At 43.3% G+C, this 103477-nt stretch overlaps 4 protein-coding genes and 1 long non-coding RNA gene across 15 annotated transcripts; 3 read left to right on the top strand and 2 right to left on the bottom strand.

The window, feature by feature from the left end:
- Positions 1-21553: 21553 nt before the first annotated feature.
- Positions 21554-34001, top strand: Dele1 (DAP3 binding cell death enhancer 1). 3 transcript variants are annotated; one of them, XM_027927698.2, is made up of 13 exons: positions 21554-21692; positions 22472-22586; positions 22682-22799; positions 24805-24952; positions 25894-26055; positions 26298-26386; positions 26488-26584; positions 28245-28387; positions 29404-29562; positions 29657-29749; positions 31804-31963; positions 32572-32687; positions 33357-34001. In XM_027927698.2, exons 1-12 carry the CDS (start codon positions 21662-21664, stop codon positions 32667-32669), a joined length of 1413 nt encoding a protein of 470 aa, XP_027783499.2. In that variant the 5' UTR covers positions 21554-21661; the 3' UTR covers positions 32670-32687; positions 33357-34001. The 3 variants fall into 3 exon arrangements, with proteins under 3 accessions (XP_027783499.2, XP_027783498.2, XP_027783497.2); XM_027927697.2 differs by having other exon boundaries at positions 32544-32687; XM_027927696.2 differs by having other exon boundaries at positions 32466-32687.
- A 2418-nt stretch (positions 34002-36419) lies between these two features.
- Pcdh12 (protocadherin 12) lies at positions 36420-52099 on the bottom strand. The gene is given in 5 exon segments (XM_027927500.2): positions 36420-39164; positions 39167-39520; positions 42800-42951; positions 45657-45754; positions 48889-52099. Coding segments are annotated over 5 exon segments (3567 nt in total). The 5' UTR covers positions 51769-52099; the 3' UTR covers positions 36420-39081.
- Positions 52100-66632: 14533 nt separating this feature from the next.
- On the top strand, positions 66633-83891 carry Rnf14 (ring finger protein 14). 8 transcript variants are annotated; one of them, XM_071612281.1, is made up of 11 exons: positions 66633-66754; positions 67259-67474; positions 68595-68701; positions 69155-69328; positions 70585-70746; positions 71772-71923; positions 76869-77396; positions 78271-78499; positions 78868-79040; positions 81753-81883; positions 82506-83891. In XM_071612281.1, the coding sequence occupies exons 5-11, from the start codon at positions 70593-70595 to the stop codon at positions 82561-82563; spliced, it is 1425 nt and encodes a 474-aa protein (XP_071468382.1). In that variant the 5' UTR covers positions 66633-66754; positions 67259-67474; positions 68595-68701; positions 69155-69328; positions 70585-70592; the 3' UTR covers positions 82564-83891. The 8 variants fall into 8 exon arrangements, with proteins under 8 accessions (XP_071468382.1, XP_027783480.1, XP_027783478.1 ...); XM_027927679.2 differs by lacking the exon at positions 67259-67474; XM_027927678.3 differs by lacking the exon at positions 66633-66754 and having other exon boundaries at positions 66761-67474.
- Positions 83892-84656: 765 nt separating this feature from the next.
- On the top strand, positions 84657-91381 carry LOC139705772 (uncharacterized). Its single transcript, XR_011707593.1, has 2 exons — positions 84657-85890; positions 89495-91381. It is a non-coding gene; the product is annotated as an uncharacterized lncRNA (long non-coding RNA).
- Positions 91382-91858: 477 nt separating this feature from the next.
- Gnpda1 (glucosamine-6-phosphate deaminase 1) lies at positions 91859-102945 on the bottom strand. 2 transcript variants are annotated; one of them, XM_027927753.2, is made up of 7 exons: positions 102890-102945; positions 101992-102121; positions 99723-99824; positions 97598-97780; positions 96440-96624; positions 94427-94601; positions 91859-93356 (listed from the first exon to the last, which is right to left on the bottom strand). In XM_027927753.2, exons 2-7 carry the CDS (start codon positions 102113-102115, stop codon positions 93256-93258), a joined length of 870 nt encoding a protein of 289 aa, XP_027783554.1. In that variant the 5' UTR covers positions 102116-102121; positions 102890-102945; the 3' UTR covers positions 91859-93255. The 2 variants fall into 2 exon arrangements, with proteins under 2 accessions (XP_027783554.1, XP_027783555.1); XM_027927754.2 differs by having other exon boundaries at positions 102894-102931.
- Positions 102946-103477: the final 532 nt, after the last annotated feature.

The following is a 103477-nucleotide window of genomic DNA, read 5'->3' as shown; positions in this document are numbered from 1 at the left end:
AATAAACCACGTGGCTAGGAGGCCTATCTCTGGATATGTGGAGTGTGTGTGTGTGTGTGTGTGTGTGTGTGTGTGTGTGTGAAGGAATGTGAATGCATATTCATAACTGAACATCAGTGCACGTGTGCTTAGATAAATGCAGAGCTCTAGTTAATAATTTTAGCAGTTGGGCCAAGCAGCAGAAGTATCTTGAAATTCTGTAACACAGTCAGGCATGGTGGCACATGCCTAGAATTCCAACAACTTGGGAGGCCGAGTCAGGAGGATTGCAAGTTCAAGGGCAATCTCAGCAACTTGAGACCTGTCTCAAAATAAAAAAAGAAAAAGAACTCAGGATGTAGATCAGTGGTAGAGTGGCCTGTTTAATTCCCAGTAACTCAAAAAATAAAATGAAAAAGAAATTCAGTAACATGCCAGCTCATGGGAAATTTGGAGGAGATCAAAGAAGAAAGACTAGTCCCTTATATGCACACAGAAGCCTCCAGAAGTTGGGTTCCTTATCCTTGCCCTGGGACATCCCAGGCCAATCTTTTTTTGTGGTGCTGGGGATCAAACCCACTCTACCAACCAAGCTATATCCCCAGTCCCAGGCCAGTCATTTCTGCTAAGTGTGGCTAGCAAACTAGCCAGGACTTCTAGAGAAGCATTGGTGTTGAAGGTAAGAGGAGGAGAAGGCTTTAAAATTTGCACAGTGTATTGGAAAATCGTTCTCTAGAAAGTTGGCTCCCACTGTATTTTTGTTGCAGGGCTTCTGTTGATTGTAACTTCATTAAGACTCTGAATGTATACAAGCGCATATGTGTGTGTGCGCGCTGATAGTGTGTGCTTGTGTGTGTATGAATAGGTGTTTGGGAGTACAGTGTGAATTATGATAACTAAAGAGCTCTGTGAGTTAGGGGCCTGCACCAGCTCTTCCCAGCTCTCTCATAGGTTGGGCCCCCCCACCATGCCTATCTGTGTTGCTCTCATGAGAAGCAGAGGCTGGGATGATCTGCCCATCAGAGTGAGTCCCTTCATATTAACAACAGACTGAAAATGTACCGACTATAACAAGACAAACAGAAATAATATGCTCACAGTCACCTCTGTTCCATAAAGCAAGTGGAACCTGGGCCTGTTGCAGTGAATGAGCTTCAATAATTCATCCCAACTGCCAATGTGGTATTGACATAAAGCTAATTTAACACTGGGGGAGCCAGGGGAAGTAAAGAGCAATTATGCCTTCACCTGCCGCATGGTCATTCTGCTAGCTCTTTGGTGCTGTGCCGGAAAGCTGAATCCCAGCGTAGGAAGAGGGCTGGAGAGGTCACTAGGCCCCTTCCCTCCTTGAAGGCAGTTGACTTTCTGAAGTTGTATTCTATCTTCTTGATAATTTTTTTTTTTGAGCCCCATCCCCAGCCCTTTTCTTATTCTTTATTTTGAGACAGGGTCTTACTAAGTTGCTTCGGGCCTCACTGTGTTGCTGAGGCTGGCTTTGAACTTGCAATCTTCCTGTCTCAGCCTCCTGAGCCAACCACAGTGCCCAGCCCTGATTATATTCTTAAATAGAGACTTCACCACCCCTGTCTCTGGGTCTGACCTTCTGAAGAGTCAAAGAGATGTTTCTTAGGTCAGTCAGACCAAGGTTGTTTTTTTTCCTCTCTCTTCATACAAAACTACTGGCACTTTCTATGGGGTATGATGGATGGGCAAGTGAAGTTGAAGTTTTTGCTGGAGAGACAGGGAGACTATAACTGATATCTTAAACAGAATCCAGCAACCCATTTTTTCTTCTTTCTCAAAAATAAAAATTACTCATCCAACATCTAAAATTTGTTGAGTTCCTACATTTATTCCATGTGAACTACATATTTAGCATGCATCTACCGGTATCAGGTGAATCAATCAGACGGGATCCTTGCCATTTCAGGGTTGGCAGTACAGTGAAAGAGACAGGAATTACACAGATACAAAAATGAGTCTATAATTGCAAAATGTTACTAATGCTCTTTGTTTTTCTCGTTCTTTCATTTACCTATCAATTCAATAAGACAGAATAACAGTGAAGAAACAACTTTAGAATGGTAAGGCCTTAGGGGGGCACAATGGCGCACGCCTATAATCCCAGCAGTTTGGGAGGCTGAGGCAGGAGTATTGCGAGTTCAAAACCAGTCTCAGCAAAAACGAGGCTGCTAAGCAGTTCAGTGAGATCCTATCTCTAAATAAAATGCAAAATAGCACTGGGGATGTGGCTCAGTTGTTGAGCGCTCCCGTTAACTAGAATGGTAAGGCCTCTCTGAGCCCTGAAGGGTACAAAGTTTGAGGGAGAGAGTAGGAGAGTAGACAAGAGGCAGGAAGAGCATGTATTTAATGCTTTGTTCCTTGCTGCAAGTAGATAATAAATTTTACTGGGGCCTAGTGGGAGAAAAGGAATTGGAAGGGGCTTGAGTTCAAGTTCTACTTTAGCCATTTTGGGTGACATTGGACAAGTTACTTCTTTCAACTCTCAGTTGCCTCATCTATAAAATAGAAAAGATAATATTTCCCAGTTTATAGAGTTGTTGTGAAAAATTAGGTATAATAATTTTCTAAAGTGTTTACTAGTGCTTGGCATATGGTAAGTGTCAATAAATTACTATTATTGCTATTATGATTATCCTCAAATGCTCCAAGTTCTTTATTACCCCCAGGCTTTGACACAGTTTGTTCCATCTGCCTGGATCATATCCCATTTCTTTTACTCACTTAGACTTGTCTTTCAAGTAACTGCTGAAATGTATTTCTCTGAAAAAAACTTTTCTGATCCCTAAATCAGTGGGTTTTTAGTACATGTAAGAATCACTGTGTGGGTTGGGGAGTAGTTTAGGGGTAGAGCACTTGCTTAGCATGTGTGAGGCTGTGGGCTTAATCCCCAGCAACACACACATACACACACACACACACACATACACACACACATCACTATGTGTTTGTGCTCATCACAAAGCAGATTACCAGGGAGTTTTGGTTTCTGAGACGCAATCTCTCTAAGTTGCTAAAGGCCTTTCTAAGTTGCTGAAGCTGGCCTTAAACTTGCAATCCTCCTGCCTCAGCCTCCTGAGTCATTGTAATTACAGACATGTGCCATCATGCCCAACTAGATTCCAATTTTGACAAAGTACCATGGAAAGTAAGATTACAACATTAGTGAGTTCTCTTTTATAAGCCAAATGAGAGATACACAGAAATTCTCTGTACTATCTTTACAACTTTCCTGTAAATCTAAAATTGCTTGAAGATAAAGTTAATTTAAAAAATCAGATTCCTATGCAAATCAAAACCACAATAAGATATTACCTCATACTGTCAAAAAAAAATCTGAGAGAATAACAAGTATTGGTGAGGATGTGAAGAAATTGGAAATTGTGTGCACTGTCAGTGGAAATGTAAAATGGAACAGTTTGATGGAAAATCATATGGTGGCCCCTCAAAATATTAAAAATAGAATTATCATGTGGTTCAGCAATTCCAATTCTGGGTATAAATCCAAAAGAATCAAAAACATGCTCTTATACCAATATTTGGACTCCCATGTTGATAACAGCTTTACTCATGATAGCCAAAGGTATAAGCAACTCAAACATTCATAGATTGCTGAATATATAAACAAACGAGAGAGAGAGAGAGAGAGAGAGAGAGAGAGAGAGAGACTGAAATATTATTCAGCCTTAAAAAGGACAGAAATTCTGACACATGTTACAACATGGATGAAACTTGAAGACATTATGCTAAGATTTATGAACCAGTGACAGTAAGACACTGCATGATCTCACTTATATGAGGTACTTAGAGGAGTGAAGCTCACAGAGACAGAAGGTCAAAGAATGGTTGCCAGGATCTGGTGTGGGGGAATGGCGAGTTGTTTAATGAGTACAGTTTCAGTTTTGCAAGATGAAAAAGTTCTGGGAATTCATTGCATGACGATGTGAATATACTTAACACCACTGACTGTATTTACTGACTTACATAGTTAAGATGGTAAATTTTATATTATGTTCATTTTACTCACAATTAATTTTTTTTCTTTTAAAGAAGATTCCTACTGGGCATGGTGGGACACACCTATAATCTGGGCAACAAGGTGAGATTGTCTCAGAATTTAAAAAATTATTTTTAAAAAGGAGGCTGGGTTATAGCTTAATGAGAAAGTGCTTGTCTAGCATGCAGAAAGCCCTGAGTTCAATCCCCAGTACCATTTAAAAAAGAGGGGAAATTCCTGAGTTTAGCTTGTGGTCCTACGGACTGAACCTAGAGGTACTCTGTCACTAAGCTATTTTGAGACAGTCTCGCTATGTTGATGAGGCTGGCCTAGAACTTGCAATCCTCCCTCCTCAACCTCCTACGTAGCTGGAATTACAGGGCTGTGCCACCATGCCCAGCTTTCCTTCAGAGTTTTTGATTCAGTGCAGAAATGGAAAAACTGATCCTAAAATTCATATGGAATGGCAGGGGATCCTAAAAACCAAAACAATTTTGAATAAGAACAAAGTTGGAGGATTCACACTTTCTGATTCCAAACTCATTACACAACTACAGTAATCAAAATTGTATAATACTGGCTTAAGGCTAGACATATATCAAGAGAATAGATTTTGAGTCCAGAACTAAATTCATATATCTATGGTCAATAGATTTTTTTTTTTTTTTGTACTGGGGATTGAACCCAGGGGCGCTTAGCAACTGAGCCACATCCTTAGCCTTTTTTTTTTTTTTTTTTTTGTATTTTATTTAGACACAGGGTCTGGATGAGTTGCTTAGGGCCTGACTGAGTTGCTGAGGCTGGCTTTGAACTTGTGATCCTCCTATCTCAGCTTCCCGAGCCACTGGGATTGATTATAGGCATGTGCCATCACACCTGACTTGGTCTATAGATTTTTGACAAGAGTGCCAAGACCATTCACAAGGAAAAGGATTGTTCTTATTTTCTTCTTTTTTTATGGTGCTAAGGATTGAACCCAGGGCCTTGTGAATGCAGGGTAAGCATTCTACCAACTGAGCTATATCCCCAGCCCTAGGCTAGTTCTTTAATAAATGGTTAAGGGACAACTGGAAATCCACACTCAAAACAGTAAAATGAAGCCAGGTGGGATAGCATATGCCTGTAATCCCAGTGGCTTTGGAGGCTGAGACAGAGGATTACAAATTCAAAGCTAGCCTCAGCAACAGTGAGGCCCTAAGCAATTCAGTGAGACCCTGTCTCTAAATAAGGTACTAAATAGGGCTGGGGATGTGGCTCAGTCGTCGGGTGCCCCTGAGTTCAATTCCCAGTAACTCCCCCCCAAAAAAAAACAATAAAATGAAAAGTTTGGACCCTACCTCACATCCTATAAAATGGGCTTCCAGATAGCTGAACATGTGAAGCTCCATGTCGCTTTCCATGTTCCTTACCCAATCTACCTCTTTTTTTCCCCCACTCTTAGTACCAGGAATTGAACTCAGGGGTACTTAATCACTGAGCCACATCCCCTGCCCTTTTTATTTATATTTTGAGACAGGGTTAACTTAGGACCTGACTAAGTTGCTGAGGCTGGCTTTGAACTTGCAGTCCTCCTGGCTCAGCCTCCCAAATCACTGGGATTATAGGCATGTACCATCATACCCAGCTTTATCCACTTCTTTTATCTAGCTGTTTCATGTGAATCCTTTGGATAGCCTCTGTAATAAATAGGTAAGTCCACTTGGCATTCCAGATCATACAATCAGTTTCTTTCCCAGGAACTGGATTTTTTTTTTTTGCATGAATATTTTATTTATGTTAAGAAGGCATAGCTACAATAAAAAAGAATATATTTTTTTTAGCAGTCTAGCCAGTCATGATGGCATATGGCTATAATCAAGTGACTCAAGAGGTCAAGGCAGGAGAATCACAAATTTGAGGCCAGCCTGGGCAACTTTGTGAGGCTCTGTCTCAAAAAAAAAAAAAAAAAAAGTTCTGGGGATATAATTTAATGATAAAGCATCCCTGAGTCCAATCCCCAGTACCAAAAAAAAAAAAAAAAAAGAAATCAGGAATCTACATCTGAATTCTTCTATTGGGGATTCCCAGAAGGTCCATCAGCATTCTTATCTGCAGTAGACATTTGGAGCACTGCTGAATCTGCTAGGTCATAAAGCCCAAGCAAGAAACCGCTTATACTAACTTCAGAACCTTCTCTTACTTTGGGCCTGTATTTGTTTCCTATTGCTATGCAATAGATGACCACAAACTTAATGGCTAAAACAAAAACAAACAGAAGCCAATGTGGTGACACACACTATAATCTCAAAGACTCGGGAGGCTGAGGCAGGAGGATCACAAATTGGGAAATTTAACAAGACCCTATCTCAAAACTTAAAAAGAAAAAAAAAAAGGAGCAGAATATATAGCTTAGTGGTAATAAACAAACAAACAAACAAACAAACCCTGGGTACAAACTGGGCATGGTGTGCACATTTGTAATCCCAGCAGTTCAGGAGGCTGAGGCAGGAGGATTGCAAGTCCAGAGCCAGCCTCAGCAAACGCGAGGCACTAAGCAACTAAAATACAAATAAAATACTAAGCGAATAAAACGCAAAATAGGGCTGGGAATGTGGCTCAGTGGCCTAGTGCCCCTGAGTTCAACCCCGGTATCCAAAAAAAAACCAAAAAAACCCACAACTCTGGGTGCAGTCTCTCTCTAGTACCACACACACACATAGGTAAAAAGACATTTTCCATTTTATTTATTAATCCGAAAATCATGTAGGATTCGGAATATATACATTTTATATATATATATACACTTCCAACTAGGGTTTGGGGTTGTGGCTCAGTGGCAGAGCACTTGCTTCACACAAGTGAGGCACTGGGTTTGATCCTCACTCAGCACCACAAAAAAATAAATAAATAAATAAACAAAATAATGATATTGTGTCTATGTATAACTAAAAAAAATATTTAAAAAAATAACTTCCAACTCAACAACAAAAAGACAGTCCAATTTTTTTTTTAAAGGGCAAAAGTTTTGGGGATGTGGCTTAGTAGTAGAGCGCTTACCCAGCATGTACAAGGCCCTGGGTTTTGATCCCCAGCACTGCCAAAATAACAATAACAATAATAATAAAATCAAATGGGCAAAGGATTTGAATAGATATTTCTCCAAAGAAGACATACAAATGTCCAATAAATACATGAAGATGCTCATCATCATTAGTCACTAAGGAAATTCAAATCAAACCCAAAATGTGTTACCACTTCATACCCACTATAGTAAGGAAAACAACAAGTGTTGGCAAGAACAAATAGGTAGTAGAACGCTTGCATGTTCCTAATGGAGTGTAAAATGATGCAGCTGCTATGAAAAACAGTTTGGTAGCTCCTTAAAAAATTAAACACAGCCAGGCACAGTGGTGCACACCTGTAATTCCAGTGGCTCAGGGGGTTGAGGCAGGAGGATCACGAGTTCAAAGCCAGACTCAGCAACTTAGTGAGGCCCTAAGCAACTTAGTGAGAACCTGTCTCAAAATAAAACATAACAAGGGTTGGGGATATGGTTCAGTGGTTAACGTCCCTGGGTTCAAGTACTGGTATCAAAAAAAAAAAAAGAAAGAAAGAAAAAGAAAAAAGAAAAGAAAGTTAAACATAGAATTATAATGTAACTCAGCAATTCCATTCCTAGGTATTTACCTGAGAGAACTGAAAACAAAACTCAAACAAATACTTGTATTTGAATGCTCGTACTAGTAATAGTCATAATAGGCAAAAGCAAGAAGCTACCCAAATATCCATCAATGGATGATTGACTGAATAGCATTAAAAAGAAAGGCTACAACAAGGAAGAACCTTGAAAACATTGCGTTAAGTGAAAGAAGCGAGACACAAACGATCACATAGTGTATGACCTCATTTACACGAAATGTCCAGAATGGGGACATCCAGAGACAGAAGGCAGGTTGGTGGTAGGCAGGGGCTAGGGAGAAGGGCAAAGGGGGGTGACTTCAGGAGCTTGGCTGAGGGATAGTAAAGATGTCTTAGAACTGACTGGAGGGCTGGGGATATAGCTCAGACAGTAGAGTGCTTGCCTTGCATACAGAAGGCCCTGGGTTCAATTCCCAGCACCAAAAAAAAAAAAGCCTTTTGGGGCTAGGGATGTGGCTCGCGCCATAGCGCATGGCATGCGTGCGGCCCGGGTTCGATCCTCAGCACCACATACCAACAAAGATGTTGTGTCTCCCGAAAACTAAAAACTAAAAAATAAATAAATAAATAAATATTTTAAAAAAAAAAAAGAACTGACTGGAGGTAAGGATTGTGCAACATGGTGAATGTATAAATGTCACTGGAATGTATACCTTCAAACGACTGGTGTTTTGTTATGTAAATTTTATCTTAGTTTTTTTGTTTTTTTAAAGCAGATTCTTTGGACCCCATTTTCAAAGATTTTGACTCAGCACATCCAGCAGGAGGCCCAGAATCTGAGTTTTCAACATGTACTTGAAATGCCTCTGATGTAGGTAGTTCAGGGACTATGTTTGAGAAACATCACTAAACCATGTAAGTCCTCTTATTAATCTCTTTCCATAATCTCTTTCCTCTTTTTTTCCTAATATACATCATAATTGTAATTTCTTATCCAGAAACTCTTTCTCCCCTAGACTGTAAACTCCATGAGGGCAGGGTTTATGTCTTCCTTATTCATCATATCCCTAGCATTTAAAAGAAGTACCTGAACAGTACACATGTTCAGTAGATACTGGGTGAATTGAATGACTGAATTGGATTATCTAGAAGGAAGCAAAGTACAAGTTGAAAGGCACAAGGGGTCCTTGAGCCCAAGAACCTACAGTCTAAATGGTCCAAGATTTAAAAGTCCTTGTTTCCATGACTCTCACTGCATGGGGGAGTGTATCAGCCCACCATGTAGAAATCAGTTGAAACTATGGTTTGAATGTTTCCTCCAAAACTCAAGTTAGAATTTATTTTCTGGTGCTGGAGATCAAACCCAGGACCTCCTGCATGCTAGACAATTGCTGTACCACTGAGCTGAACTCCCATCTGTACTTAAGATTGAACCCAGGGGCTCTTTGCCACTGAGCTACATTCCCAGACCTTATTATTTTATTTTACTTTTTAATTTTGAGTAAGGATCTTGCTAAATTGCTAAGGATCTCACTAAGTCACTGAGGCTAGCCTGAAACTTGGTGATCCTCCTGCCTCAGCCTCCAGAGTTGTTGAGATTACAGGCATGCACCACCACCGTCAGGCCCCATATTGAAATGTAATTGCCACTGTAACAATGTTGAGAGGTAGGCCCTTTAAGAGATGATTAGGTCAAAAGTGAGTTTGTTATAACTTCTGACCCTCTTGTCCTCTCTTTCTCTCTCTCATGCATGCGCTCTTGCCCTTCCACCAAGTTGTGGTACAGCAAGAAGACCCTTGCTAGATGTAGCCCCTTGATCTTGGACTTCCCAGCTTCAGAACCATGAGCCAAAGAAACTTTTATTTTTTTGTTTGTAGTTTTCTCAGCCTGTGGTATTATGTTATAGTAGCAGAAAGCAGATGAAGATAGTTGGAAAGACAGGCCTTGTGCAGTACCCCAAACTGGGCTCCCCTTGGGGAGGCACGTCTAGGAGCTCATGGCCAGACATGGGCAGAGCAGTCTTGGTTCTGAGACTCCTGAGGCTGGCTTCCGGGGGGCATAGCTCTGTTGGCATCTCCTAGCCACAAAACTCTAGCCAGGTTTTCCTGGCCTGCCTGGCTGATTCTAGTGCCTTTTGGCTGGGTGACCACTCTTACTCTTGGCTGCTTCCACAGTGCCTTAGAGCACACGGTCAGCAAAATGATTTCCCTCACCATTACTGAACTGGCTCTGGGTCAACCCACTGTCATCTGTGCTGGCTTCTGAGGGCTTGCCAACATTGCAGGAAGCCGATGCAGCCAGGAGGGTGTAGGTGAGATATCCAGGGGACTGCCGAAGCCTCAGACCTTGTCCCCTCACAAAGTCAGCATTCTGCAATTTTCTCCTCATTGCTCTTAGCCGGTCATCCAGGCCCCCTAGATCTTATCTTATGACCAACCTCTTTGATTTCTCTCCCTTCCCGCTGTGTGTTCTCTGAGGGGCAGAATGAAGTTTTCTAACTCTGCACTGAGTTTATGAATATCAATTAATCCTAAATCAATCAATACTTCCCACCTATGTAAATACACACATGTATACACAGAAGCTACAAAAACAGGCAGTCAATATGCTTCAAAGAAAAAATAGAATCTTTTCTTAATGGTATCATTGGCTAATTGTATGAAATTCTCTCAAAGCCCTCAAATTCTTCCCTTGACATGAAAAAAAAAAAAAAAAATCAGCTCCTTTGAGCATCTACTACAACCACCTGGAAGTGATGCTCAGTGTTTTACATGTTGCCTCATTCAGTTCTCAGGCAGCCACACACACTGTCTAAAACATGTACATGCACAGTTTAATAAATAATTATGTCCCACAATAAGTTAAAAAGCACCTGTTCATATATCTGTGATGAACATTCCTTTGGGTTTTTTTTTTTTTTTTTTTTTTGTGTGTGTGTGTGTGTGTGTGTGTGTGTGTGTGTAGTGCTAAGGAGGAGCCTGTGCATGCTACTCAAGTGTTCCACCACAGAGCCCCAGGCCCCTTGCTTTCTTTATACTTTTACTACTTATGTATGCATTCCTAAATGATATAGTTTTGTCTATTTTTGAAATATAAGTGAATGGAATCACACTGTATACGTTATTTGAGTTTTTAAACTTACTCTTATTTTTGTGAAGTTAATGAATTTAGGTTGTTTTATGTATCTGAAGTTAATTGAGGTTTATTGCTGCACATTCCATGTGTAAAATACCACAAGTGATCTTTCCATTCACAATGGAAGGGATTTGACTTCTATTCCTTTTTTGGACTTTATGAACATTCTTATGCATGAGTTTTGGTGTATTGGGGTTCAAAACCCTAAGGCATATGATTAATACTGGAATCACTATATCAAAGACTATTAGTATCTTAACAGCTTTAATGGACAAGTCCAAAGGTTGTTTTCCAAAGGGATTGTGATGTTGTGCTTATTCCTCTCATCCTACTGATGAGGAAACCGAGGCTCAGTTCCTTAGTAACTTAGGGTCACCAGTTCAAAGAGGGTAGAGCTGAAAGTATATTAAATCAATCTGATTTCAAAACCTATGCTCTTGACCAACTCACTGTCTACCCTCTTTTAAAAATTAAGTTACATCCAACTGGTATAACTAGGAAGCCAGAAATAACTCAGTAACTTAAATAACAGAAATGCATTTTTCCCCTCACATAATGACCCGAAGAGTGTTTCAGGTCAGCAGGCAGCCCTGTTCCATATGGTCATTAGAAATCAAGGATCCTCTACTGCCTTGTTATAGGGGGCATGGTTGAGGTCAGATTGTTGCCATGTCTGAGATCCAGCTGGGAGAGTGTGGGAGTATGAGCAAGGTTTAATGTATGTGTAAGGTTTTACAGACATGGCACTCGTAAATGAAGGCTAAGGGCATGTGGTCAGACACGGTGAGCTTAGAATCAAATCAGTCTCAGATATCCAGCCATATTCTCCTCAGCAAGGAGATATTCACTTAGCATGCGCAGAGAACCAATAGTTCTATACAGTGGTCTGTAGGTCTCCTAATGCCAGAGGCATCTTCCACTAGAAGAAGCTGTGCCTGTCTGGGAGGTCTGCATAGGTAAAAGACTGGACAAGATGACGTCTAGGTCCTTTCCCAATTTGGGCCTACATTCCAAAGTCAAATGGAAATTGTTCTAAAGTGTCTGGCATTCTGAATCAACTTTTCGACTTTTTTCCTGCCTCATGGTAAAGAAAGTACCTCTCTCTGTCAGGATTATGATCTATCCTGGAACCCTAGGGGAGAAGCTGGAGGGGGCACTGGTGGGAGGGCAAGGTGGTGGGATTGGGTAAGGATCACTTGGATAGATCTCTTAACTACTCTCAGCCTCAGTTTTCTCATCTGTAAAGTGTGCCTATGTCTGAGAAAGAAGTAGTAATTATCCCTATTTTACAGATGCAGAGGCTTGGAGAAGTGAACTTGCCCAGAAATTTGCTATGGAAAGCAGAATCAGGATTCAGGATTCAAGCCCAGACAGTCTGACTCCAGAGTCAGAATTGATAATTACCAAAGTATCATTGTTGGGGTGCCGGAAAGCGGGTGTGTGTGTGTGGGGGGGGTAGGGTAAACTACTACATTTAATAGAACAACCATTGTTAGATGTTCTCTGGCTTCCCAGTCGATTAGAACGAGTGTTTTCGCATGAGGGAAACATGATATTTGGGTACAGTGAGAATGAGGAACACTCCACCCCATCTGTCTCGCTCATGGTTGCTTTCTTGGGAGTAAGGCTGCCTTGAAGCTCAATGGTATAGCCTTGCCTAACCCGGGCAAGGCCCTGGGTTCAATCCCCAGCACCAGGGAGGGCGGCTTGTTCTTTCTAGCGTTGGCAGCCTCTGGCAGGCCCCAAATAGTGGAACGGCCACATTAACACGGCCTGGGGCGCCTGCCCCCCAGCGAGGAAGCCTTGGAGCGGCCTCTCTGCAGGCACTGAAGCTCCGGCCCCCAGCAGCCAAGGTTTGGAGGAGGGAGGAGGGGTGCAGCGGTTGCTACGGTTTATGCTCCTCCAGAGCTTCAGAGCAAGATTTCCCCAAAAAGCCATATTAAATAAATAAAAGGAAATTCAGCAGATGGGAACATGAATCAATGAAAACTCCCATATGAGTGCAAAGATTTATGTCAAAAAACAAAACATCAACATCTGGGAGCTGCCGCGTCTTCTCTTGGCTGCTCGTTTGGAATGGATTCTCGGTGTCGCTTTCCGCCTCTTTCTGGCCCTGGGAGAGGACGAAAAGAAATAAAGAATGAAGCCCATTTAAAAAGAGTCGTTTTTAATCAGAAATGAACGCTGCTTTCCCCCTCAACGCTGGAGGAGACGTGAAGCAGGCGCAGGGCTACGGGCTCAGTCCTGGGAGCGCGGGGAGGGAGCCCTCTGCCGGAGGCTGCCGGGCGCCCCTCCCTGCCCAACCCGGGGCGGCTCCCGGGTGGGATGCCTCCAGATTTCACAGCTGTGGTGGCAGCAGCAGCACCCGTCGCACTGCAACGCGCTGGGCGGCAAGGCGGCGCCTGGTTGGTCGCGTGGACGGGAGCCCAAACCAGGAGACTCTGGCCACCTCTACAGGCGATCGCCACTGGAGAGCACGTCTGACCAGGGCAAAGGTATACCTGGGTTCCTCCAGTCTGGAGGATAAGCATCAGCGACAAGTAGCAAAGCTGGAATGTGCACCAAAGATGGAAGTCCGCACTTAATTCTTAGACCCGGTGCAGGAATTAAGAAGGTAGATGTTGGGCCCTAACGTGTGGGTTCAAATCCCAACTACGTTAGCACCATCTGTGTGATCCAGAGCAAGTTTACCTTCCCGAGTCAGGATTTTCCTCACCTGTAAAATGGGAATAATAGCACCAAAAAGTGAAAAGTAACTGAGAAAACATGCATGCAAAGTACTTAGCACAGTGCACATATACATAAAATTGAGTAAATTTTAACTAGTATCATTCAAAAAAAAAAAAAAAAAGAATGCTCTGCATAACCTGTGCTCCCAGCTCTGCAACCTTCTAGAGGCCACTGAATTCCTCCATTATCGGGTTCTAGTCACATAAGCCTTGTTTTCCATCCAGCAAAAGTACCTTCAGCCTCAGGACTTTTGCACATTCCCTCTGCCTGAAAGATTTTTTTCACCTTCTGCTTCAACCAAGCCTCTGCGTGTTTGTGTTTTGCTGGGGATTGAACCCAGGGCCTCTTACATGCTAGGCAAGTACTCTAACACTGAGCTACATCCCTAACCTACAGCCTGTCCTTTCTTTGGGCCTACATTACTTGTTACATGGTGTGGCAAATTCCTTCCAATTCTTTCCTCCCCCAAAAGTGATCTTCCTGTTCTATGCTGTCACAGCAGCAGGTTTCTCCTTACTTGCAAATTTCCCAGTTGAAATGTAGAATTGGTTTTGTTATGCGATTAATGTCTTTCACCCTTTGGACAGTTCACCAGGCTAGGAGCTCAGTCTGTTGCATTTGCTGTGGTATCTCCAGCCTCTAGGACAGTGAGGGACCTAGGCCCTCCATTTATGGGGAATAACCAGAATGGATGATGGGACTCTGAGGCCAAATGAATCCTGGGTCTTCTATATTGTTTCACCACTTCCTTCCAATAAACAAGTATTAAGATCATCCATATACCAAGTCCTATGCTGGACACAAGGGACATAGACCCATACAGTTCTTTGACTTAACGGAGCTTATCATCCAAAGGCAACGACAGATATGTAAACAGAGGACTAAATAGATGGGGTAGAGATGGCAGTCAGGGTGTGTGTGTGTGGAATGGGGGTTGTTATTCCTGCAAGGCCAGGGCCCTAGGGCTCAGATCATGTAAGTGAATAAAACTGAGTGCTTTCCCTGCATTATCTTACTAAAATTCAACAATTAGACTCGTTGTTGAATTACCACCCCTTCAGTATCTCCATTTTTTGTTTGTTTATTTTTGTGTTGCTGGGGATTGAACCCATGGCCTTGGTCATATAAGGCAAGCACTCTACCAACTGAACTATATCCCCAGCCCTTCATCATCTCTGCAGTACAGAGGAGACAAAGAAGTTAACTGACTGACCTAGGACCACAAAGACAGTAATGGCAAAGGCAGGATGCACAGGCACATTCTGACTCAGAGTCAGAGCGCTGAACTATTTGGCAGGGCAGCCTCCCTGCCCCACTCCCCATCTCTGTGCTGGTGGGAGGAGAGCACTGCCCTCCAAGATTCCTGCTGCAGAAATGTCTCCACCTGGGAGCAGAGAGCAGGCCAGTAGAGCAGGGCTGCTGGGTCCTAGAAAGCTGTACACTCTACACGTGGGACTTGGTGATGAATGTTCACAAGGGTGCAAAGGGGATCTGTAATAGCTCAGCTAAAAACAGGAGCGCTTCTGGCCTCCAGAAGTGCACTAAAGCCCCAGCACTTGAGGGAGGCCCCAGCCTGAGCCTGGCACAATGCCCTGAGGATGTGGCTCACACTTTTCACACACTCTTGAAGCACTGAAGATCCTGCGACATCTCTCACCACCCCGGGCTGTTTTAGATTGGATTCCCATCCTCCATGTTCCTCTAATGGCAGCCCTGCCTGCCCTCCTGAGTCCCAAGAGTCAGCCAGCACAGGACTTGGGGGCTTACAGGAGCACTGCTCTTTGGAGTCTTCTCTCCTGAGGCCTGACTGAGGTCAGGTTCCTTCAAGAATTTGATGAGACCATCCATCTTTTTCAGGCCCCCCCACCCTCAGTTCTCTTGGGGAAAGGTGCATCTTCCCCCAGTATCTGGAGAATTCTGACAGGTGGATATGAGATCCCAGCAGAACATCTAAGGGAAAAGGCTAGCAGGGGATCTAGGACTGAAACTCAGGAAAGAGGACAAGGTAAGGCTAATCATTGTTACCACCAATTGAGTCCTTTCTGTGCGCTGGATATTGTGCCAACTAAGCACTTTATATGCACCTCAATTCACAGATGAGGAATTAAGGCTCACAAATTCAAGTAACTTTCCCAAGTTTACACAATCAGAAAGTAGTGGAAGATTCAAACACAGGCCATTAGGATTCTAGAACCTAAGTTCTTAACCACTATATTCTCATTTAGGAGTCAAAAAAACAAAAAACAAAAAAAACAAAAGGGAGCTTCAGAAAAGAGCAAAGAACTGAAATGTGATGCTTGCGCTAGGGGTCAGAAGAAGGAAGAAGCAATAACAGAGACAGAAAAATGATCAGATGGTAAACAAACAAGCAAGATGCAGTACAAGGGAAACTGCAGAGGAGACAGACGCAAGAGGGTGATTTTTAATAGGACCTGGTGACTAGCTGGGTGTGGGAGTATCTGACACCTTTGGGGTGTCTGTGCAGATCACAAGAAATCCACAAGGAAGGAAGGAAGGAAAGAAGGAAGGAGAGGGAGAGGGAGAGAGAGAGATTGCTCAATTTGTTGACTCCTGAGTCTCTAGTTCTAGTTTTTCCTGGCTGCCAGCTCTATCCTGATCATGGGGTTCCATTAGATATCCCCCCTGCCACCCTGTATCCTGGTAAAGCTTTTCAAAAGCTATCCTCAATGAGTTTCTAGCATTTGCAGTGAGAGTCAAAACTAATGTGGGCGTGGGAGGGACAGAGGGGAATTGAGTCACCCCTCTTTCTTGCCTGGATGGCTTAGAGAAAAGATAAAATAGAAAACGAAGGAGCAGGATGATGAGGTTCTGTATGTAAAATTTAAGGAGTTGAGTCAAGTGCTCTGGATCCAAAGGCCCACTGGGGATTAATGAGGTGAGCTTTGATGATCCTTGTGACCCTGCATCAGAAGAACAAGGATAAAAGCTGGGATACATGGATGAAGAGCAAGGAAGCTGTATAGAACTGGGAAGCAGAATGTGTGTTGACTAAGAAATCTGGTGGTAGAGAGAAATGAACAGAATAGGAGCAGAAAAGGGCAGGAGGATCAAGTAAAGAGCTTTTCACCCAAGATAAGTAAGCCCTGGTCTATTTCATAGGCAGAAAGAAAAAAAATCTAGTAAAGAGATGTATGCTTTAGCATGAGGACAAGGATAATAATAGCAACAAGGTTCTACAAGAGACAGGAAGGGAATGGGCCTGAGAATAAACAGTGTTTGGCCTTAGAAGAAAGGGAAGACTCAGACCTCTCCAACTGAGTCCACGTCCTTGTCATTTCCTCGAAGCCATAATCAGGCCTTACATTTATTTGTATAGTATATGACTAACATCAGAGTACGCTCACAGCACCTCTCAAGTTAGTCCTCATCCATCATCATCATCATCATCATCATCACATGCAGCTACTATTCATTGACTGCACTGCTCCATCTTACAGATGAGAAAACTGAGGGAACTATTACAATTAACTTGACCAAGATAACCTGGCTGGTTGGTAGGAGAGCTACGTTGGATGTGAGACACGCCAGTTTCAGAGCCTCTGCTCTTCTGCCTCCTGACACTTCAAAGGGTTGACAATGGTTGCCTCTGGGGAGCAGAACTAGAGACTGGAGAGCAGGGAGCCAAAGTCTGCTGGGTTTGATATAAACCTTTAGTACTATTTGACTTCTTACTGGAGTAGTAGCTCTTTCAATGACCTTCTATGCCCTCCCCTACATTATCTTTTCATTGGTAATGAAAAGATAATTTAAATTTTATATATCTTTTCATCTGAGGGGTCAAATCTACTGAACTTGGCATGCTCCCTGATCCCTACCAGCAGGCTCTTCCTTAACACATTTCACACTTAAATATAAATTGTTTGACCGTCTGACCAAGCCCATGTCCAGATCCCTGCCAGGTAGCAGGTTTTCTACATGTCCTTTTAAAAATAAATGAAACAAAACAAAACATTTATATAAAGGAATTTGCATTCCTATATAAAAAAAAAAATCCCCTCTAATAAAAAACATTTAAAGAACCCAAGTCAGTGCTGAGGTGATGACCCAGCCTTCTCAATGATGAAGGTGAGGCTGCTGGCCTAGAAGAGACAGTGAAAATGAAGACTTTCTCTCTCCAATCTGTCCCCCACACAGTAGCCAAAGGCCTTTCTTTGTTCCTCTGGCCTGGTTACTCCTCTGCTAAAACCCTTCCTAGGTGTTCCTTGCCCTCTGACCAAGACCAGACAACTCTAGGGCTTTATGACCTGGCCCCATACCTCTTCAGATGAAAGGAGTGTCACTATTCTATGCCCCCAACCCACCCGTGCCAACCCTGACCCCCTATAACCACAGTAATTGTTTTTGTTTTTTTTTTTTAATAAGAGATTGAACTCAGGGGCACTTGACCACTGAGCCGCATCCCCAGCCCTATTTTGTACTTTATTTTAGAGACAGGATCTCACTGTCTTAGCTCAGCACCTTGCTTTTGCTGAGGCTGGCTTTAAACTTGAGATCCTCCTGTCTCAGCCGCCCTAGCCGCTGGGATTACAGGTGTGTAATCTGGCTGGCTCACAGTGATCTTAAGTTGTGCTTTCTTTGCGAAGCTGTGTTTTCTGTGTCTCCCTGGGACTTTGCATCAGCTATTTCCTTTTCCTGTACTGTACCTTCCCTTCATCATCACCTGGCTAGTTCCTAATCCTCACCATTCAGGTTGGTCATTGTAGATGCAGCTGCTTCGGAGTCTTCCCAACTTCCATGCCTAGGTCTGGGTCTCTCCTTGTTCCAATAGTGCTGTGTGTGTGTGTGTGTGTGTGTGTGTGTGTGTGTGTGTGAGAGAGAGAGAGAGAGAGAGAGAGAGAGAGAGAGAGAGAGAAAGATTATTTTTTGGTACTGGGGATTGAACCCAGGGGCACTCTACCACTGAGCCACATCCCAGTCTTTTTTGTATTTTATTTTGAGGCAGGGCCTAGCTAAGTTGCTGAGGTTGGCTTTAAATTCAAGATCTGTCTGCCTCAGCCTCCTGAGTTGCTGGGATTACAGGTGTGTGCCACCGTGCCCAACTCCAATAGCACCTGTACATTCCCCACACTGTAGAATTTGGTAGTATCCAAAGAACCAACTTCCCACCTTATGTCTTTCATTCTCACTTTGATTCTGAACTGGCCTTGTAAACTGCTATAACAACAGAGTACAGAAGTGATGCCATATTGGTTCTAGGCTTAAGCTTTAAGGAGCCTGGCAGCTTCCACTTTGGTAATTTCGGAAGCTCTGAGCCATCCTGTAAGTTCTGCTACCCAGCTGGAGAGGCCATGTAGAGCAGAGAGGCCCTGAGACTACATGGAGAGAAAATGAGGCCCTGTCTTTCCAGTGTACCACTTATCTACATACAACTCCTGCTTCTGCTGCCATCTGACTGCAACCTCTTAAGACCCCAAGAGAGACTAGCAGAATTGCCCAGCTGAGCCCAGTCAACTTGCAGAACTGTGAGAGATTAATAAAATGATCGTTGCACTATTTGTTGTGTTGCAATAAATAAATAAAACACCATTCTGTATTTTAATTGCCTACTGACTTTGCCCCACTACACTATTTTCTCTGTGAGGGCAGGGATCACAGCCATTTTTAAAGTTGTTATACATTCAGAACATTCTCTAACACTGAATTAAGCTCTCATATACTTGATTAATGCAAATTAAGAATGTCTACAAAAACGAAAGCAATAACAAAAGTCTAGAACATTCACTGAATACACAGTAGCACGAGTATTTATCACAAGAGGTGATTAACTGGGTACCTGGACAATAGGTTCCCAGTGTAAGATAGCTTACCTTTGAAGAGGGATTGAATCAACCTGACTCTGTGCCACAATCCAACCACAGTTTGGGGAACAGAAGAGAATGGCTGATGGTTTGGAGCCTGGGCAGTTCAGGCAAATCCAAAGCTCAAGGAAACAAAGTTGCCATTCCTGACAGTGCTCCTGGTATCCCAGTGAGGAGGCCAGCTGCCCCTGACATCTATCCCTTGTTCTCTGGCATCAAGATGCCATAATGCCATTTTATACATGGCAACAAGCACCTTACACATGTGTCTTCTCAGATCCTCTCTTTCAAAACCTTTTAACTAGCTTCAAACAGAGAGAACACTGAATGAATGTGTGCATGTGGAGTGAAGACATTTCCATTCAAATCAGTAAATCCCATAATTGGGCTCTGGTACACGTGGCTATATCACCATCAGCACAAGGTATCCGGTCGTCAACAGGCATTGCTTGAACATATTCTGTGGACTTAGTTTATGTCAGCCCCATATAGGACACAAAATAGGAAAATGCTATCTCTGCCCTGGAGAACTGGGGAGACTAGACTTACACAAATGAGGTCATTAAATAACTGGACAACATGTAATTACTGCTAAACCATGTAGTAAGAAATTAAGTGCTACAAGAATGGGAAAAGCAGAAAGCAGGGAGGTCTCAAACAGTTGAGGATTGGGCTGACCCTTGGAAAAGAAAGCCAAGTACAGACAGGTTGAAAGGAAGGGCACCAAAGTCCCAGGAAGAACACAGCTGAACCAGAGAACTTGTTGAGGCAGCCAACACAAGGAATATGAAAGGTAACTGCCCCAAATTTCAAATCAAGTTATTTCTGAATAGTTCCCCAATATTCAAACTCCTGGACCTTTATTCACAGTTTTTCTGCTTACAATTATTTTTTCTCATCTCTACCTCATAAATTCTTACTTATATTTAAAGGCCCAGCTCAAATGCAACCACTTTTCTGAATCTTTCCATGGTACATCCCACAATCCATTGCTCATGCTTCTATTACAATGTTATCTAATACATTTGCCTACTCACCTCCTCCACAACCATAATAGCAATTTACATTGATTCGGCTCTTACTACATGCCAGGAACTTTTATTTTATTTAAGCCTCACAACAATTGCATGAGGTATTACTTTCTCTATTTTATAGATGAAGAAGAAGAGGCTTGGTGTGATTAAGGAACCTGCACAATATAATAAAGCTAGAAAATGAGAAAGCTGGGAATCAAACTCAGATTTGTGGGACTCCATCATCCACTCTAATCCACTGGATCATGTATTCCTGAAGGTCACAGAAGTTCCTTATTCAACTGATTTCTCAGATCCTAGAATGGCAGCTGACTTTGGGCTCAAAAACTGTTTAACAAATGAACATAAATTTTGTACCACATGCCTGGGTTTAAAAGTAGTTACCTTCAGTACTCTCTCACCCTAGAGACTTACACTCACCGAAAAGGGGGAAAGAGGACAAGAAGTCTAAGTCTGAACATCTTACATTTTAATTTGAGCTCTTTTATTTAATGGATTCAAATATAGTGAAAGGAGAGCTATTTCTCTCAAAAGAACACACTTAACATTGGCTGGGTCTGCAGACATGGGCTCTGATTAACAGGGCATGTGGCTGGCTGCTCTTGGGATTTTGAAAGGAGCAAATCAGAGTCTCAGCCTGTTACACCATGAAGAACCAGGGGAGACTATTCCACCTGACCCCATCGTGGTACACAGACTGAGGCCCTGATAAGGGAAGGAGTAGGCCTTAGGTTACACAGTGCGACAAAGCTGAGCCACAGCTAGAATCTAAGAATTGAAACCCTGCATTTCTCATGGCTACGGTGGGGTCGGGGCCTGGCATCGCTAAACGATGGCCTCGAGCGGGAAGCTGGGACTGCTAGCTTCTTCCGTGGGGCCCTAAGGCTCTTCTCCGGCCTAGATCCACTTGGCCTCCTTAAGCCTTGGGCCTGGGGAGTCTTTTCCTCTTCGGCGGCTCCGCGGTGTCTACAAGGTCCTCTTGCTCCACCGCAGTCGTTCCAGCCCTGCCTCAATGGCCACCTGCGATCCCCGGGTCGGCGCGCTGTCCTCTCTCCAGTGGGGGTGGCAAATGACAGCTCTTTCCCGGGCCCACACCCCCACGCCCTTGTCGCGGTTCACCCCCCCCCCCCCGAATGGCCCCAGATACGCCCACATCCTCCACTTCCTCTCGCTGAGGGCCGTCCTTCCGGTGGAGCTCTTTTCTAATTGGCGGCTCAAGAGTCGCGTGGGGATTTCCCCACTCGGGACACCACAGCGGCCGCTCTAGCGGCTGTCCCATGGTTTGGCCTGGCTTTTTCGGCTGCGCGGTCTCTATGGTGCTGGCGACATGTGGCGACTGACGGGTCTCCTGGGCCGAGGTAAGGGGCACCCCATCTGCTAGCGCCCAAAGGCCGCAGAGACTCTGAACTGGAGGAAAGGGGCGCAAGGAAACTGCCAAAGCGACAGTGGGCGGGGCTAGACTGGAGGAAGGCGGGGCCTTAAGGAGGCGGGGCTACGTCTAAGAAGTCAGGTGATGTTGGAATTTGAGTTGTGCAGTAAAGTGAGAAGAAGAAGGAGCTTAGAAGAGCTTAGAGAAGAAGGCGGAGCTTAGACCCAAGGAAATGGGTGGAGCTCTAGGAAGGGGAGGAGTCAATGAAAGAACTAGAGGCTGTGAAGTAATGAAACCAATGAACAAAGGAGAGATTTAGAGACTGGGCAAGAGTGTGTGGATGTGTGGTCATAGAGCAAAGGTTGTCACCCATAGAGGGCATTAGAATCGCCTGGGTGAACTTTTTCAGAGTGTATTCCTTATTATATTTATGATATTTATTATTATCTCATCCTGAGAGCCTTCTTTTTTTTTTTCTGGGGTGGCACCTTAGAATCCCCACTAGGCTAAAGATTTCCATGAGAACCAGTGCAAGGGCTGGGGATGTGGCTAGTGGTAGACTGCTTGTTTAATATGGATGAGGTCCTGAATTCAATCACCAGCACTGAAAAAAAAAAAAAAAAAGAAAAAAAAAAAAAAAAGAAATAAGAAAACACTGTAGAGGCAGATGCCAGTGATTCCTGTGTTTCCGGAGATAATACTTTGTTGGGGCCACTTGGCTTCCGTCTTGTTCCTGTTTTAGTAACTGATCCTTGTTTCTCTGCACAGCACTTCCCCGTCTGTTGGGACCTCACCTCCGGGGTGTGACCCCCAAGACCAACAGCTCAGATGTGCCTCAAGCGACCTCCTCCACCTTGTTGGTCCCTTTGCCCAACCTTGACAGGTGAGACACTGCCATTCTGTCACCCATCTTCTCCTCTGGCATTCCTTTGCCCCCGTTTTGGACAGAACTTGATAGTTTCTAATTATATCATCTAGGTCAGGCCACCATGGCCCTAGTACAAGCAGGGGCCCAAAGTCCCATGGATGGAAGAATGTCTTCCAGTGGATGTCTGCTCGTGTCTCCCCAAATACCCTGTGGGATGCCATCTCATGGGTAAGGCATCCCCCAATCCTGTCCTTTACCTTCAGCATGGATGAGAATGATCCTGCATGGAAGAGTAGCCAAGTCTAGAAAGGAGAGCAAGGCCATCATTGTGTCTACACAATGAGGAACCCATGACACTGGAGTATATTCATGAAGGTAGTATCACACCCTGTACCCTTGGTGTGTATTTAGCCCTCATTTTATTCATTAAACATTTATCTAAAACCTCTGAGCCAGGCATTTTTTCTTGGCACTAGGGGACATAGCAGAGAACAAGGTAGATATAATTCTTGCTTTCATGGATCTTACAGTAAATAATAATAAATATCATTACATACTAATGTAAACTATTATACATGTGTTATTTTGTTTAACATCATTGCAAAAGTCTTACACAAAGAAAAATGTAATTTTTTTTTTTTTTTTTTGTATTGGGGATTGAACCCAGGGGTCCTTTACCATCAACCTCCCTTCCCAGCCCTTTTAATTTTTTGTTTTGAGACACTATCTCACTAAGTTGCTGAAACTGCCTTGCATTTACAATTCTCCTGTCTCAGCCTTCCAAGTCACTGTATTTACTCCAGATTTAACTCTGGAGTTCAGGCTGTATCACTTCAGCTACAATGACTTGTAAAAGTACCTACTACAGAATCTAGAAAGTTAGGTGCTCTGTAGTAAACACTAAGTATAATAGGGCAGAACCTTTGTCTTTTGGGCAAATTTTCAGGTAGAGGTTCAGCTTATAAGGTATTGTGAATGAAGTTGACACATGTATCACTTGTGTCTATCACATCCCATCCCCACTACTTTCATGCTGTGCATTTAGGCAATTGACTTGACCTCTTTGAGCCTCATTTTTTTTTAAATATTTTTTTTAGATGTTGATATACCTTTATTTTGTTCTTTATTTATATGTGGTGCTGGTAATTGAACCCAGTGCCTAGGCAAGCGCTCTACCACTGAGCCATAACCCCAGCCCCTCATTTTTTTTTTTTTTTTTTTTAAACCTGTAAATTGGTGTCATCAGCTGAGTCTGGGATATTTCTATGATGGTATACCATTCTCTGGGTTTTTGAAGACTAGGGGCATATACCCTAGAGAGGGGAACGTTTTTCCATTTTGCCAAAGATCTGAGCCCTAGTATAGTTCCACACCAAGTCCTTTTGTGAACTAGGCCTGGATTCCAGAGGGCCTTATATCATCACTGGGCTCTGTACTACTGTCCATATGAAAGGGCCTACATACAAGCTGTCCCCAGTGCGATGGATACTTGTCCCTTTCTTCACAGTACTGCTGCCTTCTCTTTCTTCTGAACTTAGTTCATACATCACCCCTATAGGAAGGCTTTTCATGACTCCTTATCAGGCTTTCCTCTTACATTCTTTGTAACCTCACAATTTGTTTTGTTTTTGGCATCTAGCATAATTGCAAATTATTGTATTTCTTTTTCTTATACAAGATATAAGCTTCCCCAGGGTAGAAACAGTACCTATTGCAACAGACAAGTGTTTGGGCATCCCTCCCTGAGCATGACAGGAGTGGAGACAGGGAAAACCAAGCAGGCACTGGGTTAAGAGGTAGCTCAGGTCTTTTGCCGACCTGTCAGAGAAAGAGACACCTTCCACAAGCCTGCAGCTGGAAATGTGCATCATTTCCAACTTACTGCATCATCTTTTTGCTTGCCTAGATTTTTCTTTGTTCAGTTACTAGTTGTGCATTTATTTAGTGTGCATTTATTAGGCCCATACTATAGCTTAGCACTGTGCTGGGAACCAGGGATACATTGGTGAGCAAAGCATGTACAGTCCCTGCCTTTGTTATGCTAACAGGAGCAACAGATGAGTAATTGTAGTGATGCTTATTAAGTACAAGAGGAAAAGTTTGCATGTTGTGAGCAGGGGAGCTGCCCAGCGGGAGTCAGGAAAGGCTTCCCGAGGAAATGATGGGGGAGCTGAAGGCCAGCTCTGAAGGAGTTGACTGGTGGGGGACCATGTCCTGATGTGCTCTTTCCCAGGGCACTCTGGCCGTGCTGGCCCTGCAGCTGGCGAGGCAGATTCACTTCCAGGCATCCCTGCCAGCAGGACCTCGACGAGCAGAACGCTGCTCTTGGCACAGTCCCCTGGATCGTTTCCTCTCTTCTCCCTGGTGGCACCCGCACTCCTGTGAGTTCTCAGTCCTGGAGCAGGAGGGGGGCTATGCTGGGAGTTTCTCTAGGCCAGGAAGCTCTCTGGACACACCTCAGGAAAAGAGCCATCGGCAGCTCCTTGCCTTTCCTATCTGAAGTCAGAGGAAGGGGAATGTGGGGAAGTTCTGTCCACCCAGGGTGTGGGCCACACCTGCCCTTCTGTGTCCCTCCCTGTCCTCCCATCACCTCCCATGGAGCTCCCAAGTCCAGAGTCCTTTAGAATCCTGGGTGTGGCTTCCTGCCTGACCCTCAGCAAGTTAGGTGATTCTCTGGTCAGTCATTCTGTCACTCATCCATGAAGTGAATCTTTATTGAGTATGTATTATGTGCCATGGTACAGAAGCCATATAGCCTAGTGGTTGAGGCTCTGAAGTCAGATTATAAGGGTTCACGCCCCAGTTCTATGCATATAGCCCTGTGTCTCTGAACAAGCCACTTTTTACTTTCCCATGTTTCAGTTTCTTTCTTTAGAAAATGGTGTAATAATAATAAATTCCATTGTAGAGGTTACTTAGGAACACTAAATGAGCTAATATATGTCAAGGACTTAGACCAATGCCTAGCATATAATAAGTGCTTGGTAATTATCAGTTTAAATTCTTGCTCTTATTATGCTTATAATCATTACCAACATTGCCATTAAACAAAGGTGCTAGGTGCTGGGGCTACACTGTGAATAGGTCAATACTTCCCTGATACTGAAATAATTCAAGCAGAGGAGTGATTTATGCTCCGGATGGAAGATCAGCATAAATATGGGTCCTGGAGGGAGTCCAGAAAGGAAATGCAGAAGGAAAAATGGGAAGGAGATGTCCCAGGAGTTTCAGAATTCTTCCTCTGACTCCTAAAACCTCAGGGAGGACTCTGTCAATCTGAACTTTCCCCTCTGACCTGACTGTTCTTGCTGACTCTTTCCAGCACTAAGGAGACATGTTCTCCCTGGTCCTGATGGCCCAGTTCCCAGATGTATTGGCCTCAGGGAACCCAGGCTGGGCCAGGAAGAACTCTCGGCTCAGTTCAGAAACTTTTCCTTGCCTAGCTCCTTGAGAACAACTGGTCTTCAGGAGCCTCCTGAGGAAGGTATATTCTCACCTCCTTAAATGGGTAGAGGGTGGCTTAGGGGGAGCTGGGCAGATGGGTGCTTGTTGCTGTATATTGCCAGATAAGGGAATTGTCATTCCTGTGAAGTTTCTTGCTTTCTGGGATGATTCAGTTATTTTTGAACCCTGGATGGGTGCTGGACGGAGAGGCTGGGCAGACTGGGAGGGTAAAGGAAGTAGCAGTCTTCTCCCTCACACTGGCTGGGTATCTTTCCCTTGCAGGTCCCAGTAAGTTTGATTTCCTGTATGACAGCAGTAGCTTTGAGCCCAAGACAAAGCCAGCCCAGCCTCAGCCCACTTGTGAAAAGAAGGTATTATCTAATTTTGGCCACCTGGATCCTCACAGCATTCTCTGGGGGAAGGGCCATCCCAATGAGCCATCTTCTGATGCATCTGGATATTTCTTCCCCAGGAACAAGATAAGTCAAAACCTCTCCCCCTTGAGGAGGCCGTGATGTCCATTCAGCAGCTCTTCCAGCTCAGTGTTTCCATCGCTTTCAACTTCCTGGGTAACTGGAGAGACCCTGCAGGAGGGTGGGACAATGGAAGGGGTATTTGGTAGGTGGAATACAGTCAGGGTCGGAAGTGGTTTAGACAAGAGATGTAATTTTCTCCCAGGTAGGTAGACCAATCTAGGACCTGCTCAGTGATGTCAGGGACCCATTCATGTTCACATGTGCTCTGACATTCTTAAAACTACCTCTCATCCTGAGGTTCAGTTTGGCTATTCTGGCTGCTACCTTCTGATCCATGGATTAAGTCACTGGAAGGGGGAAGGTAGGAAAAGCTGAAGGACCACTCCTTCCCTTTAAGGACATGACCTTGTAGGGAGTTGTATGATCCAGAGTGTAGGCCACACCTGTCAGGCAGCTGAATGACCATGTGCTTCCCTGAAAATTCTTTAAGTATGAGAAAATAGTTAAAACACAAGGTTAAAGGAAGAGGAAATGAGAAGAGTAGAAGGATCAGGGTTACTGATGGAGCCAGTGTGGGGACTGGTGACAGGGTGGGCTCCTTTGTCCCCTCAAGTCCTCTCCCTAAGGACAGAGGGCTCTGTGAACCTTGGACAGTGAGTTGTCAGGCAGCGGGGAGGCAACCTTAATTCACTGCTGGCTGAATGAAACCTGGTTTCTCCCTCATTAGTTTTTTGTGATCTTGATGGGCAGTCTCAGAATTTTCTTGTCCATTCCTTCATTCATATATTCATTTATTCAGCAAGTGCTAAGCACTGTGGCAGAACACAAAAGCAGCATAAGCTATAATCATATTTTGCATTTGTATAGAGCTTTCACCCTATGCAAAGTTATTTCTCCTACATTCTTTTTTTTTCCTGCTCTGCCTCTAGGATTTTGCAATCTAATTGAGGAGACAGGACTTGTATTCTTAAAGCAGTTTATTTTATAGGGAAAAATTTGGTATATTAGTAAAGTGCCAAAAAATTGTGTAAAGCCTGAGTGTGGTCAGAAGATTCTAGAACAGCAATGAGACGGGAGGCCTGATGGTGGAGGTGGACCGAGGGGTCCCAGGCAGGAAACAGTTTGAGCAAAGTTGAGAATTGGCTATTCCCTACTCCTTTCCTATTTCCTTTTTGTTTGGGTGATGTGTGAGTTTGAGTTTGGATGCACCTGCGTGCAGGTATTGGCTGGCTTCATTACTATAAGATAAGAAGTGTCACTTGTGTCAGGTGTGGCTCATTGGTTATAAGCTATTTAAATCCACTCTGGCTCACATAAGGCCAAAAGGAAAATTTTGACCTGCCAAGCCTCAGGACAGGAATCAGGGAAACTCCAAAGACCCAAGGGGCCGCAACCATTAGACAGTATCTCCACAGCTGCTATCAGAATAAACTTACAAGAGCTCTCTCCCCTCCTTATCCCAACCTGATCAAGATTCAGATTCCTGAGAGGGTCTCATGCACGGGTACATAGACAGCATTGTTCCTAAAGGGAAATCAGAATGTTATTACCAAAGGGAGGGATGGTTTATGGGAGGGCCGAACCCACTGTTGTCTATGGTAAACCAATGAGAAATTGGAAGATGGAAACATATGCTGATGTGTAGCACAAAGAAGAGCGAGCCTGGGATGCGGTAGGGAGCCGAGTGTGTCTGGTTGAGAATGTAGGACATTTCACAGAGGAAGTTGTGTTTATGCCCTGTGCTTTTTTATAGGGATAGAGAATATGAGGAACGGGGACTACATAGCAGCCTTTTCTTACTTCCAGAAAGCTGCAGACCATGGCTACAGCAAAGCACAGTACAACGTGGGCTTGTGTCACGAGCATGGCAGAGGCACCCCCAGGGACCTCAACAAGGTACTGTCCCTTCTGCCTCCAGACCTGTCCTGTCTCCTGTGCTGAGCTGCCCAGCATGATCTCCAGAAATGAGTAGTTGGCAGGGATGAGGGAAAGTCCAGCTTCTTTTCCTGACTTGGTTGCAGCTCGCTGTAAAGAAAAAAATTTAAAAAAGAAGCTCCTAACTTCCAGGAATTTAGACTCAAAGCTCTGGCAGGACAGGGATCTTGCTTTTCTTCCTTGTACCTATACCCTCAAGAGCCCAAAACAGCCCTTAAAAAATGGGATCATTCTAAAAAAGATAAGTACACAAAAATAAACATGAATGTGTTTCTTTTAATTGTATATGTAGGCAAGAAAGGGGAAACCATCTTAAAATTCTTTCATTGAGAACTGGCAAATTAAATCTATGGGCCTTACCAATGATGTGATAGATCGATATTTATTGACAGGGAAATATATTCATAGTGTCTTGTTAAGTAAAAGGTTATAAAATAAGTAGTATGATACTATTTTCTCTCTCTCACTCTCTCTTTCTCATATCTCTTGTCTCTCTCTCTCCCCCTCTCCTTCTGTTTGTGTGTGCATATGTAATACACATCTATGGGAAGAAATCTTCAAACCTATATACTAAAATTTTAACAGAGAGCCGGGTATCGTGGTGCACACCTGTAATCCCAGCGGCTCTGGGATTGAGGCAGGATCACAAGTTCAAAGCCAGGCTCAGCAAAAGGTAGCAGTTCAGACCCTGTCTCTAAATAAAATACAAAATAGGGCTGGGGATGAGGCTCAGTGGTTGAGTGCCCCTGAATTCAATCCGTGGTCTGCAAAAAAAAAACCAAAACAATAATTTAACAGAGAATGATCTTTTGGAGGCAGGATTTCTCAGGATTTTAGTTTCTATTTTTAAGTTTTGGCTTATCTGACTAATCTATAATGACTATGTATTATTTAAATGATTTTTTTGAAAATTTCACTCAAAGAATAAGGTGCTTATAGAGTTACCAGCAGACTGGATATTTCTCCCTTTGCCCCAGGCAATTCTTTATTACCAACTGGCTGCCAGCCAGGGCCATAGCCTGGCTCAATACCGCTATGCCAGGTGCCTACTGCAAGACCCAGCCTCCTCACAAGACCCTGAGCGGCAGAGGGCAGTGTCCATGCTGAAGCAAGCTGCAGACTCGGGATTGAGAGAGGTGAGTGCCATTAGCAGGGTCTATCCTAACTGTCTGGAGCATGTGGATCCTCTAAAGTGACCAAGATGTCATCTTCCTTTCTCCTTGTCTGTAGGCCCAGGCTTTCCTCGGGGTGCTTTTCACCAAGGAGCCACACCTGGATGAGCAGAGAGCTGTGAAATATCTTTGGCTTGCAGCCAACAATGGGGTATGAGATCTCTGGAAGCCAGACATGTTGGGATATTGAGCCTGATCAGAGAAGGGGTTTGGGAACTGGTACTGAGTTCTGTGCTTACAAAATTGTTTGCAAGGAGCTTTGGCTTGGCTCTAAGCCTTAGCTCTGGTGTACTTGTTCTGTGACCACCGGGCAGGTCCAGTGCTATGCTGCAGGTGAAAATCAGCCCTGGGGGCAGTATTTACTGACACACCTTGCTGAATGCTGCAAAGTAGGATTCCTTCCTGCCCATCCAGTTGTTGAACATTTATTAGCACATTACTGAGCCACTCACTTCTCGACTCAAACCTGTTTACCCATCTTTAAAACTAATATAATGGTGCCTTCCTCACCTGTCTACAACTTCACAGGGTTGTTGAAAGAATCAAAATCTAACCGCAGTAACAGATATGAGGATGCTTTGTAAGCTATTCCCATGATGAGTGCATCTGTGCAAGTTGTGGTAGTCGCCAGGAGTCAGATACACCTGGTGGACACACTGAGCACTTTGTGGGAAAAGGAATTTCTGGTTTTCTATGAACTGGGGGCCTTGGCATTCAGTTGTGCTAGTCCAGAGTTTGTTCAATAGAGCAGTAAGTAGTTCCATGGGATGTTTCCAAATATTACAAGGGAATAAATAGTTAGTTGGGTTTGGGATGTACTGAGCTATAACAGCTACTTTTAATGCAGGAAATCTTAAAGCTTTATGTCATTATGAAACACCAAATTCTTTTCAATACCCTGATAGCTTTACTGAACTCTTAGACATTAGAATACTTTTTCTTGTCCACTCTGTGTTGTTCAAAGTATATATAGTAAGTATCAAAAGGGGACCAGTGTCCCCAGCCATTACCTGGCACTATGTCTGCTTTTCCTTGCAAGAGCCACCCCCCCCCCCCAACCTTCTTCAGGCTAAGTGGGCCTGCAGTCCATGTGCTGGGCACACCTGGGGGCACCCTGGCTGGCTAGAGTCAGACAGCAGACCAAGAAGAAAAGTGTACAAAGGATGTCTGTCATCCATATGGTCAGTTGGGATACTGACCTCACCCTTTTCCCACCTACAGGGAATGGTGTCTCCTTGGGTTTTCAGTGTTGCTGGGGTGGGTGCTTAGCTTACTTAAGCCCACGCTGTGTTCTAACCTGGCTTGTAGCCCCAAAGCTACTCTGTTGCCGAGACTTTGGCCTGTGTATAACAGAAGTGGGGGCATAATGTGTAGCAACAAAATGACTGCAGAGGATAAAAGAGAAATGGGACCATAGTTGGGAGTCTACAAGGTGTCTTATTTTAACTTGGGATATGATGAAAATATTCTAATAGGGAGGGATGAATGATGTGGGCAATTAAAGGGGATGATAATAATAACAGCACTCATCTAAGCACTTTTCACAGAGTAACATAGCAAACTAATAAGGTAGTACAGTTACTAAACTCCACTTTATAGGTGAGGAACCCGAGGCACTGAGATGTAGAGTAACATGTCTTAGGTTACTCAGATGATAAGTGGTAGAGTCAAGATTAGAACCCGGCTGCACAGGCCAGGTTTGTAACCACTAATTGTTCTGCCTTTGAGGAGCATTGTCCTCAGGAGAGAGGACTCAGAGCTAAACTCCATGTCTTTCAGCCTGTTTCTAAACTCTGTCGTTTCTGCTCCGCAGACCTCTTGGGCAGAGACTCAGGAGGGCACACAGGGCCTTTGGGAAGCTGATCTTCCATCACTGCCTTCTGCTCTTTCAGGAGAATGCAGGAGCCTGACTCCCAGGTTTCCCATAAGGGCTGCAGTCTTCTTTCAGGCAGCCTCAGCAAAAGAAGCCTCCTCACCACTCTGTCTGGAATCTCCTGGGTGGAGGGATCCAGTCTTCTCTAGGCTGGGCAGGCTCTGGGCCTCTGGCATTTCATGGTTGAGATCCCTTGGAATGGGGTGGGCCCGGGCTGGCCCTTGACCCTGCGTGGGTGAAGCCCCAGCATGCCTGACTCCACCTCCTGGCTGAGCCTTACAGTTTTTCAGTCCTGCACGTGTGTCTGTATGTCTATCCATTTTCTCCTTTAGGACTCACAGAGCAGGTACCACTTGGGAATTTGCTATGAGAAGGGCCTTGGTGTGCAGAGGAATCTGGGAGAGGCCGTGAGATGTTACCAGCAGTCAGCGGCTCTGGGAAACAAGCCTGCCCAGGAGAGGCTGCGCACCCTCTTTTCCACAGAGACAGCAGGTACAAAGTCAAAGCCAGATGGTTCCTCCACTGAGCTCAGCACCCACCCTGTGGCAGACAAGAGTCTTCTTGTCATGTCCGGCCTCAATGGTGGTTAAGAGCACAGCTCTTGGAGTGTTAACCTCTCCTTGTACTGAACTGGGTCTCCATGTCTTTCAGCCTGTTTCTTCACCTCTGAAAATCAGGGTGATAGTACCTCACTCATTAGCTTGTAAGGATTAAATGAGATGATGATAAAGGGCTTAGCACAGCCTGATACACAGTAGCTATTGAACAAATGGTGGCTGCTCTGAAGGCTTCTCTGGAGAGCCAGTGCCCTGAGGCTATTGAATTACCCTTCTTGGGCTCTGGGAGTCCTGCTCACTCGTGAGTCACTAGAGCGGGGCTGGGTTAACAGTGCCAGGGGAACCAAGTCCTTTAAAAAGTTCTTGCTCCAAAATAGGAGTCGGAGAATACTGGAGAATACCGGGTGAGTAAGCCTTGCTCTTACCCCTTCTTGTAGCCCCAGGGCCCAGCCACCCAGCAGCACCGAAATCTTTCTCCAGCCCCTCCCTCTGCAGCCTGAACACTCTGCTGGCAGGTGCCTCAGGCCTCCCTCATGCCTCCAGCACAGGGAACCTTGGCCTCCTCTGCAGAAGTGGGCATTTTGGATCCAGCCATGGAGCCTCCAGCAGGGTTCTTCCCACATTGGAAAGGAGTCTTGTAAGACTGGGTTTTGGCTAAGGTGAGATCAAACACAGTTACTTAAGGGCCTGGGGGTGAGGAACAGGAGGCTGGATGATAAAAATAGGGTGTCAAAGTCCCTTTCCCCAGAGGGAGCCAGGTCCCCAACTTTATCAAATGCATGGTTAATCAATGACTTTGACCTTTCCCCTCACTTGGTAGCCTCATGAATGAGCATTCTGTTCTCAGTCATTTCTGATCCGTTCACCAAAAGGATGCATTCAGTGACTTGTGAAAATCCACTGGAGATTCCAGGGACCCTGCTCCTCACCTTAGCCTGTCTCTGAGCCAGTCCCTCACCTTCTCCATCCCATGCCGAATTTTCCTCACACTTATACTGCACCATCTCTGGCCATCATCTGAATTGTGTGACTCTAGTGATGCACAGGAGGATTTTAGTAGTTATATAGTTAATGTATAATATAAAAGATGATGTCATATTGATCCATAGTTTTTACAGATATTTATAAAGCTAACTTCAAAAGGGGGAGAGGTCAATTTAAACGAATAGAGATCCAAAGAGCTGGCAAAAATTATGGGGGTGGTGCTATGAGTGGCTAATACTTGGGAAACGACACATCAGGACATCCCTGGGACTAGCTCCAACACTGGTCTTTGTTCATCCCCAATGGATTTGTCATGGTTCTCCTTTCACATTTGGTTTGGGCAGAAGGAGTTTCTTGCCTGCCTAAATGCCGACGTGGATCTGCTTGGCTTCTTCAGTCCTCACCTCAGCCCTGAAGAGGGAACCTGTCAATGCTCAGAGATATCAAAGCTAGAGTCCCAAAGAAGAGGCCAGTTATTCACTCACCTTCCCCCCAACCCTGAGCAGCTCCCAGCACCGTAAGAAGAAGAAAGTGTGCGAAGAACCCAGGTTTTGGCTCAGACTGCTTGCCTGGCCATGTCATCTTGAAGCAGTGGACTGACTTGCTGACATTGTCTCCTGAATTGTAGAGCAAGAGCAGCAGTGTGTGCCCTGCCTCCTACCTTACAGGCTGAAGCACAGGTGTTTTACTGTGGAAAGGACCTGGGTTCTTGCTGAGACCCCAGAGGCAAGGTGATGCCCGTGGTTGAGTGGCTTTATGCGTCACCAGGCCAGTATGAGAACTTAGCCTTCTGACTCCCCGCCCAGCCTTACGTTCTACTAGTCTACACTGTCACTTTACGTGAAAGCATTATTATGGCCCTACCGCTGTGAGAGAATAAATGGAGATTGGGCACTTGGAGCCAGAGAGTGTAGATTGTGAGTCCTCGATTGGGAAAGGTGAGCCAGAAATGTATGGGTGCTTAATAAAGCAGATGGTGGATTATCTCATCAGTCTTTCTCTTGAATGTGTTGGGGAGGGCCAGGGAGACGGTCAGGGGGAGCTGAAAGCCAAGGCTCCATCCTCATCTCTAAACTCTCCATTAACCAATTTAAAGGGTCTTAAAAGCTTCTCCAAGAGAGAGACTTAAGGAAAAAAAATGATTTCTGAGTCAACGCTAATGACTCCAATTACTGAATTTGTGAATAGCTGTTCCCTGGCTTCTGGATGTTAGCCCAAGTTCAATAGCATAGATGTGGTTGAGGGTAAGGGGTGGAGGGAATTAGGACCAGCCTCTGATGACGGCTTGAATGGGAAAGAGCAGCCAGCCTGGCCAGTTTAACTTGGAGGGGGAGTTGTCTACTTTTCCCTCTGCTGCCTACCCCCCACTTCCCCAACCTCTGAGTGGTCTCTGTCACACTTTTCCAATACCACGTTGACTATTGGAGCCCCAGTGCCTCCCTACCCCTTGATCCCTGCTCGAAGCTGCCTGCATATTATCCTCATCCCTTCTCACATGGCCACCTCCCCTACACAGTGCTCCTTGGTATTCCAGAACTTAGGGCAGTGCTCTGCACAAGGTACAGGCTCCACGTGCAGAGTTCTAAGCCAAGCAGTGCGCTAATCTCTCTGCCAAAAAGAAAGAAAAAAAAGGTTTCTGTGGTCAAATAAGTTTGGGAAACGCTGCATTAGACGTCCCCTTTTTATAGATTCACAGTACACATCAGCATATTCCAGGTTCCAAGAAGTCCTGCTGTAAGAATGTGGTTAACCCAGTGTGTTCCTCGCTGATGTGAGCACAGAGCCTGCCTCCCTTAGGTTGTCCTTCCTGAGCACCCTCGAAAATGTCACCATCTACCCTCCCTGCAGCCCTGCTTGCTAGCTTCTTCCCCTCTGGGGATTTTTGGGCTCTCTGACTTCTGCTTCCCCTGACCGTGCCTGAGGGCTGTATGTGGTTCAGACAGTGGACCCCCAGTGTCCTGTAATGATGGCTAATGCTGCTCTCCTCCCGCCCAGTCACTGCTGAGTTAAACAGACTCGGTTTGCAATGCCTGAGGTGGGGTGGGATGTTTCTGAGCTCACCAATCTAAGAAGGAAGAGCCTCTCCCTGTGGAGAGGGAAGGGTGGAAGTCATAAGAGATGTCAGGGGACCAAAAACTGTGGCTGTGCAGTGACTGCGGTCTTGATACAGCCCCAGGGGATAGGCTTCATGGGCAGACCCTGGAACGGCTGTGCTTCTGCCATTAAAATTCTGTTATTAATGACTCAGTGCCCTGAGAGGAAATGCAAGAGGAGAACAGGGAGGTGGCCCCATAGCAGGGCCAGCCTGGCTGAGGATGCTAAAGCACCTGATTGGGGTCTGCTGACTTCAGTCATGAGACCTTTGAGCAAAGCTCTACTGCCTCAGTTTCTCTCTCTAGAGATGCTCTTTCCAGGAAGCCCCAACACTGGTGGGAACAAGGCCATTTGCTTCATTAGATCTTCAGTGCTAATACAGTGTAGGCACTTAGTTCAGTAAATGTTTATTCATAAAATGAGAATGATTATATACATCCCCTCTCTACCCAAAGCCCAGCACCAAGCCTACCTAGCACATAGTAAGTGCTTTAAACAGTTGTTGAATATGATGGATGAATGATTTCACATGCCCTTTCACTGTTGATTCTTTGCTACTTATAGCACTTAGAAATTGCCCAGTAAATACAAAATGTTTGATGGGTAAATATTTCTAATTGTGCCCTTTCATTACATTAGACTCTATTTAGTAGGGACTAGAAAACACTGTCCTATTTTCTAGGTACATACTATATGCTGAGCTGATCCTGTGCTAAGTCTCCTTCCACCCTGTTCCTATCTTCTTTGGGGGATTTGGTTTTCTCTAGAGTTCCAAGGGAAGTGTTTTTCATCTCTGTTGTTTCAGCCGGAGCAGAGGTAGGGTCAGTGAGCTGCCTAGCTGAAGTTGGGTGACAAACAAGGAGGCTGCCTGTCAATCTGTGAGCTGCCCGCAGGCTCCAAGCAAGCACTGCATTGCATTCCTGATGCTGGAGAAAGGCTGACTATTGATAAAAAGTGTCCCTCTGTGCTTTCCAAATTAAGAAGACATTTAACTGAGTACTAGCTGGCTCGCCTGCTCCCTCTTCCTCCCAGGGGACAGAGCCCATCTTGGTTAAAATTGTTTTGAGCATGTCCAAAATCTCATCTTTGACATCTTGGCTGATGTCAAGAAGTTTCGGTAACCTTCCTGTTCAGCACACCCAATTCTGTCATCATATACACTGTCTCACTCTCTGGGTTCTGCTAAGGATCAACCTGGAGGATTGCAGTGGTTTTTATTGTTTTTTATTTTTTAAATTCTCTTTTCTTTTTTTTTAAAAAAATTTGTTCTATTTAATTATACATGACAGTAGAATGCATTTTGACACATTGTACACAAATGGAGCACAACTTCTCATTCCTCTGGCTATACAGTCTTTTTTGTTTATTTACTTATTTTTTTTTGTGGTCCTTGCAATGTGCTGTACCTCTTAGCTACATCCTCAGCCCTTTTTATTTTTAATTTGGGATGGAGTCTTGCTAAGTTGTCCAGGTTGGCCTCGAACTTAGGATCCTCCTGCCTCAGCCTTCCAAACATCTAGGATAACTGACTTGGGCCACCATGCCCAGCCCTTAATCTTTTTTCAGTCATAGACCCCTTTGGAAATCTAATGAAAGCATCTACTATTTCCAAAGAAAAATGGATATGCTCCCAATTTTGAGTGCAGTTTTTCAGGTTCATGTGTCCTGAAGCCAGCCAAGGACCCCAGGTTAAGAACCCTTGATATATTAGAAAGAACACTATACAAAGTCCCAGATCCTGATCCCAGCTCTGCCATGTGGCCTTGGGCAAGTTTTCTTCCATTTCTGTCTTTTTATAACCTTGGATGTAAAATGAAGAGTTGAAATAGCTAAAGTTCAGACTCCTTATGACGACAATGGCCCTTGTCTGGAGGTTTAGACATAACCTTTTATAGATCACAAGCTCCCTTGGGAATCTGATAAGAACTTTATGCCTTTTGCCTAGAAAAATGCCTATATAAAAATTTTTCTGGTATTCAGGGGTCCAAGGACTACAGTTTGAGAGCTTTTGAACTAGAGTGATGGATGCAGTCATCCTGAGTATGCAGTGAGCCAGTTGCAGCTGTGGTCTAGCCTCCTCCCCCAATCTCCTCTTTTCTCCACCCTCCCAGCTGCAGATCTACCAGGAGCGAGTGGATCAATGTGGGCTTCTCTAGTTCTGTCATTTTTGGACTTTGCTTTTACATAATTAAACATTTTTGGATTTTTTTTCCAGTGCAGTTCTACCTAGAGTTCCAGTCTAGATAAGAGAGGACTCTGAAGCATTTGTTTTACCAATTTATTCATTCATTCATGCATCCATTCAACAGGTATTTGTGAAGTATCTCTTTGTGTCAGGCACCTGGCTGGTCAGCAGGAGACCTCCTGGCCTCTTTCAGTGACCTGCAGAACCCATCTACTCCATGAAGCAGCTTGAATATCACAGCTCCCGTAAGGAGATCACTCTGGCCCAGAGAGAGGTGATCAGAGACCCCAGCTTCTCTGTCCCTGAGACACTTAACTTTTGGGGGCCTCATTTTCCTCATCTATAAAATGGAATAATGACGCCACATGGCATCCCAGATATATATGGCTTCATTATCCCTAGTTGGGAGTATGATTGGCCCATTTCTGTATACAATGGACATGAGCACCGAGTTCCAAAAGAGGACAAAAGGAAGAATAGATAGAGAATCTTCTGCCTTCGGGGTCCGAGAGGGCCCCCATGCTATTCATAAACTAGCTGTGACTGTTTAGAAATTTCCTAGAAAATTATAAGGCTGAGCCTTGGGAAAATATTTGTTCTTTCTTCACTCCCTCCTTCCCCAGAAGGTTGGCTGCTGTCAGTGTCGATTTCATAGACCAAGTTCACATACAGTCCTCTGGGGCCTGAATTCACAGGCCCGAACCTGCTATGACAGAGGAAGATTTACCCTCAAACAGGGGTCAGGTAAGAAGACTTCAGCACCTGAAAGGCTACTCACTGGGAAAGGCAGGACCTGCGTCAGGTCAGATCCGATTTCCTTTCCCCCTGTGCTTACTAGTGCAGAGTAGTGTGAGCCTGAGTGACTTTGGAAATGTCCATTTCAAGAGCATTTTTGCAGGGGGAACCGGGCGAGTCCACTGTCCACCTCTAGGGCTTTTCTTTTTCTTTCCTTTGACTGGCAGTCTAGTGCCAAATTTAAGGGCATGATTTTGGTGTTGGACCAACCTGGGTCCAAATCCTGGCTCTGCCTCTACTCCTGGCTTGATGTTGGGAAAGACACTCAACCTCTCCAAGTTTTGTATCCTTGTCTATGAAATGGGGATATCATACTTCCCTCCCAGGGTTGTAGGAAAATCCAATTAAATCCTATTGTTAAGCCGGTGCTTGGCTCATATAAGTGCTCTATTTATAGCTGTGCTTTTCTTAGTCTTAGTTTTCCAGCTGAGAAGCAGATTATTTGATAAAAGTGAAGCGTGGTCAAGAACACGCACATCCATCATCTGCATACCTGTCACTGTGAACCAAAGTGGCTCACTCCTGTCTAGACCCAATGACTTTTTTTTGCCAGTGATTGGATGACAAAGAACACTTGCTCTGTCACCCTTCCCTCCTCCCTCTCAATAGGTGCACACAGGAGAATGTGCAGCTACCTTTCCTTTGTTGGTAGGTCAGAGAGCATTGCCTGTTGCTCTAGGATCCAGCCCTTCTTCCAGTAGCCAACAAGGCCATCTTCCTGCTTGTGATACTCCATAGCTTCCGTTCTGCCTGAAGAACCAATCCTTTATATGTGTTTTGCCAGCAAACACCTCAGCCACAAACTGTCCCTGTTCTCCAAAAACTCACAGAGCGCCTTACAAGGGGTTGCTTTGATCATACCCCTCTATGGGGGCCACATCAGTCACCCTAAAGTTCTGGGGCTACCTTTGGTTGGTGAGTTCCAAGATTTTAGAACCAGATCACGTGGCCCGATCTGTAAGGCTTCTGCTCACATCTCCTAGGGGACCTGGTTCTTAGATATGGAGGCCTCCAAGGTGTGTTCCCGGGCACTTGCCGCCACTGGTCCTGCCCTCAGCCCTTTTCTTTCCACCTGGGCCCCCTGTGTTTCTGTGCCCAAGGCCGCGCTGGTGGCCAGGTCTAGACTGAGGGTCCTTCCACAGACGGAGAGCCGCCGCAGGGCCTCAGAGGCAGCCTCCACTGGCACACTGGAGCGTTGCTCCAGCAGCATCTCCAGCAGCGAGCTCATCTCTGAGAGGAAGGTGCTGGCCAGCCGTGTGCCCGTGGGGCTCAGCTCAGGCCCTGCCTCCTTGCCGAACGTCTGGAAGGTCCTTGGCTCCTCCAGGGCTGCAGCATCAGGGGAGAACACGTTGTCTCTGTAATTGGTGGTGAGGGGCAAAGACAGCCTCGCCATCCAGGCTGGGTCAGGTGCGCTCAGCCGGTCCAGGGCCAGGCCTGTAGGGGGAGGAAGGGAGTCAATGAGAGCCCTGCCCAGGGAAGGGCCAGCAGCTGAGGGGGAGCTGTGGGCAGGGCAAGGGCAGTGGACAAAGGAGGGAAGGGAAATGTCAGGGGACAGATGGGGTGGCGAGAGGGGGACAGGAAGGAAGAGGCCCTGACAGAGAAGCTTGCTGGGCAGGAAGGCTGCTGACTGAAGCACCCGGATGAGCTGTGTGAAAAGGTAGCAGGAGGAAGAGGAGGGCCTGGAGTTAGAAACCAGCCTGTTCCTGAACAACTTCTACTCACTCCTGTGCAACCAGGATTTCCACCTCCTTGGGGAAACTTTTTTCCCCCAGGGCAGGGCCAGCTGAAGATGGGGGAAATCCCTTTTTTTTTTTTTTTTTTTTTTTGAGAGACAGAGAGAGAGAATTTCTTAATATTTATTTTTTAGTTTTTGGCAGACACAACATCTTTGTTTGTATGTGGTGCTGAGGATCGAACCCGGGCTGCACGCATGCCAGGCGAGCGCGCTACCGCTTGAGCCACATCCCCAGCCCCTGGAAATCCCTTTTCTTAGCCAAGCCTGGGGTTCCTGGCTTGGTGCTGTCCTTTGTTCATATTCATAATAACAGTGGCTACTTGTTAGGTACTTATGTGCCAAACAATTTACATAATTATCTCATTTAATATCCTTATAGGACTTTAAGGTCAAGAGTATTATCTTCCTTTTATGGATGAGGAAACTAAGCCTCAAAGAAGTTAAGTCACACATCTGCTAAGCCACCAAACCCAGATTTGACTTCAGGTCCAATGACTCTGAAGCCCCTGGGATTGCAACACCCTGTGTGCTCCCTCTGAAGAGCAGGCCCTTCCTCTCCCTAGATGCTCCAGGTGCCCTCCTCTAAAATTCCCAGGCCTGCCCAGGGCTGCACTGTCACCACCTGGCCCTGTACCTTGACCTTCTCCTCACACCTTCACCTCTCAAGCTGCAGGAACCCCTGGCCCAGAGTCAGGCTGGAAAGAGGCTGCCTAGCTGAGGACCATCCCAGGAAAGGGACCATGTCAGGGGCAGTGATAAGGCAGTCTGGGAATTCAAAGTTTATCCCTGAGACTCCTGATAACACCATCATTCTTCTTTCCCCATTTCTTCAACAGAAAATCTTGTCTCAAAAAACTAGTTACAGACCTGATGGCATATGCCAAACCAGAGGAAAGAAAGCATAAGTCTTATGGTTAAGAAACAGTGTCTGGAAGGACACACATCTACTTTAACATTTATTTAATGTTTGCATCAGGTGAGCTGCTTTAAAATTTGTGCAAAAATAAAAAAATTGGAAAAGGAGATAGGTCAAATTGTTAGCCAAAATTAACCTTGGGTAGAAGTATTTATTCTCTTTTTGTGTATCTGTATTTTCTACATTAACCAAATACTACTTTTGTAATTTGAAAATGTTATTCCAAAGTACAGCTAATCATTTTTCATATTGATAAATGACTCTGTCTTGCATTTGGTTTTGGTCTGTGCAGACTGTGAGATAGGATTGGGTCCCTGCCCTACTGGATCCTGGGGTCTGGCCCCATGCCTGGGACAGTGACAGTCTGTTGAAGTATTAGTGAACATAAACACTGACTCAGGACATTTGACCCTTGTTGCCTGAGACTCTGAGGCTGTCAGGTTGGATGGAGCTCTTAGTGGTAAAAAAATCAGGCCTTTCTTTTTACAAGGTTCAGCATCATAAGAAAATGAGAAATCATTGGGCATTTGAGAACAACTGAAAAGTGGAGTATTCACTCAGTATCATCCTCCAGTTCCAGCTGCAGGTAGGCACTGGTCTCACCTGGTTTAATGTTCGCTTTGCCACTTCAGGGCAGTGTGACCTTGGGAAAATGGCTCAACCTCTATGATCCTCCTTTCCCTCTTTACAAATGGCGAGAAAGTAACTTTCATTATTGTGAGAATCCAGTTAGCTCATGCAACCTGTAAAATTTTGTCATTGTCACATCCTCAAGTGGAGCTTTTATCTAAATATCACCAAGACTCCAGTCTCAGGCACCTTCATCAGGAGCCTCAGGGCAGTCCAGCCCTATGAACAGTGAAGGCTTTCCTGTCCCCCCCCACCCTTACTTCCTATCCCCCACTTCCTGTCCTGGCACCCAGTGCCTTCTCTGCTGTGGTGAGAGTCCCAGAGCTGGCCAATGGAGATAGAATTCAAAGCTTAACTGCTAATCCTCTGTGGGTATGGAGCACTTAAAATGTGGCTGGGATGACTGAGGAACTGAATATTTCATTTTATTTAATTTTAATTCATTTAGATTTAAATAGCCACATGTGGCCAGTGGCTGTCACACTGAACAGCACAGCTCAAAAATTTAGAGGCATGCTACACAGCCTGTGTTAATAACCATTAGCTGCACGCCCTTGACCCTCCATTTTTTTTCTTTATGAAATGGGGATAATGAATAGCCCCTCTCTCTTAAGAGTCCCTCATGAGGAGCTTAGGGACTAGCTGTAAAACTTACTCAGTAAATGTTGGCTTTATTTTCTTAACCAAGGAAAGGGCCATCCCCTGTCATGCCTTCTGCATGTTTGTACCAGATGGCGCATGTGAGAAATTGTTAACTACAGTGTGGGGATGGGCAGGCCCACACTGAGTTACCTAAAGAAGCCTGATCAGTTTACACAGCAGGGGTTGGGGCACCTAGCAGATCCTTGAATTAAATTTCACACTATGCATTTTTTGTTAAAACTACTTGTTTGACTACCCCCCAGAATTCTTTTTGTTTCAATTAGTAGTGTAAGCACTTAGAGAGTTGGCTCAGTTCCCAGGGTGAAAGGGTATTTAAACACAACAAAGAAATGCAAATGTGTGCTTTAGGAATTAAGAATGGCCCAGGTTTTGGCTCCCCTTCAATTGCTATCAGGAGCTTGGTGACCCTGGGTAGGCTATTATCTCTTTCTGAGCCTCAGCTGCTCCTCTGAAAAATGGAGCTAATAAAATCTATTTTGAGAGATTATTTGAAGGTTTAAATGAGATATGTGTAGATGGTACCACCTCAGTGCTGGCACACACCAAGAGCTCAGTAATCGCCACTATTTTCAATGATTTTTACAATTAATAGGCAGTTGTTAAACGCAGGAATACTTTCTGAGGCTCCAGGGGAAGTACAAGGTTGGTGATGTTCTTCCCCAGAAATAGAATGGATGTTTCCAGAACTTAGTAGATTGGAGGAGAACTCCGAAGCTTGAAGGGACCAGAGGGCAGAGGCAGCATTGGTGTGACCCTGGGCAGTCCCTACCTGTGTGGGGATCCAGCAGGCTTGACAGCTCTTCTTCAAGCAGCCGCTTCACAGAGAGGTCCTCTTCAGGATCTAAGGGCCCTTCCTCCTGGTCTGGTTCTGCCTGGCCACCAGCCCTGGCACCTGAGCCATCTGTGTCTGGGATTGCACTCCTGCAAAGGAAACCAACCAGTCTGCAAGTGAGGAAATTCCCACACAGCTTTGCTCATTCATGCCAGTATTTATTCATCTTCACGGGGAACCGGATCCACAGCCTGGCCTTCAGAGGCGGACCAGCCTGGATTCTGGGATCCCTGCCCTTACTTCCTCTGTTTCCTCATCTGTTAAATAACCGTAGTAAGCAACACCCGCCTCATGGGGTGTTGTCAAATGAGGTGTTGGAGGTAAAGGGCTTAGCGTAGTGCCTGGCAACAGCAAGCACCCAGCAAACAGAAGTGAACATGAATTTATTCGTGTCATCACTCACCCTTGTCCCTCCCATGCCTTTATCCTGTGTGGCACAGATCAGGAGCTTAGTAAACTTCTTGAGCTGAGGTAATCAACCCACCCATCATTAGCCAGGTAGTGATATTTTTCTGTCTCATTCCCTGTTCTCTCACCAGTGCCCAGAACAGGGCCTGGCACACAGTAGGTGCTTAATAAAGCGTTTTTTTGAATGGTCCTTCCTCCCTATTTAAGCCAAATCTTAGAGCAGAGGAGCAGGTCTATGGAGGATAGAGCTGAGATTGGGTGTCTTCAAGCTGCTGAAATCTACCATCTGCACCCCAGTCTCCTGCTGGCTTACCCTGGTCCCGGTACCTCATGAACCCACCCTCCCTCTAATAGGACCCTCATCCCAACAGGTGAGAGGGCTCCCTGAGGCTGTAAAGCCTAAGAATCCTTACTGGTAGTTGTTCATCACCCCTCTAATGGCCATTTTAGCTGCTATTAAGAGATCAGTGGGGAGGTGGCCAGTTTGTGGGTAATAATGATCACTGGTATTGATTGAGCAATGACTGAGTTAGGCCTCATCCTGTGCAAGGTACATGCACCTTCTCATTCGAGCCTTTCACACCCTTAAGGGTTCTCTTTTATTCATTCCCATTTTACATATGAGAAAAACCAAGACTTGTGAAGATTTTTCAGCTTGCTCGACATCCCCATGGATTAAGCAATGAAGCAAGAATTCAAATGCAGACTGATGTGATTCTGGAATGCGTGTACAGTTAGAGCCTGTTAGGGAAGGCCTCAGAAGCAGTATCTCTCTGACCCTCCCTGTCTCTCACCTCTCATTTTCACCTGAGGCAAGCCAGAGAAACTAGAATTCCTCTTTCCCAAGGTGGGTCATAGAAACCAGAGCCTCTTTTCCCTCAAGCTAGCCATAAAACCCCCAAATATTACTCTTATTTCCCTCCACCTTTCTGTGTAAGAGTTAGCCATGAAGACATTCTCTGATCTACCTTGTTTAATTATAGGTTATGAGACCCCCATTCCAGAAAGGGTCCTGCCCCCATACCTGGAAGGAAAGAATGATGCATAGAGAGGCCGAGAAGAATCTGAACAGACAGGCCTCTCTGGGTTTTCCCCTCAGTGATTCCCATCAGCTCAGATCCTTTTGGCCACTCATATTTCTCACAGCTGTCTCTGCTTTATCAAACTTGAGCAGGTAGTTCACCCTGGGTCTTTGGGTCTTCCATCCCAGTCTCCTGTGTCATGGTAAACTATGATCAAAAAATTTGTTATGGCTTTCCTCCTGTTAATCTTGTCTATTGCCAGTTTATTGCAGCAGACTTGAATATTGAAACTTCAGAGAGAAAATCTGAACTTTCCTCTTGTTCTACTCTCTTACCATCCTTGCAAAAAGAATTTACAAGTTATCAGGGCAAGAGCATGGATCCAATCAGGATCCCTGAGAGCTGGGCCCAACTTTGCCATTCACTTGCTACATGACCTTGAGCAAAGCCATTTTAAGGGGAAGGGACTTTGCACTGCTTGTGCAATGCCAGGCATTGGGCTATGGACTTAGAATACATTTGATCCTTAAGTGTTTACTCCATCACTACAAGGGAAGTAGTATGGCCCCCATTTTCCAGATAGGGAAACCGAGGTCCTGAGGGATTATCTTATTTGCTCAAGTTTTCATATAGCTAAATTGGATCAAACTACTGAGAGCCTCAGTTTCCCCAGGAATTGGGTTAGATGTCTTCTTTTTCCTTTTTTTTAAAAAAAATAATATTTATTTTTTAGTTTTAGGTGAACACAGTATCTATACTTTATTTCTATGTGATGCTGAGGATGGAACCCAGTGCCTCATGCATGGTAGGTGAGCACTCTACCACTGAGCCACAACCCCAGCCCCTTTTTTGCCTTTTTTTTTTTTTTTCATTTTTATTTTGAGACAGGATTGCCCATGCTGGCCTTGAACTTGCCATTTTCCTGCCTCAGCCTCCCAAATACCTGGGATGACTGTATACCATCACACTCAGCTGCTCAATGTCCTCCTGAGTTCTCTTCAACTCTAGGATTGCCCAAAGGGGCACACCCATACATCTATGGCCTTCCATATCATGTTTATGGGCCAAGAGAGAGAAAAAAAGGTGAAAGTTATAGATTTAAAGCCGATTTACAGCACCTCTATCATCAGGGACAGATAATCAGAGGTCAGAATGAAGTCATTTCCTTAGTGACTCTGGGTCCTGTAAATACTATAAATACAACAGTCCCAGGACATGGTCCCCCGGAGTGGGGGTGGATGCTGTCTGCATCACTCACCCAGAGTGTCAAGGATGTGCTCATCCTCTCACCTCACTGAGGCTGCAGGGGTGAGGGGCAGTCAGGGGGGACCTTGGGAAGTCCGTGGGGTCTACGTGCTGCTTACCTGCCGCTGCCGGGCTTGGCCAAGTACTTATTTCCCCGGTGGTTTGGTTTGGGCTGGAATTGGCCCTGATGCAGTAAGGACAGCAGCTGGGAGATTTGCTACAAGACAGGAAAAATCTGTTGACTCCACACAATTCCAACCCAGCACACTTCCTTGCCGGATGTTTCCCTCAATGCCGGTGCTTTCTTTTTATAGTTTTTCCTCTGGCTTCAGATGTTTGTGTGATCAAATGGGGGATGGTCCCTTGTGACGGAGACAGGGACCTGTTGGGAGGGGGGCAGCTCTCTGCTTTGAGTATATAAGGGAGAGCGTGGGGACCCTCCAGGCTCATCCTCTCCCCATCATTCTTCCAAATGCCCCTCTCCTCGTGGACTCCGTGGGATGGGGTGAAATAGTCATTTCCTGATCATAAAGTCATTATTTGATATGGATTGTCTTCAAGTGTTATTTTCCCTTTTTAGCAGTATTCTAACACTCTGGCCAATTTGTGTGGGCCAGATGTAAGACTGCATTGTAGAGAAGACAAAAATGATAGCATTTAATCATTCATTTCTTCACTCTTTCATTCTCTGAACCAGTCTTTAATAATCACTTGCTCATGCCAGGCACAGGGCCTGCTATGGAATAAGAACAAGGAGACTCTGCTGCCCTTGGAACTCACAGTCTGTCAGGAAGGTAGGAAGAGGGCTCTGAGAGGGGGCTGCATGGCTGGGAAAGGATGGGAGACTGCAGGAGCAGGGGGAGGCCCCCACCCAACTTGGAACAGGGAAGACATAGGGAGGTGGTACTGGGGGAAGTTTATTATTTTTCAACAAACGTTGAGTTCCTATCGCATTCCAGACAGCTCTGCTGAGACCCAGAGTCTCTGCAGGAGTTCACCATGTGGAAAGAGTGTGAGGGTCTGGGCAAGGCAGGTTTCAAGCGGGAGCACTGTAAGCCAAAAGGCCAAAAAGATGGTAGAGTTTCAGAAAGGCTGGAAAAGGGGGCAGCAGGTGGGTGAAATGTCAGGGCCATGGGAGGGAGAGTCTTGGGAGACTGAGTTCTAGTTCAAGATCATTGCTAGCTTGTTGCACTGTATCAGGCAGATTTTTTGACCTACTCAGACCTCAGTTTCTCATCTCTGATCTCTAAAGCGGGGCCAACCTTCTTCAAAGAGCTGTCAGAATTAATTAGAAGGTTTGGAAAACTTAAAAGTCCTATGCAAATGCAAGAAGTTTGCGTTGTTACTCCTAGAAATGCTGCTTCTGTCTCTGGGTTCACCCCCACTCCTCCCTGGAAAGGCCCAGAAGTGCCAACCTCAGAGGAATGTTGGAAGAAGGGGTGGCCAGGACTGGGATTTCACTGTGACTTTGGAGGATCAGGGTGCCAATGCTTCCTCAGGCAGATCCCACCTCCTTGCTCAGGCCCAAAAGCCCTGGTAAGGCACCTGTACCCTTTGCCCAAATGGCATTTGGCAAACACTCCCTGTATGCCAAGCCCTGTGCTAAGTTCTGTCATTCAGGGCCACTTCACAGTTACAGCCCAGACTCACACTCTAAAGCTGTTCCTGCCCTAATTCTCATCTTTATGGCCTTGAGGAATTACTTAACCATCCTGAGCCTCAGTTTCCTCAATAGTGAAAGGGTAAATAAAAATAAGATGGAGGTCATGTGGTGATTATGAAGTTTAAATGAGCCAAGGTATTTAAATCACATATTAATAGACCCCCACAATAGCATATAATCTCATTTAATCCTTACAATAGTCCAAGGAGCAGATATCATTATGCTTAAATTTCTAGACTGAAACTTGAGCTCAGACTTGACTCCACTGTGGTGCTGTGCTCCTGGAAAGACATGAGCACTGGTACCTTACTCGCTTACCCTTAGGTTGATTCCAAATAGGGACTCCTCCATCTTACCAGTGGGGTCACCCATAGTGCCTGCTCTCTGCCAGCGGACAGCACAGTGTTTGGCACAAAGAGTTCATTCAAAAAGTGGTGCATGGATGGATGGATGGATGGATGAGTAGGTGGCTCTGGGCAAACTCTGGGTCTGCAAAGAACCCACAACAAGATTCCTAAGAAAACAGCCAGGCCATCTCCAGGTGGCTTCCTGGGAAAGGGGTGGGGGAAGGAAGCTGTGTCCTTGCTCCACAGGAAACCTGAGCTGATGGCCTGGTCACACAGAAGCGTGCCTGGGGCAGGCAGCCTGGCACAGTGAAAACTCCCTGGAGTACAGAGGAGCAGACAGGGGTGAGATCAGGCACCATTCCTGTGACGATTCCACACATATGCAGTAAATCCTCGGTCACTAGACAGCTTGGTATCATTCCACTTCAACTCACCCTCCTGAGAATAGAACAGGGCAAGTTCGGTGTTGGACTCCCATTTTACAGATGAAGAAAATGAGGCTCAGTTGTGAAAGATGTGACTTGCTCAACGTTGCTCAGGTCCTAAGTGGCCATGTTGAAATTTAACTCACCTAACTCCAAGATTCTAAGGTGGTTTCCTCTGCTTCATTCTTCAGGTTCAGCTAGTAAGTTTTGGGGTCTCAGGCAAGTCAAATGCAGCCCCTGAACCCAGAGACAATGACAGGCTAGCTTACTTCCTAGGGAGGTTGCCCAGATGAGATGAGGGAAAGAGGAAAGCAGAGATAAAATGCTTTGCAGAAGTAATAGTAATCGTTTGCTGAGCACCAAGTACATGCTAGATACGTTCTACAAGCACTAAGTGCATTGACTCACTTTATCCTTAAGCAAACTTGGGAGATGGGTGCTATTAACATTGACATCTTTAACAGTTAGAAATTGAGTCACTTCTCTGTGGGTCACAGCTGGGATGAGGCAGAGCCAGGATTGGAACCCAGACAAGTTTGCTCTGAAGCCTGTACTCATATTCACTATCTTTGCTATGTGTCTGCTTATGCCAGGCACTGTGAATAGGCACCCGATAAGAATTAACTGATCAAATCCTCAGGATGACTCTACAAGGCAGATATTCTTACTATCATTCCTATTTTATCATTAAGGAAACTAAGGCTCAGAGACAGTAAGTAACTTGGCCAGGATCACACAGCAAAGATCTGTTGGCCCCAGAGCTCTTCCCTGAACTATGGCTGCTTAAAGAAAGCATCATAAAGTGCTAAGTGAGCTAAGGAGTGAATGTGAGGAACGGGAGGGAAATGGGGACATCTGATGCTGTTTGTAGTGGTCCAAGGGTGACCAAAGAAAGAGCTGCCCATGCCCGAGGTACCTGAACAGGAGGAGAATCCACAGTGAGCTCCTCCACGGGATTCCTCTCTGCAAAAGCAGCCACAGATAATCGGACCAGGCTCCGCAGAATCTGATGGGGGCCTGATTCTTTCTCAGGGGACACTTTGCCATTGAGATTCCGCTGCCGCCTCAGGGTTGCAGAGGAGGTGGGTGGGCTCAGCGGGGTCCCCTCGCTGCCCTGGTCTCCAGCCAGCCTCCCCATGGGGCTGCCTGCAACCTTCAGAGGCCTGGCACGTGGCTGGCCTGGGGTAGACGGGGACTCAGGAAGGTTCAGGTTCTCCCGGGAGGCGTTCCTCTGCCTGGGATGGTTGAAAAGGAGACTGACAGTATCCGGCAGCACCTCTTGGCTCTCTGCCAGTGCCCCCTTGTTGCCTTGGTTACGCAGGGTCCTGTACAAGGTTGGTGTGAGGTGAAAGGGGGCCTGTAGGCAGGGGTCCCAGCCTGCTTCCATCATTGCTTCCTTGCCTGTGTCCTTGTGGGACTGCTCGACTTCACCAGAGTCATCTGCCTGGCCCCTGAGCACGGGCACCAGGTGGATGTCCGCCTTCTGAATGTGTTTCTGGGGCCTCTTGGGCTGGTGGCGATAAGTGGACTCAGCTTCCCGACAGTTGTAGGCCCTGTTGTCCTTCTTCTCTGTTCGGCAGATGGACACAAACAGAGCCAAGATCGACCCGAAGATGGCTAGTAATACAGTCAGGCAAATCATAGTCAGTACCGATGTGCTCAGGACCCCCGGCTCATGGGCAGAGTCCCTTAGGTGGTCCACACTGGTGACAAACATGACCTTCAACAGGGCTCGGGTCTGCAAGGGGGGACTGCCATGGTCTTCTACCAGTATCTCCAGCTCCCACTCGCTCCCAATGAGGCTGCTGGCATTAGTGACATTGATGAATAGATGCCCCAGATTAGGGCTGAGGACAAAGAGATGGGCTTCATTTCCACTTCGGATGCTGTAGAGGAGCTCTCCATTCGCCCCGGAGTCTGCATCTCTTGCCACAATGGTTGCCAAAAGAAATGGCTGGGAGCTGGGAGTGGCCAGAGGTGGTAAGCCAGCACCTGCTGGACCCAAACCTCTGGGAGTCTCGATGGGCACCAGAAGGTGGCCTGTGGAGGCATTTACAAGCACCGAGAGGCTGGCTTTTCCATTGCTGAGCACAGGCTGAATCACTTCCGGGGCATTATCGTTGGCATCCAAGAGGCTGACCCACACAGAGATGCTGGATGCAAGCTTGGGTTGGCCTCTGTCCTCTGCTATCACCTGGAATTCAAAGCCAGCCATCTCTTCATAGTCCAGTGACCTCTGAGCAGTGACCTCTCCAGTGTCTGAGTCAATAGCAACTAAGTGAGAAACTGGGGAGTCCTGGATGCGGTATGAGATTTTCCCATTACTGCCCAAGTCTGCGTCATGAGCCTTGATGGTGATGAGGTGAAGGGAGGGCAGGTTGTTCTCCCGAGTGGAGACCTCGTACCGGCTCTTCTCAAATACAGGTGCGTTGTCGTTGGCATCACTGATCTGAATGCTGAGCTGTGTTTTGGTAGACAAGGGCTGGGGTCCTTGGTCCTGTGCTAACAGAGTAAGGGTATATCTGGGCCACTGCTCCCTGTCTAGAGTGGCATTGGTTAGCAGCATATATGTGTTGCCATTAGTCCTTTTCAGTCTGAAGTGGCCCAGCTCTTGATTCAGCCAACAGTGGACCAGGCCATTGTTTCCTGAGTCTAAGTCATCTGCCATGACAAGAGCAATGAAACTGTCCTTGGGAAGAGCTTCTGACACCAGAGATGGCTGCGAGGCCCACGTGATGTGGATGCTGGGAGCATTGTCATTGACATCCAGGACCTTAATAAGAACTTTGCAGTGGGCTGGGATGGGATTTGGACCCAGGTCCCTTGCCTGGACATCCACCTCATAGGCAGGATTCTTCTCATAGTCCAGGGGTCGGCGCAGAATGACCTGGCCTGTCTTGGCATCGACACTGAAGGTGTGTAATACCTCTAGAGGTACATGCTTGCCGAGGAAGAACTCTACCTCCCCATTGGGGCCTTGGTCAGGGTCCGTGGCAGTCAGGTTTATGAGGAGGGTGCCAGGGGCAGCATCTTCACGGATTTCTAATGCCAGTGAACTCTCGGCAAAAACAGGGCTATTGTCATTGGAGTCTAGGACATTGACCTTGACTAAGCTGGTGCCTGACTTGGGAGGGTTCCCACTGTCATAGGCAGTTAAAACCAGATCAAAAAACGAGTGGACTTCCCGGTCAAGCTCCTTCACCACCACAAGTTCGGCATGTTTGGTCTCATCAGGCCCCATGATGACATCCAGGGCAAAGTGCTCACTGGGAGACAGAGTATAAGAGTACAGCGTGTTAGGGCCAGTGTCTGGGTCAAGAGCTCTGTCCAGGGGGATTCGTGTGTGCAGAGAGGCACTCTCAGAGATTTCCAGCTCCTGCTCTCCTTTGGGAAACTGTGGCTGGTGGTCATTGATGTCCAGCACTTGGATCTCCACGTGGATCAGAGTTAGATCCCCTGTGGCAAACACATCAAAGGAAACCAGGCAGGGATCTCGCTGCCGGCACAACTGCTCTCGATCTAGCCGCCTCCCAGTGCTGAGCAAGCCATCCTCAGCATCCACCTGAATGGGGAGCGCCTGGGGCAGTTGCAAGACCTGGAAGGCAGCCCCTGTCTGCCCATGCCTCTCCTCCCGGCCCAGTTCCTGGGACAGCTTCCCTATCACTGTACCAGGCGGCACCTCCTCTGTCACTTGGTATTTCACTGTGAGAGTGGCTACCTCCTGACAATCCCCTGAAAGGAACAAGTAGCCACCTGGCCCGAAAAGCCCCAGCAGAAGTTGCAGAAGTGGCATCATGCTTACCCCCAGAGTGGGCTAGGGTCAGAGGCCGCTAGAGCTCTTCAAAGGCTGGACAGGTCCTCCAGTGTTTTCTGGGTGGCTCGATGAGCCCCGTTCTCCTGCCCCGAGATGTGCTGGCACAGCCTTGTCCCATAATTAGAAGACGATGGAACAAGCAGGATTTTCAGGCAAGGTCATTTTCATTGGAAGCAGTCTGCGAGGTCCAAGCACAGATGAAGTAAAATTGCCAAGGGAGAGCCCACAGCAGTAGCAGTTGGTCCACTTCAGCAACCATGGACAAGAGTGCTCTAAGAGGGACTTGACCCAGTAAAGCAGGATGTGGGGAGCAGACTTCCAAACAGTAACTAGGCTAGGGAAACAGAGAAGCAGCTTTTTCCTATGGAAACCCCACCTACAGGAAAAGGGAGGGCTGTGGATTTCAATGCCAATTAGAGAAAGAGCATTTCCTGTGAAGCTGAGTGGCCTGCCACTGAGGAGGATGAGGCCGGGGCTCCCAGGGACAGGCCGGATGGGAAGATGCTGTCCGCACAGCAAGACGGCGAGCCCTGCTGAGGGTCAGGGGGCCTGTGAGCAGAGAACTTGAGCCCCGCCTGCTGCCTCCAGACTGATGCCCCTCCTGGATAGGTCATGCTCACTGTCTCTCCTCCGTTCCTCATTCCCCTCATTCCTCCTTCCGCATCATTCCTCCTTCCGCTTCTGTCTTTTTCCTACACTTGTTTACTTCTCATTCTTGAACCAGCCCCGGTCTCTCATGTGTGTCTCACAAGGATGCAACTGTGATGCACAGGGCAGCCATCAGAACTAAACAGTTCAAGTATGAACTTTGCAACTTACCGGCTGGATCATCTGGGACAAGTCATTTAAACTCTCTGGGCTTTGGAGTGGGAATGGGGATAAGAAGAGGAGCCCTCTGAGCAGGAAATTGTGAGGCTCAAATGAAATGATATATGAAGGCCTAGGCCTGGGTCTGTCCCTAAATCACAAGCCATGACAAGCAAGTTATTGCTGGGGAGAAGGTTGTAATCTGCACAACTTGTCTCACTCTGTGGCTGCCTCTGGCTCTTGCCCTGGCCCTTGTCCTTGCTCACACTGACCTTTGAGGACTCCCATAGCTTTGGCTCCTGAAGCCCTGAGGACCTGTGTGCCCTTACTGTGTAACTTTCCGCCCCCTTCCCTTCCGGCCCCATCCTTGTGGTCCATTGTTCTCTGCATCTGGTCCAGCCTAAGTCCCTGTCTGGGGAACCCCCAGCCTCCGTTCCCTGTCTCAGACTTTTATGTCTCCCTCTCCCACACCTTCCTCTCCCTTTCATGTGGGTCTTTCCCTCCCTTCCTCCTATTCTTCTCTCCCCCTTTCTGTTTATGACAAAGTCCCATAAACAACAACTCCATTGCTGCCCCCAATGGCCTCTAGACACGTTAAGAGGTGTCCTCTATCCCATTCACCTCAAGAGGTGAGGCACAAAAAGAAAGAAGTGAGCAGTTTGCTTGGGTGGCCCTTGGTATGGGCTTATTAACTTCTCACTCAATAGGTTGTCCCTAATATTCTCCTAGCCTTACACCCTACCTCAAGATTGATTCCAGCCAATTTGGAAAGCAGTATGGAGATTTCTTGGAAAGCTGGGAATGGAGCCACCATTTGACCCAGCTATTCCCCTTCTCGGTCTATTCCCTAAAAACCTAAAAAGAGCATGCTACAGGGACACTGCTACATCGATGTTCATAGCAGCTCAATTCACAATAGCAAGACTGTGGAACCAACCTAGATGCCCTTCAATAGACGAATGGATAAAAAAAATGTGGCATTTATACACAATGGAGTATTACTCTGCATTAAAAAATGACAAAATCATAGAATTTGCAGGGAAATGGATGGCATTAGAGCAGATTATGCTAAGTGAAGCTAGCCAATCCCTAAAAAACAAATGCCAAATGTCTTCTTTGATATAAGGAGAGTAACTAAGAAGAGAGTAGGGACGAAGAGCAGGAGAAGAAGATTAACATTAAACAGGGATGAGAGGTGGGAGGGAAAGGGAGAGAGAAGGGAAATTGCATGGAAATGGAAGGAGACCCTCAGGGTTATACAAAAGTACATACAAGAGGAAGTGAGGGGAAAGGGAAAAATAATACAAGGGGGAGAAATGAATGACAGTAGAGGGGGTAGAGAGAGAAGAGGGGAGGGGAGGGGAGGGGGGATAGTAGAGGATAGGAAAGGCAGCAGAACACAACAGACACTATTATGGCAATTTGTAAATCAATGGATGTGTAACTGATGTGATTCTGCAATCTGTATATGGGGTAAAAATGGGAGTTCATAACCCACTTGAATCAAAGTGTGAAATATGATATATCAAGAACTATGTAATGTTTTGAACAACCAACAATAAAAAATTTTTTAAAAAAAGGATACAAAAAAAAAAAAAGATTGATTCCATTTGAAGTGATGTGACTTAAGGCCAGTGCCCACTAGATAGATGTTTGCAACTAAGTCCTTGGAGCCAGAGATGCCCCATTTCGACAGTGATAGAAGCCAGGGCTTGTTGGTTTGTCAGCATGGAGGCCCATGGCTATCAGAACTGGGTGGCTGAGGGACAGCCATCTACACTCCCTCCCTTTCCCTGGTTTTTCTTTCCTTTCATCCTGTATCCACTCCTGAAGGCTTCCCCATCATCTCACTAAAACTCATTCATCATTGCAGGGGTCCTGAATCCATGGGGTCATTTCCTATGGCATGACATGGACTGATAGGCCCTTGTAAGCTCTGAGACACTGCATAGGTGACCTCTCAGAAAACTTGGTTCATCTCCTTCTCCGAGAGTGTGTGACTGTCACCCATCTCATGAGTTGATGGTAAGGATTAAGAAGACCATACACATGAAGAGCTCAGCACAGGGCTGGCACACAGTGTGTGTGGACTATGACTTTACCTTTTGTCATCTCCCAGGTTTTATGCCTCCTATGCAAATAGTGAAGGTGGCCTTACATTTGCCCTTTCACTTTTTTCCTTGTTTCCTTGGCCAGGAATCCTGTTTCCCAAGTCTCTCTCAGTTTGGCCTGGGCAAGCTCCCGGCACTAAAGGGGAGTCAAGTGGCCCTTCAGAGATCAGGGACACAGTGGGTCATCTACTGACAATGAGACCACTGAATGGCCTTGCTGTCTGGCCTGCATTCATCCCATTGTGTGCCAGCCAGTGAGCAAGATAAGCAACCCCCAAGGGGCTTATGGTCTAAGGTGCTGGTGGTGGGGAATGGAAGAAGGCTGGTACAATGGCTCTGGGTTGGGGCCTGGTGGTCATGGAGAGTGCTTACTGACTCCTGGTGGACATGGAGGAGTTGGCCAGAGAAAGGTGGGTGGGCAGGGGAGAGGCAGAGCAGGCAGAGGGAACTGGATGGGTAAAGGCCCCAAGGGGCCAACTGGCTCCTGTGTACCACAGTAGGGTCCATGTGGTAGAGAGGAGAGAAGGTGGGGCTGGGGATACAGACACAGGTCATCAGATGATGGAGACTTAGGGTCCCATGGTAAAGATTTGAAACTTGTGCTACAGGCCATGGGGAGCTGCTGGAAGGCTCAAAGCAGGATAATGAGAACAGCAGCAATATGCCAGGCTGGGTCCTGGGTGCTTTACCTATGTCCTCTCATGCCAGCCTCACAACCAAGCCGTCAGGTGGAAGAGGCTGAGCACAGGGTTAGGCAACTTGTTCAGGGTCATGCAGTTTTGCCTTCTGGAAAGCCGCTTCTATAGCACTTTGGAAAGTGGGTTGGAAGGGAGCAGCGAGGAGGGAGGGAGGCTCCCTGAGAATGCTGCAGGGGAACTTGGATGCAGAAAACTCCAGTGGTGACAGTGTTTCCAGAATGCCATCTGGTGGCCAAAGGCAGGGAGAAAAGCGCAGAGGCACAGACAGGGGACAGCCACCAAGACCAGTCCTGTGCTGCCCAGAAGACCACAATGCAAGAAGCTGCACACAGATGACATAAGTATCTCATAATGGAGAACCTGATGTGGACCAGTGCCCCAGAGGGAATGAACGAAGTTCAGGATTTTACCTGTGTCATTTATATTCTTGAAAAGACATTGTTTTATATATATTTATTATATGTTTTTTTTGTGTATATATATATATATATATATATATATATATATATATATATATATATATATATATAAAATGTAAATATATTTATGATATTATAAACATATATTTATTTGTACGTGTGTGTGTTCATGTTGTGTTGTCTTGACTGAATTTAGAAAAAAGTAATGAGAGCCTGGCACGGTGCACATACCTATAATCCCAGCAGCTTGGGAGGCTGAGGCAGGAGGATTGAGAGTTCAAAGCCAGCCTCAGCAACTGAGCTGGGCACTAAGCAACTCAGTGAGACCTTGTCTCTAAATAAAATACAAAAAGGGCTGGGGGGTATGGCTCAATGGTAGAGTGACCCTGAGTTCAATCCCAGGTACAAAAAAAAAAAAAAAGAAAGAAAGAAAGAGAGAGAGAGAGAGAGGAAAAAGGTCATGAGAAAAGTTTGAATTTGGATTTCGCATGTGGTTTTTCACTGTTGCCATGTGCCTGTTCTATTCACATTAAGGATATAATGCTAATATAAAACTCTATGATTCCAAAGCTAAATAAATAAATTTTTAAAAATTGTAAAAGATTCCACAGCTAGCAAAAAGGCATCAGACTTTTTATAGGCCTCTGGGATTGAGGTCCTGTTTAGTCATTTTCTCTCCTTGTGTCTGGCTGAATGGAGTTGTCACTAGTTTGTCTGTAAAAGGTTCATTTCCATGAGTTTTGAAAAGAGGTTTGAAGGGGCAGGAGTAGCAGTCTCAAACAGATTTGAAACAACTAAGGACAGCCTCCCTTAGGTCCAAAATATTTTTAAAAAGAGGGCAGAATTGAGGTTGGTCTCCACAGGCCTTGCTCACCACCAACTTGGAGCTGCTCACACGTGACCCCTTGGTCACAGGGAGGGGCCGAGGGGTGGAGTGGGAATGGTGAAGTTCACAGGATCTTTTCAAAATTCTTGAGTCTTGAGCAACCTCAAGGGGTCAGACTAGTAGTGTGGGACTCTGTCCTTTGGGGCCTCACGAGCCAGCTATGAAGGCTGAGGTCCTGCTGGGCTGGCTGCCCACTCTCAGGGATCGGGTCTTCTGGAAAGATTCATGAATTTGCCCAGCAGCTGCCACTGCACCATACAAGGCAGCTCTGATTTAGCCAAGAAGCATTGTCCTCAGGGTCATTCTAGTCCGGTAGGTGGCTGTACCATCCAAAGTCAGCCTGCTTTTTCAGAAAGATCTTATTGAAGTTAAAGCCAAGAATCTTTTTTTTTTTTTTTTTTTGTATTGGGGATTGAGCCCAGGGGCACTTTACCACTGAGCCACATCCACATCTCCATCACTTATTATTTTATTTTATTTTTAAAATTTTGAGACAGGGTCTCGATAAATTGCCAAGGCTGTATCGTGGGTGCTTTTACCTAGTCTCACTAAATTGCTGACGTTGGCCTCAAACTTGTGATCCTCCTGCCTCAGCCTTCTAAGCCACTGGGATTATAGGCATGCACCATCCTGTGTGGCAGGGCCAGGAGTCTTGACACAGGGGACTCAGCTAGATGTTCTGGGTCACCGGTCACCAGCTCCCGTCACAGCACTTTATGGATTTTGTTGGGACAGATGATAGATGTTTGCTCACATACAATGACACCTCTTTCTGGGTCCAGTGCAGAAAGAAGTATGCATTTTCCAAGGAGAAACTAGCCAAGCAATAGAAATATTCAAGAAAAGAAACGGGCTTATGTCTTAAGAGTGGCAGTTCTCTATTTGCAAAATACCAAGGATAGGACAAGAAAATTCATACTTCTCCCTCTCCCAATCTGCCAGAGTATTCTATAATTTCCAGCACAATTTAACCTCCTTCTAAAATGCTTCATCTTTCAGATCATTTGGGGCAGGATTGGGGAAGTTGGTTAGATCTTTTTACTGGAAAGAGCGCTTAGCTGGTCTATATAATAAAATTATAGCTAGATGGGAGGAGGGAGGTTGCTGAAAGTTGAGGAAATTACAAAGAGGACTACACTAGAGAACAAAAGAGGCTGGGAAGAAGGTAGACTGGAGAAGGCAAGGGCTTTAGAATGAATTGTTGCAAACTACAGACCTCCTTCCTGATTTTCAAGAATTCAAGAAAAGATTGGTGTTGTCTTCCAAACTTATTTTGTGCCTTGGTAACTATAACATGACTCCAAAATTGGACCACATGAGTTCTTACCCAATCCTCAGATTTTATTCTGATACATTCCAGGCAATTCAGACATGCAATCTATCTCCTCTCCAACCTCATTGAGAACCTTGATTAGAATTTCTCAGAAGCACCAGCAAACTTGTAAGGACCAAACTCTAGAGCCAACTACTATGGTTTGGATCTGAAATGTCCTCCAAGTACTCATGTGTTGAAGGATTGGTTCCCAATGCAACAATGTTCAGAGGTGGGGATTTGGGAAGCTGATTGGATCATGAGGGCTCTAAACTCATCAGTGGATTAATCCATTAATGGTTCACACCTGAATGTACTATGGAAGGTGATTGGCACTGTAAGAAGGGGTGGGTCCTTGGGAGGACTATAACTTGTGCTGAGCCCCTGGCGCCACCCACCTCCTTCCTGGCCACCGTGAACAGCCTTGTTCTACCACACCCTGCAGCCATGATATATTGCCTCACCATTGACCCAGAAACAATGGAGTTAGCCAAGCCTCTGAAACTATGAGCCAAAACAAATCTTTCTTCCTTTAAGTTGATTTTCTCACATATTTTGTTACAGTGGCAGAAAGTTGACCAATACACCAATTCTATAGCTCTATAAGGAAGCTGGATGCTTCCTTTCCCAGCATCCTCCTGGACCCCACCTCTCCCTGACAGCTGTGTCACAGCTCATCACTTACCTGGTTCTGTCTCCATATGTCTGCACAATCTTCTGTCTACTTCTTGGACTCTTTTAGTTTCCCTTTCTTTTGACTCCCAGGTGCAGGCACTTCTCCCAGATACTGACCTCAGCTCTCTCTTCTAATTAAGTTATTGGCCCAGATAGAAGTTGCCAGATTTGGCCAATAAATATTCAGGACACCTAGTTAAATTTGAATTACAGGTAAACAACAAGTACTTTTTTGGTAAAAGTATTTTTATTTGACAATCCTTTTCAGAAATAACCAATGCTCTTAACACAAATTTCTTTCTTTCTTTCTTTCTTTCTTCTCTCTGTCTCTTTTTTTTTCCTTCAGAATTTTGGGTTACACAGTGAATTTGAAAATGTATCAGTAAACACAAAAAAATCAAACATATTGACTGGGTGCATCATCTGTTCATGAATATTCAGAAGCTGACTCTGTTGATTGGCCTTGTTATGTACTCAGCATTTCTGGGTCACTCCAGGATCGAACTGTTCTCACACTGAAAGAACCACCCGGAGGAAGCCCGGATCACACTCAGTCATTAAATCATTTGGTCATCCAGTCACTCATTTATTTGGTGGAATTCAGCATGTTCTTCTCTGTTTACAAGGTCAGTTTTGTTGGCAAGAGAAGTAGCTCAAGTTGACCCATATTTTCCCTTCCTCTACACCACTGGTTTTTGTTTTGTTTTCTTTTCTTCATATAGAATTTAATCAGCCTAATTCTCTTCTTGCTTCCGAAAGGCTCTTACAGGAAGGAAAATGAGTCTTCCCATCGTTACATAAATTCTCACGGGGCTTCCCTTTACAAGTTTATGACAGCCAAGAGTTGAGCCCGGAGCTCTGAGAGAAACAGCCACACACTGATTTATGATGGCAGCAGCTGCTAAATCTCACCTCTCTTTCCTTCTCACAGAGCCATGTTACCTTGGGGTTACAAAACTCTTTTCACTGTTATTCAGGGGAATAATAATAAAATGCCAGGTTGCAAGTATAAACATGATCATTCTGTGCCTATTATTGTAAATCAAATTTTACCTCGCATCAGAAGCACAGAAGACATCTTCTACTGTCAGCAACCTCAAGCCTTTGTAAGAGTCTGTCTTTATAGAATCCTGGGATGACCCGTGTTATTGTTTGGGCTGCACTGACCAGGGAAGCTGATCACACAATGATTTGGCTATTTCTCCTTACAGACCCAACTGACCACTTTCCTTGAGAAAGCATTGGCTTGGTTCAAGCATAGCGTTGGGGTTAATGATGTGGGCTCAGGCCTCCAATTGCCTGGGTTCACAGCTTGGATCTGTAATTGACCATCTGTGTGACAAGGGCAGATGGGTTAACTTCTCCATGATTACTTTCCTTAGCTTTAAATTAGGGATGGTGATGATAGTGATGATGACGATGATGATGGTAACTATGTTATGGGGTTGCTGTAAGATTTAGCTTAGTCAATACACAGCACTTAGAGCAGAGCTCTAAGTAAGGCATGGTAGCACTCTGTTATTTACAATTGCACTTGTAGTATAGATAGCTCCCAAGTTTTCTAGTTTTTTTTTTTTTTTTTTTAGGATAAAGTCTCCATTTAAAAACAACCAACTTTTTAGATTCCCACATGAATGTAGACTTTTAAGATCTAAATGATGAGCAAATAAACAATGATAGTTGATCAGCAAGAATTTAGCGACACTTTGGTACTAGGTGGGGCTCACCACCATCCAGTCCTCCCTAGGAGCTGGGCCAGGGCTTCCTCTCCATACTGCTGCTCCTCCATATGTCAAGGGCTTGATTCAGGAGTGCTTGTGCATGGTGGCTCTCAGAAAGGAGGCTGTGCCCACTGGGAAGTTAGGAGGAGCTCAGCAAAGTCCCCGCACAACCTCTGATGGTGGAAAGCTGATGTCCACTTAATGGCCTATGTCTGAACCTCTGGTCTAGGTCACACACTCCACCCTCTCCTAGACCTAGGCGCCATCATCTGAGAACAGGAGATAGAGCTGGGTCTCTTCCTCTGCCTCACTATATTCACATTATGTCCTAAACTCTAATACTAACTTTTTCAGGGCCTTCCCTTGTAACTCTTAGGCCAGAACTATTTTGTGTTGTCTGTATTTGTTATAGCAAATTGTAACTTCTTAATTGTCTTATAGACTACTGGAGAGAGTCAGACTGATGAGTCATGGGTCCTAACCCTGGTCCACCATTTTGTGACACTGGTCAAATAACTTCATCCTTAGGGCCTCAATTTCCTCTTTTGTAAAATAGGAAGACAAAATTACCTAAGATGTGGGGGTCCTAAGCATTTTTTAAATGAGACAATGCATGTAAAGTGTTTAACACAGTCCCAGGTTGGGCATGAGGGAAAAGCTCATTGGAAAAGACTAACCACACCCACAAAACCAAAGTCACTAAAGTCAGTTATTTTCATGGAGTCTAAAGGCAAAACTTATTAAAAGACTCTTTTTATTCAATTCTTTATTCAAAACTAGATTCTAAATATTTAATTGACTTTTAACATCCACCAAACTATTAACCCTACTCTGAAATGCTCTCCTTTTCTTTCTTGTGACCTTTGACATGAGGTCATAACATGATGTCATAATTTACCTTCTGCTACAACTTTGTGAGAATTTCCCGAGCTGGTTCTTGGGCTTCCTCACTTTTTGCATCTCTGGGAGGTGTCTGGTCTCTAGTCTGAGCACCCTGAGGGTAGGGTTGACATGCATTTTGCTCCTATGGCTAAATGTGAATAGTGACATTGGTGAATGGTTTTGGAGATTCTTCTTTCTTCCTTTGCATTTTTTTAAGGTATATGTTTTGGTTTGGTTTGGTATAGTCAGGTTTCTGTTTTCTGACAATCAAGATTTGTAATACAGAAAGTTAGGAGTGATTATTGGTATTTCAAGTTTTCTCTAGGTTATAGCCAGTAAGCCCTTTGGGTACTCTGATATACCCACTTGTTTTTCCTTTCTCTTGGGTACAGGAACAACTACATAAATTTCAGATTCCAAGGAAAGATTTTTTTTAAATTTTTAGATTATTTACTCTGTATGTATTATACGGATTTATTTTACAATTTGGTATAATAGCCAACATGCTTTTTCAATAATACATAGATATCACTTCCATGTGAATTAGTAAAAATCATATGGGCTTTGTCATCTAAAAACATAAGTTCAATTTCTATGCTTTGCTTCTTATTAGCTGTTCATTCCGAGAAAGTTACAAAAATGTAAATCATACAACTCTTTTAAGTTGAATGTGCAAAAATATGTTTAAGAATTTCTTTTCCAGCATGAAACACATACTAACACTTCACAAAATACTTATCTTTTTCCTTTTACAACCATTTAATCTTGGTGTCTCAGTGTAAGAATACATTACAAATTGTAGGCTTCCTTTTTAATATTTTGGGGATACACTGTTTTATCATAATTTCCTTCTGTTATTTCTAGTACCTATTCATCTCATTTAAAAACTTGAACTATAGATTTGTTTTAAAAAAATTACTATTTCAATCCTTTCATTTTTCTGTTGGACCAAGGAAAGATTAAAATGCAGAACTTCTTGGGGCTGGGGATGTGGCTCAAGCGGTAGCGCGCTTGCCTGGCATGCGTGCGGCCAGGGTTTGATCCTCAGCACCACATACCAACAAAGATGTTGTGTCCGCCGAAAACTAAAAAATAAATATTAAAAAAAATGCAGAACTTCTTGTTAAAAAATTACTAAGAATTTCAAGATGGCAACATCATAGCATCAAATAAAATCAGAAGCCCTTCTAAGTCTGGGAGCCTTCTCAGTGCAGTCTTGTGTGACTGCAGGGATTGTGGCCTGCGAAGCCACTCCTGCCTGGGAGGCAGATGGATAAGAGCTTTTGAATCTTATGAACTTGGATCAGAGTCCAAGCTCTGCTAATAACTTTTGGGGAGCAAGAAATATAGAATGAGGAAGACATAGGAGCTCATTAGATCATCAGAGGCACATTAGTTTGATGGTTCCCAGGAGTAGGAGCTAACAGATCTGTATTCCTTTTAAATACTGAGAACAGTGCTTCAAACCTAAAAGAATTTTTAATTGGGATATAATTTACAGATGATAAAATTAAACCTTCTAAAATATATAATCCAGATGCTGCCTCAACCACCCAGCTATTTGGGTGGTTGAGGCAGGAGGATCACAAATTTGAGGCCAGCCTGCACAATTTAGAGACTGTTGTCTCAAAAAAGATAAAAAAGGGGATGTGGGGCTGCATCTCAGTTGTAAGTGTGATCACCTAGCAAACACTTGGATTCGATCCCCAGTATCTCACACACCACAAGGTGTACAATCCAGTGATATCTAATACATCCACAAAGTTATGCAACCATCACTGTTCTCTTAATTCCACAATGTTTTTATCCCTCTTCAAAATACCCATCAATAGTCATTTCCCATTTCCTTCTGTTTTAGCCCACGGCAACTACTAATCTACTTTCTGTCTCCATGAATTTGCTGATTCTGGACAGTTCATATAAATGGAAAAATACAATATGTGGCCTTTTGTGTGACTTATTTCACTTGACAATGTTTTTAAATTTCTATTCATGTTGAAGCATGTGTTGGTCAGCTTTTCATCATTATGACAGAAAACTTGAGAAAAACCACTTAAAGGAGGAAATATTTATTTTGGCTCACAGTTTCAGAAGTTTTAGTCTATGGTGGGTTGGCTCCATTGCTTTGGGCCGGAGACCAGGTAGAACACCATGGCTGGAAGGAGCCGTGGCAGAGGAAAACTGCCAAGCAGGTGGGAAGCAGAGAGAGACCAACTAACTGGCTGGAGATATGATATAGTCCCCTATAGAATGCCCCCAAGGACTCACTTCCTCTAACTAGGTTCCACTTCCTACAGTTTCCATCACCTCCTAATAGTTCATTCAGGTATAAATAACATTAATGAATTGATCCAATGATGAAGTTAGAGCCCTCAAGATCCAATCACTTTATATATATATATATATATATATATATATATATATATATATATATATATATATATATATATATATATTGGGGTTTTAACTCAGGGGCACTCGACCACTGAGCCACATCTCCAGCCCAAGAAGGACAGGGTTAGAGACAGGGTCTCACTGAGTTGCTTAGCGCCTCCCCATTGCTGAGGTTGCCTTTGAACTCATGATCCTCCTGCCTCAGCCTCCCAGAGCCACTGCAATTACAGGTGTTCACCACCGAGCCCGGCTTCCATCACTTTCCCAAATCCCCACCTGTGAATATCACTGCATTGGGGACCAATCCTTCAACACATGAGCCTTTGGAGGACATTCCAGATTCAAACCATAACAAATCAACTATCAGTACTCCTTTTTTATTGCTAAATAGTATTTCACTGTATGGATATACCACATTTTGTTCATCCATTCATTCATTGATGGAAGTTTGGGTTGTTTCTGTCAGATCAGGCGGGGCAGGCAGCGACCAAAGGAGGCAGATTTAAAAGGGCCGCTGAACAGGCTTTATTGAGATATCACTCCTGGGCGGAACTCGATCAGACCCACAGAGGGGACAGGGGAAGGGTCTGAGGAGAAACCGCGTGGAAGCTTGACTGGACCGGACTTTTATGGGGCTTACAGCAGGAAGGGAAGGGCTTGGGACAGGAAAAGGTGTTTCTAGGGTCCCTTGTCCCCTTGAAGTTGGTCAGGGGAGTTGGCTGAACTCCAGGATTGGCTAGGGGGGTCTTGTTGATTGACAGGCTTTAGTCAGGAGATCTGGCTGATTGACAGGCATTTCCGCCTGCATCTGATTGATGTTCTTTTCCTCGCGGGCTGCTTTGTTCTAAGTTGCCACTAAGTCGCCACTAAGTCACCATCGACCTAACAGTTTCCACTTTTTCAGTTTTATGAATATTACTGCTATGAATATTCATGTACAGTATGCATTTTTCAATTCTCTTCAGTATATATCTAGGAGTAGAATTGCTGAGTTTCATTTTAACTCTATGCTTAATTTCTTGAGGACCTACCAAACTATTTTCCAAAGTGGCTGTACCATTTTACATTCCAATTAACAGTAAATGAAAGTTCCAATTCCTCTACATCCTCACCAATTCCTGTTATTTTTATTACAACCATCTTCGTGGGTGTGAAGAGGTTCCTCATGATAATTATCGATGTTGAGCATCTTTCAGGTGTTTACTGACCATGTACATAGCTTCGTTAGGAAAGTACCTAATCAGATCCTTTGTCCATTTTTCTATTGTTCAGTTGCTAGAGTTCTTTAGATGTTTTAGGTAACTAATTTTTATTAGATATATGATTTGCAAATATTTTCTGTGGTTTGTCTTTTCACTTTCTTGATATTGTCCTTTGAAGCACAAAGTTTTTAATTTTGATAAATCCACTTTATCTATTTTTTTTCCTTTTATTGCTTGTGCTTTTTGTGTCCTGTAAAAGAAACTACTACCTGTTGGGCACAGTGGCTCACACCTGATATCCCAGCAAGTTGGGAGGCTGAAGCAGAAGGACAAGTTCAAGGACAGCCTCAGAATTTAGCAAGAGTCTGTCTCACAATAAAAAAAAAAATACAGGTTGGGAGTGTAGCTCAGTGGTAAAGCATTTGCCTAGTATGCACAAGACCCTCTGGTCAATCACCATCACTGCATAAACAAACAAACAAACAAACAAATAAATAAGGCTGGGGATGTAGCTCAGCATAAAAGTTCAATCCTCAGTACTTCAAAGAAGAAAAGAAAAGGAGAAAAGGAACGTTTGCTTAATCCAAGTTCATAAAGACATTATATTTTTCTAATAATTTTAAATGTCCTCACATTTTTATTTTTTATATTATGGAATGAGATAGGAAGCATGCAATTTTAACTCCTGCTCATATCTAAATAATCATGTGGCCTTTGTTAAGTTGTTGAATCTGAATCTCAATTTTCTCCTTTGTAAAGTGAGAATAACAAATGATACTTATTTTTTTAAAGATTTTTTTTATTGGTTGTTCAAAACATTACAAAGCTCTTGACATATCATATTTCATACATTAGATTCAAGTGGGTTATGAACTCCCATTTTTACCCCGTATACAGATTGCAGAATCACGTCGGTTACACATCCACTTTTTTACATGATGCCATATTAGTGACTGTTGTATTCTGCTGCCTTTCCTATCCTCTACTATCCCCCTCCCCTCCCCTCCCATCTTCTCTCTCTACCCCATCTACTGTACTTCATTTCTCTCCTTGTTTTTTTCCCCATTCCCCTCACAACCTCTTATATGTAATTTTGTATAACAATGAGGGTCTCCTTCCATTTCCATGCAATTTCCCTTCTCTCTCCCTTTCCCTCCCACCTCATGTCTCTGTTTAATGTTATTCTACAAATTCTACAAATGATACTTAAATCAAAAAAGTTTAAATGTGGAGAAAATGTACATAAAACCATACGATGCTTGAAGCATTCAACTGCTTAATAAATGTGGTAGTTAGCACTGTAATGAGCAACAAGTCAATGCTTTCATACTGGAGGTGCGAGAAAGATGGGCAGCGATTCTCAGAAGGTAGTTGGGTGGGTGGGAGGCTTGCCTAGTCCTCCTGGAGGCGCAGGTCTAGTATTGCTGTGGGACTCTACTCCAAGTGGACCACGGACTGGAGTTCATGTCTAGGAACTGGTAAACATTCTAATTCACGGCCCCCAACCACAACTACTGAAAGGAGTCCCCTGACCAAGATGTTCCCCGAACCTGCATTTGTATCGACTCTAGAAGCACACGAGGTGGTGCTGGGAACAGCTGGCTCGCCTGCAGCGCCGCCTATGGCCTGCGGAGGGCGCACAGGAAACCGGGATGGTCCCGGAGGCTGCGCAGAGCAGTCCCCACGCCCGCTGCCGCCCTGCCGTATCCGCCCAGCTCAGCTGACAGCTCTAAAAACGGAAGAGGCGGTGCGCTGGTTGAGCTGGGCGTCTCTAGGCCTGGCCGGCGAGTGGTGGTGCGGGGGCCCCGGGCAAGGGCGGAGAGCGGAACTGTCGGGCCCGGCACGGCGGGGCGGCCGGAAGGTACGGAGGGGACCGCGCTCTGGGCGCGCGAGGCAGAGACTGGTGGCCGGGCCGGGCCTGTTCAGCCGGCCCGAGGCTCGCAGACCTGGGACCCGGCAGCCTGGCCCGACGCCCACTGGGACGCTTAGGAGGAAGAGGAAGGTCCAGGCCCTGCTCCTTCGGGACGCCCTGGGCGGGCCCTCTCCGCGCCCGGCCGCACAGCGAGCTCTTTTTCTGGCCCTGGGCAGGCAGCTCGGCTTGGGCCTGCCTCGGGTAGTTGCTGAGTTGCACAAACAGCTCTGCACGCCGGGTGGCCAGCAGTGGAGACCGGCAGCGACCCGCTGAGCCCGGAGCGGGGCTGACTGCAGGGCTGGAGTCTGCACGCTGTGACCTGGAAGAATGAGTAGCATTTTTGAGGCTGTAGGGAAAGCCGGCGGAGGAGGGGCTTCCCTCACTGCTGTAGCGGTTTCCGGTTTGCCACAACTAATATTAAACTTTGAATTATCTCTTGTCTGTTGGCGCCAGGGTTTCTTGTTGCTCCCGTGTTACAGATGAAGAAACCGGGCGTTGTGAATCCAGATTTAGTTCTTTAGTAACTGTGTGACCTTGGGCCAGAAAGTCAACCTACGCTGTGATTTTTCTTATTTGTGTAATGGATATAGTAATAGGACTTGCTTCATGTGGTTGTGGAACTCAGCATCAGTTAATGCATTGAAAGGGCTTAGCACAACGCCTGACACGGTGAGAGTTCACTAATTGTTACTGTTCTTAATGTTATTGTGACGACTGACCCAACTTCCTGCTTCTAGTGGGATGTGGCAGAGTGGTCACAGAACACCATGCCCCTAGATCCCCTAGTTCCAGTACACTGCGTATCACCCCGATCCATTTATAATTTTCCAGTGTTTAATGCAAAGCACTACTAGATGACGAGTACACAGATGAAAGATTTGGTCTTCTCCCTTTACAGACTAGTAGGAGAGGAAGTGCAAATTCATCAGCTACTGTAACATCAGGTGGGATGTGACAATGTCATAATGTTTGCATTTTAAAGAAAGACATGGTGTCTGTTTGGAAAGTGCTGAGTGGAATAAGGGCTTTTGGATTGGGCCTCGGATGATGAGGGGATGGAATCAGTAGAAAATGGGCCCTAATTTCCACTGGCAACTTAAGCAGCTGAAGTCTAGTGTGCTAGGTCATGAGAACTATTGAAGGGAAGTACATCTTAAGAGTACAGGTTTTCAGCCCTGACTGCATATTGGAATCACCTGGACAGCTTGGAGAATTAGAGGCCTGATTCAGTTGCCCTTGAGTATAGCCTGGATTTTGGGATTTTCAAAAGTAGCTCCTTAGGAGAGTCTAATGTGCAGACAAGATGGAGAACAGTAACCTAAAACTATAAGCTCATTTTTCATATCATCTATACATATTTTAATGGAAAGAACCAAAAAGCTTGCTTAATCCTGTTATCACCTGGTAAAATTGTTGAAGATTTAAAAGTCATGCAGAAGGATCCAACATAGTACATAGTAGATGCTCAATAAATGAAAATTGATTCTGAATATTATTCTTGTCCTATCTGGAAGTCACACATCTGAGAATCTGCTTTTTGTTTTTAGTACTGGGTTTGAACCCAGGGGGCTCCTTAACCATGGAGCCACATCACCAGCCCTTTTTATATTTAGGGAAAGGTTCTCACTAAGTTGCTTAGGGGCTTCACTAAGTTATTGAAGCCGGCTTTGAAGTCGTGGTCCTCCTGCCTCAGTCTCATGTACTGAATTAGAGGCCTGCACCACCGAAACTGGCTGAGAATCTGGTTTTAAAATTATGGTTTCATACAGTGTTTTTCATATTATTTCAGGGTACTCATTGGATTCTCCATAACCCATCTTTGGAATACACTTCCCTTCTTGTGGACCCCAGTTTAGAAGTCTGACTCTAAAGCATTTAGAATAAAACTTAAAAAGTGTATGTATGCATGTATGTGTTCTCTTGTTTTAAAATATTATCCTGCCATCGACATTGAGCTAACCTTGAATGTCACTGCCAAGGTTAATTCATGTATAGGAGAAAGGAAAAACTGGAGGGGGATGGGGAGTTAAATGAATAGAAGAAGGAGAGAAAAATAAAAAACAAATGTAGGAAGATGTTTGTTGTGGGGCATGTATCTTGTCTTTCATATGACCTTGTATTCCTCTCTGGGCTGAGTGCAGTGAGATAAGAAGGCCTCTGTCATTGCTGCAGAACACGCAATTGCCCCTTTAACCACCTGATTCAGTCTGTTGTGGGAGAGTACTATGCAGCTGTAAATTAGGATTGGCCATATATTAGGTTGTGTTTGACATAAGTAGTCATAATGAAAATTCAGAACTTAAATTTGGACAGGGTCCTAACACCATCTTTCATATTTCTTTTCTGCAGATGGCAGGATTTCTATAGTATATCTAATATGAGTCCCACATCTTGGCCTCTTACCCAGCTTCAGCAGTCTCAGCTCCACTGGCTGGAGAATAAATGGGATTTGCACAAATTCCAAACAGAACTGAAATTCAGACTGCAGTGTTAATATCATTTTCTTCTGGTTGTTATTAACAGGTACTAACTGACCTCAAATAGAACATGTCACTGTGCCTTAGATAAGGGATGCAGTTTAAACAGAGCCATTAGCATTTGTTGGAAAAAATACATAACTAGAAAATGGAATATTTTAAATGATTTTGTTTAAATTTTTTGGTGTCACCGTTTTGTGTCATGGTGCTGGGATCAAACCCAGGGCCTTCACACATGCTAGGGTGAGTGCTTTATCAGTCAGCTACATCCCCAGCCCTTTTTTTTTTTTTTTTGGTACTGGGGATTGAACTCAGGGCTTCACACATGCTAGGCAAGTTCTATTACTGAGTTACATCACCAGCTACAGTGTCAACTTTTATAATCTGTAAAACCAAGTCCTAACCTTTCACTTTTGTACATGTCAATGAAACAAGTTTGTAGTTGAGAGGGAACAACTGTAGTTACATACAACATTTTAATTGACAAGATGGTAATATTTTTGTTTTTATTAAAGTAATTTTATAGATTCTCATTGCATATTTTCCCCATTTAATTATCTGGAATTTGGTATTGTTTCAGAAATCTATTATTTTGCTGCTTGCTCAGTTGTCTAACTTTCTTATATAGTGTCTATGTCTGTAACATTATCTAGAACAGAGTTTTCTCATTTGGGAGCAATTTTACTCCCCATCTGGAGATATTTTTGAGTGTCACAACTTGGAGGGGGTGCACTATTGGCATCTAGTGGGTACAGGTCAGGGGATGCTGTTAAATATTCTATAATACACAACACAGTCTCCTCACAATAAAAGTTTAAGATGCATATCAGATATTCTTTCCAGTCCTTTTGGTGAACAAGGTTTTGCTAAGTTCAGTGGATAAGTCAAAGTAGATTGCACTTTGTCCTTTATTTTATTGTTTTGCAATGCTGAGGATTGAACTCAGGATCTCATTCATGATAAGCTGAAATTCTATCACTAAGCTATATTTCCAGCTTTATTTGTCCTTTTGAATTTTTTTTTTTAATTGTGCTTTTCCCCCCTGAATCAGTCATGATACCTAACTGATAAGGTCAACAATTGGAAGCACAATAAGCACCCTTTTTAAAAAAGATTTTATTGCAAAGCTAGTAGAATGCTAGATATGGCTGTCGTTTTTAGTTTAATAGAAAAGTGAGAGTATTGATTAATCCTTTGTAGTTATTTGTGAGGAACTTTTTGTTTTATGTACTATTAAACTTTCCCCAACTCTGTATAATTTCTATTCTTAACTGATTTGAACGATTATCTTCAATTCTTCAGAACATTAAATGTCGTCAGAAGACCGAGAAGCTCAGGAGGATGAATTGCTGGCCCTGGCGAGTATTTATGATGGAGATGAATTTAGAAAAGCAGAGTCTGTCCAAGGTGGAGAAACCAGGATCTATTTGGATTTGCCACAAAATTTCAAGATATTTGTGAGCGGTTAGTTAATAATATTCTCTTACACAGATTTTTCTAAATAAAGATTACTCTCAAATGTTTAGTGTACTCTAAACTATTTGTCATTGTGTGTTTCTAGGCATTAGTGATAGATGGTAGTAGTACAGATGCATGTTTCTATTTTTAAAAAATGGGAGATAAGCAGTTTGTAATTTCATTCTGCCTTTTGACCACTGGATTGAGGTATTATCCTGCATATTTCATGCATTCTGTCTTCTAACTAGCAGTTTACAGCCGTGAGTCACTGATAGTTTAATAGAGATAATCAAAGAGAAAACGAAAGAATATACCTGTAAAACTTGGGAAAGCCTTTAAGTACCATGGTGGTTGTTGATACTATTTGGTTTCCAGAATCATTTCAGCTATCATAAACAAGTGACATATCCTGTTACTCTGTGGCTGTTTGCTTCAAAAAGACAAAACTGCTGCTTTTGATACAAACACAGAAGACCTTGATGCATGCTTTCTCAAAATGTTTCTACTCTAGGGATATTGAATAAAGAACAAGTGATTATTTAAATGAAACTTTGGTTGTGAGAGTGTTGTGTGCTTTAACAGGTCCTCAAGCTGGAGATCATTGTGCTGGCACAAACATTCTCAACTGTGATTTGTGGATATTTGGCACATCCTAGTCTAAGAAAGTCATGGTTGTTTGATAGAAATAAACATCTTTTTCTTTGGATTACATCTTTAATTGTCTACTATAACCAACAACAAAACAAAACATTGATTATTAATGTTAGGAAATGTACTGAGAAGTGTTATGTAATAATATGTTATATGTCTTCATTACACATTTCATGGTGCTTAGTAGATTTCTTGAGGGCTTAGAAGATTTTTTTTTTTAAGTGGTGGCTATGAAGTTAAAATTAGGGAATAGAAAGTGCTTTGGGGGAGGGTTTTTATTCCCTCAACTAAAGCATTAATCTTTCTTGAGCACTGCTCAACAATAATGGACACTCAAGTGTTGATCAACTGATCCTTTCTAATCTTTGTTTTTGGTTCAGGCAATTCAAATGAGTGTCTCCAGACTAGTGGCTTTGAATACACCATTTGCTTTCTGCCTCCACTTGTGCTGAACTTTGAACTGCCACCAGATTATCCATCCTCCTCCCCACCTTCATTCACACTTAGTGGCAAATGGCTGTCACCAACTCAGGTAGACCCAAAACTTAATTTCTCCTATCCATTTTAGAACCTTACAAAATCATCTTTAATTGAAGACTACTTTGATGATCTTGAATTCAGTGCATGAAGAACAAATGACTTTGATTTTGTAATTTTTTCCCACTTGCCTTCATGAATCCTAATGTTAATGAATTGAAAATGTTTGGTGTTTTAAAAAGGAATGGCAGTAACTGAAGTGATTAATCATGAATTGCAATGGTAATAAGTTTTAATCAAGTATATTGTTTCTTGTCTTACTATTTTTAAATTTAATCTCTATTGTAATGGAGACTATAAGGTCCTCGTTTTTCATAGATGTTGATATTTTTTTCTTAGTTTTTAAAATACATTCCTTAAATGAAAGATGTAATTAGGACTGAAAATTGAGCTAAGGTAGCTATAATAAGAGAATTTCTTGAGTAAATATACCAAGCGATTTTCTTCCTAAAAATCTATATATTAATCAATAATTATTGACTAGTATCATTTAGTTGTAAATGTACACAAATAGAAACGTGTACAGTTCTTGTAGAGATCTCATTAAAGTTTGAGACCTTTTGTTGAGAGCCTTTATTCCCTCTGGGTTATATATTCTTTTCTAGTAACATCCTCAATTCTTTTTTCTTTTCTTAATTATACATAGTTATAGGCTGCAGTGTGATATTTCAACAAATGTAAACAGTATGTATTAATTAAATCAGGTAATTAGCATTTTCTTCTCTTTATCATTTATGTTTGAAGCCTTCATGCACTTCTTCAACCTGAACTCTTGATAAACATATATTCTGGGACATAATGGATCAATAAGAGCTACTTTTCTCGAGGTCATGATAAAGATTGGTATTTATTAAGACAAAACCTGTCAGAGTTGCTGATCTCAAGGAATAGTTCCTTATATTTTTAAATTTTTTAAGTTTTTAAAGTTATAGATGGACACAATGCTTTATTTATTTTTATGTGATGCTGAGGATCAAACTCAGAGCCTCATATGTGCTAGGCAAGTGCTAAACCACTGAGCCATGACCCCAGCCCTAGCTCCTTAGTTTTTAAACATATAATTTTCATTTCCCTACCCACCAGTCTAATCTTTTAGATGAAATTGCTTTTGCAAAATTGAGATTATGGTTTTGAAAAAATTAACTCTATAAAAGATAATACATGTAGAATAAAAAGGTATATTACTTTGCATTGTAGTATCTGTACCAGAGCCAGTACATGCAAGACAGCTGAGTATTTGCCCAGGAAGATAAAGACTATTGGACATTTAGATCACTGATAAATGACCAGATTATTGTAGATATTTATAGTTTCATTTCTCCAGAGAGCTCTTGATATTTGACTTTCATGCATTTATGCATGTACACACATGCAAACAGGACAGGTTAACTGTCTAGTGGTAGTTTCAGATTCTAGCATACTTAATGCTGACCTGTTGGGGGCTGCAGAGGAGGAGGATTGTTCATTTTTTGTATTACAGCTAAAATTACAGTATGATTCTTTATCAAATTCTTATGCATATAATTGAAATTTTAGTTGGTCTCTTAGATTCTTTCATGGTTCATTTCTCATTTGTTGCTGCAACCTGACTCCATGGCATTATGAATTTACCTATTGATAGTGAAGTTGACACATGGACCTGTTGTTATTCATTGAATTGGGGTGGGTAGATAGGATTCAAGAAGTGGATTTAGTTTTCTGGTATTTCCATTATTCTTCCTCCAATGTAAACACACATGGTCTCTCTCTCTTGCTCTTTTCCACTGTCTTCCCCTTTCCCTTTCACATTAACATTAACATGCATCCCTGTCTTTTGAGAAGGGACTGGAGAAGAAAAAGGGATGGCCAAAGAATGGGTTTTTTATTGGACTTGGTGACTCACACAGCATACAGAGCTTCCCTTTTAAGTATTTATTACATTTTATAGATGTTAGCACATTTCTCAAAAGCATGAGTGATATTATAAGCATCTTCAAACAAATGTGAAATAGTATTAGTTGTCCAATCTTATCTCACCAATAAGTATATAAGATTTTACCTGCATGGGGTTTAGTCAGTAGCACTGTGCAGAGCAAAGAACAGAAAATGTGGTCCTTTTTGACTTGTTTAAATTTATAACATTTGTTTGCCATCTGGAAGACTTATTTTTGAGTGTTTACCTAAAAAAGGAAAAGCAGCTTATAATTCCTGAGCTCCACTTACAAATATTTTACGTTTTTAATGGAAAATCCTCTTATATTTGCCTTTCAAATTGAACAGACCATTTTTTAAAGAGAAAAAGACAAAATAGTTTAACTTTGGTTGCTTAGTTTAGAAAGCGTAAGCTTACTCTATGGCAGCCAAACCATATTGAGGGCTTGTAGTTATGTCCAAGGTCAGTATTAGTCACTTCCCTCTATTAATCAGGATCTGATGTAAGCCCAGATTGCTTAATTAAAAGTAGCTTGTAAATCTGAAAAACAAGCTCTAAGGTTGAAGTCTGCTAGTAAATCCTTCAGATGAATTGACTTTCTGAGAGGACTTAACTTTTAACTTCTAACTTTTTGAGTTAGAATAAACTTTAAAACTTGGGTGGTATTTTTATTTTCTAAATTTATTCTCTATCTGACATATAAAAGCATAAAGATTTATTGTATTTATGGGATATGTGATATTTTAATGCATGCATTATGTATGTTTACATTACATACCTACGTATATAAGTTTAAGTTGAGGTAAATATCTGTCTTCTCAAGTATTTATAATTTCTTTATGATGAAAATATTTAACATCCTTCCTTTTTTCTTTATAAATATTTTTGTTATCTGTAGTCACTTTACTGTGCAATAGCACCCAGAATTTTTTTGCTCCTATATAACTGTAACTTTGTACCTATTAATCAACTATTCCCCAGTCTTCCTTCTCCTTTTTTCTCCCCAGCTTCTGGTAGCAACCATTATACTCTCCACTTCTATGAGATTAACTTTTCTGTATTCCAGATATGATCGAGATCATGTAGTACTTGTCTTTCTGTACCTGTCTTATTCCACTTAATGATTTCCAGTTACATGGTTGGAGATCCTTTTATGTCTGAATAGTATTCTGTTATATAAATGTACTACATTTTCCTTATCCACTCATCCATTGATGATTGTTTAGTCCACTTCTTGGCTATGGTAAATAGTGCTGCAATTAATATGGGAGTGAAGATACTCCCATATCTCTTTGACATACTGATTTTATTTTCTTTGGATATATACCCAGTAGTGGGATTACTGGATCAGATTATAGTTCTGTGTTTAATTTTTGAGAAACCTCCATACGGTTTTCCATATTGGCTGTACTAGTTTACTTTCTCACCAACAGTGTGCAAGGGTTCACTTTTCTCCACATCCTTGTCAGCACTTGTTTTTTATAACTGTGCTTGCTGGAATGAGGTGATATCTCATTCTGATTTTGGTTTGCACTTCCCCTGATTAGTCATGTTGAACATTTTTTAAAATACCTTGTTAGCCATTTGTATTCTTTTTTTGAGAAATATCTACTTAGGTCTATTCCTCTCTGCTCCTCCGCTAGTCTTTTTGCAGTCCTGGGGATTGAAACCAGAGCCTTGTGCATGCTAAATTAGCGCTCTTATCCCAGAGCTATACCTCTAGTCTCCTATTGCCCAGATTACTTAAATCAAGTTACTTGGTGGAGATTTTTTGTTTGTTTTGTTTGTTTTTGCTATTGAGTTTTTGGAGTTTCTTATGTATTCTGGATCAACCCTTGTCAGATGTATACATTACAAATACTTTCTCCATACTATTGGTTGTCTCCTAATTTGATGATTATTTCCTTTGCTGTGCACAAGCTTTTTAGTTTGCAGTAATCTCATTTGTTCATTTTTGCTTTTGTTTCCTAAGCTTTTAGGGTCTTATCCAAAAAGGCCCTGCTCGTTCCAGTGGTCTGAAGCATTTCTCGTATGTTTTCTGTAGTAGTTTCATAGTTTTAGGTGTTACATTTATGGTTTTAGTTTTTCAAACTGGTGAGAGATAAGAGTCTGGTTTTATCCTTCTGCATGTAAATATTCAATTTTGCTATCACTATTTATTTTATTTTAATGCATTTTTAGTTGTAGATGAATGCAATATTTTTATTTATTTATTTTATATGGTGCTAAGGATCAAACCCAGTGCTTCACATGTGCTAGGCAAGTGCTCTACCACTGAGCTACAACTTCAGCCCCGCCGTCATCATTTATTGAAAAGATTATTCTTTCTTTCTTGAATGATTATGTTTTGTGGTGCTGTGGATCAAACCCAGGGCCTCAGGCTTGCTAGGCAAGCCCTCTACCACTGAGCCACATCCCCAGTCCTGGATGATATTTTTTAACTGTTCTTTTTCTAACCATAATTCCAGAATACCTACAGGGCTAGGATTCCCAAAAGAAAAGAAATAGTTTGTTGTAGAACTAGATCTCTTTCTTCTGCATAAAGGTATAAAGTATAAACCAAAATCAAAGAATAAAAAAAAAAAAATCCTTCATTTCAGCTGTAAAATGTAAATCTTGTTTACATCATATGGAATTTTGCCATTTCTCCTGTTTTCCTGGTACTTCTTTTTTATATGTTTTTAGTTGTAGGTGGACACCTTTATTTTATTATGTGGTGCTGAGGATTGAACCCAGTGCCTCACACATGCTAGGCGAGTGCTCTTCCCTTGAGCCACAACCCCAGCCCTCTTTCCTGGTACTTCTAACTTAGGACTTGGTATACTGTTGTGGCTCATGTTGCTGAATATGAGTGCTTCAATAAGAATGTTGATACTGTTCTGTAGCACAGTTTATTATAGCAATAAACATTATGTTAGGAAGTGTGAGGGCCTAACTTACAAATTAAAAATATTCCAAGAGAGATCAAAGAATTGATAGCAGCTTCTTCTTTCCAAACTCAACAGAATTTTCATGTGCTTTTTCCTAGCTCTCTGCTCTCTGCAAGCACTTAGACAACCTGTGGGAAGAGCACCGAGGCAGCGTGGTCCTGTTTGCCTGGATGCAGTTTCTTAAGGAAGACACCCTAGCATACCTGAACATTGTCTCTCCTTTTGAGCTCAAGATGGGCTCTCAGAAAAAAATGCAGAGAAGGACGGCTCAGGCCTCTTCCAACACAGAACTAGAGTTTGGAGGAGCTACTGGATCTGATGTAGACCAAGAGGAAGTTGTGGATGAAAGAGCTGTACAGGATGTGGAATCATTGTCAAGTCTGATCCAGGAAATCTTGGACTTTGATCAAGCTCAGCAGATGAAATGCTTTAATAGTAAATTGTTCCTGTGCAATATTTGTTTCTGTGAGAAGTTGGGTAGTGAGTGCATGTACTTCTTGGAATGTAGGCATGTGTACTGTAAAGCCTGTCTGAAGGACTACTTTGAAATCCAGATAAAAGATGGCCAAGTCCAATGCCTCAATTGCCCAGAACCAAAGTGTCCTTCAGTGGCCACTCCTGGTCAGGTAACTTGACTTTGCTAATGGTTGCCTCCTAATTACCTTTCACAGAAGAAGACTTCTTCTCAGGGACTTCCTTGATAGCTAGCTCATGGGGCAATCTAAGGCCTTGGAACAAGCACACAAGTTGTTTCACTGTATCCATTAAGAATGCTATATAGTTTGGCCAGGCACAGTGGCACACACCAGCAACTCAGCTGAGGCAGGCAGATCACAAGTCCAAGGCCAGCCTTAGCAACTTAGCAAGACCCTGTTTTAAAATTTTTAAAAAGGGCTGTGGATGTGGGGATAGAGCTCAGTGGTAAATCACCATTGGGTTCAATCCCTAGTACTTGTGGGGAGCGGAAAAGCTGTTATGATCTTAATCTACCATTTAAGCAAATGTAAATGCTACCTTTTTTGGCCTTGGAATGGGCAGTCTTAGACAATGAGAAGTGTTCAAGGAATTATGAAGTAATTCATAATTGCTTACTTTGTGTATCTGCTAGGATTCTATCAACCTTGGAATCACTAGCCTTTACTGGGGTGAGATTAGGATCTGAAGGGGACATCCTTTGGAATCATTCATAGACTTTAGCATAAGTCATCCTACTTGTTTTTATTTTCTTTGTTTTTAAAATAAAATTTTAAGGCATAATTTTATTTACAATAAGAGATACCCATTTAAATTGTATGGTTTGATTAGTTTTGACAAATGTGTAGATCCATGCTACCACCATTCAGTCAAGATAGAGACCATTGCCTATTGGTTTATTCTGAAGGAGGATAGAGGTTTCAATTTCTGTGCCCATCTAATTTATACCAGCATTCTAAGAATCTCCTTGGGATCAGAACTGGTTAAGGAATTATTAAACCTATGGTGTTTTATATTTCCCTTCAGGTCAAAGAGCTAGTGGAAGCAGAGTTATTTGCCCGTTATGACCGCCTTCTCCTCCAGTCCACCTTGGACCTGATGGCAGATGTTGTATACTGTCCCCGCCCATGCTGCCAGCTGCCTGTGATGCAGGAGCCTGGCTGTACCATGGGCATCTGCTCCAGCTGCAATTTTGCCTTCTGTACCTTGTGTAGGTTGACCTATCATGGGGTCTCTCCATGTAAGGTAACTGCAGGTATGTTGTAACTGTGAATTCAGGCCCCGTATCCTTTACCCCTTCTCCACCAAGGCTATATGGCTTCAATTCTTTTATATTTAGAAGTATTCATCCGATATATCTTTCTGTGTCAGTAACTGCCCTGGGCTCTGGGCATGTAGCAGTGACCAGAGAGACAAAATTTCTGCCTTCATGGAACTTGCATTCTAGTGGAAGTAACAGGCAAACTAAATAAATAAGGATATTAGGTAATGGTAGGTGCTAAGGGCAAAAAAGAAAGCAGAGGCAGGATATGAAATGTTTCAGTCAAAGAGTATGGCCATTTATTTAAAAGATTTTTAGCATTCAAAGTAGTATAAAAGTTTATTTTCTATTTCGCTTTCTAGAGAAATTAATAGATTTACGAAATGAGTACCTGCAAGCAGATGAAGCTAATAAAAGATTTTTGGAACAGAGGTATGGTAAGAGGGTGATTCAGAAGGCCCTGGAAGAAATGGAAAGTAAAGAGTGGCTGGAAAAGAACTCAAAGAGTTGCCCATGTTGTGGGACTCCCATACAGGTGAATGTTTTGTATCAGACTTGGAGGCAAACAGATTTGAAAACATGTCATCATTATTATTAGTCAATTTTATGAGTTAATAAACAAATACAATTTAGTATTTACTAAGCTTTCTTACTTAGAAAATGCAAATTTGACTATTAACAATGTTATTGACTTTGTTTTATTATTTTTGCAGTGCTAGGTATTAAACCAAAGACCTTGTGTATACTTTTTTTAAAAAATATTTATTTTTTAGTTATAGGTGAACACAATATCTTTATTTTATTTTTATGTGGTGCTGAGGATCGAACCCAGTGTCTCACGCATGGTAGACGAGCGCTCTACCTCTGATCCACAACCCCAGCCCCGACCTTGTGTATACTAAGCAAGTGTTGTACCACTGGGCTATGTTCCCAGCCCTATTTTTAATTTATTTTGAGACTGGGTATTGCTAAATTGCTCAGGTTGGCCTTCAATTTGTAATCCTCCTGCCTCAGATTTCCCAGTAGCTGCACTTACAGCAGTGCACTTCCACTGAGTTTGTTATTGACCTGAAACGTATGTAGACTTCTCTTTCACAGTGCTTTCTTGTAGAGAGAATTGTTCTCACAGTATATCCACCTCAGAATTGAATGGGTTATGCTTTAGTCCATTTTATCTTGTTAATTTACCCCAGATTGGATACATTATAAAGAAAAGAGTTTATTTTGGCTTAGGTTCTGGTCTAACGTTGAGGGGCCTTCTTTTTGGCAAAGTCTCAAGACAGTTACAGACCATCACATAGCAAGAGATAGGGAGTGTGTGTTTCCTGTAGTCTCTCATCTTATAATTTCATCAGTTTCTAATCAGTCTCCCCGCCATGACTTTAATCCTAATCTTCTCCCAAAGGCCCACCTCTAACACCATAGTCAGATTAAGTTTCCACAATGGGAATTAAACTCCAACATGAGTTTTGGAGGGTACAAACCTTATTCAAACTGTAGCTAGTTAGAGGAGGACATACTGGAGATACAGTCAACTAACTACCTCTGAACTTTTAAAAAATCATATCTGACTGGGTATGGTGCACATGCTTGTACTCCCAGTTATTCAGGAGGCTGAGGCAAGAGGATCTCAAGTTTGAGGTCAGCCTTGGAAACTTAGTGAGATGCTGTCTCAAAATAAAAAAAATAAATAATAGGTAAAGCATAACTGATTCAATTCTGAGGTGGATAAACTGTGAGAACAATTGTCTCTATAAGAAAGCACTGTGAAAAGGGATAGGGATGCATCTCAGTGGTAGAGGGTCCCTGGGTTCTACCCTCATACTACCCCCCGCAAAAAAAAAAAAAAAAAAAAAACATCATCTGGCCAGGCACACTGGCACCTGCTACTTGAGGCTGATGCAGGAGGAGTGCAAGTTTTGAGTCCAGCCTGGGCAATTTAGCATTACCTTGTCTCAAAGTGAGATAAAGGACCAGGGCTATAATGCAGTGGAAGAGCCAGCAGCAGTGGCTCAGGTCTGTAATCCCAACAGCTCAGAACACTGAGGCAGGAGGATTGCAAGTTCAAAGCCAGCCTTAGCAATTAGCAAGGCCCTTTCTCAAAATAAACAAGGGTGGAGGATGTTGCTCAGTGGTTAAGCACTTCTGGATTCAATCTCTGGTACCAAAAAAAATAAAAACATTAAAAAGTCAGTGAGGGCTGGGGATGTGGCTCAAGCGGTAACACGCTTGCCTGGTATGTGCAGGGCGCTGGGTTTGATCCTCAGCACTATATAAAATAAAATAAAGATGTTGTGTCTGCTGAAAACTAAAAAAAAAAAAAAAAAGTCAGTGATAGAGCACTTGCCTGGCATGTGTGCAGCCCTGAGTTCAATCCCCACTACAAGAGGGAAAAATGTCACATCTTATTCCTCAAAACTACCCAGGAAAGCAGCATACCCATTTAACAAGTATATACTTAGAAAGTAGAGAAATTTTTTTTCTATTAATCTGAGTCAAATAATTAGAAAAATCTGTTATTTCTTGCCAAAATTTTAACCTTTTAAAGTCAAAATATAACTACTGTTCCAATCCTTTATATCTGAACTGAACCTAGTGGTGATTCTCTAGTTAATAATGATGTCATTACATATTCTCCAGTTTGAGTTTATATATATGTGTGTGTGTGTGTGTGTGTGTGTGTGTGTGTGTGTTTATACACACACATAGGAACCTGGCATTATATTTGATCACTTCTGATATGCCTTAGCCCTAGAATAGGTTGGAAGACTCGATACCAAATATTTACTTAGGTTTATGTAAAAATTTAAAACTTAAACATTTAATCCAAACATTTTAATGTTAATCTAACTACATATATCATCATATATGGTCATATGTAATTACATATATAGTCATATATGTTTGGTTTGTATCTACCGTTTATCAGAAGATATGTGAGACACTGGGTTCGACTCTTAGCATCACATATAAATAAATAAAATAAAGATCCATTAACAACTAAAAATATTTAAAAAAAAAAAAACGATTTTGCTAAGTATCTATTTGTAGAATACCTACTAAATATTTTCTATATTTTACTTGTAATGCAAAATTGTAAGCATTAAATAGTGGTGTGTTACCTGTATATTTCAATTCTATATGAAAACAGGGAGAAAACTAGAATTTTATATGGAATCTTTTTGGCACTTGTTTTTCACTTTTGCTTTTACATCCTTAATAATGTTCTTTTTGTCCTTCCCACCAGAAGTTAGATGGATGTAACAAGATGACATGTACTGGCTGTATGCAATATTTCTGCTGGATTTGCATGGGTTCTCTATCTAGAGCAAACCCTTACAAACATTTTACTGATCCCGATTCCCCATGTTTTAACAGGTATGTATACACAGAATCCATAGACTTAGCAGCACTTTTTGGTACCTGATTTGCAGACTACAAATCTCATGTTTTACTTATGTACTCGGACTTAGAGAATTCTACTACATTTTCCAAATAAATGTTTATATTAGTTTCTTGAAAGTGAGTTTAATAATGAGAATATACACTGTCTGAAAATACTTTACTTTTTTTCCTCTCAATTTTGTTGTTATTGTTGTCTGTCTGGTGCTCAGGATTGAACCCAGGGCCTTGTACATTATAGGCAAGCACTCTGTCACTAAACCACACCACACCCCCAGCCCTTTTTACTTTATTTTAAGATAGGATAAATTGCTGAGGCTGGCCTTAAACTTGTGATCCTCATGCCTCGGCCTGCTGAGTAGCTGGGATTATAGGTATGTACCACCACAAGTAGCTAAAAGAACTATTCTTATTAACTTTAAGGCAGCTTGCTGAGAGGGACCCAGATGTCAGCCCTCCTCTATGGAGTGATTAAAAAGAAGAAAAGATATACACAGATGTTATTAAAACAGTACAGAAAGTGGTTTTGAGAGGAGAAAAAACATTACATTTAGTTTTATTGAAGTGCCTAAATATGTACCTTATTTTATGCTTCCAGGTTGTTCCATGCTGTGGATGTTAATGGAGATATTTGGGAAGATGAGATTGAAGACTAGTTAACTCTTTCTGCTCATAATATGGAAATGGAATGGTTTGCCCTAATCTTGTCAAGTGTACAAAGTAACTTTGCAGGATATTTAGGGTACCATGCATTCATAGAAGATAAGGAAGAGCAAAGTTTATATTTTCATTTGGTACTACTGATTATGGCACCTTCACACATTTTTCCATGTATCATAAATTGATAAAATTATAAGCCAAAGGTTCAGAAAATGAAAATTACAGAATATTAAATAATATAATATGCCCAAAGCTCTTTTTAACTAAAAAGTAAATATTTATTTTCTTCCCCAAGCTTTAGGTAAGGAGAAGGGTCAGGAATTAAACATATAGACCTGTCTCCAAGAAGCATCCCTCTGAGACATTCTGTTGGAGCCCACTCAGTACTCCTAACAGCTGGGGTGGGTAGAAGCCTTATTAAAATCGTACTGAGAGCCTGATCCCATTCACTCCACATTACTCACATTCCTTCCAACTGAAATTTCTGCTAAGTTCTCTTTGGAGGAAGCTTTTTGCTCTATGACTGGATGGCCCAGTGTTATTTTGATTGATGCTTTTTAGAATTTAGAAATTTATAATAATTTAAGAAATATTTTTCAGCACCACAAACACTGTGGGTGGCTTGATATTTATGAGTGATATATATAATTCACTGATTTTGAGCCAAATCTATAATGTAATGAAACTGATGTGGGAGAATTTCAGCCCTATTCTACTTTCCTGGGCAGTAGAGCTTAGATTTACCTTTTTGTTCTACATTTTCTCCTTTTACCCTCCCCCTGCCTTCTGTTGCAAGGACAGTTTTAATATTAATTCCAGCAGCACACATTTTCCTCTGCAGAAACAAGAGAAAGCCTAATGTATTCTCAAGCTGAACAAGCTGAATGTTCTTTAATTATCTGGTTTTTGAACCTATATACATTACTGTAGTTCCAGCCCTAACCTGAGTTCTTTTTAAAGGTCTTCTCTAATGAGCTATGGGAATTTGGCTTTTTTGCAACAGCAGTGCTTTGGGTGATAATTTTGTCTTGATACCTAGATTCCTATTTCTGGATTTTGTTGGCTTTTTGGAAAATTGTTTTTCCTTATGGTTTGGTGAGTGGCTTAGCAAATTAAATATATATATATATATATATTTTTTAAAGAGGGATAGAAGAATTCAGTTGCAGCTTGTGAACATGTTTTTGCTTCTACCTTGTCATTGAAAATTGAGGAATCACTTTTAACTGTTTTAGGTGTGTATGTCCAAAAAGTCAGCAAGTGTGTTTCTGGATTGTCAATGAGGATGCTTAATCTTAAAAATAAAAATAGTTTTTAAAAATCATCTTATAATTAGAACAGAGTTGCTGCTGTTTGTTCTATCATCGAGGCAACTGATCACATTTTAAAACTATTATAACTTTTTACTTTTTTGGTGCTAGAGGTTGAACCCAGGACCTCAAGCATGCTTAGCATGCACTTTGCCCCTGAGCTACACCTGTACCCAAGGGGTCATAAAACCCTGTACCCAGGTATAGCTCTTAAAGTGAGAAAAAGAAAGTCCTGAATAGAACTTTCTTTTCTTATCTGGGCTTGTGACTGAGCCTAGATTTTAAGGCTCATGTTTGTTTAAACAGCTATGTTTTATGGACTTTCATTTAACACATTTTATATGAGAACTGAAGTTAAAGAATAAGTTGGTGATAAGAAATGGAAATTGACAAATGATTATTCATTGTATACCTAAGAAAAGTGATTGAATAATTTGGAATTTTTTAGTAGTAGCCACTCAGAAATTCTAGTTCATAAGCTGGTTGATATTTGCTACCGATCATTTTATTTTAAGCTGTTGTATATTGATGATATCATAGATGTAGGAAAGAAGTCTTCATAGTACGGTTTTGTGAAAGAAATGGAAGGATATTTTTCTTCTTTTATGATTTTTAAAAACCTAACACAGGTATTTATTCACCTGAATGTTTTATTTCTTCCTTTCTTAGGTACAAAATATTGATCCCTTAATTTTATCAAAGAACTTAAGGCTTATAAAGCCTTATTTTTTACCCATATTTTTTAGTGATAGATCATAATTATACATAATGGTGGGATTTGTTGTTACATAGTAAAGCCTTATTTTTTTAATTTAAAAAAAATTTTAGTTGTAGATGGACACAATATCTTTATTTATGTATTTTTATGTGGTGCTGAGGATTGAACCCATTGCCTCATGTTTGCTAGGCAAGCGCTCTACCACCGAGCTACACCCCCAGCCCCACAAAGCCTTATTTTTGAGGCATAGTTATAAGCTGATTTTGATATGGTATAGTTTGGGTAGAGTATTTTTGTTTCTGAGTAAAATGAAAGATTGGGGTAACTCCCTGACTACCCTGTAAAACAACTGAGTTTGGGGAAAGTTGCCATGTCACAAAAGTATATGATGGAATAGAGTTTTGTACCTAAGGACAAAATAAGAAGACCTTATCTTACAAGTGGACTGAGATTTGCCATACATTGACATGAACCTTTATGGGTCCTTTTGGTAGGAATTTAAAGAGGCGATGTCTCTTGATTTTATATGAAAGGTTTGTGGGTCTAGAGTGGAGAAATTAAAATAAGCTTCCAAATAACTTTTTTCCTTATGTCAAAATAGAAGCTCTGAATTTTTAAGCTTGTTTGTGATGGAACAAAGGGCCTGTATTTGTCAATTGAGGTACATCTTGTTTAACATTTATTTATTTATTTATTCATTTATTTATTTTGTTATCAGGAATTGAATTCAGGGGCACTTAAACCACTGAGTCACATCCCCAGCCCTATTTTGTATTTTATTTAGAGACAGGGTCTCACTGAGTTGTTCAGCGCCTCACAGTGCTGAGGTAGCTTTGCACTCAAAGTCCTCCTGTCTCAGCCTCTCAAGCTGCTGGAATTACAGGTGTACCACTGCACCCAGCTCATAATTTTTTGGTTTTTTTTTTTAAGGAAACTTATAGAATAGTTTTAGATTTATAAAAAACTACAAAGGTAGCATAGAGTTCCCATATATCCTATACCAAATTTCCCGTTATTACTGAACGTTAGTATGGTGCATTTGTCACATTAATGAACCAGTTTTGATATATTTTTAATTACAGTCCATATTTTATTCAGAGTTTTTCCTTTATGTCATTTTCTGTTCCAGGGTCCAATCCAGGATACCACATTATTACATAGTCACCATGTTTTAATTGTCAAAATCCATTTTTATTGTTAGTGCTGTATAAACTTCATTATATCTTAAAACACCTAGATTGACCAGGAGCTGAAAAACTTTTCTTGAAGGCTAATTGATCACCTAGTCCTAGCAGGTACGATAAATCAATGATCAAGGTCTTCAAATCAGTTTTTCCTCAGGATACTTCTTTGCTGCATGTGCAGCTTTATAGGCTTACTTGGATGGTCATTTTCCTGCTCAGATTTATTGGGGGGAGGTGGTCATTAAACCCTGGACAAGTTGATTAGACTATCCTGTGGATCAGCTGGGCCCACATGGCTTTGCACTGAGAGAACTTGCTTGCTGTTTCGGCTAAAACTTGAAGAGCTTGGAGTGCTTTTCTTTCTGTCTAGAGATGTGGCAAACAGAAAAGACTTGGAAACCATCTTTCCAGGCCTGTAGCATTGTCAATAAGGTCATTTTTTAGTAGTAGAGGGCTCTAGTTTACATTAGAAATCCCATAATATATCTGCTATTTATTTTTCTGTCAAGAGTAGTGAGTTAATCAGGTAAGAATCTTGAGGTGGTTCATATGATTTCATTGACTGGAATTTGGATCTTCCACCAAATATTAACTTTGTTATAAGCATCACCAACAGGTGGCAGCAGTTCCCCTGTATAAAAATAGAGTGGCCTAGGAGACCTGGTGGGGCAAGAATCTAGTCCTGGCTACTCTGGGAGGCTGAGATAGTAAGATCACTTGAGTCCAGCAGTTCAGGACCAACTTGGACAAAATGGTGAGACTCAATCTCAAAAAACAAACATATAAACACAGAGTGACCAGTTAAGCTAGAAATAGTATTTTGTTAACAGAAGCAGACTTAATTTCTGGGATTATAATTTTCCTCATTGTGTTTCATCATAGTATCTTTTATACCTTGGGAGACAGAATATAGCAATATCAGCAAGGCAGGAAGAGTAGTATTACCAAGAACTTTTAGGCCACTTAAAATTTACTTGATCCGTAGTTGCTATCTTATTCAATTGTTCCACAATGGCAAGTATTATGCCTAACAGGTACACATATCTTCAGCTACTAATGGAAGGCAATTAAGTTATTTATCAAGCTCCTGAGTAGGACCAAAGAATTGTACCAATGTGATGCCCACTGATGCTGGTTAAAAAGAAGAAGACAGTTTGTTCCCTAAACTTGGCTAAATAAAAATAATTGGTCAGCAGACCAGGATGAGGTTTTGTGGTTAGAAGGCTGGCTCTAGGAACTTTAGGGATGTTCTTCACAGATGTTAAGGTGCTTATCGACTTTCAGCACCCATAGTTTAGACTTTGTACAATTACTCGGTGGCTTGAAGATTCACCACTCCAAGCATTCCCATATTTCTCTGAGCCACAGGATGCTTTGGAGAAGATTGTGCACATTGAAAACTTTGTGAGATTCTGATGCTCATGTAGCTAGCAGAGTTAGCACAGTTATTTCTTTAACTTGCTTAGACTGTTTTATCCCGTTATAAAAACAACCCCCCAAAAAGAAAAAATAAACTTATGCAACGTAAAATTTTTAAAGCAATTATGTATCTTACTCTCAATCCATTCCACTTTTGCAACTTATTATACTTCCTTGAATAATTCACTCATTTAACAAATAATGAGCACCTCATAATGGGCCTATTTTTCTAGTTGCTGAGAACATAGCAATGAATAAAATGGATGTACTGTCCCTGCCCTTGTGAACTTAAATTCTGATGGATAGAGATGGACAATAGGCAAACTATATAGGTCACCAGAAGATAAGTATCAGTGGAAAGAAGTCAAGGAAGAGATAGGGAGTTGGGGGAAGCAGGGCAGTGCTGGATTTTTTTAAAATTTTTTATTTTTTTAAATTTATTTTTTATTTTTTGGTACCAAAGATTGACCCCAAGGGTGCTTAACCACTGAGCTACACCCCTAGCCCTTTTTTGGTGTGTGTTGTGGGCATATTGGGGATTTAACTCAGGGTCACTTGACCACTGAGCCACACCCCAAGTCCTATTTTGTATTTTATTTATAGACGGGGTCTTACTGAGTTGCTTAGCACCTCCCTGTTGCTGAAGCTGGCTTTGAACTCGAAAGCCTCCTGTCTCATCCTCTTGCCTCAGCCTCCCAGGCGGCTGGAATTATGGGTGTGTGCCACCATGCCAGGCACAATGCTGGAATTTTAAAGAGGGAAAAGACTTCTTTATAATAGCACAATGACAAAGGCTTGGCAATGTGGCTGTGACCCTTTTAGCTGCTTGGAAAGACAAAATTCCAGGTATAGACACCAGGGCAAATGCCCTTGGGATGGGGACACGTTAGAGGGCTCTAGGAACAATATAGTAAGCAGTAAGGGCTGAAATAGACCGAGGAAGGAAGAACAGTAAGAGATAGGACGTGAATGGGTAGTACTACAGACAGTTCCAGGGCTTGAGTGAATTTAGAAGACTTTGCACAGAGGAATAATATGGTCTGAGTTAGGTTTTAGGGGTGAGCAAGCTTAGAAATCAGTTAGGCCATTTGTGGCAACTCGGGTAAGAAGTACAGATGGATTGTGCTAATGTGCCAGCAGAATTTGGGGAATTGGATCCTGGCATGATGGCACATACTTATAATCCCAGGGCCTTGGGCAGCTCAGGCAGGAGGATCACAGGTTCAAGGCAGCCTTGTCATCTTAGTGAGACCCTGTCTGAAAATAAAAAGGGCTGGGTATATAGCCCAGTGGTAGAGCACTCCTGGTTTCAATCTTCAGTACCCCAGTAATACAAAAAAAAAAAAAAATTCTTGAGAATTAGATTCTGTACTTAGCTTGAAGGCAAAACTAATAAGATTTGCTCATAGACTTCATATGTATTGAGAGATAGTGAAGCATCAGGGTTGGTTTCTAGGTGTTCTGAGCAGTTGTGATGGAGAAGACTATGTAGACAGCATGGGTTTGTGGGTGAAGATTAGGAATTTAGTTGTGGGAAAGTATGTTGGAGATGCCTGGTAGTTATCCCAGCAGAGATGTTAGATAGGCAGGTAGAGATTCATGCTAGAGATAAAAATATTGGAGACAACATGTAGATGATCTTTGAAGCCAAGAGACTAGATGAGCTTATCAAAGGAGTAAGTTGTATATAGAGAAAGGGCCAAGGACTGGCCCAAATGCTAAGAGGCTGAGGAAATGAGGAAGAACCAGCAAAGGAGACAGGGAATGGTCAGGTCAGTAAGGGAAGGAAACCAGCAGTGTGTGCTGTCCTGGAAGTCAAGTCAAGTTTGAAGGGAGGAGTAATCAATTGTGTCAGATGCTGCACATAAATAATATGAGCTCTAACAATCAAGCAGTCAGTGTTAAGGTCATTGGGAGACTTTGATAGGTGCTGTTCGAGTGGAGGGGAGATGAAAATCTGGAGTGTATTTGAGAAAGAAAGGGATGTTCTCACAACAGGTAAAAAGCTAAACAAACTGAACAATTTCTAAAAAGGAAAGGGATGGGGAACAGTTAGCCTACCTAAGGCAGAAACTGCTAGAGCCAGTGATTGAATTTAAACCAATTACTGAGGACTGAGTGTGGACCACCTTGAGAATTAAAAACTGCGAGCCAGCTGGGCGTGGTGGCGCATTCCTGTAATCCTGGTGAGTTGGGAGGCTGAGGCAGGAGGATTGCAAGTTCCAGGCCAGCTTGGGCATATGGGTGTGTGTGGTGGTGGGAACTTGTGGACATTATTTTCTATTCTATTTTCAAGGTCATCAGTCGAGAAAAGCTGACGGAGCGGCTTGAGACCTTATGAATTGGTCTTCAAGGAGACTCAATGGAGTGGGCATGATTACTAGTCTGATTACCTGATGGCATTAGGGCTCCCTTGAGGTTCAAGTAACTCCATTCTGTTTTACTTACCCACTGTCTCATCACAGTCACAGAGTGCCTTGTTGACACTTAGGCAGGCTTCACTAGCATCTTGTCACACTAAGTTAGACTTCCTTCTTGGTAGGCTAGTGTGCTAACCCATCATCATGTAATATGCTACTTTCCTTGCTTCTCATGTATGATTGCTACTCTTGGGGAGCATGCTTCTTGTTCAGCAAACAGTGGTGCCTTCTATGGCACTGTTATGGTGCGGGATAGAGTAGGATTTAACAAAGTCTGCCTTCATGGAGCTTAAATTGAATGGGGAAATCCTGTCAGTAAATGGTTCTGAGAAAAAAGAGCAGGGCAGGGAGGGCAGGCTTCAGAGATTGCCACTTTGTATTGTAGGGTCAGGGAAGATCTAACAAATGGCATTTGAATATTTTCAGAGACCCGAAAGGAGGAGGAAGAGTAGGCCACAGCAGTGCATCTGTACTTATGAGCAGACTACATAGGGAGAAGGAAGGTGACACCTTTTTATGTCCATGCTGCCACTATTGACCAAATATTATACTTTAAACACATTCTATCCACACTTCCTGAAACACTACTCTTTGTACACTTAATACTACCTTTTCCCTTTTTGAGTATCAGACTTTCAGTTTTATAGATTCAACACGTCACTGTAGACTGTATTTAGTATTTTTAATCAAATTATCACAACCTGGTCAGTGGAGTCCAATTTAACTGGCTGTTTTGTCTTTTCAACACTACCTTAGACACCCCTGAAAGCACCCTTGTTTTCTTTTTCTAAATATTTATTTTTTGGTTTTAGGTGGACACAATATCTTTATTTTACATTTATGTGGTGCTGAGGATCGAACCCAGTGCCTTATGCATGCTAGGCAAGTGCTCTACCAGAGCCACAACCCCAGCCCAAGCACCCTTGTTTTCTAGCAACAAGATACTTCAGGTCCACCACCATGATCCCTGCCCCAAAACATATAATTAGGTCCTCGCCAACAAGCCTGGGGTAGATTCGAGGTTTAAACTGGCCCAGAGGTGCAAGTCCCACTTGATTCACATAAGTACTGGTATTAGAAGGATGATCCTGCTGTTGGGCCACCAGGGAAGCAGATTGAGATCAGATCTCTTCAAGGTCTCAAGTTCATACAGATGTCTCCAGTTTGGCTGTCATCTCTAAATCCTTTTTCTTTAAATTCTACTATAGTTAATTTTATCTTGACTGGATAAACAAAATGTGGTATGTCCACACAATGGAATACTAACAAAAAAGAATGGACAACTGCTGTTATGTGGACCACCTCAAAAAATATGCTTGGACTGGGGATACAGCACAGTGGAAGAGTGCTTAGCATGCACAAGTTCCTGAGTTCAATAACCAGCAACACAAAATACACATAATCACCAAAGATGTTATGCTGAGTCAAAGAAGTCGGACACAAAAGATGTCATAAATTCCATTTATATGAAATGTCTAATAAGGGTAGGGATATAACTCAGTGGTAGAGTATGTACTTAGCACATATATACAAGGCTCTAGGTTCAATCCCCAGCACTGCCTCCCTACAAAAATATGTCCAGGAAAGGTCAGTCTATAGACAGAGCATATCAATGACCACCTGGGACTGGAGGCAGAAGCAGGAGCTCTGTGGAATGATGAAGAGGATCACACAACTCCACACACCTAAAAATCAATGGATTTATATCAAGTGGATTTTACTGGCATGTAAATTATACTCCAATAAAATAAAAACCCTTCTTATTTATATGTCCTTAATTATATGACCAAAGATATTTCTTTACCTAGAACTTTAACACAAAAAAATTGTATTTTTGCATAACTTGCAGATACTTTTGCAGTGCGGGGGATTGAAACCAGGGCCTCACACGTGCTAGATAAGCACGCTACCAATGCTACATCCCCAGCTCCTATCATATTTTTAATAGCCATTATCCCTGCTTAAATCTCAAGTATAGCCACAATATGAAAATGTATTGCTCATCTGTTTATTCCCACCTTTTTTCACATAGGTGCTTCATTTTTATAAAAATCTTTTTTCACCCTGATGATTAAAGACCAACAGACTGTTGCTATGCTGGTGATCTTCCTGCAAGCTCTAGTAAGGACTCAGTGTGAAGCTTGGTTCACCAGCTACTTACAAAATTTATCAATTTTGGAAACAAAACTTCAGAAGACAACCTTCTGAACTTCGGAGGTAGAAATCCACAAATGACACACTTTATTGAAAATATTGGATTTAATAGAAAAAATCACATTGTAAACAAGTCCACTGATTGATTAGCTTAACACAGAATGACAGCACAATCACATATAAAAGCTAAAGAAAGAGATGCTGGTGCCAAAGGCAGCACTTTAAGAGAGGCCTGAGCCAGAATTTTCCCAGAAATAGGCAGCAGTAGCTTCAAACAGGCACAAGAACAGGGAGGCTGAGGCAGCAACCACTCCACAAAGGCTTAAGGGCATAAGAGGAAGACAGCAACAAAATATTTGGCAGGGAGGGCTGAAGGACAAATGGGCAAAGGGTTTTTGTTTTTTGAAATTTTTTGTGGTGCTGAAAACAGAACCCAGGGCTTCATGCACACTAGGCAAATGCCACATCCACAGCCCAGGCTTGTAATTCTTGATATTCTGACATCAGATCCTACCACACAAACCTGAGAGGGTTACAGGAGCAGGGTATGTTAAATGGGGCAACAATACTAAAAGTATCTGGTGTGTGGCCTTGGCACTTAACTCTGAGGGAGGCAGGAGAGTGTGGCATTTGAGTGTAGTGACTAAACTCAGAACTGAGCTGCTTTCTGCCCCAGCACCTTGTATGATCACAACCCTGAAGCTGTAGAAGTGTCTGTTGCCCTGGTGCGTCTCCTCCTTACTGATGAGTATGTAAGAGACCTCTGACAAAAACACAGGGCTCTAGAGGGAAAAGGTTTCTACCTCTCCTTTTGGGTCCCCAAAGGGAGAGAAGTTTGTCATGGATGGACCCCTGGAGGCTTTGGAGTTAATAGCACAAGCTACCTCTTTTAGCCCCAGCCACCCAAATCCTCCTCCAAGGAGTCCTCCCAGTTCATGGAAAAGCCACCTTGAGAGTAGAAAAACAACTAGGAGAAAGAGAGTAAGGAACAGTTTTCTTTCTGTGGTACTTGTTACTGACCAGAGAAGCTGCTACCTTGTATGTCATTTAGATATCAAGTTCACGCCTTAACCTGAAGCAGCAGTTCTCACCTAAGGGGCAGGCCTGAAGACTCCAAAGAGATTGAGTCCAAAATACACAAGCCCCTAATTCCCACCCCCTAATAGGTGCACATAAGGATAGAAATTCCTGACAGGAATGTGTTGTACACGTGAACAGTGGCTAAGGCAGAACAAAAAGCCAAGAAGCCCTAACATGAGTGTGGTGGACAGCAACATGATGGAGAACACTGTTCAGAGACTGTTTCTGATTAAGTTACATGTCATTCCACAGCTGAACTCCATTGACAAGGCTTCTAGCCTCGGAACCAAGAAGAGTAAATTCACCTACTTACTGCAGTAACCATACTGGACTAAAGAAAAACAATTCTGTTCTCCTAAAGAAAATTTCCTATGAGGTACTTGATAGTAGGTCCCAGCATAGGCTAATCACTGTATGGTTTCTTAGAAGACTGGCTTTTCTCAATTTCTTTCTCTTTGATACTGTACAGGGGGTCCACCAACTTGTTATGAACAAGCATTAAACCTATTAAAAAAAAAAAGTAGTTAATGCAGATAGAGGCAAGAGTTCCACGATTATCAACAAGAACTTCTAGAAGCTCTCCAATTTTATCCTAGAACTGACACTCTTATCTTTCTGATCTCCAAATCATAAAAACCTTAAGAGCAGGAAGAGTTTGTTACTCCCAGTGAATGCTAGAGTTCATGGAAGTTCCGTCAACACAACCACAAGGACAGCTGACTATTTAAAGGTTAATCTTTTCAACAAAGAAAAATTCCTAATTTACCTTCCTATTTATTAGATGAGAGTGTTCATGTAATTTGCCTAAAGCAGGAGGTGTACCAGGGATTGAAGCTCGGGCTTTACATGTGCTTGGCTAACTCCCACTGAGCTACACCCAACCCTCTAGTAAATATCCTTTTAAAGTAAAAGAAAGATCCTGTAGATCTTCACTTCAAGGCACTTCAGGACCTTGACTTAAGGGGAAAGATGTGTATGAGATCTAGACTGAGAACACCCAAGACTCAATGTCATCACAAGGAGATCACACACAGCTCTTTGACTAAAACTTTGGGTTTTTTTTTTTTTTTTTTTGCCTCCTCAGAGCAAACATCTCCAGAAGTTGACCCTTGCAGTCATGGATGGTAGAGAAATGACTGTATTGTGAGGCAGTAGAATCTGATTTTTGAGATTCTAGGTGTCCATTAAAATGGCCAAAGTGAGGGCTGGGAATGTAATTCAGTGGTGGAACACTTGTCTAGCATGTGGAGAAACTGAGTTCCATCCCCAGCACAGGAGAGGGGGTCGGGGGATTGAATGAGCCAGGTGTGGTGCCACACACCTGTAATCTCAGCAACTCAGGAAGCTGAGGCAGGAGGATCATAAGTTTGAGGCCAGCCTTAGCAACTTGGTGAGACCTTGATTCAAAAAATAAAAAGGGCTGGGGATGTACAGCTCGGTTATAGAGTGTGCCTGGTTCAATCCCCAGTACACAAAAATAAAAAAATAAAATGGCCATAATGAAAACAAAATCTATTCCTCATTCCTAGCATGCTTAGGCTTGACTACCTACTCCCATATCCACCCTCCCTCACCTTTGAAATACTTGACAGTCTTCACTTTCAGCTCCAAGGTGGCATCTTCATCACACACAAATACGGTGCAGGGATGCTGCTGGAAGGCAGACACAGTCCACATATGGTTCACCCCCTCCTCAATGGCCTTGTACAAAGCAAAAGCCTTGTGAGCGCCTGTGATGAGGATCATCACCTGGGGATGAGAAAGCAAGCCCATGATGAAGCAGCCCAGACAACAAATGCTAAAAAGATAATTTTTTTATTGCTAGCTCTCTATGTCTTATCACACAAACTCCTACCTTTTAGGAAAAGGAAATAAGGCTCCAGGAAGTTAAGTAACTTGTCCAGGGTCATTTGTGACTTGAGTCTATGCTCTTGACCACCACCACATGACAATGCCTCCAGACAATTTTAATGATAACTGTGAAGGTGCCCTGTGCCGTGCACAGGCCCACACGGGTCATCCCAATAGCTAGATCAGCTTTCGCAGTGTGTGAAAGAGGCCCCTGCCTGCACCAGCTACCCTGTGGTTTTGGAAACAATTCCAGGAGTTACCTGTGGGTCCCTTAAGGTTGAATCCCAAAAAGGGATTCCCTTAATTTGATCTCTTTCAGTTCATAGCATTTAACCTGACTTGAAGTGATACTTCTTGTTCATATAAAAGACAGTAGAGACTCCACCTAACAGTTCAATTATTAAGAGCATAAGTGCCAGAAAGTGATCCTAAAGAATTCAGCTCTACAGATATCTTTCCATTTTAATATACTTGTGCCATGGAGTTGTGAATAGAATTTTCTGTTCGTTCCTCTCTCTACTTCTCCCTCTCGCTCGCTCGCTCTCTCCCTCTCCCCCTTTTTAATAGTTTTTTAGTTGTAGATGGACACAATATGTTTATTTTTATGTGGTGCTGAGGATCAAACCCAGTGCCTCACAGTGTGAGGCAAGTGCTCCACCACTGAGCTACAGCCCCTGCCGCAACTCTCCCTCTCTTAAAAGAAGCATAGAGAGAACCCGACTGAAGTTCAGAACCCCTCAGCAACTCTAAGCTCATTTTAGAAGAGATTTTCCTGATTTCCAGCCCAGATCATTCCCCAGACCATATACCTTCACTAGATAAGGATGGCCCCCAAACAGAGCGACCAGCAAGCAGAGCGACCCCCTAGCTACTGATTCAGGGTTACCCAGTGGAAATCTAGGAGACATCATTCATTTCACAGAAATTCACTGTATAATTAGAAAACTTTTCCACTGACTTAGATGTTTGCTTATAGATCTTGGAAAAGAAATTTGAAGCTAAAATGTCTCCAGTCACTCACTGAATATATCTCACAAAGGAATAGAAAATATTTCTAAAATTCTAATGAAAGCAGTAAGGACGCTGGAACCACACAGAGACACACACACACACACACCCCAAATGATAACCAATTTTCTAGGAGAAAAACTCCCTAAATTCAGTTCAAGACACTTTTTTTTTTTTTTTGGTGGTACTAGGGATTGAACCCAAGGCTTTGTGCATGCTAGGCAATTGCTCTGCCACTGGCTATATCCCCAAAGCCTTAAAGACTTATCTTTTAATCACACTTCACTACATTTATTATTCCTGAGCACAGGGCCATAATCATCACATCCTTGGATTGCAGGAGAAGCATTCTTTCAAATAGTGACCAACTTCAGGGACACCTTCCACCCTTCTCAGTGCCTAGGCAAGTACAAATTCACATTCCCACATTAGTTGTGCTGGGGTTCTCTCTGCCTGTGAGAAGCATGGAAGTGGAACATCAGCAGAGGCCAAGATCAGGTAGCAGCCCCTGGTCAATTAGCCAAAGACACACAAAAACTGCTTACTGGATTTACCCGCACTGGGAACAATGATTACCTCCAAAGAAGGGAGAGAAACAGGACCAGCTCGGATTTTAGCCTTATTTATTACATAAGAATATGTTCAGCTGTATAGCTACAATTAACAACAAAAAGACAAGCCTACTGGCCCCAACTCTGACAAAGGCTGGTGGACCCCTGCACCCTTACCTCTCTAGCATCCATGACAGTGCCTACACCCACTGTCAAGGCCATGGTGGGCACCTTGGCAAGATCACCATCAAAGAACCTAGCATTGGCCAGAATGGTGTCCATGGCCAATGTCTTCACACGAGTCCTGGACACCAGGCTGGAACCTGGCTCATTGAAGGCAATATGTCCATCAGGGCCGATGCCTAGAGAAAGAGACAGCCACAACAGCTCTGTGAGTCCTAGGAATCCACAATTTCAAAACTGGACAATCTCTCCTTCTCTAACTAGGGTCTGGAAAAAAAAAAATCCTTGAAAACTATCTCCTCATTTGTACTCTTGAGGTACAACTCTGCCCCCTCCTCACCATTTCTATCTGAGGCACAGACACTGTTAATTTGCTTCCACCTTCAGGAAGCTCAGTAAGGGGCACTCCAAATAGCTCCTGACCCCCCATATTATTGAGAAGTATGACTTCTCTGACTCCTGTCTACAGGGAAAACACACCCAGCACCTAGACAGCGGCTGCCGAGTTCCTAAACCTCAGAATATGCAAGGTTTTTCCTCCCTATTCTTATAGAAGTTAGACCCAGAAAAAGCCCAATTTTATACCCCTGTGGGTGATGCCCAAGGTAGTAACATGTAGAATAGGAATAAGAACCTACGTAGGAATAAGAGCCTAAGCCTCAGAGGTAGATTCCCCAGGGTCCCACCTTCTCACTGCTCCTCACTGGCTGACCTTGATAAGTGACACAACTTCTCTTGGGTTCAGGTCCTATGGAGAGCATGCAAGGGCCATATGGAATCTTCTGAAACTACATGAGTCCATGATTTTAATGTTTAGGTAAATTACATGACTGATCCATAAAGCCTAAAGATTGGGGATAAAAGATCTGTGTCCAAATCTCAAACCTCTCAGTTTACATAAAGCATCAAAGTGTAGAAACAGGAGGTTCCATGATCACGGTTCCATTCTGAGCAACAGAGCCAGGGCTAGGACCCAAGACTCCCACTTTCTCTATGCCTTCCCTGCATCCACATGGTGATAGATGACCCCAGTGTCACAAGCACAAAGAGGGCTTCATAGGGACAGGCTTGGCATCATGTCCTTGCCATATGATCCAGCCGGCCTGGGCCTGGGCCTGGGCCTGGATGTGTGCTGAGGAGTGCTAAGCTCACCTCCGACAAACAGCTCGATCCCGCCTGCAGCCTTGATCTTCTGCTCAAAGGCATCACACTCAGCCTGCAGGTCAGCTGCATTCCCATCCAGAATGTGGGTGTTCTCTGGATGGATATCAATGTGCTTGAAGAAGTTGTTCCACATAAAGGAGTGGTAACTCTCTGGGTGGTCCCGAGGAAGGCCTGTGGGGTCACAGACATTTAGTCATACCCAGGCTGCGCTAGAGCTCTCCTCCCAAGGAAGATGCCAGAACACTTAGGGGACTGTCCATCAGAAAGCCCTGGACACCAGCCCCCTGCCTCCCATCCTCCTGGGACAGGCTGAGCTGGTGTCCGTTAGGTATCCACTGACTATGGAGCTGGGCCTGGGAAATCCCCTCATTCACAAGGGAATGACCATAGGCTGGAGGGAGGGAATACTCTGGGCTTCTGGAAGTAGCCTGGTCACCTGGGGTAGGACTGGGCTCATCTGGGAAAGGAAGCAAACATACCCCACCATTTATACCCTGCTCGACTTAAACCCCAACTTAAATACCAAGTGGCTGGAGAAAATTATCTCAGGGCTTCTCAAAATGTATTTGTTTTTTTTTTTTTTTATCCAGAAAGAAAACTAATGTTTAAAATAAATGGTTAATGTTGAGCATTAAGAATATTTAAATTCAAGCCAGCTGTGGTGGCCTGTGTCTATAATCCCCGTAATTCAATAGACTGAGACAGGAGGATGGTAAGTTCCAGGCCAGACTCAGCAACTTATCAAAACTCTATCTCAAAATAAAAAGGGCTGGGGATGTAGCCCAGTGGTAGAGTACCCCAGTACAAAAAAAAAATTAAAATCAGCCTTAAACATGAGAAAATCCAACACAGTGCTACAACATGGGATGAATCTTGAAGACATTCTCCTAGGTGAAAGAAGCCAGACATAAGATGTCAAATACTTTATGAATCTACTTATATGAGGTATCTAGGGAAATCAAATTCACGAAAGCAGAAAATAAAATGGTGGTTCCCAGAGCCTGGGGAAAACAGGAAACAGGGAGTTGTTTAATGGAAACAGAGTCTCAGTTTTATGAGATGAAAAGAATTCTGAGATTGGTTGCACAACTATGTGAATGTACTTACCACTATCATAGTGTACACATAAAAGTGCTTAAGATGGTGTGTGTGTGTGTGTGTGTGTGTGTGTGTGTATATATATATATATATATATATATATTTTTTTTTTTTTTTTTTTTTTTTGCGATGGGGTCTTGCTATGTTGCCCAGGCTGGCTCAAGTGATCCTCCTGCCTTAGCCCCTAAATAGCTGGGACTACAGACTCAAACATCAACCTGGCATTTGAGAAGGCAAATTTTATGTTGTATATATTTTATTACAATCCTTTTTAAAAGAACATTTAAAGTGAAGCTACTATAATATGGGGAAGTGGGGAACAGAAAGGTAATAGAAGACCAAGCCTCAGCTCCCCTCCAAGTGTACCCGGCAGAAAGGAGAGCTAAAGGAGCCAGGCATGGTGACGCACACCCAAAATCCCAGGGACTTGGGAGGCTAAGGCAGGAGGACTGCAAATTCAAGGCCAGCCTTGGAATTTAATGAGACCCCCATCCCCAAAATTAAAAGGGCTGGGGACATAGCTCAGTGGTAAAGCAATCCTGAGGTTCAATCCGCAGTCTCATACACACCAAAAAAAAAAAAAGAAAGAAAGAAAGAAAAAAGGGAAGTAGAGGATGCACACTAGAGAGAAAATATAGACAAAGAATCTTCGAACCACCCCAGCCAAGATTCTACTTGCATGCATTTGTTCCAGAAAGAAATAGCACTGAGCTGGGAAGCAGACAAAGGGGAAGGAAGTACCCTAATATTAAGTATTCATTAAATGTTTACTATGTGCTAGAAGCTTCCATATCTGTGAGTATCATAATGCTTACAACCCATGAGGTCATCTTTATTAACTTCATTTTATAACTCAACTAAACCAAGGCTGAAAGTGAGAGGTTATCAATAACTGAGCCTATCACCAAATGTCACTGGTTCCTTGAGATGCTCCCATTTCTCTCCAGAGGTGAGCCTCTGAAAGAAGAGCATGACTCCTGGAATCAGGTTAGAACCCTGAAAGAGAAAGACTTACCCACATACTCATCCATGTTGAAGGTCTTCACATATTTAAAGGACAGGTCTCCATTCTTGTAGTACTCAATCAGTTTCTTATAGCAGCCAAGTGGGGTGCTCCCTGCAAGAGGAAAATTAAAAACCTATCCAAATCAGATAGTCATTCATATTTTCAAAATCCATCAACAGCTTCTCATTTCACTATCAGTGGTAACCCATCCTTACAAAGGCTCCACATTATTGGGCCCTTGGCTACCCCTCTGCATACCTTATCTTGCACGAGTCACTTTACCTCAGGGCCTGTGCACATGCTATTCTAATGGGAATACTCTTCAGGTATCTGTACGGCTAACTCACTTCTTCAGGCCTCTCCTCTGTTACTTTCTCAGAATGGATTTCCCTGCCAATATATCCAACATGGCAAACCTCCATCTAAATACTCCCTAACCTTCTTTCCTGCTTCATTTTTCTCCCTCCTCCTTATTGCTGTCTAACATACTCCACACTTTGCTAATTAACTTGTCTATCTCTCCCACTATAATTTAAGCTTTGGAAGACAGGAATTAATAACAAACCCTTTTGTTTGTTGCTGCATCCCCAGAGCTAAGAACTGCTTGGCTAACAGAGACACTTAATAAACATCTGCTGAATGAATGACAATGGAAACTCCCCCAGTCCCACCAAAAATAATCGACTGGTCCCTATGACAAGGAACCCACTTGGAAATGCTGTGCTGTTTAAAATGTGACAGGCAGCAAGGGGTCTGGTTCTGAAGGGCCTTCAATGCCACTCTGCAGAGCTTGGATCTGATTGTGTGATAACCGGAATTAGCAATGAGTTGCCTGACACAGAAGCCAGACTGATCAGGTGGAGGCTGGCTCACTCTAGATAGGAGACAGGATGTTAATACAACTCCAACAGGGTTGAGCCACAGGTGGTTTCACAAGGTGCAGGCAGATACCACTCTCACAGGGCTCCAATGCAGAGTTCAGCAAACTTTGGTCCACAGGCCAAATTGGGCCTGCTGCCTATTTGTATGAGTTCATGAGTTAACTATGGTTCTTAGGTGCAGTGACACACACCTGTAAACCCAGCAATTCAGGAGGCTGAGGCAGGAGAATCACAAGTTCAAGGCCAGCTTCAGCAACTTAGCAAGGACCTAAGCAATTTAGTGAAACCCTGTCTTAAAATTAAAAAAAAAAAAAAAATAATAAGGATAGGGGATGGAACTCAGTGTTAACATGCCACAGGGTTCAATCCCCAATACAAAAAGGAAAAAAAAAATTAAGAAGGAATAGTTTTTACATTTTAAAAATCAAAAGAATGGTGCATGCCTGTAATCCCAGCTCAGGAGGCTGAGGCAGGAGATTGCAAGTTCAAAGCCAGCCTCAGCAACTCAACAAGACCCTGTCTCTAAGTTAATTATAATAAAGGGCTGGGAAGGTGGCTCAGTGGTTAAGCACCCCTGGGTTCAAGTCCCAGTACCCAAAAAAAAAAAAAAAAATCAAAAGAATGTTTTGCAACATATGAAAACTTCAGTGTCTATAAGTAAAGTTTTACTGGCACACAGCCAATAAAAGTCACCAACCTATTATTGGTAGCTTTCATATTCCAGTGACAGAGTTGTGTAGTTGCAACAGGGAAGTCTAAAGTAATTTACTGTTTAGTCATTTACAGAAAAAGTTTCACAGCCCCTACTCCAGTGGATGAGTCAGGTAAGACCCATGGGGCAAATCCACCCACCTGTGAAAGAAATAATTAGGACATTCAGCTTGAGAAGCTGGAGTCAAATTATCTTCCTATAAAGGCAACATTCTGACCTTTTTCAAAAGAAACTAGGACTTTTTCCACTTAGATCTTGTGCATAATTAAACCTTACAGAAAATTATTTGAATAACTATCTTCTCAATTCTCTCAGGAATGGTACTTAGCTAGCATCCCCCAAATACACGTAAGAGAAACTAATTCTTTTCTTAAAATGCATGCTTTAAGGAATCAGGACTTAATTCTGCTAAGGCACCCTGAATGCCTTAATAGAGCTGACTTAGGATGTAGCCTAAAATCAAGTTCTTCCTGTCTAACTGTTCCAAGATTCTATAGGAACTATAGGCAACAACCAAACCAACCCATAAAGAAAGCCAGGTCCTCTGTTCTGTATGTAGAGTGGGCTCTGGTGTTCTCTCATAGCACCAATACCTTAAGTCCTCCTGTAAGTCCCTGGGCTGAAGGAGCCCAGAACCTGGCCCCTTAAAACCCTCTGATCCCACCGTCTCCATTCCACAACACACCAGTGGGGAGTCCCATGGTGAAGTACTTGTCTGGTCCTGGGTTAAACTGGATGATGCGGTTCCTGATGTATTTGGCCGCCCACTCACTGGCCTGTGAATAGTGCTCCAGGATGATGAGCTTCATCTTGTCCTGCAATGGGTAGATGAGATGAGAAAAAGAACCAATGGCCCTCACTTTGAGTTCAGAGGAATAGGCTAGGCTGGGCTGGGCACCTCTTCCACCCACCAGGAGGCGCTATTATGAGGGTAGACCAGGGTTCTCATCTCAGCTCCATTTACCAATGGTAGGAACTCATAAAGTGCCCGCATTCTATGAAGGCATTTCCTATGTAAAAATGGGCACAGCAGACAGGGAATAACAAATGAGAAAATGCTGGTAAACCCCACAGTATGTTGGCGATTATTCTCTTCTAGCTTGACTCAGTTCCCCTCCCACAGCCCTACAGGCTGGATACTCCACCCCATAGTCTTGCTCAAGAACTAGAGAAGCCCTAGGATCATCTTGGGCCAATGGAACAGGTGAGGGTGATGCTTTGCCTGGGGAGGTGTGTTCTTATTCAGCACTCGAAAAGGGGTACTCTCATCGACCGCCTTGCTTGGGGAACACTGTTGGGTCCTCAGTTTCCCCCAAAGCACAATCGGGTAAAGGTATCACTCCGGAAGGAAGGCACCCCCAGCACGACAATCAATGGTGGGGAGGCCGGAGAGGGGGGTCGCCCGCGCGGAGGTGGTGGGGTTCAGTGTCCCCCCCACCCAGGTTACGACTTCGTCTCTCCCTCCAGCCCTCCTGGAAGGGGTGGAAGCGGTTCGCCGGGCCGCGCCTGGACGCGGGGGAACTGGGACAACGCCGGGACCCCTGCCCACCAGGAGGGTCCCGCCCTCCCCGCTCCCCACTTACGCACACGCCTCCAGAGGCTGCTGAGGCGACTGAGCCGGCCGCCGGGCCTCGCTTTGGTCACGTGGCCGCGGTCACGCGGTGTGCGCGCCGCCCCGCGGGCTGACTCAGCGGGCCGGCCCCCAGGCTCGACTTTGGCCAGCCCAGGACCTCCACCACCACCAGCTAACGTGGGCCTGGAGCGAGCCAAGCCGAAATGGGCTGTGGGAAACACACTTGCGGGGTCAGGGCCTGATTTTGCACAGGAGGAGAGACTTGGAGGCGCCAGGTCCCTGGCTAGTAGGAGTCTCTTGGCCCCGTGCCCCCCCCCCCTTAGTGCGGGGATGGGAGGCCCCTGGGTTGGCCTGATGCTGCCCTGGCGCTGCCCGCTTTTAGTGTAGGTGGGATCTGTTGAGCTAGGTGCTACATTTTTGTTTTAAATATAACTGGGCTTTTTTTGTGTTGTTTTTTTGTTCCCTTTAAGATCAAACTTTGCAACAATATATACTAGACAAAGGGGCAGGAGCAGGAGGGGTGGCATGAAGGGTGGCATTGTTAGACCAGGAGGCAAGAAAAGACCACTGACTCCAATTAAAATCAAATTAAAGCAAG

This window comes from Marmota flaviventris, chromosome 5 (genome assembly GCF_047511675.1).
Source record: "Marmota flaviventris isolate mMarFla1 chromosome 5, mMarFla1.hap1, whole genome shotgun sequence".
Classification (NCBI taxonomy): domain Eukaryota; kingdom Metazoa; phylum Chordata; class Mammalia; order Rodentia; family Sciuridae; genus Marmota; species Marmota flaviventris.
Note: the sequence above shows the minus strand (reverse complement) of the source record. Positions and strands in the feature narration are given on the sequence as shown.

Bases quoted from the DNA above. Each gene is read 5' to 3' on its own strand.
- Dele1 (XM_027927696.2), top strand. From the start codon at position 21,662: ATGTGGCGACTGACGGGTCTCCTGGGCCGAG. The intron at 29,750-31,803 runs GTATGAGATCTC...TTTCTCCTTTAG, and splicing joins GGCTTGCAGCCAACAATGGG to GACTCACAGAGCAGGTACCA. The intron at 31,964-32,465 runs GTACAAAGTCAA...CCCTTCTTGTAG, and splicing joins CTTTTCCACAGAGACAGCAG to CCCCAGGGCCCAGCCACCCA.
- Rnf14 (XM_027927681.2), top strand. From the start codon at position 70,593: ATGTCGTCAGAAGACCGAGAAGCTCAGGAGGATGAATTGCTGGCCCTG. The intron at 71,924-76,868 runs GTAGACCCAAAA...GCTTTTTCCTAG, and splicing joins AATGGCTGTCACCAACTCAG to CTCTCTGCTCTCTGCAAGCA. The intron at 78,500-78,867 runs GTATGTTGTAAC...TTCGCTTTCTAG, and splicing joins TCCATGTAAGGTAACTGCAG to AGAAATTAATAGATTTACGA.
- Gnpda1 (XM_027927753.2), bottom strand. From the start codon at position 102,115: ATGAAGCTCATCATCCTGGAGCACTATTCACAGGCCAGTGAGTGGGCG. The intron at 94,602-96,439 runs GTAAGGGTGCAG...TCTCATCCCCAG, and splicing joins CTGTCATGGATGCTAGAGAG to GTGATGATCCTCATCACAGG. The intron at 93,357-94,426 runs GTGAGGGAGGGT...TTTTTTTAATAG, and splicing joins GACTGTCAAGTATTTCAAAG to GTTTAATGCTTGTTCATAAC.